General features: G+C 42.4%; 2 protein-coding genes across 6 annotated transcripts; both read right to left on the reverse strand.

The window, feature by feature from the left end:
- Positions 1-14,680: 14,680 nt before the first annotated feature.
- upf3a (UPF3A regulator of nonsense mediated mRNA decay) lies at positions 14,681-46,299 on the reverse strand. 3 transcript variants are annotated; one of them, XM_029703642.1, is made up of 11 exons: positions 45,450-46,299; positions 36,931-37,037; positions 36,085-36,191; positions 34,632-34,730; positions 25,322-25,432; positions 25,169-25,224; positions 24,905-25,063; positions 23,032-23,165; positions 20,219-20,510; positions 19,561-19,638; positions 14,681-15,614 (listed from the first exon to the last, which is right to left on the reverse strand). In XM_029703642.1, the coding sequence occupies exons 1-11, from the start codon at positions 45,588-45,590 to the stop codon at positions 15,441-15,443; spliced, it is 1,458 nt and encodes a 485-aa protein (XP_029559502.1). In that variant the 5' UTR covers positions 45,591-46,299; the 3' UTR covers positions 14,681-15,440. The 3 variants fall into 3 exon arrangements, with proteins under 3 accessions (XP_029559502.1, XP_029559500.1, XP_029559503.1); XM_029703640.1 differs by having other exon boundaries at positions 20,207-20,510; positions 45,450-46,298; XM_029703643.1 differs by having other exon boundaries at positions 15,447-15,614; positions 20,194-20,510.
- A 2,835-nt stretch (positions 46,300-49,134) lies between these two features.
- LOC115156222 (cell division cycle protein 16 homolog) lies at positions 49,135-95,487 on the reverse strand. 3 transcript variants are annotated; one of them, XM_029703644.1, is made up of 18 exons: positions 95,271-95,487; positions 93,240-93,294; positions 93,048-93,160; positions 87,771-87,809; positions 79,537-79,677; positions 78,921-79,080; positions 70,066-70,160; positions 68,815-68,948; positions 67,592-67,671; positions 67,414-67,463; positions 66,993-67,066; positions 64,151-64,276; positions 63,471-63,623; positions 60,795-60,858; positions 58,392-58,453; positions 57,215-57,350; positions 56,958-57,066; positions 49,135-49,975 (listed from the first exon to the last, which is right to left on the reverse strand). In XM_029703644.1, exons 1-18 carry the CDS (start codon positions 95,346-95,348, stop codon positions 49,716-49,718), a joined length of 1,929 nt encoding a protein of 642 aa, XP_029559504.1. In that variant the 5' UTR covers positions 95,349-95,487; the 3' UTR covers positions 49,135-49,715. The 3 variants fall into 3 exon arrangements, with proteins under 3 accessions (XP_029559504.1, XP_029559506.1, XP_029559505.1); XM_029703646.1 differs by having other exon boundaries at positions 93,048-93,142; positions 95,271-95,486; XM_029703645.1 differs by having other exon boundaries at positions 93,048-93,145; positions 95,271-95,485.
- Positions 95,488-144,179: the final 48,692 nt, after the last annotated feature.

A 144,179-nucleotide genomic window follows, 5' to 3' on the forward strand; every position in this document is an offset into this window, starting at 1 on the left:
TGGTTTAGCAGAGCTGGGGGTTTCCTTGCCCCCCAGCAGCCAAATCAAACACTCTGCACCATATTGTGACGTTTTATTGATAACGACCTATATAGAAATAATTACGCTCAAATGTAAAAATAATTAGAATTTCTATCATCCTAATCGAGGTGTCCCACTGGGCACAAGCTGCTTGAATCAAGTCAATCTCTCCATCTCAACCAACAATTTAATATGACTAAATCAAATCAAACTTTTCTGTTGGGGATAGGGGGCAGTATTTTCACGGCCGGATGAAAAACGTACACAATTTAAACAGGATACTACTCTGGCCCAGAAAATAGAATATGCATAGTATTAGTAGATTTGGATAGAAAACACTCTGAAGTTTCTAAAACTGTTTGAATGGTATCTGTGAGTATAACAGAACTCATATGGCAGGCAAAAAAAATTGAATCAGGAAGTGGGAGAAATTACAAATGTAGTTTTTCTTTTGAATCCCTTGAAAAACTATGCCACATGGCATAGTAAAGTGTTCTGGATGGGTCAACAAAACGGAGGTATTTGGACATAAATGATGGACTTTACAGAACAAATGAACATTTGTTGTGGAAGTGGGTGCCCATCCGAGTGCATTCCACCAAAGATCAGCAAAGCTAAGTAAATATTTCAAACATATTTTTAGAGATTTGTCAACGTCGTGGTTGTAGGCTAACTGTATAGCTTAGCATTGAAGGCTAAGTTCTGTACTCAGAATATTGAACAATGTGCTTTTTCCGTAAAGTTATTCTGAAGTCTGACAAAGTGGTTGCATAAAGGAGTAGATTATCTCTAATTCTTTAAATAATTGTTATACATTTTGTCATCGTTTATGAGTTCTTCTGTAAATTAAATGTGCCTATTCACCGGGAGTTATGGGGAGAAAACATTTTCTGAACATCACTCGCCAATGTAAAAATTGGGTTTTTGGATATAAATATAAACTTGATCGAACAAATCTAACATGATGTCCTAGGAGTGTCATCTGATGAAGATTGTCAAAGGTTAGTGCTTAATTTTAGCTGTATATCTGGTTTTGTGATGGCTATCCGTGCTTGAAAAATAGCTTTTTTTTTTTGAGGTGCTATGCTAAAATAATCTAATGTTTTGCTTTCACCGTAAAGCCTTTTTGAAATCGGACAATGTGGTTGGATTAACGAGTAGAGTATCTTTAAAATGCCGTATAATACTTGAATTTTCATTTTGAGATTATTATTTTTTTAATTTCGCGCCGTGCTATCTCACTGGTTGTTGTCCAACCAATCCCGTTAACGGGATTGTAGAAGGGGCCCTCAAGAGGTTTTAAAGTTTAATTAGATTAAGTCCTATTCTTCAACTTAGATTTTGGGTTGAGATGGAGACGTGAATCCAACATATCAATTATTAATTTATAGCCAAACTGGATATTGAATTGAGTTCCTTTGAAGGAGATGTATATTCTACTTGGATAGCTCCATCTGTGTGATTTGGTCTGGCTTTAATTCCATTCTCAACCAAAAATTCAAGTTAAATAATGAAATCAAACTTGAAATGCAATTTAAATACATTTTGATTTGTTTTAGTCCTATTCTTTAACTTTGATTCTTGGTTGAGATGGAGATGTGAATCCAACATTTAAATTATTAATTTGGAGACAAACTAGAATTAAAGCTAAAATCAGTGGCACAAAAGATACATCTCCTTCAAATATTGACATTTGAGTTTGAGTTTATTTTTACATTGAGTTGACAACCAAACACAATTCAATATAACTTTTGCAATACAGTAAATAGCCTGAAGTTAAGGCAATCTTACAAACTAATTTACAAATGAATGTAACAGTATTTATTCAACCTTAAAATGAGTAAAACATTCATGGCCACATTTTCAGGTTATCCCACTGTAACTTTAAATGTATTCTCATGTAATCATAGAAAGCATGCATGTTCAAGATAGCATGCAAATGTCGCAGGTCTGTGGAGATTTTCACAATTGCTATAATGATCTGTGCAGAATCTTGAACGGCATTGAGTACTTGCACTATGTACTTTTAATGTAATCTCAACAATCCAGGTAATATGGTTGCTATTAGATGAAGCATAGTGATAACACATTATAAATAAAACAGATGACATTGTATTACCATTTGAACTTTGTTGCGCTTTTAAATGGTTGAAAGTGCAATGATAACAAATTTAGATGGCAACTAAAACAAATTTAGATGGCAACTAAACCAAACAAATCAGACATTGTTTTTCCATTGGAATTTGGTTGTGCCTTTAGATGGTTGAAATCACAGTGATAACACATTGGGAATTCAACATACCTCTGGCTGTCTTTTTGAGTGGGTGAATAAATGTTGAAATCTAATTGATTAACGTTGCAACCAAATATTACCAAAATGTCCATGTTGAAATTATGTGGTGTGCCCAGTGGGGTATTTTACATCTCAAATTTCAGTGTGGCTGCATGGGATTTCTATTAATGTGACGCTGTGCAGCCAATGGCAATGTTCGCTTTAGGTATAATGCCGGGAGCCACTTGTGGATTTGACAGCTCTAATGCAGTTCCACATCCGACACCGCCAAAACAACTGCCATGCAGATGTTGGCTAAAGCGGATCTGATTGAATAGAGCCCAAATTGTTCCAGACTGGAAGGATGACTCAAAGTATCATGTCATATATGCATACACACACAGATACACACACACACACACACACACACAGACATGTGAGCACTATACTGTAATTTACTCTGGTTTATCAAAAACATGCTCACATTTACACCCTACATGCACACAAGGCAAAGTTATTTCAGGTGGGGCTTGTTGATTATGATCATATGAGTTTCTCGTCTATGCTGATATGTCTAACTATTAATCAGTGATCAGAAGTTTTACCCGTCACTGTTAGTCTATGCCACGTGTGTTTCATTGTTGTTTTGTATTCCACTCCACCCTTATTAACAGCCGTGTCACCATAGGTTCCAAGTGGGGCGTTCAGCATTCGCCTCCGGGGTCATACATTTGAAATTGAGTGCTAACTCTGTCCCCGGCTTGCTGAAAGAATGTGCCGATGCATGGGCGGAGCAATTTTATTGACCGATTATGTGACAGCTTTCAAATTAATTGTGGGCAGGGGACGAGTTAGCATTCAATTTCAAATGTAAGATTGAGGCCGTCTATACATATTAACATTTGTTTTGTGTTTATTGTTTGAGGTAGAGCGAGCTGAAGATATAGAAAAAATAATAATACTTTGTGAGATTTCTAGAGTGTTCTTGATTTCAGCAAGCACATAAATTAAGTATCTTTCACAAGGATTTGATGAGGTACCAAGTTTTATTGAATTTATAAAGGCGATCACATTGTTTAGCCAGTGCGGGACAATGACAATGCAAATATATGGCTTCTCAATGCATTCAGAATGTGTGACTATATATACCTTATATGTGCTACACAACTGTAAAACCCTTCCTCAGTCTCCTCTTATTACCAAGATTTAAGTCTAGATAATCAAAGTCAGCTTGATACCACCAATGGCCTCGTCTCAGACTGACAGGAAAATAGCCACGAAAATGATTTCCCTTATTACCCAACTAGAAAAATACTTAGGTGATCCAAAACAAATAATAATGCAGATACCCTTTCCATGTCAAAAATAATAGTAGGAGAGAGCGATTTATTGTCTACACTTTGGCTGTGCTGCTGTTTGCCTCAATGCTGACAGACAAAAAACATGTCTGCGAAGAATTAAAGACTTTCATGTTGCTGAGAGCCTATATGACATAAGAATCTGCATCCAACACTTTACCAATCCCAAACTTGACAACATAACTCTTTATTCCCTTTATTGTCATAAAATTGCTTTAGTATGCATTCCCACTTCTTGGAGATTTTTAAATAGTGTAACAAAATATCGAAGTCTGTGTATCACTTCAAAGAAAATTAGAGAGGCATGAGGGAAGTGTGGTTTAGTGACGCAATCATTGGGAGCATTTCGGACATAGCAAGACATGACACAAATGAATCCAAACTGCAAAGCAAATATTTATGGGATCATTCCAGCGATATCACATCTCACTCAGAATGTGGGCTTCACAGCTAAACAATAAGAAGTATAAAACAATACTATTTTCCTCACAATTTTACTTTGGGAGGGCTCAAGTTTAGAGGAAATAAAAGTAACATGCAGTGCATTCGGAAAATATTCAGAACCCTTCGCTTTTTCCAAACATTTTTTACATTACAGCCTTATTCTAAAAATGATTAAATAAAAACAATTCCTCATCAATCTACACACAATACCCATAATGACAAAGCGAAAACAGAATTTTAGAAATGTTTGCACATGTATTAAAAATAAAGGCAGAAAAACCTTATTTACATAAGTTTTCAGACCTTTTGTTATGAGACTCGAAATTGAGCTCAGGTGCATCCTGTTTCCATGTATCATCCTTGAGATGTTTCTACAACTTGTTTGGAGTCCAACTGTGGTAAATTCAATTGATTGGACATGATTTGGAAAGACACACACCTGTCTATATAAGGTCCCACAGTTGACAGTGCATATCAGGGCAAAAACCAAGCCATGAGGTTGAAGGAACTGGCCATAGAGCTCCGAGACAGGATTGTGTTGAGGCATAGATCTGGGGAAGGGTACCAAAACATTTCTGCAGCATTGAAGGTCCCCAAGAACACAGTGGCCTCCATCATTCTTAAAATGTAAGAAGTTTGGAACCACCAAGATTCTTCCAAGAGCTGGCCGCCCGGCCAAACTGAGCGATCAGGGGAGTAGACCTTGGTCAGCGAGATGACCAAGAACCCGATGGTCACTCTGATTGGAGCTCCAGAGTTCCTCTCTGGAGATGGGAGTATCTTCCAGAAGAACACCCATCTCTGCAGCACTCCACCATTTAGGCCTTTATGGTAGAGTGGCCAGACAGAAGCCACTCCTCAGTATGAGGACATGACAGCCCGGTTTGGAGTTTTCCAAAAGGCACCTAAAGGACTCTCAGACCATGAGAAACAAGATTGTCTGGTCTGCTGAAACCAAGATTGAACTCTTTGGCCTGAATACCAAGCATCAAGTCTGGAGGAAACCTAGCACCATCCCTACAGTGAAGCATGGTGGTGGCAGCATCATGTTGTGGGGATGTTTTTCAGTGAAAGGGACTGGGAGACTAGTCAGGATCGTGGGAAAGATGAACAGAGCAAAGTACAGAGAGATCCTTGATGAAAACCTGCTCCAGAGCGTTCAGGACCTCAGACTTGGGTGAAGGTTCACCTTCCAACAGGACTGCGACTCTAAGCACACAGCCAAGACAACATAGGAATGGCTTCGGGACAAGTCTCTGAATGTCCTTGAGTGGCCCAGCCAGAGCCCGTACTTGAACCTGATCGAACATCTCTGGAGAGACCTGAAAATAGCTGTTCAGTGACGCTCCCCATCCAACCTGACAGAACTTGAGAGGATCTGCAGAGAAGAATGGGAGAAACTCCCCAAATACAGATGTGCCAAGCTTGTAGCGTCATACCAAAGAAGACTTGAGGCTGTAATCGCTGTCAAAGGTGCTTCAGCAAAGTACTGAGTAAAGAGTCTGAATATTTTGAATCAATTTGAAAGAAATATATAAAAACCTGTTTTGTCATTATGAGGTATTGTGTGTAGATTGATGAAGGGGAAAAACGATTTAGTCAACATCAGAATAAGGCTGCAATGTAACAAAATGTTGAAAAAGTCAAGGGGTCTGAATACTTTCCCGAATGCACTGTATAGTGTAGCTAGCTAGCTAGTCAGCTAACAATATTTAGGCCCAACTTGCTAAGAAATAACACACTAGCTGTTTGCAGATGTAAGAAACACAAACGAATAATTTTGTGTTATTATAGAACGCTAGAGGATTTATATTAGAAGCAAAGTGAAAACAACATAGATGTCGGCATTGATCATGCAGACTGAACGCAAGTGACAGGGGGTGGGGCTAGGTCTGTGTGGAAAGCGGCATGGAGAGAGAGATCAGAGAGAGATGACTCAGGTAGCGAAGTAAACTATAAAAATGGAAGTTAAACATGGCCTACCACATATAACAAACCAAACATTCAAATACCATTATAGAAGGTAAAGTAAAAACCCAAACTGGTCTGTGCATCAATACCGGTTTATCGTAAACTATGGTATATCACCCAGCCCTAACTATAGATACTCCCAAAAACAACTTAAGTAAAAATACTTTAAACTACTACTTAAGTACTTTACACCACTGTTGATTGGACACCCTAATGTAAGTAATCCATACCCAATCCTCCAGTAAGTCATGATGAACTCACTTACAAAATGTTGTTTTGGATGAGACCAACTTTATGACCAAAATTATCCTATTTACAATTGTAGTCAATTTCGACATTGTTTAAAATAAGGTATAAGATATGCAAGGAAAAAAAATCTGAGTTTACATTTTGTTGTGTTACAGCCTGAATTTAAAATGTATTAAATAGATTTTTCTCACCCATCTACACACAATGCCCTATAATGACAAAGTGAAAACATGTTTTTACAATTCTTAGCATATCTATTTAAAATGTATTACAGAAATCTCATTTACATACAGTGCAGAGAAAAAGTATTTTCCCCCTTTCTGATTTTCGCAAATTTTTGATACTGAATGTTGATAGATCTTCAACCAATACCTAATATTAAATAAAGGGAACCTGAGTTTATGAATAACAAAAAAGTAGTAATTACCCCTTTACACTCAATAACTGGTTGTGCCACCTTTAGCTGCAATGACTGCAACCAAATGCATCCCGTAGTTGTTGATCAGTCTAACATCGCTGTGGAGTAATTTAGACCCACTTTTGCATACAGAACTGCTTTAACTCAGCAACATTTGTGGGTTTTCAAGCATGAACTGCTCGTTTCAAGTCCTTCCACATCGCAATTGGGATTAGGTCTGGACTTTGACTAGGCCATTTCAAAACTTCATTTTTTTTGCTTTTTAACCATTTAACCATCTTGCTGCATGACCTAGCTGCGCTTCAGCTTCAGCTCACAGATGGATGGCCTGACATTCTCCTGTAGAATTCTCTGATAAGAATCAGAATTCATGGTTCCTTCTGTTAAGGCAAGTCGTCCAGGTCCTGAGGCAGCAAATCATCTCCAAACCATCACACTACTATCACCATGCTTGACCGTTGGTATGAGGTTCTTACCGTGGAATGCAGTGTTTGGTTTTCACCAAACATAATAGGACTCATCTGGTCCAAAAACTTGACTCAAGTTTGACAAAAAGCACCTGGAAGATCATCAAAACTCTTGTAAGAATCGTCTATGAACAGATGAGTCAAAAGTATAACTTTTTTGACAACTGTGTCTGATGGAAAGCAGACTGAACCAGGTTTTCCCCTAGGATTTTGTCTGTGCTTAGCTCCATTCTGTTTATTTTTTTATCCTAAAAAACTCCCCAGTCCTTAATGATTACAAGCATACCTATAACATGATGCAGCTTCCACTATGATTGAAAATATGGAGAGTGGTACTCAGTAATGTGATGTATTGGATTTGCCCCAAACATAACACTTTGTATTCAGGACAAAAAAAGTGAATTGCTTTGCCGCATTTTTTTGCAGTATTACTTTAGTGCCTTGTTGCAAACAGGATGCATGTTTTGGAATATTTGTATTCCATACAGGCTTTCTTCTTTTCACTCTGTCAATTGGATTAGTATTGTGGAGTAACTACAATGTTGTTGATCTCTCCTCAGTTTTCTCTTATCACAACCATTAAACTTGCAAAGGTTTTAAAGTCACCATTGGCCTAATGGTGAAATCCCTTAGCGGTTTCCGTCCTCTCTGTCAACTGAGTTAGGAATGACGCATGGGCGCATTGTCATGCTGAAACAAGAAAGGACTTCCCCAAACTGTTGCCACAAAGTTGGAAGCACAGAATCGTCTAGAATGTCATTGTATGCTGTTGCATTAAGATTTACCTTTACTGGAACTAAGGGGCTTAGCCCAAACCATTAAAAACAGCCCCAGACCATTAATCCTCCTCTACCAACTTTACAGTTGGCACTATGCATTGGGTAGGTAGCATTCTCCTGGCATCCGCCAAACCCAGATTAGTCCGTCGGACTACCAGATGGTGAAGCGTGATTCATCACTCCAGAGAATGCGTTTCCACTACTCCATAGTCTAATGGCAGCAAGTTATACACCACTCCAGCTGATGCTTGGCATTGCGTATGGTGATCCTCGGCCTTGGAAACCTATTTCAAGAAGCCTTGCTTCTAGAGGCAGTTTGGAACTCTGTAGTGAGTGTTGCAACCTAGGACAGGCTATTTTTACACGCTTCAGCACTCAGCGGTCCTGTTCTGTGAGCTTGTGTGTCCTACCACTTCACGGTTGAGCCTTTGTTGCTCCTAGATGTTTCCACTTCACAATAGCAGCACTTACAGTTGACTGTGGCAGCTTTAGCAGCGCAGAAATTTGATTAACTGACTTGTTGGAAAGGTGGCATCCTATGACGATGCCACTTTGAAAGTCACTGAGCTCTTCAGTATGGGCCATTCTACTGCCAATGTTTCTCTATGGAGATTGCATGGCTGTGTGCTCAATTTTATACACCTGTCAGCAATGGGTGTGGCTGAAATAGCCGAATCCACAAATTTGAAGGGTTGTCCACATACTTTTGGCTGACAGTCTACACTTTAACCTCAGTCATTGTATCATTTCAAATCCCCAAAATGTGTCACTGTCCCAATACTTTTGGAGCTCACTGTATGGCAATGATGCCTCATTTCGAGTAATAAAATGTGAATACGACTTTGTAACAATGTTTCATTTCAGAATATGGATTATAACACGTTGCTTCCTAAGCCTGCTGCCTGCTCAAAATGCTTTGTTAACAGAGCAGCTTTGCACCTAAATTGTGCATTATAATGCCAGTAGTATGCATAGCCCATGAGGCTTTAAAATGTACCTATTATGAAGAGGATATTCATAGAAAGTGTAATGGAAATTTCAAGATAAATGGACGTAATAGGTGTACTGCTAGCCATAAAGTGTTGGTCATCCTTTTTTTCAAACAGACATCTTTATTGGATAGTTTTATTTAACTCTTTTTCAAATATTTTAATGAAAACAAACAAAAAACAGAAGGAAGGTGTCTTTTACAGCTAACAAGAATCTGATTTCACTTCCTTCCAATCTCAGTTCAGGCTTTAGCTGAATCCAACAGTTCACAATTTGGTAGAAAACCGTGCAAACAGTGTAGAAAACGTTGAGAGTTTCAACAGCATCAAACTCAGCAGCTGCAACGTTATTTTACTTCTTTTCATCGTGGTAAATTATGATGAATATCAAAGTTATGTTCTTCTTGGCTCAAGTGTGAAATACTGCTAAATAATAGATGGCCCACGTCACCTTATGTTTCCTACCAGAAATAGCTGCAGTCTTATGACATCTAGAAACAGGATTATGTAAGAATTGTCATAAGTCACATTATACAAGAGAATTGACAAAGCATATTGTTGACAACCTAAACATTCTCCTCTCCGTCTCCTATCACACTTAAATGCTGAAACAAACACGCACGCACACACAAATGATTTGCTTTACAGGTTCTACATCCAACACAGAAAATACATTTATAATTTCTTAAATACAATTGTCACTACTTTGTATATTTTCTTTGAGATAAAATCTATAGACTTTCTTTTAAAAATACCAGTCAAATGGAATCACAAAAAAGGCATATCAAATATGATCTCGTGGATGAGGAGGTATTCCTTCACAGGCAGGTAGTAGACAGACACATGGGGAGGTTTCCCAGACACAGTTTCATCTTAACCCTGGACTATAAAGCTTCTCCATTGACCAAGTGTTTTAGTCCAGGACAAAGCTTAATCTGTGTCCGGGAAACCGGCATTTAATGTGCTGCCTCAGGAACACTTCTCATAAAAACAATGACGTCTTAACTCTTGCAAGGCTGCCGGCCCAGACAGCATCCCTAGCCCAATCCGTAGATCATGTGCAAACCAGCTGGCTGGAGTGTTTACGGACATACTCAATCTCTCCCTATCCCAGTCTGCTGTCCCCACTTGCTTCAAGATGTACACCATTGTTCCTGTAGCCAAGAAAGCAAAGGTAATTGAACTAAATGACTATTGCCCCATAGCACTCACTTCTGTCATCATGAAGTGCCTTGAGAGGCTAGTTAAGGATCATATCACCTCTACCTTACCGGACACCCTAGAACCATTTCAATTTGCTTACCACCCCAATAGATCCACAGACGATGCAATCGCCATCGCACTGCTCTGTCCTGTCCTATCAGGACAATAGGATGTAAGAATGCTGTTCATTGACTATAGCTCAGCATTCAACACCATAGTACCCTCCAAGCTCATCATTAAGCTCGGGGCCCTGGGCCTGAACCCCGCCCTGTGCAACTGGGTCCTGGACTTCCTGACGTGCCGCCCCCAGGTGGTGAAGGTAGGAAACAACACCTCAACACAGGGGCCCCACAAGGGTGCGTGCTTAGCCCACTCCTGTACTCCCTGTTCACCCAGGACTGCGTGGCCACGCAAGCCTCCAACTCAATCATCAAGTTTGCATCAGACATAACAGTAGTAGGCCTGATTACCAACAATGACGAGACAGCCTGCAGGGAGGAGGTGAGGGCCCTGGGAGAGTGGTGCCAGGAAAATAACCTCTCACTCAACGTCAACAAAACAATGGAGCTGATCGTGGACTTCAGGAAACAGCAGACGGAGCACGACCCTATCCACATCGACGGGACAGCAGTGGAGAAGGTGGAAACATTCAAGTCCTCGGCGTATACATCACAGACAAACTGAAATGGTCCACCCACACAGACACTGTGGTGAAGACGGCACAACAGTGCCTCTACAACCTCAGGAGGCTGAAGAAATTTGTCTTGGCCCCTAAAACCCTCACAAACATTTACAGATGCACAATTGAGAGCATCCTGTTGGGCTGTATCCCCGCCTGGTATGGCAACTGCCCCGCCAGCAACCGCAGGGCTCTCCAGAGGGTGGTGCGGTCTGCCCAAAGCATCACCGGGGGCAAACTACCTGCCCTCCAGGACACCTACAGCACCTCGATGTCACAGGAAGGCCAAAAAGATCATCAAGGACATCAACCACCTGAGCCACGGCCTGTTCACCCCACTATCATCCAGAAGGCGAGGTCAGTACAGTTGCATCAAAGCAGCTGGGTCAGGGAGACTGAAAAACAGCTTCTATTTCAAGGCCATCAGACTGTTAAATAGCCATCAATAGCCAGCTTCCACCTGGTTACTCAACCCTGCACCTTAGAGGCTGCTACCCTATATACAGTGGGGAGAACAAGTATTTGATAACCTGCAAAATCGGCAGTGTTTCCTACTTACAAAGCATGTAGAGGTCTGTCATTTTTATCATAGGTACACTTCAACTGTGAGAGACGGAATCCAAAAATCCAGAAAATCACATTGTATGATTTGTAAGTAGTTAATTTGCATTTTATTGCATGACATAAGTATTTGATCACCTACCAACCAGTAAGAATTCCAGCTCTCACAGACAAGTTTTTTTCTTTAAGAAGCCCTCCTGTTCTCAACTCATTACCTGTATTAACTGCACCTGTTTGAACTCATTACCTGTATAAAAGACACCTGTCCACACACTCAATCAAACAGACTCCAACCTCTCCACAATGGCCAAGACCAGAGAACTGTGTAAGGACATCAGGGATAAAATTGTAGACCTGCACAAGGCTGGGATGGGCTACAGGACAATAGGCAAGCAGCTTGGTGAGAAGGCAACAACTGTTGGCGCAATTATTAGAAAATGGAAGAAGTTCAAGATGATGGTCAATCACCCTCGGTCTGGGGCTCCATGCAAGATCTCACCTCGTGGGGCATCAATGATCATGAGGAAGGTGAGGGATCAGCCCAGAACTACACGGCAGGACCTGGTCAATGACCTGAAGAGAGCTGGGACCACAGTCTCAAAGAAAACCATTAGTAACACACTACGCCGTCATGGATTAAAATCCTGCAGCGCACGCAAGGTCCCCCTGCTCAAGCCAGCGCATGTCCAGGCCCGTCTGAAGTTTGCCAATGACCATCTGGATGATCCAGAGGAGGAATGGGAGAAGGTCATGTGGTCTGATGAGACAAAAATAGAGCTTTTTGGTCTAAACTCCACTCGCCGTGTTTGGAGGAAGAAGAAGGATGAGTACAACCCCAAGAACACCATCCCAACCGTGAAGCATGGAGGTGGAAACATCATTCTTTGGGGATGCTTTTCTGCAAAGGGGACAGGACGACTGCACCGTATTGAGGGGAGGATGGGTGGGGCCATGTATCGTGAGATCTTGGCCAACAGCCTCCCTCCCTCAGTAAGAGCACTGAAGATGCGTCGTGGCTGGGTCTTCCAGCATGACAACGACCCTAAAAACACAGCCAGGGCAACTAAGGAGTGGCTCCGTAAGAAGCATCTCAAGGTCCTGGAGTGGCCCAGCCAGTCTCCAGACCTGAACCCAATAGAAAATCTTTGGAGGGAGCTGAAAGTCCGTATTGCCCAGCGACAGCTCCGAAACTTGAAGGATCTGGAGAAGGTCTGTATGGAGGAGTGGGCCAAAGTCCCTGCTGCAGTGTGTGCAAACCTGATCAAGAACTACAAGAAACGTATGATCTCTGTAATTGCAAACAAAGGTTTCTGTACCAAATATTATGTTCTGCTTTTCTGATGTATCAAATACTTATGTCATGCAATAAAATGCAAATTAATTACTTAAAAATCATACAATGTGATTTTCTGGATTTTTCCTTTAGATTCCGTCTCTCACAGTTGAAGTGTACCTATGATAAAAATAGACCTCTACATGCTTTGTAAGTAGGAAAACCTGCAAAATCGGCAGTGTATCAAATACTTGTTCTCCCCACCTGTACATAGATTTGGAATCACTGGCCACTTCAATATTGGAACACTAGTCACTTGAATAATGTTTACATACTGCTTCACTCATCTCATATGTATTAACTGTATTCTATTCTACTGTATTTTAGTCAATGCCATGCCGACATTGCTCAAGCTAATATTTATATATTTCTTATTACATTATTTTACTTTTAGATTTCTGTGTATTGTTGTCATGAGACATTAAGGGTCGAATAAACATCATGAATGGAGGTAATTCTTTCAATCTCTTTACTTAGACATGGCTTTGAGTAAAGCCAGTGTGTCTATGTATGCGGATGACTCAACACTATACACGTCAGCTACTACAATGACTGAAATGACTGCAACACTTAAAGAGCTGCAGTTGGTTTGAGAATGGGTGGCAAGGGATAAGTTAGTCCTAAATATTTCAAAAACTAAAAGCATTGTATTTGGGACAAATCATTCACCAAGCCCTAAACCTCAACTAAATCATGTAATAAATAATGTGGAAATTGAGCAAGTTAAGGTGACTAAACTGCTTGGAGTAACCCTGGATTGTAAACTGTCATGGTCAAAACATACTGACACAACAGTTGCTAAGATGGTGAGAAGTCTGTCCATAATAAAGCGCTGCTCTACCTTCTTGACAGCACTATCAACAAGGCAGGTCCTACAGGCTCTAGTTTTGTCGCACCTGGACTACTGTTCAGTTGTGTGGTAAGGTGCCACAAAGAGGGACTTGTGGCACCAAATTGCAATTGGCTCAGAACAGGGCAGCATGGCTGGTCCTTGGATGTACACAGAGAGCAAACATTAATAATATGCATGTCAATCTCTCTAGGCTCAGAGTGGAGAAGGGGATGACTTCATCACTACTTGTATTTGTAAGTGGTATTGCCACCAGAGGTCTCTTCACAGTCCCCAAGTCCAGAACAGACTATGGGAGGCGCACAGTACTACATAGTTTCACACCCTGATCTGGTTCACCTGTCCTTGTGATTGTCTCTACCCCCTCCAGGTGTCGCTTATTATCCCCGGTGTATATATCCCTGTGTTTCCTTTCTCTCTATGCCAGTTCGTCTTGTTTACCAAGTCAACCAGCCTTTTTCCTTGCTCTTATTTTTCCCAGTCTCTGTTTGTTTCTAGTCCTCCTGGTTTCGACCCTTGCCTGTCCTGACTCCGAACCCGCCTGCCTGACCACTCTGCCTGTTCTGACTACCAGCCTGCCTATCCCCTTGTACTGTTTTGGACTCAGACCTGGTTTCTGACCCCTGCCTGGCCTGACCTCGAGCCTGCCTATCCCCTGGTACTGTTTGGACTCTGACCTGGTTTATGAACTCTCGCTTGTCCCCGACCTGCCTTTGCCAACTCCCTTTGTTATAATAAATATCAGAGCTCTACCATCTGCCTCCTGTGTCTGCATTTGGGTCTTGCCTTGTGCCCTTATACATAGAGCCATGACTACATGGAACTTTATTCCACATCAGGTAACTGATGCAAGCAGTAGAATCAGATTTAAAAAGAGATAAAAATACACCTTATGGAACAGCGGGGACTGTGAAGCAACACAAACATATGCACAGACACATGCATACACACACATGATAACATACTCACTATACACACACGTACAAATGGATTTTGTGTTGTAGATATGTGGTAGTGGAGTAGGCGCCTGAGGGCACACACTTAGTGTGTTGTGAAATCTGTTATGAATGTATTGTAATTTTTTATTGTATAGCTGCCTTAATTTTGCCGGACCCCAGGAAGAGTAGCTGCTTAATAGGGATCCATAATAAATGCAAATACAAATGATTGCGCTATTGTACCCAGGGGTGACACAACATGGGAATAACACACGAGCAAGAAACAAACAACTTCCTTTAGCTTTGGTCCCGTCCTGCTTGACAAAACACATTCTAATCGTGTCCAGAGAAACTTCTCTGTGATATACAGAATACAACAAAGGAGAACAAGATGAAAAGGTTTCCATAATGTATTGGGAATGTTTGATCTTTGTTACTCTCCTACCCCAATCATGGGTGACCCAATCTTCAAATCCTTTTGAAATTATTTGCGCAAAGGTTTGACACAGAAGCGTCGGAAAGTTTAAATGATTTCAACTGCGAGTGCAGCTCCATCAACCCCAAAGCCTTGCGCATGCATGCCGTTTAATAACACGCAAGCCTACAATCTGGCAGCCCAAGAGAGAGCAATAGTAATGCCGTCTTTTTGTAGGCACTAACTCCGCCATGGCTTGTTGGTCAAAGCCTATGGGGAAGTTAATGTTTTTTTTTTGATAAACGGAAAAAATAAGTTTGGTGGTAAAAACAGGCTTAGGAGATCTTATACGTTTTGTTCTATGAGATCATCATCAGCTAACGTCACTTTTTGTGAATTTTGAAGCATTTATATAATCAAAAGCAGCACATAAAAGCTTCATAATTCATAGGCATAAATAATGTGAAAGGCTTATCAGAGCAGACAGACTGGACTACTCGTCTCCGCTCTTTTCCGAGCCCGTTTCCATGGCGACGGCCTTGTAGCAGCGGTCCGCCGCCGCGTGTTCTGGCGAGTGGCTCATGGGAAGCTCATAACCTTTCATCGCAGAGCTCACGCGCTTGCGATTGTGAGCACCTGGCTGGTAGAGCTGCATGGCAGGCCGGTCCTGTATGGAGAGAAAGAGGCAGAAACACAGGAGAGAGATCTAGGTCACAATAACAGCACAAACTCACTGTAACACAAAATGGCTGCTAAACTATACTATATTTTACTGGACACAGATTGACAAGTCCTGGACTAAAAAGCAATCAATGGAGATTCTACATTGCGCTTGCTTTTAATTCCAGAGGCCATATCCACAAAGCGTCTCAGAGTAGAAAATTGGTCGTAAGTGCTGAGAATAGAGACAAAGTGTCTTGATAACAGAAAAATACAGCGAGTCAGTGGTTCCTGTAAGATTATTTTGATATTTCTATTTAGCACATTTATTGAAAATGAAATACAGAAATACCTAAGTTATATAAGTATTCACACCTCTGATGCAATACTTTGTAAAAGCACCTTTGGCAGTGTTTAAAGCTGTGAGTCTGTCTGGGTAAGTCTCTAAGAGCTTTCTACACCTGGATTGTGCAACATTTGCCTATTACTTTTTTCAAAATTCTTCAAGCTCTGTCAAATTGGTTGTTGATCATTGCTAGACAACAATTTCCAGGTCTTGCCATAGATTTTCAAGTAGATTTAAGTAAAAACTGTAACTCGGCCACTCAGGAATATTCACTGTCCTCTTGATAAGCAACTCCAGTGTAGATTTTGCCTTGCCTACCTGGTTAAATAAAGGTGAAATAAAATAAAAAGATTTGGACTTGTGTTGTAGGTTTTTGTCCTGCTGAAAGGTGAGTTCATCTCCCAGTGTCTCATGGAAAGTAGACTGAACCATGTTTTCCTATAGGATTTTGCCTGTGCTTAGCTCCATTCCGTTTCTCTTTTTTATCCTGAAAAACTCCCCAGTCCTTAACGATTACAAGCATACCCATAACATGATGCAGCCAAACACTATGCTTGAAAATATGGAGAGTGGTACTCAGTAATGTATTGTATTGTATTTGCCCCAAACATAACACTTTGTATTCAGGACAGAAAGTAAATAGCTTTGCCATATTTCTTGCAGTACTTCAGTGCCTTATTGCAAACAGGATGTTTTGGAATATTTTTGTTCTGTACAGTCTTTTCATTCTGTCAATTAGGTTAGTATTGTGGAGTAACTACAATGTTGTTGATCCATCCAAATTTTTCTCCTATCACAGCCATTAAACTTGGCAACTGTTTTAATGTCACCATTGGCCTCATGGTGAAATCCCTGAGTGGTTAGGAAGGATGGTTGTATCTTTGTAATGACTGGGTGTATTCATACATCATCCAAAGTGTAATTAATAACTTTACCATGTTCAAAGGGATATTCAGTGTCTTTATTTTTTTAAATTTACCCATCGACCAATAGGTGCCCTACTTTGCAAGGCATTGGAAAACCTCCCTGGTCTTTGTGGTTGAATCTATGTTTGAATTTCACTTCTCAATTGACTGATCTTTGCAGATTATTGCATGTGTGGCGTACAGAGATGAGGTAGTCGTAAAAAAATTATGTTAAACACTATTATTGCACACAGAGTACAACGTATTATGTGACTCGTTAAGCACATTTTTAAATGTGAACTTATTTAGGCTTGCCATAACAAAGGGGTTGAATACTTATTGACTGAAGACATTTCATCTTTCCATTTTTAATTGATTTGAGAGAAAAAAAATATTGAAAAACAAAATTCTACTTTGACATTATGGGGTATTGTGTGTAATCCATTTCAAATTCAGGCTGTAATACAACAAAATGTGTAAAAATACATGGGGTGTGAATACTATCTGAAGGCACTGCATAACCACATAGGCAGATAAATAGTCACAGATTTTTCTTTTGATTATTCAATTACCCCACATCATGTTATTTCAAGTTATCCCTTTGGAGCGCAATAACACTTAGTAAAAAATATGCCTAAATTGGGCATGACTATAAGTTGAGCAATTTAAAGGCATCTAGGGCCTATGTTAATTAACTTTGATTGTGTTTAATGAAAATTATAGACCTTTCAAACGTTTTATGTAACATTATCAGCAAGTGATTTGATGCCAACTGTCCTGAAAGGGGGCAAAAAGAAAATGCAACTTGTCTCGGAGTTTACTGTAAGAGGCTGATGTTTTTTTGTTCCTGTTCTGTATAGTACAATATATTTATTTTAATCTTTGAGAATGTAACTGTCTACACTGAGTGTACAAAACATTAAGAACACCGGCTCTTTCCATGACAAAACTAACAAGGTGAAATCAGGTGAAAGATATGATCCCTTATTGATGTCACTTGTTAAATCCACTTCAATCAGTGTAGATGAAGGGGAGGAAACAGGTTAAAGAAGGATTTTTAAGCCTTGAGACAATTGAGAAATGGATTGTGTATGGGGGGTACCATTCAGAGGATGAATGGGCAAGACAAAAGATTTACAGGGTATGGTAGTAGGTGCCAGGGGCACTGGTTTGTGTCAAGAACTGCAACGCTGCTGGGTTTTTCACACTCAACAGTTTCCCGTGTGTATCAAGAATGGTCCACCACCCAAAGGACATCTGTGGGAGGCATTGGAGTCAACATGGGCCAGCATCCCTGTGGACTGCTTTCGACACCTTGTATAGTCCATGACCTGATAAATTGAGGCTGTTCTGAGAGCAAAATGAGGGTGGGGCGGTTCAACACAATATTAGGAAGGTGTTTTTAATGTTTTGTACACTAAGTGTATATTAATTTATCTTTATGTCGTTGAAAATGGAGCCTCCAAAAGATGCGGTGGGATGCCTTCACTTATTTCAGTAGTAAAGCAACTGGGTCATTCCACCAATTTAGTACCTTTGGGGTAGTGTAAAAGAAAAAAACATTTCAACATTTCCATAAAGAGCACACGTTCAACTTAATAAAAACATGTTTTACCGTCTCAAGAAAAATACTATAGCAAGTGCTTATTAAGGGCCAAATAAAGTAACAGGGTTGATTATTTAATCTTAAATCAGCCATAAGTCCCCTTATGACGGGGTAATGGAAGCTTGTTGTGTGCAACAGGGAGGGGCAATTGACTCAATGCAAGCTTCACAAAACAATTGAAATTTGTTAAAACATTTCTAGCCTGTCTTCCTATGCATGTGTAACAGGGGTGATGTGTTTTGTTCGACCCACTCAGATTTCCACCACAAAACACTAGAAAATGGCCAAAAAGAGTAGAACCAGCTCACCTGCTTTTACACTATGATTCGACAATTATATGTTCAATGTTTCTATGGAATTGAAAAAAAATGTTTAAAGGAATAGTTTGGCCATATTAAAACAACAGTTCAGTTCACATAAAAGGGTTGACCTTAAAATGAGGGACATTTTGGGGTTAAGCGGGTTATAATTTTCCTAGAAGTAACAGGATGCACAGAGGGAAATGTCAAAATTCAGAATTTTGGCACTTTAGCAAGTCTTTATTCATATTAAAAATCTGATTTACTGAATTTTCCATATGTTTTTTATTAAAAGGAACTTCATTTAATATAACTGGCTTTTTAAAGTTAAAATTGGTGCACAATTTCTACTTAAAATGTCAAAGGGACGCAAAACACACTTTTTTTTGTGGTACGATCTAACTATAGAAAGGCTACTAGTAAGACTAGCAGTCCATTGGCTAGTAACCTCACTCACTATAGAAAAACTATAGATTTTCAAATAGTATTTTTTTCTTCTTTATCTGCTCTTAATTGAGCTTGCCTGGTGCAATAGATTACTCCCAAAAGTGCAAACCCTGCTCATCTGGCACTCCAGGCAGGCTCAACCAAACACCAAAGGTATTTGAAAGACAGCAAATACTATTTGAAACCAGATATACCATCTATGTAGAAAGGACCAAAGGGTAGAAGAGTAGCTGTACATCTGTACTTTGGTGCACCCTCCCACTACCTTGTGTGCCCCTCCTCATCCCCCATGTAGAAAGGCTAGCTGTAGCTGTACCTTGGCTGGTGGTGGAAAGACTAGCTGACTATACCTTGTTTGGCAGAGCCCCTCCTATCTGGTGTGGCCCCTCTGTCTGGGACGTCCTTCTGTCCTGATAGGCTAACACAGACTGAGAAACACAGGCCTGGATCAATGGGGTTACATACAAATATGTCATATGTCAAGGTATTTATACATGTGAGTTTGTATGTATGTGTGTTTTAATATGTGTAGTGCACATGTACTGCAATTCTCACTGTTTTTAACACAATGTATGATGACTGTACCTTTGATCATCTTAAGCTTGTAAATCTATCATCTCGTGGACAATAAAGTTATATTGAAATATAAATGTCTCCACTGCACTGTAACAGTGCAGCACTGTCCGTTTGCACAGCTGATGAAACACAGACTAGTGTGACAAGCAGCTGGAAATGTGTGTGGTGGGGTTGTATCGTAAAAAAAAAACGGAATATATCACAACGTAAAACAACCTTTGTTTACTTAAAATACTTCAATCAGTATAACGACAGGTTGAAATCCTCAAAGAATTCCAAAGGACTCAAACCTTGCAACAATACTTGTTACATTGTACTTACAGGAATAATTACGCAATAATAAGGTGTAACCTACTTATATTATCGTTGTTCTTTAAATAAAAATCAACCACAAAATAACAACCTACCTCTCTTGCTCACCTTGTCGCTCACCTTGTTCCGGACGCGGTCCTTCCTGCTACCGCCAATGTCTTCTCTGACCTCCTTGCCCACCTTGTCGCACGTGTCGGGGCAGTAGGAGTAGGAGCTGTGGTATTGGCCATCTTTCTTTGCCCGGTCCTGGCAGTAGCCTTTACCCCACTTGGTATCCTCCTTGCACCGCATGGACTTGTCGAACTCGTAGTGGTGGCGCTGTCGTTTCCTCTCCTCGTCTCTTCCTCTGTGGTCTTTGTCTCTCTGCCTGCGGCCGTGCTCTCTCTGCTCCTTATCGCTCTCCATCTGACCCCTAGTGGCAGGAAAGGGAAGCACAGTTAGACTGGTTATGACTAGGGCTGTGGCGGTCATTACATTTTGTCAGCTGGTTATTGTCATGCAAAAGACTGAACTTAGCTGAATGAAATAGAAAGGATATTTTTCCCATTCCGGAGAAAGTGTGCATATGAAGTGGCTATGTTCAGCGTAAAAGTGGTCATTTGAAACAGGTCCTATACATTACATTTAGAGTTAGTTGGCAACTTTAGTTGTGAATGATACTTACCTTAAAATGTCTTAGAAATCAAAACATATATTTTAAAAAATTATAATTTCACCTTTATTTAACCAGGTAGGCTAGTTGAGAACAAGTTCTCATTTGCAACTGCGACCTAGCCAAGATAAAGCATAGCAATTCGACACATACAACAACACAGAGTTACACATGGAATAAACAAAACATACAGTCAATAATACAGTAGAACAAAAGAAAACAAAAAGTCTATATACAGTGAGTGCAAATGAGGTAAGTTAAGGCAATAAATAGGCCGTGGTGGCGAAGTAATTACAATATAGCAATTAAACACTGGAATGGTAGATGTGCAGAAGATGAATGTGCAAGTAGAGATACTGGGGTGCAGAGGAGCAAGATAAATAAATAAATACAGTATGGGGATGAGGTAGATTGGATGGGCTATTTACAGATGGGCTATGTACAGGTGCAGTGATCTGTGAGCTGCTCTGACAGCTGGTGCTTAAAGCTAGTGAGGGAGATATGAGGTATGAGAGATATGGGGTGCATGATGCGACTATAGGCTATTGATGATTTGAGAAAGTCGGGAAAACAAGCTTGCCCTCTGTTCCTTGCATCAGGTTGCACAGCTGTTCTCTCATCAAGTGATCATATTTTCACCCATCAGACTATTCTCAATTTAATCTTGTCTTTACTAATATGTCAAATTAGTCTCAATTTAGAATGGCCCATTGGGAGGGACAGGGGGGGAAAACACGCCATCCGCACTCGAATAGCGATTGGAGGCTGCGCGTTTTCACGTGGTCCGTTTTTCAGTTATGCCGGATAGGCTACTTGGTTACTTCGGTTTTGTAGGGGAGCTATGCTTAATATGAGCAGCTGAGAAATAAATAGAACACTTTTTTCACTCCACATATCAACCACTGTTTGAGGATCATTCTCTCGCTACACAACAGGCGATTTTCTGTATGCCATGGGCTCCAACTCTATTCCTGCAGCTACCCAATGCTTAATTTGGGAAACCAAATGAAATCTGTCGGTAACAATGATAGTAAGATGTTTTCACAACGAAACATATTTCACTAAACTGTTGTCATCCCCTCTGCACGCTTGAGAAAGGAAAAAAGGAGAGAGGAGCAGATGGAAACGATTGGTTGTGAGATATTTTGTAGCTAAAGGTAACGTTAATATGTCAGCCTATTAATTATGAAAATATAAAAAATTCCCTATTACTAGGCTATTCAAAATCATATACAAATTTACCACAACTGTAAGCCACCCTGCACAATCAATGAACCAACAACATCACCTAGGGGTATACATTCTCTCCTAGACTCGTGGATATACATCTTGGAGTGTAGCATAAGGTAACCCAGTCCATCCAGTTTGCATAATAATACAGTCCACACAAAGGCAATTACTCAAATGTGTTTCATTTTGGAGTAGGCCTATAGGTTAGACCAATTATGTACCAAAGACATTTTAAATCAGTTGTGTTTTATGTTTTATGTTTTTCTGCCATGCATAATATGCAGTAGGCTATGTATTGTATAACAGCACAATCATTATTTTTATTCAGGGTTTTTTTTCGAGCTTGTCCTCGTAAGTCTATGCATATGCATAAGCTCTAATATGCATGTGGTTGTTTTTAATTAATCATCACCTTAGATGGCGTTGTCCATTTTGTTGTGTTAGGCTTTGAAACAACATCCACAATGACCGACCATGTCTTCCACTCAGTTTCAACCTGCTTTTGAACTTCTTTCTTCAAATGTATCATCACAGTGAGGTGAGTTTTGAAAGCATGATATTGTTTTGATGATAAGTGTTATGTGATTTTCAATTGCATTTATGTCAGAGTGGTTAGAGGGACAATAGACCCCTGAGTACCAGGCCATTAGCGACCTAATGTTCGTTAGGGTACTACCAACACATGACTTGAGCGCATAAGAGGAGATTACCGTGACTCAACGGTCATGACTCATGACTGCCAGTGTGGCGGTAAAAGGTCAGCGCAACAGCCCTAGTTATGACACTGGAGGAGGGTGGTATCAGCTCATGACCAGGCCTTGGCTAGAAACATTGGTTTTGTCACATAAAGCTGTAAAGGCTCCAGGTTGGTCAAGGCCAAATGTGGCATCCACTGTGATAAGGATAGAAAACGCACAGTAAGGCATAGAAGAAATCTCGTCCTTTACCACTAGCTAACTCCAATTTGGGTTTCTCATAACTGAGAAAAACAAAGCATCAGAGACTGATATAAACCAAAAATACCATGAATAGTGCATTAAAAGCTCCTTACTGGTCCTTGGTTTCCTTTGACTTCATGTGTCCACTGGGCTTGTCCCACTTGACCCTCTCTGTGTCCCCACTGTCTCCTTTGTCCTTGAGCCTGTCAGAGTCCACATCATCGTCCCGGTCACTCTTCTTCAGGAGCTGAGGCAAGCCCAAAACACACTTACTACCCAACAACTACCAACAGTTATTAACAAAACAGTCACTAACTATAAAATCTCGTCAGAGCCTTAACTCTGGGTACCGAGATTACAGTCTATCTGACTAATAGTTACGACTAACAAAATGTAGCTCACGAAGGGCTTCCTAAAAGCTTTAATTTGGTGAATGTGCATATACCACTCAAAATGGGACAAGTTTCAGAAAACGAGGTGTATGTCGCACGCCACTAGAGACCCATTTGAACATAATTTTTTTATTTTGATCTAAATATGTTTTGGGGCAGAAATGCCTTCTGGAACATGTGGACTTTCACGTGCCTTAATGACAAACGTGTATGCCATCTGTAAATACAAATACAATTGTTAAATTACGAGCTTAGTTGGTTTAGCCACATAACAAGGCAGCAACATTCCCGCTAGCCAAGGCAATGAGAAGGCTGGACATGCCGAGAGATGAGTAGGGATTGGTCTGCCATGTAGCCAGCTTCTGTCTATAACATGAGCTGGTCAGTATGTGTAGATAATCCTTTCTGACATGGCTTTTTGAAAGATAACACATAATAGAACTACATACGTGTTGCTGTCCACATCTGGAGGACTGAGTTTTGAAATCAGTGGAATTAGAGTATGATAGCTAAGGAGATGGAGAAAATTCTGCCATTTGATTGCAAATATGCAGACGGAGTCAAAAAGAGAACACCTCTTTTACATCTTCAAACAATTTTAAAAATATATTTTAACCCGGAAGCCAGCCGCACCAATGTGTCGGAGGAAACGCGGTACACCTGGTGACCGTGTCAACGTGCACTGCACCTGGCCCGCCACAGGAGTCGCTAGTGCGCGATGGAACTAGGACATCCCTGCTGGCCAAACCCTCCCCTAACCCAGACGATGCTGGGTTGCGACAGAGCCTGGACTCGAACCCAGAATCTCTAGTGGCACAGCCCGCACTGCCTTAGACCACTGCGCCACTCGATAGACGTAGCTGGTAAATTCCCTCTGGCTATCCACTCCGATTTCAGAACACTCTCGTCTGAGTGTGCCAGAGCACAGAATAACTGACGATTTGAGAACACTCAACACCCGTTGAATATGGCCGGTGTCAGCAAACCTTGGCAAAAAAGCGTATTTAAATTGTTGCCAACAGCACAGTTGCAGTCACTAACGCTCTGGATAACATAAAAAAGCATAACCAGCTCTGCAAGAATGAGAGTGAAATACTCTGAATTTACGAACGGACAATCTGGCAACGCTCTGAGTTTACGAACACCCAGAGCGCACTCTGAGCACACTCTGGCAACCCAGATTAAATTTACGACACACCCGTACTATAAACCAGCCTTCAGTCTTGAAATCTTTGGTTGTTTAGTATATGGCCTCACATGTGAATCCTTAAAGAGATGGGTGGGGCTAAAGGTTTAGAGGGTGTGAACGACGCTGAATGGGTGTAGACAAAGAAGAGCTCTCCACTAGGTGTACAAAACATTCAAGGGCCATTTTCTCAAAAGGGAGGTTACAAGTTTATCAACTTTCATAGCAGAATTACGTTAACCATTGTTCCTCAACTGTAGTGTATGATATACCGTTTTCTAGCTGTGTCTCTGCTTTTATCCAATGTAAAAAACACAATATCAAATTTTGCTACATAAGACAGAATCGAACCGGTCGGTCACAAATGTTCTTTGATTTTAACTTTGTGTCAACAGAACCAGTGACCACCTTGATCTTGATCTCCTTCTCCGATAGTTTCTTCTGTTTATCCGCCTCCTTGCGTTTGCGTCTCTCCTCCTCCCTCCGTTTCCTCTTCTCCTCCTCCCTCTGCCGTTTCTTCTCCAGCTCCCTGCGTCGACGCTCCTCTCTCTTCTCCTCTCTTATCCTCTACAGAAAAATTGCATCTTATTGTGAGAGTTGATCTATATCTGGATAGGAGTCCACAAAGGGCAACGATAAATGCATTATTTTTAACTATTACATTACTCTTACGTGCTTCTCAAGTTTCTTATTCTTGATGTACTCCAGAAGAGGTGTTGTTCTTTTGGCTGAAATTCAATCAGATATAATGTAAAGTCAGATTGATTGATTGCCTGACTTATTGGTTGATAGACAGACTAACTGACTGACTGATTGATCCAGTACCTATGAGTTTCTTTGTCTTGGCCTCTATCTCTCCCAGCAGGGTTTCAGGGTTGGCCATGGACTTCTCCTCATCACAGGAGTAGTTATCCAGAAACCGCCGGTACTCCGGGTCTGCAAGGGGGAGAAGGGTAAGGAAGAGTCAAGAAGAGGGAGGACGTCAATCAGTCACTTTGTTGAAAAAGGAATGTAGTTGTAAAGAAAAAGGTGGGTAAAGATCGAGTGTTAAAGCTCAAGATGACAGGCGGTAACGTTATTGGGTGGGGACACGCTAATGGTAAATACGGTAATTTGACGTAATAGGTGCGCATCTCTATTCACAAAATAGAAAAGTATATTATTGGAATTTATCTACATTTATCCTTCACTGTATCCCAATTTGCCCAAGATAAAAATACAGATATTTCTGCGCATTTTTACATTGCTGAGTGCCAACTCCGCTGCTGCCTACGTAGCTGCTGTGCTCAGTGCTCCGCTGCCGCTCCCCCGTCCTTGATCATATTGTACACAAAACTGTTTTAACTATTGCATTCCCTCAGTAGGCTATTAACAGGGTGGGGGGGGGGGGGGGGGGGTAACGGATTACAGGTAATCTGTTACATGTAAGGGATTACAAAAAACTGTAACCGTAATCTGTTACGTTACCAGCAAAAAGACAGTAATCAGATTACATATATGTTTGAAAACTAGATTTAAAAAAAATAAAAATAAATGTAACCTTTATTTAACTAGGAATGTCAGTTAAGAACAAATTCTTATTTGATTACTTTGAGGATTACTTTTAAATTCAGAAAGGATGTTTGCGAGAAAAAACATCTTCGACACTTCTCTGTTTTCTCAATAACATTCAAATCAGCATTGAAAAAAGACGCAAGTTCAAGTTTGTTCCACCTGAGTGAGTATGACCAGAAGTCAGAGACCACTTTGATGACACACCAAATGGGTTTGATGGAATGCGGGAAAAGAGCAGGAATAGGCTTTTGTTGGCTACAGTCCGAGCTATGCCTTCCAATGGTGCAACTGCTGTCGGCATCCAAAGATTATCCAACTTGAATAAACGCTTGGAGGTGAGGATGACAGCAGTGGTGTAGTCTACAGCGATATGGATATCACTTATTATTGATATCTACATAGAGCATTGATGTGAATCACACTGCTGCTCTCTCATTTAGCTATTTGTGCCTTATAGATTGTGGTTGTTGTGGATGGCTGTTCACAAATCTAAATGTGAATTTGAACCCAATAATGGTAGAATTCAAGAACTTCAAGCTGCCTATCAATCATTGTTTTTTAAACTAGAGGATAGCCAGTGACAAATGCACTCTTGCAACAGCTGCTTTGTGCAGATCCCAGCCTATGGAATACAAGTTTGGCTTTAATTGCTCAATCTAATTCATGCTGATAAAAGAACAAATCTATAGGCCTAATGGACACATGCTCAAACTTGCACACTTTTAATACACTTAAAGGGGCAATCTGTAGTTGCTACATCCATTTTTGGACTTTATATATATATATATATATTATACACACATCCATTGATTCTTGAAGAATATAACTTATAAATGCCTCATGAGCTTAGTTCAACTGCCACACTCCCTGATATAAGCTTGTTTTTCTCCAATGTTTGTAAACATGTTAAATGTAAACAAACACTGTATAGCCTCATAACAAGGTTAAAACAATCATTTTGATATCATGAGATATGGTTACATTTCTCCACGCCCATCCCTCAGCTTTTTACCAAAAGAGAGGTGGGGCACCCCGTTTTGTTATTGTTTCATCTATGGATTTGGCCTTTAAACAGCTGCATATTATCAAAATATCAAAGTGTCACCACCAACAAAAAGGTAAACAATAGGCCTATAGCAAATGCAGCATATGGCATTCATTTTTCACATGTAAATAGCACTTTTCAGTAGTGCTCAAATCATGCCATTCCATGAGCGCAGCATTTATTTTTCAACTCGAATCAATGAGCCCAATCAGTCCTCCATGACGACACAATCATAAACAACAGAGTAGGCTGGTTAATAAGTCCTGAGTTGAAATGACTGGAATTCTGATAGACTTTGGTTTTTAATGTAAAGATATAATTTAATCGTATTATTATATGTAGTAGAAAGCGATGGGTTAGAAGAAGCCTACATAACCAACCCATAAAGTTTAACATCCATATATGGCCAGCTATGTAAACTTTAACATTGATTTATCCTGCAATGATGTTGTTCAATTGGTAACATACATTTTTGTCTTCTTCTAATGCCTCTTAAAGGGAAAGTAATCTAAAAGTAATCAGATTACGTTACTGAGTTTGGGTAATCCAAAAGTTAGGTTACTGATTACAATTTTGGACAGGTAACTAGTAACAGATTACATTTAGAAAGTAACATACCCAACCCTGGCTATTAAGCATAAGCGCAATTTCCAACAAACTACAAAAATAAAATAAAAATCGAACTTTGCATTACATGCCCCAGTAAGCATAAGCTTGATGTCATGTTTTTTTGCAGGGTTAAGTAGGCTACATGCAGCTATTTACATGTTTTACACAGAATAGGCCTACATTCTTGACATATTCATACAAACTTTCTATCAAGCTTATGTTTGTAATACTGACAACAAACAGGAAGTCTAGCAACTTCATGTTCTTCTGAGCTGCTGAGTTACATGCAGCTATTTACTCTTGCCACTATATGGCAGCATACACTGAGTGTACAAAACATTAAGAATACCTTACCCATCCAACCTACTACCATACCCTGTTCAAAGGCACTTAACACTTTTGTCTTGCACATTTACCCTCTGAATGGCACACATACACAATCCATGTCTTAATTGTCTCAAGGCTTAAAAATCCTTCTTTAATGTGTCTCCTCACCTTTCTCTACACCAGTGGTTGACAAACTTTTTATAGTCCCGTACCCCTTCAAACATTCAACCTCCAGCTGCGTACTTCCAACATTGCACACAACTCTGCAATGTTGGGTTGTATCGGAGAGAGTCTCAGTCTTAAATCATTTTCCACACACAGTCTGTGCCTGTATTTAGTACTCATGCTAGTGATGGCCGAGAATCCACTCTCACATAGATACATGGTTGCAAAGGGCATCAGTGTCTTAACAGCGTGATTTAACAGCAAGGAACTCTGAGTGCTGCCCTATCCAGAAATCTGCCAGTGGCTTCTGATTAAATGAAATTTTCACAGAACTGCTTGTTGCAATTTCGATGAGGCTCTCTTGTTCAGATATCGGTAAATGGATTGGAGGCAGGGCATAAAATTGATAACGAATCCAGTTGTTTGTGTCGTCCGTTAAAGGAAAGTACCAGCATAATAATCGCACCCAGCTCACTCAGGTGCTTCGCTATATCACATTTGACATTGTCCGTAAGCTTGAGTTCATTTGCACACAAAAAATCATACAATGATGGAAAGACCTGTGTGTTAACGCAGATAGAAAAAGAGCTCCAACTTCTTAATCATAGCCTCAATTTTGTCCCGCACATTGAATATAGTTTGCCGGAGAGTCTCTGTAATCCTAGATTAAGATCATTCAGGCGAGAAAAAACATCACCCAGATAGGCCAGTCGTGTGAGAAACTCGTCATCATGCATGTGGTCAGACAAGTGAGTTGCCCAGTGACACGAGCCTACCAGACGAGCTAAATTACTTCTATGCTCGCTTCGAGGCAAGTAACACTGAAACATGCATGAGAACATCAGCTGTTCCGGGGGACTGTGTGTTCACGCTATCTGCAGCCGATGTGAGTAAGACCTTTAAACAGGTCAACATTCACAAGGCCGCAGGGCCAGACAAATTACTAGGACGTGTAAACTCGCCCACTGTCAGACTCTTTTACCAGTCCGGATACACGCTCGGTTGCCTAGAACGTTTGGATGCCCTAAGTGGAACGCAGCAAGACACAGACACATAGTCTAATTAGCAATTGAATGTTATTTATTCATCATCATTGCAAACGTTGGCTAAGCTGCACAGGAGGCATACAGGCAGACAAGTAGTGTATTTTAGTCACGAACTACGATATGGCAGCAACTACAAAGATTAGCCTACATCACACAAAACTGATTGTTTTTGCACCAAAGTGTAGGGACTGCGTCCTGCGTGTGCAATTGCAATATCTGTTAAAACAGAAAGATAGAGAAGGGTTGTAGCCTTCATAATATACAGTATATGTTTTGGAATGTTTGTTCAAATCGCCACAGGATTTTTATTTCAGCTGTTCAGAAATATAAGGCAGCGACATAGGCTACATCATCATGGTTCTGTCATGGTCCCACCTGTCACCAGAGGGCAGCACAGACTGTCCAAGAGACATTAAATGACACTCAGCTGTGTCCTATTTACTCGTTATGATTTCCCTGTTACAAGAGGTGTGTTTTCTGTTGTTCTTTGTTGAAGCTTGAATTGTGTGCCGTCTGCATTCTCTCCTGAGTGAGTTTTCCCAGTGTTACTGTGATCCTTCCGTTACAGTTTCTCAGTAAAGTATTATCTTTATCCTTAACCCCTGATTCCTCGTCTGGTCTCTTCTCTACACCTGGGTCCAACCTCACCATGTCACAGCAAGCTTCAGCCAATAACATGGATCCAGCAGAGATCACCCAGATCAAGAATGTTGTAACCCACTGAGGAGCACTGCTGGGGCGGCAGCAAGAACAACTCTTCCAGATATCATAAACCCTCCGGGCACTTACCGACTCCCTCCAACCACAGTCCAACCCCCACCCAGGAGGAGCCAATGCCCAAGTCTCATCACCCAGTGCTACAGGCGTCGCAGTAGTTCATTCAGGGAAACTGCACCGGGAACCCAAGATCCCAGCCCCCTGAGCGGTATGACGGCCACCTGGGAGGATGCAAGGGGTTCCTCACCTCCTCACTCTCTACTCTCAGGCAAGGCCCTGACGTGGGCAACGGCGGTGTGGGAACAGCAGCCACAATTCTGCAGCTCCATATTAGCCTTCACTGCGACGAGTCTTCGACCACCCAGTCGGTGGACAAGAAGCGGCCAGCCGACTGTTCAACATCCATCAAGGGGCCAGACCAGTGGCTGACTTCGCCATTGAGTTCCGCATCCTCGCCGCCGAGAGTGGGTGGAATACGGAGGCACTGGTACCGCTTTCCACCAGGGGGGTTGTCTAACGCCATCAAGGATCAACTGGTCTCTCGGGAACTGGGAGGGGACCTCGAGTCCCTGATAACGCTGGCAATCAGGATCGACAATCGCCTCTGAGGATGTGTGAGACAGCACTTTTTTGACACCACCCCAGTATCCCAGTTTCCTGAGCACCCCAAGCCCCCCGAACCCAGCATTGAGGAGCCCATGCAGCTGGGACACACACGTCTGAGCCCACAGGAGGCCGACAGGCGCATGCACGAAAGCTGCTGCCTCTACTGCGGAGGTCTCGGCCATCTCTGTGCTACATACCCAGAGCAGTTTGGAAACGCCAGGGCTCGCCAGGACAAGGGGAGACCCTGACGAGCTGTGCAGTTACCTTCCGGCTACCCAGTCACCGTCTGTCACTACCTGCAACCCTCCACTGGGACAACCGTCAGCACCAGATTCAAGCCTTCGTGGACTCCGGGCCGCAGATAATTGCATTGATCAAGACTTCACCAGAGAATTACAAATCCCCTGCGTGAAATGTCCCATCCCTCTGCAGATTCAAGCCCTCGACGGACGCCACATTGGCTCCGCCAGGTGGAATATCAGAACAAGCCCATTCTACTGCAGGTTGGGGTGAATCACTCAGAGACTCTTAGTTTTCTTTTGATCACGGCTCCCGAGAACCCCCTTATCCTCGGGTACCCCTGGCTACCGCTACATAATCCACTACTCTCCTGTTCCATGGGACACATACTAGACTGAGGTAAGTACTGCCCCACCTAGAGCCTCACTGCGTCCCCCTGCATCCAGTGAAGACCAAGATTTCTCTGCTCTCCCTCCCAAATACTTCGACCTCCAGCAGGCCTTCAGTAAGAGGCAAGTCGCCACCCTCCCTCCTCATCGTCCATACAACTGCACCGTAGAACTCCAACCTAGCTCCACCCCTCCCTGGGGCCGCCTTCACTCCCTCTCAATCCCTGAAGCTGCAGTCATGGACAATTACATCCGGGAGTTGCTGGAGGCAGGTTTCATTGGCTCCTCAACACCGAATTCTTTACCAAACTGGACCTCGCAACGCTTACAATCTGGTGAGAATCAGGGAGGGCGATGAATGGAAAACTGTCTTTAATACCCCTAGTGGTCACTGAGTATTTAGTCATGCCATTCGGATTATCAAACTCACCGGCAGTCTTCCAAGCATTGGTCAATGACACTCTTAGGGATATGTTGAATCGGTTCTTCTTTGTTTACCTCGATGACATCCTGATCTTCTCCAAGACCCTTCCGGAACACATCCTGCAGTTCCTCCAAGTCCTGAGATGCTCCTGCACAGTTAACAATACGTCAAGCTTGAGAAGTGTTCTATCTATCGCTTTCCTGGGCCACAGTATTTCTACCGCCGGTATCCAAATGGACCCTGTTAAGGTGAGGGCGGTCACTGACTGTCCCCATCCCGCCTCACTCAAACAACTCCAATGGTTCCTCGGGTTTGCCAATTTTTACAGGCGTTTTATATGGAACTTTGGAGCGGTGGCAGCGCCTCTCACGGTCCTAACCCACAAGTCCCAGACCTGTTTTGTCTGGACCCCCAGAGCATTCATGGAGCTCAAGGGACGTTTCACCTCCGGACCCATCCTCGTTCATCCTGATCCTACTCATACCTTCATGGTAGAGGTGGACGCCTCAGACACCAGAGCAGTGGCATGCATTCACAGCGGAACGAGGGGGACAAGAGAATACACCCATGTGCCTTTCTTTCCAAGCGGTTCTCACCAGCGGAACGCAACTACGATGTAGGCAACCGGGAGCTCTTGGCAATCAAGTGGGTCCTTGAAGGTTGGAGACACTGCTTGGAGGGGGTACCTCATCCTTTTGTGACCTGGACAGTCCATAAGAACTTGGTCTGCATTCAAGAAGCCAAGAGGTTGAACGCTCACCAGGCTAGGAGGTTCAACTTCACTCTAGCCTATCGCCCGGGATACAAGAATCAGAAAACAGATGCCCTGTCCCGCCAACATGATGTCTCTAATTAGGGACTCTGAGCCCATCATCCCCGGCTCCCGCATTGTGGATCCCGTGTTATGGAGTATAGAGACCACGGCACAACAAGCCCAGACCTGAGAACCTGACCCCGGCGGGGGTTCCACTAACAGACTTTATGTTCTGCAATTAGCCCGTTCTCAAGTGCTACAATGGGGACACACCTCTAAATTAACTGGGCATCTAGGGGTTAATCGGACACTGGAGTTCCTGAGGCGGAAATTCTGGTGGCGCAACATGATTAAGGATGTGAGATCCTTTGTTGTGGCCTGTTTCACCTGTGCCCAAAGCAAGTCCTCACGACAGCGACCAGCTGGGTTGCTCCAACCTCTGCCCATCCCCAGCCGCCCTGGTCCCACCTGTCCGTAGACTATCACAGGGTTACCTCCATCCCAAGGGCTCACCACTATCCTGGTGGTCATTGATCGGTTCCCCAAAGCAGCCCATTTCATTGCCTTACCCAAGTTGCCCTCGGCGAAGGAGACCGCTAATCTCATGATTACCCATGTCTTTTTCGACTACAAGGATTTCCCAGGTCATTGTCTCGGATCGAGGGCCCCAGTTCGTTGCACGGTATTGGAAAGCCTTCTGCTCCCTGTTGGGGGTGTTGGTGAGTCTCTCCTCAGTGTTCCACCCACAGTCGAATGGGCAAACGGAGCGGGCCAACCAGGAGCTGGAGAAGTTCCTCCGCTGTTTTGTCTTCACCCAGGCCAACAACTGGAGCAAGTTCCTCGTCTGGGCGGAGTATGCTCACAACACAGTACCGAACTGGACTGTCGTCGCTCGTGTCGGTTTAGGTTCGCCCCCCCCCCCCCCCCATTTCCTGAACAAGAGCCTGAAGCAGGGGTGCCCGAAGCGGGGGTGCCATCAGGCGAGGCGTTCATTCGACGATGTCGCCGCACCTGGATCAGAGAGCGATCCTCCTAGCTCATCTGCCCAACACCAGGAAAACCGGCACCGAAGGCCTCTTCGGCTCCTCCGACCGGATCAACAAGTGTGGCTGTCCACTCATGATCTTCCCTTTAGGGTGCACTCGTAGAAGCTCGCTCTACACTAAAAAGGACCATTCAAGATCCTGAGTCGCATCAACCGGTCACCTATCGTCTCCAGCTTCCCAGGTCTATGAGGGTCTGTCCATCCTTCCATGTCTCCTGTCTCAAGCTGGTAAGGAACAGTCCCTTCTCTCCCCCCACACCTGCCCCTCCGCCCCCTCGACTTATTGATGGTGGCCCGGCCTACACTGTCCGGTGTCTGTTTGAGGCTCATTGGGTCCAAGGCACCCTGCAGTACCTGGTGGATTGGGAGGGCTACGGCCCGAGAAGCGGCTTGGGTGCCTGCCCGGGACATCCTGGATCTGGGACTCGTTCCGGACTTTAACCAACTCCCTAGTGGTCGCCCTGGCTCCGCGGCTGGAGCTGCTTCTAGAAGGGGGGTACTGTCATGGTTCCACTTGTCACCAGAGGGTGGCAGAAACTGTCCTAGAGACATTAACGACACTCAGGTGTGTCCCATTTACTCATTGAGATTTCCCTGTTAAAAGAGGTGTTTTCTGTTGTTCTTTGCTGAAGCTTGAATTGTGTTCCATGTGTGTTTGTCTCCTGAGTGAGTTTGAGACTTAGTGTTTGTTGTTTTCCTAGTGTTACTGTGATCCTTCCGTTACTGTTTCTCAGTAAAGTATTACGTTTATCCTTAACCACTGATTCCTTGTCTGGTCCCTTCTTTGCACCTGAGTCCAACCTCACCATGTCACAGGTTCAGAAGGTGAGTAAAGAGCAAAACGTAAAGGAAGGAGGAGTGTGAGAGCAGCAGCTATGTTAGAAAAACGAATTTGTGAGTAAAATATCACATGCGCAGAACATGATCTGAATCCTTAGCTTTGAGAAAGAGATTTCCGGATGGGCGGGGCGTGGGCGAAAACTCTGTATCCATATCCACGGCCTAAATTTTATATTTGTGTTATTCAGCAGATGCTGAATCAATGCATGAAGTACAATGAGGGGTCTGAAAACACATATACTATACACTTAAAAGGAAGCTTGGGTGCAAGTCTCTGTCTGTCCCAATGTGTTTTGACAATGAATGCAGAAACAATCAGGTATCCAAGCTGTATGTCTGGATAGTTTCTGATTAGAGACAAGTCCAGCACCTACCTTCTTCAATGCTTCCAGCTTTGGAATCTTTCTTTTTGAGCTTCTTCTTGGAGACTTTCTGAAAGGGGGCAAACTCTACCACAGCCGGGTACTCCTGGCCTGAGCAAATATTGACATAGAGACAGATAATCATTAGACACAGACACCTGACACAGATCAAACCATTACCATGGCACCTGTGGCTGTAGAAGGATAATCCTCTTGTCTCATGAAGATTAGAGCACACACACCTACAGAGAGCGAGAGAGAGAGAGACATCATTGTTTGTCACTTAGCACCATAAACAAAATCCCATGGAGCATCACAACAGAACACTGAAAACTGACCGTTGGGGATGTTAAAACATATAGCCTAACATATTTATTGAATTATACACTGAACAAAAATACCAACGCAACATGCAAAGTGTCCCATGTTTTATGAGCTGAAATAAAAGATTCCATAAATGTTCATACACAAAAAGCTTATTTCTCTCAAATGTTTTGCAAAAATGTGTTTACATCCCTGTTTGTGAGCATTTCTCCTTTGCCAAGATAATCCATCCACCTGACAGATGTGGCATATCAAGAAGCTGATTAAACAGCATGATCATTACACAGGTGCACCTTGTGCTTGAGACAATGTGCAGTTTTGTCACACGTCTCAAGTTTTGATGGAGCGTGCAATTGGCATGCTGACTGAAGAAATGTCCACCAGAGCTGTTGTCAGAGAATTGAATGGTAATTTCTCTACCATAAACGTCACCAGCCACCCAGACAGCTGATGAAACTGTGGGTTTGCACAACCGAAGAATTTCTGCACAAACTGCCAGAAACCGTCTAAGGGAAGCTCATCTGAATGCTCGTCGTCGTCACCAGGGTCTTGACCTGACTGCAGTTCGGCGTCATAACCGACTTCAGTGGGCAAATGCTCACCTTCGATGGCCACTGGCACACTGGAGTAGTGTGCTCTTCACAGATATATCATGGTTTCAACTGTACCGGGCAGATGGCGTCGTGTGGACGAGTGGTTTGCTGATGTCAATGTTGTGAACAGAGTGCACCATGGTAGCGGTGGGGTTATGGTATGGGCAGGCATAAGCTATGGACAATGAACACAATTTTATCAATGGCAATTTGAATGCGCAATTTGAATACACTGGAAGCTGTTGAAATTGTTGCATGCAGGGTTTATATTTTTGTTCAGTGTATATATAGCACTATACCACTACCTACTTTCATGTGCTGAAAAACATTATAACATTGTGTAAACACTAACTACTAAGCACTAACACATTGGTAATAAGAAATATTTAGGAGAGGTTTCCAGGACACAGGTTAAGCCTAGTCCTGTACTAAAAAGCAAGCCCAATAGAGAATCTCCTTCAAAAATGCATTTTAGTCCAGGACTAGACTGGTGTGTCTGGGAAACTGCCCCATGACGTTTGTATTATAGGTCTACGTGAAAAAGGTACCTTTGTTATCAATGAAAACATAGCCATCAAAGCGGTCTCTGAAGAGTAGGATGTCTTCGGGGTTTCTGAAGTTAATGTAAACTCTGGAGAACAGGTGTGGATAGAGGCTGCGGGAAATGAGCAGGTTATCTTAGAAACCCATTCCACGAGAGCAGCCTATCTAGAGTGTGGGCTTAATAGGGTGACTCCATAGGCATGATGATGACATTCTCTTCTCCAGTCCCTGCTTTTAGATGGTAGCCTAATAATTAGATGGCTGTGCTAGTGTCCTTTCTTTGTTTTGAACAGATCATTTTGAATGTATCCACTCAAGCTGAATAGGTTTCAATAGCAGAGGTTAGGTGAAGTCAATTGTTTGATAGGTGGGGAATGTCAATATCATGATGTTGGCATCACACGATGCAGCATGAATCTGAGAAAAACACTGATCTGTGCTGTCAATCTGGCATTTCGGGCAAATGCCAGATGGGCTGGTCCATTTTAGCCCAGTGGGCACGTCTAACTTGGGTTTTTTGATAATTAGCCAGTTAATGACAGGGGCCTCAAGGGGAAAAAAATGGGCCGGTGTATTTTATATTTATTATGGATCCCCATTGCCAAGGCAGCAGCTACTCAAAGCCAGTGACATATCGTTAGTAAAGATTGAAAAAAGTAAGGGGCCTAGACAGCTGCCCTTGGGATTTCCTGATTCTACCTGGATTTTGTTGGAGAGGCTTCCATTAAAGAACACCCTCTATGCGGGGGCCTCGAGGAAAGAAATGGGCCGGTGTGGGGTCCCAATCTGCCCCTGGTAGGCACTCTGTCCCAACACATGGTATCATTGCATTAAATGTTCTAAATATTCACCTTTGATCAGCAGGGAAAAACTCGAAGTAGTCATAGGATGGAAGAGGACTGAGCTGTTCTTCCAGCTGGTCCTTGGACAGGTTGGGTGGAAGTCGCCTTATTACTACCTGGAACCGAGAAGGACATAAATGCACAAACACAGAATAGTGGGTTGAAATTACACAAAAATTGCCAAGACATCAAAGACATTCAAGGTCATGAGCAAAGTTGGAATGTCTTCTTTATCATAGCCCAAAGGCCGGCAGACAGCGATATTGAGTTGTGTCATCTTACCATCCAAATGCATTGTATGCAGGTCGGCAATACATTCGTATCCCTGTTGGATCGTTCGTACTTAAAAATATATATACATTTAGGCTGCATAGGCTTTGATTTCCTCAACTTAATGGTGATAAACCATTAATAAAAATGGGAAAATATGTGCACTTTCCTTATGACACACCATTTTCCACCACCATGATAGTGGCTAAATACTAATCCTGGATGTTGTGTATCACAATCAGCCAATCAGGTTAAAACTATCAGAACAGGGGTTCCGTTTCTTTTACGTCTGCTGCGTTAGCAGCGTCGCATACATGTAAATCAAGACTGTACCGCCGTGGCCAAAAGTTTTGAGAATTACATAAATATTAATTTCCACAAAGTTTGCTGCTTCAGTGTCTTTAGATATGTTTGTCAGATGTTACTATGGAATACTGAAGTATAATTACAAGCATTTCATAAGTGTCAAAGGCTATTGACTTGAAGTTGATGCAAACATTCAATATTTGCAGTGTTGACCCTTCTTTTTCAAGACCTCTGCAATCCGCCCTGGCATGCAGTCAATTAACCTGTTGAGGACAGACGTTCCGCTAGCGGGACCCCGTTCTGCCAGCGGAACCCCTAGCCAACAGCCAATGGCATCGCACGGCGAGAAATACAAAACCAACTAAAATACCACAATTCAATTTTCTCAAACAATCAACTATTTTACACCATTTTAAAGATAAGACTCTCGTTAATCTAACCACATTGTCCGATTTCAAAAATGCTTTACAGCGAAAGCAAAACATTAGATTATGTTAGGAGAGTACATAGACACAAATAATCACACAGCCATTTTCCAAGCAAGCATATATGTCACATAAACCCAAACCACAGCTAAATGCAGCACTAACCTTTGATGATCTTCATCAGATGACACTCCTAGGACATTATGTTATACAATACATGCATGTTTTGTTCAATCAAGTAGATATTTATATCAAAAAACAGCTTTTTACATTAGCATGTGATGTTCAGAACTAGCATACCCACCGAAAACTTCCGGTGAATTTACTAAATTACTCATGATAAACGTTGACAAAATACATAACAATTATTTTAAGAATTATAGATACAGAACTCCTTTATGCAATTGCTATGTCCGATTTTAAAAGAGCTTTACTGCAAAAGCACATTTTTCAATACTCTGAGTACATAGCTCGGCCATCAAGGCTAGCTATTCAGACCCGCCAATATCGGGGCAGCCTAAACTCAGAATTACTCTTAGAAAAATTGGATTACCTTTGCTGTTCTTCGTCAGAATGCACTCCCAGGACGTCTACTTCAACAACAAATGTTGTTTTCGTTCCAAATAATCCATAGTTATATCCAAATACCTCCGTTTTGTTCGTGCGTTCAGGTCACTATCCGAAGGGTAACGCGCGAGCGCATTTCGTGACCAAAAAAAAGCAAAATATTCCATTACCGTACTTAGAAGCATGTCAAACGCTGTTTAAAATCAATTTTTATGCTATTTTTCTCGTAAAATAGCGATAATATTCCAACCGGGCAACGTTGTATTCATTCAAAGAGAGAAAGAAAAAATGGCGAGATCTCGTGACTGCGCATCTCCAGTCTCACTGTCCCCAGGCTGACCACTTACAAACTCTGCTCCTATACTTTGCGCAGAGACAGCAGACACCCCATTCTACTTTCTGGCGGCTTTAGAGAGCCAATGGAAGCCTTAGAAAGTGTCACGTAACAGCTCAGATGCTGTAATTTCGATAGAGATGCAACAGAAGGACAACAAATTGTCAGACAGGGCACTTCCTGCATGGAATCTTCTCAGGTTTTTGCCTGCCATATGAGTTCTGTTATACTCACAGACACCATTCAAACAGTTTTAGAAACTTTAGAGTGTTTTCTATCCAAATCTACTAATTATATGCATATTCTAGTTTCTGGGCAGGAGTAGTAACCAGATTAAATTGGGTATGTTTTTTTATCCGGCCGTGAAAATACTGCCCCCTATCCCAAAGAAGTTAACTTCTGGGCCACGTCCTGACTGATGGCAGCCCATTCTTGCATAATCAATGCATGGAGTTTGTCAGAATTTGTGGGTTTTTGTTTGTCCACCCGCCTCTTGAGGATTGACCACAAGTTCTCAATGGGATTAAGGTCTGGGGAGTTTCCTGGCCATGGACCCAAAATATCGATGTTTTGTTCCCCGAGCCACTTAGTTATCACTTTTGCCTTATGTCAAGGTGCTCCATCATGCTGGAAAAGGCATTGTTCATCACCAAACTGTTCCTGGATGGTTGGGAGAAGTTGCTCTCGGAGGATGCGTTGGTACCATTCTTTATTCATGGCTGTGTTCTTAGGCAAAATTGTGAGTAAGCCCACTCCCTTGGCTGAGAAGCAACCCCACACATGAATGGTCTCAGGATGCTTTACTGTTGGCATGGCACAGGACTGATGGTAGCACTCACCTTGTCTTCTCTGGACAAGCTTTTTTCCGGATGCCCCAAACAATCGGGAAAGGGGATTCATCAGAGAAAATGACTTTACCCCAGTCCTCAGCAGTCCAAACTCTGTACCTTTTGCAGAATATCAGTCTCTCTGATGTTTTTCCTGGAGAGAAGTGGCTTCTTTGCAGCCCTTCTTGACACCAGGCCATCCTCCAAAAGTAGTCGCCTCACTGTGCATGCAGATGCACTCACACCTGCCTGCTGCCATTCCTGAGCAAGCTCTGTACTGGTGGTGCCCCAATCTCGCAGCTGAATCAACTAGGAGACGGTCCTGGTGCTTGCTGGACTTTCTTGGGCGCCCTGAAGCCTTCTTCACAACAATTCAACCGCTCTCCTTGAAGGTCTTGATGATACGATAAATGGTTGATTTAGGTGCAATCTTACTGGCAGCAATATCCTTGCCTGTGAAGCCCTTTTTGTGCAAAGCAATGATGACGGCACGCGTTTCCTTGCAGGTAACCATGATTGACAGAGGAAGAACAATGATTCCAAGCACCACCCTCCTTTTGAAGCTTCCAGTCTGTTATTCAAACTCAATCAGCATGACAGAGTGATCTCCAGCCTTGTCCTCATCAACACTCACACCTGTGTTAACGAGAGAGTCACTGACATGTCAGCTGGTCCTTTTGTGGCAGGGCTGAAATGCAGTGGAAATGTTTTTGGGGGATTCAGTTCATTTGCATGGCAAAGAGGGACATTGCAATTAATTGCAATTCATCTGATCACTCTTCATAACATTCTGGGGTATATGCAAATTGCCATCATACAAACTGAGGCAGCAGAGTTGGTGAAAATTTATATTTGTGTAATTCTCAAAACTTTTGGCCACGATTGTACTCGGGGCAGACCTGGTTGTAGCTAGATATGTTTATATTCGATTAGATGTATTTGCAGAGTACAGTGCTATTCGTAAACTATGAGCTCCAACAGTACAGGCCAAAAAGAGAAGTGAATGAAACAATGATTTAAAATATAAATATTGGTATATGCATACAGTACCAGTCAAAGGTTTGGACAAACCTACTCATTCAAGGGTTTTTCTTGATTTTCATTATTTACTACATTGTAGAATAATAATGAAGACATCACAACTATGAAATAACACATATGGAATCATGTAGTAAACAAAAGTGTTAAACAAATATTTGAAATTCCTCAAAGTAGCCATCCTTTGCCTTGATGACAGCTTTGCACATTCTTGGCATTCTCTCAACCAGCTTCATGAGGAACGATTCAAGTCTTGAAGGAGTTCCCACATATTCTGAGCACTTGTTGGCTGCTTTCCCTTCACTCAGCATCCAACTCATCCCAAACCATCTCAATTGGGTTGAGGTCGGGTGATTGTGGAGGCCAGGTCATCTGATGCAGCACTCCATCACTCTCCTTCTTGGTGAAATAGCCCTTACACCGCCTGGAGGTTTGTTGGGTCATTGTCCTGTTGAAAAACAAATGATAGTCCCATTAAGCGCAAACCAGATGGGATGGTGTATTGCTGCAGAAGGCTGTGGTAGCCATGCTGGTTAAGTCTGCCTTGAATTCAAAATAAATCATTGTCACCAGCAAAGCACCCCCACACCTCCTCCTTCACGGTGGGAACCACACATGCAGAGATCATCCGTTCACCTACTCTGCGTCTCACAAAGACACAGTGATTGGAACCAAAAATCTCAAATTTGAACTCTGATTTCCACTGGTCTAAATGTCCATTGCTCGTGTTTCTTGGCCCAAGCAAGTCTCATCTTCTTATTGGTGTCCTTTAGTAATGGTTTCTTTGCATCAATTTGACCATAAAGACCTGATTCACACAGTCTCCTCTGAACAGTTGATGTTGAGATGTGTCTGCTACTTGAACTCTGCGAAGCATTTATTTGGGCTGCAACCTGAGGCTGGTAACTCTATTGAACTTATCCTCTGCAGCAGAGGTAACTCCTGGTCTCCCTTTCCTGTGGTGGTCCTCATGAGAGCCAGTTTCATCATAGTGCTTGATGGTTTTTGCGACTGCACTTGAAGAAACTTTCAGTTCTTGAAATGTTCCGTATTGACTGACCATGTCGTAAAGTAATGGACTGTCATTTATCTTTGCTTATTTGAGCTGCTCTTGCCATCAAATGGACTTGGTCTTTTACCATAAAGTGCTATCTTCTTTATACCACCCCTACCTTGTCACAACACAACTGATTGGCTCAAATGCATTAAGGAAAGAAATTCCACAAATTAACTTTTAACAAGGCACACCTGTTAATTGAAATGCATTCCAGGTGACTACCTCATGAAGCTAGTTGAGAGAAAGCCAAGAGTGTGCAAAGCTGTCATCAAGGCAAAGGGTGACTATTTTGATTTGTTTACCACTTTTTTGTTTACTACATGATTCTATATGTGTTATTTCATAGTTTTGATGTCTTCACTATTATTCTACAATGTAGAAAATAGTAAAAAATAAAGAAAAACCCTTGAATGAGTAGGTGTGTCCAAACTTTTGTTTGTCCATTGCAGGGGTGGGGGCAGGGTAAATGCCAATGGAGGGGGCAGTAGGTAGCTGTCTAGTGGTGGCTTTTCAGCAGCCTGATGGTCTTGGGCAGAAACTATTGACCAGTGTTACAGTTTTTGTAATGCTCCTATAATCAAAATAAAATAAAATTGTATTGGTCACATACACATACTTAGCAGATGTTATTGCAGGTGTATCGAAATGCTTGTGTTCCTAGCTCCAACAGTGCAGTAGTATCTAACAATTCATAACAATACACACATCTAAAAGTAAAAGAATGGAATTAAGAAATATATAAATATAAGGAGAAATTTCGGAGTGGCATTGACTAAAATACAGTACAATAGAATATAGTATATACATATGAGATGAGTAAAGCAGTACGTAAACATTAAAGTGACCAGTGTTCCACGTCTGAGTGATGGAAGCAGGGAGAGGTGGTAATGTTGCCTACCTTCACCACCTGTTTGAGTCGTGTCATAGAAAAGCTTAGCATTTTAGCTAATTCGAACCCTTTTCCTAATCTTAACCTAATTCTACTAACTTGCCATGTTAATTCTCCTAACCTGCTCTGTAAATTCTCCTCACCTGCTATGAAAAGTAATTTATGTTAGTCAAAACTGGCAGACCTGCCCTCAGAATAGTCTTGGTTTCTACTAAAACGATACAGCGCTGTGTCAGAGAGGAATATGCGAAGCGAGAGGGATACCTGGACCCAAAATTTGTCTTCTCCAGCAGGTGCCGTTCTTTCTTTTTTTCCCACTCACCAAGCAAGGAATATTTGTATGAAGGTCAATGAGAAAGTGTTGAATTTCGTTAACAAAAAAATGTCAAGGCTTATTTGCTACGGGTAGCTTATTTGATCTAACAGAAGTTCAGGAATTATTAGGTTGCTAGAATTATACTGAAATCAGGACACGTGACATACCAGCAACTTTGTGGAAAAACGATTTATATCGGAGTTGTGCCTGGTTGTCACTAATTATCATAGCCACAGTCATCAACCCTGACCTATTTCTACAATTTCTGTTCTTAAAATGTGATTTTAAACCTAGCCCTAACCAAAATGCTAACCTTATGCCTAACCTTAAATTAAAATCAAAAAGCAATTTTTTCTGGAATTTTTACGATATAGCCAATTTCGACTTTGTGTCTGTGGTAGAGGTCTTGACGGGTCCACCAGATCTGACATTCCGAGATCCAACCCAGGGACCCAAGCCCGTCCGGATCCAAAATGCTGAGTTTTGTCTCGGATCTGGATCGGGTCTGACATAATTGTCAGGGGTCTCCGTCTGTGCAATTAAAAATGTATTTACCGACGACCCAATTTGACCCATCCTCTGTTAATTAAATGTGTGACTGAGGTGATGAGAACTGTGTGAGCTTGTTATGACTAGCTATTTCAGGGCAGGCGTAGTAACTGCTGGACAGAAAAGTCACATTTTGGAGAAATGTGTAAAAGCCTTGGTGGAGAAATGTGTAAAAGCCTTGGTGGAGAAATGTGTAAAAGCCTTGGTCAGGGAGGTGTAAAGTCACCTCCCTGACCAAGGTCCTTCTCCCCCGATTGCTCAGTTTGGCCGGGCGGCCAGCTCTAATGAGAGTCTTGGTGGTTCCAAACTTCTTCCATTTAAGAATAATGGAGGCCACTGTGTTCTTGGGGACCTTCAATGATGCAGAAATGTTTTGGAACCCTTCCCCACATCTGTGCCTCAACACAATCCTGTCTCGGAGCTCTATGGACAATTCCTTCGACCTCATGGCTTGGTTTTTGCTCTGACATGCACTGTCAACTGTGGGACCTTATAAAGACGGGTGTGTGCCTTTCCAAATCATGTCCAATCAATTGAATTTACCACAGGTGGACTCCAATCAAATTGTAGAAACATCTCAAGGATGATCAATGGAAACAGGATGCACCTGATCTCAATTGAGTCTTATAGCAAAGGAATACTTATGCAAATAAGGTATCTGTTTTTTATTTTTAAGACTTTAACATTAAATGTGTAAAGTCAAGGGGTCAGAATGCACTTTACCTTTAGGCAGTATTTTCTATGGCCCTATTTTAGAGGGAAAGTTCACCCAAATGAATTCATTATTTACATGCTGGTTTCTTATGGAAAGGAGAGACTGCAATACATCCTATGGTTAGCCACTGCCACCAACCATTAATATTAGCATGTTCTAACCAAAAAACTGTAATTCAATGTCCCCCAGTTAGCAAACTCTAAATTCCATGCCCAAATAATCTCAAAGTAACTCAAATTTAAAAGAATCCCGAACACACCTGACCTGTGACTTGTATTTATTTATTCCAACCTGGTCATGGGCCTAAACCATGTGACAATATGTAGAACTGCAGGAAATAAGCATTAAAACAAATATTTTTGTTCACTCCAAGCCATTTTCTAAAGTTGGCTGCACCCGGGAAAGTACACATTTTCCCGTCTTCTCGACATGAAATAAAGTTAAGGACGAAATCGAAGCCTATGCAGCCTGAATGGAGAATGTTGTTAGGTACAAACAGGTCGACGTGGTATACTAACGTATTGCCGGTTACATACAATGCATTTGGACGACAAGGTACGACTCAATATCGCCATCTGCCGGCATTTGGGCCATTTAAATTACTGAATTCTACACCGCGTTTCGGAGGTTGTTTTACGACATAATGACGACATGTTCATATCTAGTAATAATTAACTTCCGTTGCCTTTGACAGGTAGGCCCATATACAGTCAACAAAACACAAGTGTGCGCTTGTTTACAGGCACTGGTCATTGAATTTAATGTTTGGGCACCGGTGCACAGCCTACTTTTGCCTTTTTATCAACATAGCATAAGCTACAGTAAATAGCATTACATTTAACATTTAAGTCATTTAGCAGACGCTCTTATCCAGAGCGACTTACAGTAGTGAATGCATACATTTCATACATATCATACATTTTTTCTGTGCTGGCCCCCCGTGGGAATCGAACCCACAACGCTGGTGTTACAAACACCATGCTCTACCAACTGAGCTACAGGGAAGGTACATTACATGCATACACCTACGATATTATTATAGCAAATTACAGCTATATTGCTGTGCACAAACAAGCATACGACATCAGATCCGTTGTTGACATACAGTATATTGAATGCGCCTTTCAATGCAGATCGTTGCATGGCTACGCATCATTCTCGCGTTCGCTGTCTGTGGTGCTGATTATCTTGCTCCTCATATCTGCTATCAAACCCGCCATCAGTGCTCTGCCTACCTTAGTAAAGACCTCCTTCTTCTCATCTTTCTGCTTTGAGTTGACGGAGACGGCGTCCTGTCCCCTCGGAATATCTCTGCATTGTATTTCGACGACACTTTTCTCCCTGCCTCCGGTCATTTGGTCCTTTTCAGAACTCATCGCTCTCCCTCTCCTGTGGAAGTCAATGTCCCCTCGCGAGAGTTCCAAGCTGAAGAGTTCAGCAGAGGCGGGCGTCCTGTCCCCTCGGAATATCTCTGCATTGTATTTCGACGACACTTTCCTCCCTGCCTCCGGTCATTTGGTCCTTTTCAGACCTCACCTTTCTCCCTATCCTGTGGAAGTCATTTTCTCCCCGCGAGAGTTCCAAGCTGAAGAGTTTAGGAAGAGCTGGTGCCGCTGTGGTTATGCCGTGCGCTATCTTCTCGTAATCACAAACCATTCACGCAAATTATTTACGTATGTATTGCGTTAAAAAAAGTCCTATTGGAAAACACCTTGTTCATATAATAAGGACGACCTGTCCCAAAAGAAACACAATTATTGGGTGCAATTAATTCGGCTACAATAGTTTATCATTAAACAGTCTACAGGTCTGAGCTGCGAATAGGCGTATATTATGTTGATAGGCTGGTCGGTGGTGTGCGGATTAGTGAGAGAGTAGTGTATCTAGCCTTATAAAACCGTCACAACAGAAGTTAAAGGCCCAGTGCAGTCAAAAACGTGATGAGCTGTGTTTTATGTATATTTCCAAACTATGAGGTTGAAATTTATGATATGGCCATTTCAGTGTACGACCTATTTGAAAAGACCACCTGAAATTTCAGCCTGTTTTGGTGGGTTGGCAGCCTGGTTTCATAAACTAGACCTAACATAGTAAATGTAAATCTGGGACACACAAATTAGTATGATATGTAACCATACCAAATGTAACATAAGACCGGTTGCTTAAGGCAAACACGAAAGTAGGGTCGTTGGTCTGGGTGAGTGTATAACACAAACGTCTAGCAACCCAAATGTTGCATGGTCAAATCTCATCACGGAACACTTTTAGCCCATTAGCAACTACTTTTGAGCTACTTTCCAACTACTTAGCATGTTAGCTGACCCTACCCCAACCTTAAACCCTAACCTAGCTAACATTAGCCACCTAGCTAACGTTAGCATTAGCCACCTAGTTAACGTTAGACACAACAAATTGTAATTCGTAACATACCATACGAATTGTAAGGTATCATACAAAATGGATGGATATAAACAAATTAATAATTACAATACGAAACATATACTAAGTTTACCCGAGTCCAGGTTGGGGATTGAGTTTTGGCCTCCCAGTAGTTTACGGTCTGTCCTCACCAGGCAGTAAATTAGTTAATATACCAATAAGAGAGTTCCAAACCTATTTGCCAATAACAGATAGTTTTCAGGTCTTTCTACAAGACAGTCCTTGCAAAATTATTGTTTGAAACATTGCTCTTGCTAAGAAGCTATTTGTTTCTTTTAGACCATTTTGATATTTTCAATCACAGTTACCCATAAATTATTTGATATTGAAGTAAAAACGGCTACATTGGGCCTTTTAATAAAGTGTTTTACGAAATGCTGTGTCCTTTACCGGGACATTCTTGGCAATGAAGGATAACATGACATTCATAAGGGAAATCAACATTCTCAAAGTTCTTCAGAAACTACTTTTCTTAAGAACTGGACCTCAGTGCGCCAGCCATGCACTTAATTTTGCTTGCAGAGTCCTATAGTATAGACAGTATAGACAGTATAGACGCAAATCTGTCCCCGCAGATTGTCCGTCACCTCTAGCCGCATGTGGGTGTCTCATCCCCGTCAGAGTCGCTGTCTCTCTCGCTGCAGCTGGGCTTGAGGATGGAGTGTGGCAGGCAGAGCGGGCTGGCGGTGGTTGCAGTGGTGAAAGTGCTCCACGCGTCCGGGCTAGAAGGCTGGCTTATAGATCGCCCATAGCTGTCACGGTACGGAACTGCATATAGAGGAGATTAAAAGTAATGGCCATAGCAGTGACCACTCACAGGTGTCTGCACTGGCAATTCATTTACATTCATGTGTCCTAGCCTTTTAACTGGATTTTATTTGAGCTACTAATACCTTAACACATCAGCCTAAGCCTAAACACTATATATTTTAAGCCACCAATAAATTACAATTAACAATGCTGCAATACAAAATGGGGTGCATTATCCCCTTACAATGCTCTTTAAGTACTTTGAGATACCATGAGAAGCATCAACATGTGACTGGTGTCTACTTATAGTATAGTGCCCCCTGATATATATACTTTATTTCCCCAAACCTTCAGATAAAGTCATTGAGTGACAATCCTCTCTCACCACTGAGGAAGGTCTGTTTGCCGCTGCTGGTCTCCACACAGAGCTGAGGCGAGGGTCTCTCTGGGGTAGACACGGAACTCTTGAGACTGGGGACGAAGGTGGAGCAGGTGTCCAAGTCCCGACACACCCTCTCCTGGGTGTAGGTGATGGAGGACTTAGACGGAGTGCAGCCCATCACTACCCCTTCTGCTTGCTGCTGCTATACTCCATGATGAAAGAAGCACTCACTACATGTGTTCTGCTGAGAGACTGAGTGGGGGAGGAGAGAGGGTGAAAGAGAGAGAGGGAGGCTAGTAGAGTGGAGTGGGTGAGTGTTATAATAGGTCTGTGTGTGAGAGGGAATAGAGAGAGGGATAAGTGGAGTAGTTGAGAGTGAGAACTCTGGTGGTTGTCAGGGGCGCAGCTAGAATCCTTGCTTAAGTTGTCAGGAAGACGATCGAGAGTAGTAGCCAGCCCTCATTTGAAGCAGCACAAGGAGAAATATCAGAAATTAAACATTATCCCTCCCTTCCATCTGACCTTTAAAGTGTGTGTGTGTTTGACATTTTGCCTTGGTTCTCCAAAAATACAGTGTCACAAAGACACCCAAAACGTGCTTTTCTCTATTACATGGCTGTGCGAGTAGGCTTGAGCACTATATCCTGACAGATCTTGAGATGTAAAACAAACACTGAGCATTACTTTCGTCGATGGTGAGGAAACACAAGAGGTGGAGGAAGTGGTTAAGTAGGGACCAAATAAGGGCACGGTACGCTTATCAGTGACAATCATTGGGCTTGGCTGCTTGAAATGAATGGAAAAAAATACTGCCCACTTGTTTATCGACCAAGATCATTACTTGGAACAGGAACCATTGATTTAGTTTCTATTCGATTCCATTATGCATTTGTCGCGGTCCTAGCTTATTTGTGCGTCTCTGCGGAACTCACATCTACCATTATTATTTATGAAACTGAAGTTCAAGGGGGCTGTGCATAATGTGTACTGCGTTGACTTACAATGAGATTGAGTTTCTACCATCAAATTGATGTAGCCATGTAGGTGTTGCATAATTACACAATATTGATAACGCAAATAGGGTGACAATGTACTGTCTAATTACCATATCAATAACACTAGGGGAAGATTAAAATACTGGGGTCTGTTGACCAACGTCACCTCTCAATGCTTTGCATTTTCATGACTGACATACCTGAGTGTTATTACACAAGCATTTTTGTTTCTGAATTTAACAGTTAAACTCAAGGGACAATTGATAACATGAGATCATCTCCCTGTCAATGCTTTCAATTATTACTATCAAGAGACAAAGCTTGCCAGGATTACAATGAACACAGAAATAAATATAAAAAGATAAATGTATGGTTTATTGTAGGAATTACCAATAATATTTTAAATCAAAAAGTTCTGGCATTCAGACAGTTTTGTTTATTCAAAGTAAAAATCCACAGGTAAGCATCCCACATGTTCCTGCTAGGAGGCAGGGATATGGGGCACAGTTCAGTCAAGCATCCGAGGACAATGTCTCTGCTTTCCTCACTTCTTCAGACTACCCACCTGAGCCCCTATTCCAAACCAAATCACTTACCCCACATCCCTGGGCCCTTGTCAACTTCCCCTTGGGAATCTGAAAGGACTGGATTACTGGGAGCAATATTAATTTAGCCACAATTTTATTTTACTATACGAGTGTGACATCTTTTTCAACAAAACCAGTTGGACTAGAACTCAAATTTATGCTAAAAGCTCTGCCTTACATTCTATTAAGCTATACCCAGGTTGTTCCCCACCGCTTAAGCTACACCAATCCAATAATTTCAAATCCCAAAGAGGGGAAGTCGACAAGAAACCTAAAGATAAGTGCCAAAGGTCTGGTTTGGAATTGGTCCCACAACAGGTCACTACGACGATCATGTCATCAGTGACATTACGTGCTGGTGTCCGACATCGAGGTCTCAAGCATCATGTCGCTCTCGTACATGTCACATTCCAGGGGCAGCGAGCGCCGAAGAGGCGTGTCCAATGAGACTTTGTCCTGATTGGACGGCAACGTCTCTAGGACCATGATGCCGCTCTCCTCCAGAAGTGGCGTGGCTCGAGCGTCACTGGGTTCCGTTGACATGTTCAGCATCTTCATCAACACTGGCGTGCTCAGCGTCCCACGGACTTTGTCCTTTATGTCCGTCCCTGAAAGACACATTACCATTAAAATGCTGAATGTACCATCAGTGTTCAAGACTTAACTACCTTATTCTTATAGTCGGTCTGTGAAGAACTCCCTGCTCCCTCAGTCATGAGCTGTGGCATCACATCGGTGAAAGTCTGCGCACGCACGCACAGCTCTCAATTCTTCAGTTTCCAGCGCAGCTACACTACAGCACCTTTTTGAGCATTATCCAAGTGTTATTTCCCTATATTTTGAAGTTGTGTGCGTTTATGAAAACATGAGCATTTCTTCTATATGTCATAATATCTGACCGTATTATGGTGGTTGTATTTATCGGCAGTTATCACAAGTTATAACTCCTTGCAACCTTCCATCATGTGCTAGCTTGCCTTGATAATTTATCATTGTTAGCCATATTCTAGTTACACTATATGATCAAAAGTATGTAGACAACTGCTTGTCGAACATCTCAATCCAAAATCATGTGTATTAATGGAGTTGGTCCCCCCTTTGCTGCTATAACAGCCTCCACTTTTCTGGGAAGGCTTTCCACTAGATGTTGGAATATTGCTGCGGAACCTGCTTGCATTCAGCCACAAGATTATTAGTGAGGTCTTGGGTGATTAGGCCTGGCTTGCAGTCGGCGTTCCAATTCATCCCAAATGTGTTAAACGGGGTTGAGGTCAGGGCTCTGTGCAGTCCAGTCAAGTATTTCCACAGCGATCTCGACAACCCATTTCTGTATGGACCTCGCCTTGTGCACGGGGGCATTGTCATGCTGAAACAGGAAAGGGCCTTCCCCAAACTGTTGGCACATAGTTGGAAGCACAGAATGTCATTGTATGCTGTAGCGTTAAGATTTCCCTTCACTGGAACTAAGGGGCCTAGCCCAAACCATGAAAAACTGCCCCAAATCATTATTCCTCCCCCACAAAACTATACAGTTGACACTATGCAATGGGGCATCCATCAAACCCAGATTCACCCATTGGACTGCAAGATGGTGAAGCATGATTTATCACTCCAGACAACGCGTTTCCACTGCTCCAGAGTCCAATGGCGGCGAGCTTTACGCCACTCCAGCCGATGCTTGGAATTGCGCATAGTTATGTTATACTCGTGTGCTGCTGCTCAGCCATGCAAACCCATTTCATAAAGCTCCCAACGAACAGTTATTGTGCTGACATTGCTTCCAGAGGCAGTTTGGAATTCAGTAGCGAGTATTGCAACCGAGGACAGACAACTTTTTTATTTTACACGTGAGCTGTGTGGCCTACCACTTCGCGGCTGAGCCGTTGTTGCTCCTAGATGATTCCACATCACAATAACAGCACTTACAGTTGACCGGGGCAGCTCTAGCAAGGCAGAAATTTGACAAACTGAGTTGGCATCCTATGACGGTAACGCATTGAAAGTCAATGAGCTCCATCCTACCGACAATGTTTGTCTATAGAGATATCATGGCTGTGTGCTTGATTTTATACACCTGTCAGCAACGGGTGTGGCTGAAATAGCCAAATCCAAAATTTGAAGGGGTGTCCATACTCTCATATATATATAAAATGTAAATGTTAAAGTTGTATTCTTCTAGCTCCACCTTTTCCAGCACCTTCATGGATGTCAGCCATACAGAGCTGTTACCAATGACTGTATCCAAACTCAGCAAAAAAATGAAACGTCCCTTTTTCAGGACCCGGTCTTTCAAAGATAATTTGTAAAAATCCAAATAACTTCACAGATCTTTATTGTAAAGGGTTTAAACTAAAGGTCGACCGATTATTCGGAATGGCCAATTAATTAGGTCCGATTTCAAGTTTTCATAACAAATTGGTGATCGGCATTTTTGGACACCGATCATGGCCGATTACATTGCACTCCACGAGGAGATTGCGTGGCAGGCTGACTACCTGTTATGCGAATGCAGCAAGGAGCCAAGGTAAGGTGCTAGCTAGCACTAAACTTATCTTATAAAAAAAACAATCGTAACATAATCACTAGTTAAACTACTAATATCATCAACCATGTGTAGTTATCTAGCTTGTCCTGCATTGCATATAAATCGATGCGGTGCCTGTTAATTTATCATTGAATCATAGCCGACTTCGCCAAACAGGTGATTAAACAAGCACTTTCGCGAAAAAAAGCGCCTTTCTTAAAATCAATACACAAGCATATATTTTTAAACCTGCATATTTAGTTAATATTGCCTGCTAACATTAATTTATTTTAACTAGGGAAATTGTGTCACTTCTCTTGCGTTCATTGTACGCAGTCAGGGTATATGCAACAGTTTGGGCCGCCTGGCTCGCTGCGAACTAATTTGCCAGAGTTTTACGTAATTTTGATATAACATTTAAGGTTGCGCAATGTAACAGGAATATTTAGACTTATGGATGCCACCCGTTAGATAAAATACGGAACGGTTCCGTATTTCACTGAAGGAACAAACGTTATATTTTCGAAATGGTAGTTCATTAATATGGAGAAATCCGGAAACTCAGGCTCGTATTTCTGTGTTATTATGTTATAATTAAGTCTGATTTGATAGAGCAGTCTGACTAAGCGGTGGTAGGCAGCAGCAGGCTCGTAAGCATTCATTCAAAGAGCACTTTCCTGCGTTTGCCAGCAGCTCTTCGCAATGCTTGAAGCACAGCGCTTTTTGACTTCAAGCCTATCAACAACCGAGACTAGGCTGATGTAACCGATGTGAAATGGCTAGCTAGTTAGCGGGGTGCGCGCTAATAGCGTTTCAAACGTCACTCGCTCTGAGACTTGGAGTAGTTGTTCCCCTTGCTCTGCATGGGTAACGATGCTTCGAGGGTGGCTGTTTTCGATGTGTTCCTGGTTCGAGCCCAGGTAGGGGCGAGGAGAGGGAAGGAAGCTATACTGTTACACTGGCTATAATATAGTGCCTATAAGAACATCCAATAGTCAAAGGTATATGAAATACAAATGGTATAGAGAGAAATAGTCCCATAAATTCCTATAATAACCTCAACCTAAAACTTCTTACCTGGGAATATTGAAGATTCATGTTAAAAGGAACCACCAGCTTTCATATGTTCAGAGCAAGGAACTTAAACGTTAGCTTTTTTACATGGCACATATTGCACTTTTACCTTCTTCTCCAACACGTTGTTTTTGCATTATTTAAACCAATTGAACATGTTTCATTATTTATTTGAGGCCAAATTGATTTGATTGATGTATTATATTAAGTTAAAATAAAAGTGTTCATTCAGTATTGTTGTAATTGTCATTATTACAAATAAATAAAAATAAAAAAGAATATATATTTTTTATTTTATAAATCGGCATCGGCATTTTTTGGTCCTCCAATAAATCCGTAACGGCATTGAAAAATCATAAATCGGTCGACCTCTAGTTTAAACACTGTTTCCCATGCTTGTTCAAATGAACCATAAACAATTAACGAACATGCACCTGTGGAACGGTCGTTAAGACACTAACAGCTTACAGAGGTCACAGTTATGAAAACTTAGGACACTAGAGACCTTTCTACTGACTCGGAAAAACACCAAAAGAAAGATGCCCAGGGTCCCTGCTCATCTTCGTGAACATGCCTTAGGCATGCTGCAAGGAGGCATGAGGACTGCAGATGTGGCCAGGGCAATAAATTGCAATGTCCGTACTGTGAGATGCCTAAGACAGCGCTACAGGGAGACAGGACAGACAGCCGATCGTCCTCGCAGTGGCAGACCATGTGTAACAACACCTGCACAGAATCGGTGCAGGACAGGTACAGGATGGCAACAACAACTCCCTGAGTTACATCAGGAACGCACAATCCCTCCATCAGTGCTCAGGCTGTCCGCAATAGGCTGAGAGAGGCTGGACTGCAGGCTTGTAGGCCTGTTGTAAGGCAGGTCCTCACCAGTCATCACCGGCAACAACGTCACCTATAGGCACAAACCCACCATCACTGGACCAGACAAGACTGGCAAAAAGTGCTCTTCACTGGTGAGTAGAGGGGTGATGGTCGGATATGCGTTTATCGTCGAAGGAATGAGCGTTACGCCGAGGCCTGTACTCTGGAGCGGGGTCGATTTGGAGGTGGAGGGTCCGTCATGGTCTGGGGCGGTGTGTCACAGCATCATCGGACTGAGCTCGTCATTGCAGGCAATCTCAATGCTGTGCGTTACAGGGAAGACATCCTCCTCCCTCATGTGGTACCCTTCCTGCAGGCTCATCCTGACATGACCCTCCAGCATGACAATGCCACCAGCCATATTGCTCATTCTGTGTGTGACTTCCTGCAAGACAGGAATGTCTGTTCTGCCATGGCCAGCGAAGAGCCCGGATCTCAATCCCATTGAGCACGTCTGGGACCTGTTGGATCGGAGGGTGAGGGCTAGGGCCATTCCCCCCAGAAATGTCTGGGAACTTGCAGGTGCCTTGGTGGAAGAGTGGGATAACATCTCACAGCAAGAACTGGCAAATCTGGTGCAGTCTGAGGAGGAGATGCACTGCAGTACTTAATGCAGCTGGTGGCCACACCAGATACTGACTTACTTTTGATTTTGACCCCCCCTTTGTTCAGGGACACATTATTCCATTTGTTAGTCACATGTCTGTGGAACTTGTTCAGTTTATGTCTCAGTTGTTGAATCTTATGTTCATACAAATAATTACACGTTAAGTTTGCTGAAAATAAACGCAGTTGACAGTGAGAGGACGTTTCTTTTTCTGAGTTTATAATAACCATGATATCAAAGTAAACTTGGAGTCACGTGATGATATGATGCATTCCTCCCACTACGACTCAGGAAAGCATGCAGTTTATTTGGCTACAGATTAAATTAGTTATGAACTTACATTTACATTTTAGTCATTTAGCAGACGTTCTTATCCAGAGCGACTTACAGTAGTGAATAAATACATTATATACTTTTTTTCCCTCTTTTTTTTTTTTCGCACCGGTCCCCCGTGGGAATCGAACCCACAACCCTGGCATTGCAAACACCATGCTCTACCAACTGAGCCACACGGGACCACAACTTCAGGGTGGCGAAAGTGCATGGTGAGGACGTTGATGCTCCTTTTCAATAAATATCGAGGTTCTTCTTCTGGTGACATTATGATCGATGCTCGGCTGCCGTTTGGCAAAAATAATCTCTTTTGTTCATAGTAATCTCATCATGTAGGCTATACCCGCGCTGTTGTCTAGATCCCACGTGCCAATACCATTGGGCACATTCGCTATATAACCTCTACGGGCTAGGGGGCAGCATTGAGAATTTTGGAAAAAATATGTGCCCATTTTTAACTGCCTCCTACACCTACCCAGTAACTAGAATATGCATATACTTATTATATATGGATAGAAAACACCCTAAAGTTTCTAAAACTGTTTGAATGGTGTCTGAGTATAACAGAACTCATTTGGCAGGCAAAACCCTGAGACAGATTCTGACAGGAAGTGGATACCTGATGTGTTGAATTGACTTTGAGCCTATGCCATTGAAAAACAAAGGGGCTGAGGAATATTTTGGCACTTCCTATTGCTTCCACAAGATGTCACCAGCCTTTACAAAGTGTTTTGAGTCTTCTACAGTGAGATCTGACCGAATAAGAGCCATGGAACGTGATGGCCCATTAGACACCTGGCGTGCGAGTTGATGGTGGGTACTCTCATTCCGAAACGTTTTAAAAGAGAACCCAATGGTCCGCCTTGAATTTTATTCATGTTCTGGTTAAAAAAGGCCCTAATGATTTATGCGATACAACGTTTGACATGTTTGAACGAACGTAAATATATTTTTTCCGTTCGTGAAGTGAAGTCCGGCTGGCTTAGATCATGTGCTAACAACACAGAGGTTTTGGGACATAAATGATGAGCTTTTTTTGAACAAAACTACATTCGTTATGGACCTGGGATTCTTTGGAAGTGACATCTGATGAAGAGAATCAAAGGTAATGGATTATTTACATAGTATTTTCGATTTTAGATCTCTCCAACATGGCGGTTAGTCTGTATCGCAATGCGTATTTTTCTGGGCGCAGTGCTCAGATTATTGCAAAGTGTGATTTCCCAGTAAGGTTAATTTTAAATCTGGCAAGTCCATTGCGTTCAAGAGATGTAAATCTATAATTCTTTGAATGACAATATAATATTTTACCAATGTTTTCTAATATTAATTAATTATTTTGTTGTGATGACTTGACTGGAGGGAAACGATTTCCTGAACATCAACGCCATAGTAAAACACTGTTTTTAGATATAAATATGAACTTGATAGAACTAAAAATGCATGCATTGTCTAACATAATGTCCTAGGAGTGTCATCTGATGGAGATTGTAAAAGGTTAGTGCATAATTTTAGCTGATTTTATGGTTTTGGTGACGCCTGTCTTTGAATCGACAATACATTACACACAGCTGTTGTCAATGTACTCTCCTAACATAACCTAACTTTATGCTTTCGCCGTAAAACCTTTTTGAAATCGGAAAACGTGGTTAGATTAAGGAGATGTTTATCTTTCAAAGGGTGCCAGATAGTTGTATGTTTGAAAAACTTGAATTTTGACATTTATTTGGTTTCAAATTTGCCGCTCTTGAAATGCACCTGCTGTTGATAGGGTGCGCCACAGGTGGCACGCTAACGTCCCACACAGCCCAAAGAAGATAACGCAACATCTAATTTTATGTGCACTACATCACGCACAGCCTTTTATGAAAACATCTATGGTTTGAAAAAGGCATGTAGATTTTACAATATTCACATGAAAATCTGTTCGCCAACTGGATATTAAACCAGCTATAGTGTGGAAATATCACATTTTTAGCTGCACTGCCCCTTTAACACATGTAATTCACTAGCAAGGCACACGCTAGCAACTAGACTAGGAAAAAGCAAAACAGAAAACTTAAATCAACAGTTGCCTTGTATCAAGTCTGATGTTCATTGTTAAAAATATAACAAACACTTTTTAAAAATTTTTTGTATATGTGTTCTAACATGGGTTGCAAAGTAGTTTTACCCATGTAGGAAGTTTGACCTATGTAGGCATCCGTGTCTCCAATGTACATCTCAATGCAGTGGCCGAGCATAGTCACAGAAAACGTGTCATCTCTTTTAAGACCGAGTGCCTGTCAGAAAGAAGCAAAACTCAATTGTAATAACATACATTTTTTTTGTATAGCAATATTTATTTAACATATCACATGACCATGTCAATAGATCCATGTCAATGGATTTAATATTTACATAAAGGGACAAAAACTGAATAACCAGTACCGTGTGAAAGTAGTCGATGGCGCTCTCGAAGTCTCCCATGAGGCTGTGCACATATCCAATGACCGAGTAGGTTGAGGCGTGCTGAGGGATGAGAACCAGGGCCTGGCGGTGGTACTCCAACGCCTGGTCATACTTCCTATTGGAGGACAGAACAAAACAACCAATCAGACAGTTCTCCCAGAGCCAAACGAGAGCTCTGCCTGGTCTGGGTGTGTTCCACAGGATGTAGGTGGCACCTTAATTCAGGAGGATGGGCTCCTGGTAATGGCTGGAGGAGAATAGGTGGAACCATGCGTTTGATAGCGTTCCAGACATTATTATGAGCCATTCCTCCCCTCAGCAGCCCCCTGTGGTGTGTTCAGAGATCCAAAATAAGATGTAACCACATCGTCCTCTCAGACCTGTGTCCAAATTCACCACATATGAAAACACCCCATCATGTTTTGTACAAATCAAATACTGAACCATGTGTATATGTCATTCGCAGGGGTTTGACTTAAACTGATTCAATCAATTGGTCAGTACACACTGCAGTTCGGTTAAGAAGCCTTTATTAAAATAAAAACAAAACATTAACTGCAAGGTGCAGATTACCAAAGATAGCCCTTTAGATAAAAAGCACCCAAACCTTTTTAAAACCTCCACTTGTACCGCAAAGCCTCTCTAGATCTGCTGAGTGGCTCCGACGCATTATTCATGAACAGATCTGTGCATGAATACTCAATTAGAGACCTACTTATATAGAAGGACTGAGGAGAACAAGTATGTCTCTCTGAAAATAGTCAGAGGAGAGAGAGAGGTCCTATCATCACTTCAGGCTCTCCACCTGAAATACCACTTAGGTTAATTTTGGATCCCTGTCCTTTAACGTGGTACCTGGAAGACAATAGATAAATGCCTGCCTACCCTTCCCATATGTGTGATGAGAACAAGGAAATTACAATAATGGCATCATAGGAGAGATACAGAAACAGAGATATGCCAGTCAGAACTTCCATTCTGTTCAGTTCCATCCCCTCAAAAGGTGTATGGCACAAAGCCAGCTATAAATATTCTGGATTAGATAAAGCTAGAGCCACATTTCAGCTCAGGCTTCATCCATATCACAAAGGTGGATATCTAACCAACACCTTCCACATGTTGCACATGGATAACCCAGGAGGATCTTCATACTCACTTCAGTTTTCGACAAACGTGACCCAGGTTGTTCAGGAGAGGCTCCCACTTGTCCACGGTCACCTGATAAATAAAAAAGCTTAAATCATGGCAAAAAAAATGAATCTTACAACTCAACAATACTGGCTGCCAATTCTTAACCCTCATACTATCGACTGGTAACCCAAAGGTGGTTTATCGAATTCTTAAAATTGACCAAGTTATTAACAAATCTAAATAAATATGTTTCTGTATCAATATGGACTTTTTAAATATTCAAGACCTTTGGGGTCATTTTGACCCGAGTCCAACCCCCAAAATAAATAAATAGGACTGTAGTAATTTCACCGATATTATTTGAATCTAGGTTTCTCTGGAGACATAAGATATCACACCATGTGTGTATCATCTAAGAAGGCAGGTCATTCTAGGGCAAATCTAAAAACACATCTTTATTTGAATCCAGGATTCTCTGGAGGCCTAATAAGTTATCCATACCACCAGAGGGTGAAGGGGGACCTGTATAAGTGATTTTGACTAGATAGACAGAACACCTGCAGAGATGATGCACCTTATGTAGCCTAGTGGTTAGTGTTGGAATAGTAACCAAAAGGTTGCAAGAGCGAATCCCCGAGCTGACAAGGTAAAAATCTGTCGTTCTGCCCCTAAAGGTAGTTAACCCACTGTTCCTTGGCCGTCATTGAAAATAAGAATTTGTTCTTAACTGATGTGCCTAGTTAAATATATATATTTTTTAAATTAATAAAATGTACGCCTATGGTTATAAGTATAACCGTGAACAAAATAAAATTTTACCTTGACATATTAAAGATCATAAGTGTCAGTACTAAGAATACTTGGTAGAACTAATACAGAAACCAGCTACCCTCTATATGAACACAGTGCTCTAGACATGTGTATTCTCAACAAAAAAAAAGGTATTTTACAGGAAATTTTATAAATACCAGAATTCCTATAATATCCTCCGTGTGAGACTTGTTATGGTATTTGGGTTACTGTACATTAGGTTTGAAGTGACTGAAGAGTTTGGCATGCTTTTTGAAGCATCCTACAGTAGGCCCTACCACTTCCAATGTTTAACTAGCAGAGATGCCAACACTGCTCGTAGGGTAAGTACATTTTTTTAAAACATGTTTTACTTTAACCTTTATTTAACTAGGCAAGTCAGTTAAGAATAAATTCTTATTTACAATGACGGCCTACCAATGCCAAACCCTCCCCTAACCCAGACGACGCTGGGCCAATTGTGCGCCGCCCTATGGGATTCCCGATCATGGCCGGTTGTGATACAGCCCGGGATCAAACCAGGGTCTGTAGTGATGCCTCTAGCACTGAGATGCAGTGCCTTGGAGCGCTGCGCCACTCGAGAGCCACTTGTACTTGCCAACCTTCCTTGCCCATTATAATTGACCCCTAACCTTTGCTCTCATCTCTCCTGTCCAGGTGCCATCTCCCTCTGTTGTACGGCCTTACTAACAACTCTAAACTGGCCGAGCACTTCTTCAGCCAGGCCTTGAGCATCGCACCAGAAGACCCCTGTGTCATGCATGAGGTGGCCGTGGTGGCCTTCCAGAACGGCGAGTGAGTAACACGCATAATATTATTTTTGCATGGTCTCTATTCACACTGACACGCCAACACAAACACTCACTCCATCATTTGCTCACACACGCATACCCACTCACATTCAATCAGCATATACACTGCTGCTACTCTGTTTATCATATATCCTGATGCCTAGTCACCTTATGCTTATACATATCTGCCTCTCACTGCAATATCCCTGCACATTCTAAATATGGTACTGGAACTGACTGACCGTGTGTGTCATTTAGCAGACACTCTTATCCAGAGCAACTTACAGTAGTGAATGCATACATTTCATACATTTTTTTCCTCCGCACTGGTCCCCCATGGGAATCGAACCCACAACCCTGGTGTTGCAAACACCATGCTCTACCAACTGAGCCACACGGCTCAGTTGTGTGTGGGTGGTAAGCTTGCTTTCTCGTGTTAATTTTATTTCTAGTGTGTTTTTGTTGTTTTTAGTATTACATTGTTATTGGGCATTTCACCATACTTGTACACGGGACATTAAAACTTAATGGGGAAAATGTATATTTTTGTTTTACAGAATATGCAAATTAACTGTAATTGTGCTAAAAGTCTTTTGGTAATTCTGATTCTCCAGATAACATTACTACATGTCTTATACTGTTTTAATAAGAATTAAGTTAACATTTTTCTATGATTGTTGCTTTTTCCCCAATAGTTTCTTCTTGGGGTCAAAGTGAACCCAGTTGGTAATCCATGCATGGAAAATATGTTGGTCGTATGATTAAGAAGTCCCAAAACTTAAAGATTCGAGCATGATACGTGGCACTCGATTGAAATGACCAGCTACCTCGTTCCCAATGGCTTTGATCTTGTCCATGGCATCCAGGAACAACTTCTCGGCTGTTTTCCAGCTGAAAAGGGAAGAATCGAAGACATTTCAGCAAAATCCACACATGAATACATTTTTTTTTTTAAAAGGCAATAGTACCTTTCACACATCATCGTGTCAGCCTGAACAGTACTGTGCAAGCTCAGATTGTCTTTTCAAATGGTCCTTTCCGGCACAGTTCCAGCAACTATGGTTGACGCATTGCCAGGTACAGCTGTTGGATAATCTTTTCCCGACTAAATAGACAGAACCCACATTTCTAGTCACAACCTAATCTTTGTTAACCCAGAAGTAAAATCTTACGTAATTTGGTCAGCTGCATCTGTAAGAGTTAGAAGTTCAGATTTCCGGCAAAGATGTCACAACCCTCACAAAAGGAAAAGTACTCTGCCAAATGTGTGCACGTGGAGGTATTCTAGTGCTATACATCATATTCGGGTGCGCGTGTGTGCGTACGTTTTCTCAGTGTGCGAGTAGAAATACACATTATCCCAGTATGTGTTAGGGCCAGGAAGATATCAGTATAGCGATACTCGTTAGTATCGTGGCAAGGAAAAACAAGAAGCAAATTCTACTTCAGGAAAACAGCACAATGTTAAATACAGCAGGTTTTTAAAGGACTAAAGACATTGGTCTGCTTTGTGTTTTAATATTGCAATACTGGTATCATCTTAAGTTATAATGTCCCATGTACAAGTATGGTGAAATGCCCAATAACAATGTAATTCTAAAAACAACAAAAACACACAAGAAAGCAAGCATCACACAGTCAGTCAGTTCCAGTACCATATTTACAATGTAAAGGGATATTGGAGTGATAGTGGTAGATATGTATAAGCATAAGGTGACTAGGCATCAGGATATACAGTTGAAGTTGGAAGTTCATACACCTTAGACAAATACATTTAAACTCAGTTTCACAATTCCTGACATTTAATCCTAGTAAAAATTCTGTCTTAGGTCAGTTAGGATCACCACTATTTTAATAATGTGAAATGTCAGAAAAATAGTAGAGAGAATGATTTATTTCAGCTTTTATTTCTTTCACCACATTCCCAGTGGGTCAGAAGTTTACATACACTCAATTAGTATTAGGTAGCATTGCCTTTAAATGGTTTAACTTGGGTCAAACGTTTCAGGTAGCCTTCCACAAGCTTCCCACAATAAGTTGGGTGAATTTTGTCCCATTCCTCCTGACAGAGCTGGTGTAACTGAGTCAGGTTTGTAGGCCTCCTTGCTCGCACACGCCTTTTCAGTTCTGGCCACAATTTTGTTAGGTCAGGGCTTTGTGATGGCCACTCCAATACCTTGACTTTGTTGTCCTTAAGCCATTTTGCCACAACTTTGGAAGTATGCTTGGGGTTATTGTCCATTTGGAAGACCCATTTGCGACCAAGCTTTAACTTCCTGACTGATGTCTTGAGATGTTGCTTCAATAACTCCTCATGATGCCATCTATTTTGTGAAGTGCACCAGTCCCTCCTGCAGCAAAGCACCCCCACAACATGATGCTGCCACTTCCGTGCTTCACGGTTGGGATCGTGTTCTTTGGCTTGCAAGCCTCCCCCTTTTTCCTCCAAACATTGTGGCCAAACAGTTCCATTTTTGTTTCATCAGACCAGAGGATATTTCTCCAAAAAGTACAATCTTTGTCCCCATATGCAGTTGCAAACCGTAGTCTGGCTTTTTTCTGACGGTTTTGGAGCAGTGGCTTCTTCCATGCTGAGCAGCCTTTCAGGTTATGTCGATATAGGGCTTGTTTTACTGTGGATATAGATACTTTTGTACTTGTTTCCTCCAGCATCTTCACAGGGTCCTTTGCTGTTGTTCTGGGATTGATTTGAACTTTTCGCACAAAAGTACGTTCATCTCCAGGAGACAGAACGCATTTCCTTCCTGAGCGGTATGACGGCTGCGTGGTGCCATGTTTATACATGCGTACTATTGTTTGTACAGATGAAAGTGGTACCTTCAGGCGTTTGGAAATTGCGCCCAAGGACGAACCAGACTTGTGGAGCGCTACCACTTTTTTTATGAGGTCTTGGCTGATTTCTTTTGATTTTCCCATGCTGTCAAGCAATGAGGCACTGAGTTTGAAGGTAGGCCTTGAAATACATCCACAGGTACACCTCCAATTGACTCAAATTATGTCAATTAGCCTATCAGAAGCTTCTAAAGCCATGACATCATTTTCTGGAATTTTCCAAGCTGTTTTAAGGCACAGTCAACTTAGTGTATGTAAACTTCTGACCCACTGGAATTGTGATACAGTGAATTATAAGTGAAATAATCTGTCTGTAAACAATTGTTGGAAAATTTACTTGTCATGCACAAAGTAGATGTCCTAACCAACTTGCCAAAACTAGTTTGTTAACAAGAAATTTGTGGAGCGGTTGAAAAACAAGTTTTAATGACTCCAACCTAAGTGTACGTAAACTTCCGACTTCAACTGTATGATAAACAGAGTAGCAGCAGCGTATATGCTGATTGGATGTGAGTGGGTATGCGTGTGTGTAGAGTCAGTATAATGTATATGCATATTATGAGTGTGAGCAAATGATGGAGTGAGTGTTAGTGTTGGCGTGTCGTTGTGCATACAGACCATGCAAAAATAATATTATGCGTGTTACTCACTCTCCGTTCTGGAAGGCCACCACGGCCACCTCATGCATGACAAAGGGGTCTTCTGGTGCGATGCTCAAGGCCTGGCTGAAGAAGCGCTCGGCCAGTTTAGAGTTGTTAGTAAGGCCGTACTCCAGCCCTATGTACAACAGAGGGAGATGGCACCTGGGCAGGAGAGATGAGAGCAAAGGTTAGGGGTCAATTGTACTTGCCAACCTTCCTTGCCCATTCTAAGTTTTATGCTAATAAAGGTATTTTATTTTGTGGCTCCCGAGTGGCGCAGCGCTCCAAGACACTGCATCTGTGCTAGACACTGCATCTCAGTGCATCACTGGTTCGATCCCGGGCTGTATCACAACCAGCCATGATTGGGAGTCCCATAGGGTGGCGCACAATTTGCCCAGTGTCGTCTGGGTTAGGGGAGGGTTTGGCCGTGGTAGGCTGTCATTGTAAATATGAATTTGTTCTTAACGGACTTGCCTAGTTAAAAAAAATATATCTTATTTGCATCAGTTTATGACACTGCACATTTCTCACTGTTTTCAATGATCAAGGCAGCCCTGTGTTTAGCCATTTTAGCAATATGCCTTTGAACTCTTTGAACTTTTTCGCATACATCCTGTTCTGTGGATGTATCTGGGTGTCCATGTGCGTGTGTGGAAGGGGAGTCTGGGTTCAATAACAGTGCATACCCCTTCATCAGTTGAGCAGCGGTGAAGTAGGCAGCCATGGCCTGGTCGTGTTCACTCTCCACCGCAAACGAGTGACCGTAGGCGATCCATGCCGGACCGTACGTCCGCTCCAGAGTGGTCGCCTTGCTGCGGGAGACAGAATTAGGATGTTAGTGTAAATAAGAGATTCTACTCAGTCACGCAAAGAAAGCAGAGTAAATATTATTATTAATATGTAAGTAATACAGTACCAGTCAAAAGTTTACACCTACTCATGCCAGGGTTTTTCTTAATTTATGTTTTCTACATTGTAGAATAATAGTGATGACATTACAACTTTGGAATCATGTAGTAACCAAAAAAGTAACCACCCTTCGCCTTTATGACAGATTTGCACACTTGGCATTCTCTCAACCAGCTTAATAAGGTAGTCACCTGGAATGCATTCAAATAACAGGTGTGCCTTGTTAAAAGTTAATTTGTGGAATTTCGTTCCTTCTTAATAAGTTTGAGCCAATCAGTTGTGTTGTGACAAGGTAGAGGTGGTAGACAGAAGATGGTCTTTTACCAAATAGGACTAAGTCCATATGATGGCAAGAACAGCTCAAATAAGCAAAGAGAAACGACAGTCCATCATTACTTAACATTTTATTTTTTTATTTCACCTTTATTTAACCAGGTAGGCAAGTTGAGAACAAGTTCTCATTTACAATTGCGACCTGGCCAAGATAAAGCAAAGCAGTTCGACAACATACAAAAACAGAGTTACACATGGAGTAAAACAACATACAATCAATGATACAGTAGAAAAAAGACTACATACAATGTGAGCAAATGATGTGAGATAAGGGAGGTAAAGGCAAAAAAGGCCATGGTGGCAAAGTAAATAAAGTATAGCAAGTAAAACACTGGAATGGAATATTTGTAATTTGAAGAATGTTCAAAGTTAAAATATAAATAATATGGTGCAAAGGAGCAAAATAAATAAATACAGTAGGGGAAGAGGTAGTAGTTTGGGCTAAATTATAGATGGGATATGTACAGGTGCAGTGATCTGGGAGCTGCTCTGATAGCTGGTGCTTAAAGCTAGTGAGGGAGATAAGTGTTTCCAGTTTCAGAGATTTTTGTAGTTCGTTCCAGTCATTGGCAGCAGAGAACTGGAAGGAGAGACAACCAAAGGAGGAGTTGGCTTTAGGGGTGACCAGAGAGATATACCTGATAGAGCGCGTGCTACAGGTGGGTGCTGCTATGGTGACCAGTGAGCGGAGATAAGGGGGGACTTTACCTAGCAGGGTCTTGTAGATGACCTGGAGCCAATGTGTTTGGCGACGATTATGAAGCGAAGGCCAGCCAACGAGAGCGTACAGGTCGCAGTGGTGGGTAGTATATGGGGCTTTGGTGACAAAACGGATGGCACTGTGATAACAAGCTGGATGCAGTCTGAGTAGGGTACTGGAGGCTATTTTGTAAATTACATCGCCGAAGTCGAGGATTGGTAGGATGGTCAGTTTTACGAGGGTATGTTTGGCAGCATGAGTGAAGGATGCTTTGTTGCGAAATAGGAAGCCAATTCTAGATTTAACTTTGGATTGGAGATGATTGATGTGAGTCTGGAAGGAGAGTTTACAGTCTAACCAGACATCTAGGTATTTGTAGTTGTCCACAAATTCTAAGTCAGAACCGTCCAGAGAAGTGATGCTGGACAGGCGGGCAGGTGCAGGCAGCGATCGGTTGAAGAGCATGCATTTAGTTTTACTTGTATTTAGGAGCAGTTGGAGGCCACGGAAGGAGAGTTGTATGGCATTGAAGCTCGTCTGGAGGGTTGTTAACACAGTGTCCAAAGAAGGGCCAGAAGTATACAGAATGGTGTCATGAAGGTCAGTCAATACGGAACGTTTCAAGAACTCAAAGTTTCTTCAAGTGAAGTCACAAAAACCAAGCTCTATGATGGAACTGGCTCTCATGAGGACCGACACCGGAAATAAGACCCAGAGTTACCTCTGCTGCAGAGGGTAAGTTCATTAGAGTTTCCAGCCTCAGAAATTGCAGACCAAATAAATGCTTCACAGAGTTCAAGTAACAGACAACATCAACTGTTCAGAGACTGCATGAAATCAGGCCTTCATGGTCAAATTGCTGCAAAGAATCCCCTACTAAAGGACACCAATGAGAGGAAGAGACTTGCTTGGGCCAAGAAACACGAGCAATGGACATTAGACCAGTGGAAATCTGTCCTTTGAGTCCAAATTTGAGATTTTTGGTTCCAACAGCCGTGTCTTTGTGGGACGCAGAGTAGGTGAACAGATGATCCCTGCATGCGTGGTTCCCACCGTGAAGCATGGAGGAGGAGGTGTGATGGGGCTTTGCTGGTGACACTGTCTGATTTATTTAGAATTCAAAGCACACTTAAATCAGCATACGCCATCCCATCTGGGTTTGTGCTTAGTGGGACTATCATTTATTTTTCAACAGGACAATGACCCAACACACCTCCAGGCTGTGTAAGGGCTATTTGAGAATGCCACGAGTGTGCAAGGCTGTCATCAAGGCAAAGGGTGGCTACTTTGAAGAATCTCAAATATAAAATATGATTTGTTTAACACTTTTTTGGTTACTACATGATTCCATGTGTTATTTCATATTTTAATGTCTTCACTATTATTCTATAATGTAGAAAATAGTAAAAAAAGAAAAACCCTTGAATGAGTAGGTGTGTCCAAACTTTAGTCTGCAAAGTACTATATACAGTACCAATGTGTAGATTTGATTCAGCAGCAAGTGAATCAATCAAAATATTTGGAATATCAACAGCTGACTACAGAATATTGAATAGGCCTGGCAATAAGAACATGGTATCTGGTACCTGAGATATCTACGAGCGTGTTCATTTTTGTGACCGACCATTAGATAGTAGCATCCCACAGCAAACCAAGAGACCTGGATGAAAACAATGCTTACCATTTGGTTAGTGGTCAAATATTAAATGCATAAAGAAAAAAAAAACGTACTGTACCAATCAGAGCTTGGACATGTGCAATGTCAAGATGCAAGTATAGATGGGTATCACAGGAGGTTGGTGGCACCTTAATTGGGGAGGAGGGACTCGGGTAATGGCTGGTAGCAGGATGAGTGGAACGCTATCAAACACGTGGTTTCTAGGTGTTTGATGCCATTCCATTTGCTCCAGCCATTATTATGAGCAGTCTTCCCCTCAGCAGCCTCCTGTGGTGGGTATACTCACAGCAGAGGAAAGTAGTGGTATACAAAGCAGAGGTTATACTTACTGGGTTGTTGGGATACAAGTCCACAAGCTTGTGTGAAAGGTAAAACAGTTCTGTAGGGGAATAAAGAGCAGAGAATCATGGTACATTTATTTTTTTCACCAAACAATTTAGATGTACATTTATCTTTCATGAGTATGTATGAATAAACACACTTAAAGTAGAGCATCAAGCGTATTACCATTTGCTTTGCTGAGCTCCACCAGTGTTCCTATATGAACAGGTAAACAATTGGCATGGAATGGGTCTTTCACCATCACCCTTGAAGAAACAAAACATTCAGGTTATATGTTGACGGGGCCAAATTATAAGTATGCAACTTATACCCTTTTCACAGAACTGAGCTGAGAGAATAATATTCTAACAGACATGCACTGAGTGTACAAAACATTAAGAACTCCTGTTCTTTCCATGACAGATTGACCATGTGAAAGCTATGAGCCCTTATTTAGGTCACTTGTTCAATCCACTTCAATCAGTGTAGATGACGGGGAGGAGACAAGTTAAAGAAGGCTTTTTAAGCCTTGAGGAAATTGAGACATGGATTGTGAATGTGTGCATTTCAGAGGGTGAATGGGCAAGACAAAAGATTTAAGTGCCTTTGAACAGGGTATGGTATTAGTTGCCGGGGCACCGTTTGTGTCAAGAACTGCAACGCTGCTGGGTTTCACACACTAAACAGTTTCCCGTGTGTAACACCCAAAGGACATCCAGCCAATTTGACAACTGTGTTAAGCAATGGAGTCAACATAGGCCAGCATCACTGTGGAATGCTTTCGACACCCTGTAGAGTCCATGCCCGACGAATTGAGGCCGTTCTAAGGCAAAAGGGGGTGCAGCTTAATATTAGCAAGGTGTTCCTAATGTTTTGCACACTCAAGTGTATATCATAAGATATTATGTACAAAAAAGGTTTGACCGATTTAACACCTGCAGATTCGTCTGAAAATAACCCATACCAACAAACTGAAGTAGTTTTGTGCCAACAAAAATTAGTTAAATGTGTGTCCCCAAAAAATGTCATATCTCCTAAATATAGGACAGACATTTCAAAACCTTAAGATTTTTGGGGGGGTCATTTATGAATGTGTTATTCAATGCTTCCATGGGCTATAGTAGTTAGGCCAAATTCAATATTTTATCAAATAATATATATATTTTTTTTATACCTGAAGGGGTCTTAAAATTCTAAATCAAATAGCTAAATGATCCTTGGTATGACCATCTTAATACCATTCCATATGTTCACTTAGCTGTTGCGGGGGGGGGGGGTACTTAGACTGAGGTTATAATCAAAAAAAGGTTAGTTTTGCAAATTAACACCAGCAGACTGCCAATAAATCTCAAAGGAGCCAGTCTATTTATTTCTAATTAAGGTGGGCCAGCGATTAGTTATCAACTTACATAGACGTGAGTTTGTAGCACATTTTGAAGTCACAGTTGTAATAATGCCTCTCTGCGATGGAGACCACCACATCCAAGTTGTCCTGGAGACCGTTGACCATCTCTGGGACCACCATATCACTAGGTTTGTTATACTGAGGGAAGGAAAGAGGAATGGATGGAGGGACAAAAAGGGTGGGGGTGTGGAGAACATTTTTAGGGTTTTTCTGTCATGGTTACTGGTTGACTGACAGGGCAGCTGGACTACAGGGCAAAATCCAAAGTGATATGCGATGACCTACTGCGGCGGTTGTGAGATTTTTTCCACCGGTTATTGTCATGCAAAAGACTGTTCTTCTCACGGTAAATGACCGTTAACATAAGTAAGTTTTGCCTCTAGGCCTCCACGCATACCAAGTGGCTGATGCGTGCCTTTGGAATATCTACAAAAGTTTGCCTACTGTATGTTATCTGGCTATGCTCCATGCCATAGGCTTGTTAATTTGGCAGACAAGATATGCTTAGAAGTCCCATGCCATTATTTAATATTATATGATTTTATAGTAAGAACAATTATATTCAACTTACCTGAATGAAATAAAAAGGGTATTTTTCCCCCATTCTGGAGAGAGTACACATAAGTGGCTATGTTGAGCATAAAAGTGATCATTTGAAACAGGTCCTATATTTAGTTATTTGGCAACTTCAGTTGTGAATGATAAGAATGTCTTAGAAAATCAAAACATGGGCTGCATGATGCGACTATAGGCTATTGATGATTTAACAAATTGCAAAAAAAAGCTTGCTCCAGGCTGCACAGCTGTTCTATCATCAAGTGATCATATTTTCACTCAGACTATTCTTAATTAAATCTTGTCTTCACTAATATGTAAAATTAGAATGTCCCATTATCAAATGGGCAGGATAAAAAATAAAAAGTCATCTGTATGCAACTGAATAGTGAACGGAGGCGTGTGCTTTCCCGCCAGTCAAATCGGGGCCTGGGACAATCGGGGCCTGATGCTATAGTTAGTAAGTTGGGTACTGCCAAAACATGTCCGAGTGCATAAGAGGAGATTACTGTTACTCAATGGTCACGTGGAATTTTACTGCGGTCATGACTCATGACTGCTGGTGATGAGTCATGCAACAGCCCTATGATGACGTGGGTATTCAAGTACAGAAACAACCTTGACTGTGTAAAAACAGAAAAGTAACATAGGAATCTGAACAGAACTGATGTCCTGACATGGAGGATAACAGTGGACGTACCTTCTTCAATTTATTCTCAAACAGGAAGTGAAGTAATTCGTCTTCCTCCTCAGTGCACTGTTGGCTCAGAGGAAGTGAGTCCAGGAAGTCCTTTTCTATCACACACAAAAACGACCAGTCTTCAAATGAGGGGCTTGACAAAAAAAAAAATACAGTGCATTTGGAAAGTATTCAGACCCCTTGACATTTTGTTATGTTACAGCCTTATTCTAAAATTGACAAATCAGTTTTTTCCCCCCCTCAATCTACACACAACACCCAATAATGACAAAGCAAAAAGAGGTTTTTAGAAAAAAACTGAAATATCACATTTACATAATTATTCAGACCCTTTATTCAGCACCTTAAACAGCGATTACAGCCTCGAGTTTTCTTGTGTATGATGCTTGAAGCTTGGCACACCTGTATTTGGGGAGTTTCTCCCATTCTTCTCTGCAGATTTTGGGGCGGCAGGTGGTGTAAAACATTATTGGTTAGAGCGTTGGGGCAGTAACCGAAAGGTTGCTAGACCGAATCCAAGAGCTGACAAGGTAAAAATCTAGCATTCTGCCCCTGAACAATGCAGTTAATCCACTGGTCCTAGGTCATCATTGTAAATAAGAATTTGCTCTTAACTGACTTGCCTAGTTAAATAAAAAAAGATGCTCAAGCTCTTTCAGGTTGGATGGGGAGTGTTGATGAACAGCTATTTTCAGGTCTCTCCAGAGATGTTAGATCAGGTTCAAGTACAGGCTCTGACTGAGCCATTCAAGGACATTTAGAGACTTGTCCCAAAGCCACTCCTAGGTTGTATTGGCTTTGTGCTTAGGGTCGCTGTCCTGTTGAAAGGTGAACCATCGCCCCATTCTGAGGTCCTGAGTAGGTTATCATCAAAGATCTGTACTTTACTCCGTTCATCTTTCCCTCGATCCTGACTAGTCTCCCAGTCCGCCGCTGAAAAACATCCCCACAGCATGATGCTGCCACCACCATGCTTCACAGTAGGGATGGTCCCAGGTTTCCTCCAGACGTGACACTTGGCATTCAGGGTAAAGAGTTCAATCTTGGTTTCATCAGACCAGAGAATGTTCTTTCTCATGGTCTGAGAGCCCTTTAGGTGCCTTTTGGCAAACTCCAAGTTGGCTGTCATGTACTCTACCATAAAGGCCTGATTGGTGGAGTGCTGCAGAGATGTTGTCCTTCTAGAAGGTTCTCCCATCTCCACAGAGGAACTCTGGAGCTCTGTGTCCCCCGATTGCTCAGTTTGGACGAGCGGCCAGCTCTAGGAAGTCTTGGTGGTCCCAAACTTCATCCATTTAAGAATGGAGGCCACAGTGTTCTTGGGAACCTTCAATGCTTCAGAAATGTTTCGGTACCCTTCCTCAGATCTGTGCAGACACAAATGTGATATTTCATTCGGGATGCACAATTATAATATATATAAAATTAAAAAAAAGGAGGTGAACATATCGGAATAGGCCGATATTAGCTAAAAATTCCAACATCGGTATTGGCCAATGTCTAGTTTAACGCCGATGGTAAAAACCGATGTCAAATCTACCATGCATACCTATATAACGTAGGTACATGCCGTAGTGACGCCACATAAAATGTTGCGTTCCTAAACTAGCCTACTGTCTGCCGTGTGGATCGAGCAGTCAACAAGTCGAGCAGTGATTTGAAAGAGTAAAACAACTTCAGCGAGACAATTCAAAAGCGAAATCCATTAAAGCCAAGATAACGGAATTCATTCATTGCCCTTGACAATCAACCGTTCTCTGTCATGGGTGATGCTGGCTTTCGCCTATTGGTTGAGCACCGGTACGCACCACCAAGTAGTACCAAGCTATTTTTCAGATGTTGCCCTATTACACAGTAATAGCATCACTGCTATTAGTTTCACAACATACATACTATGGAACGCCGTTTGGGTCATTGCGTGTCAAAAAGATACAGTAGTACTGTCAACAACTGTACCAAAAAAAAAAAAGTCTGCCAACAAGCAAACACCAGCCATGAACTATGGGTTTACAATACCGCGTTGGTAATAAAGCATCATTTGTTCGACTGCAACTTCTAGGGTAGCTAGCTTTAGCTTGGTACTTAGCTAGCAGCAATACATTCAGCCTGAAAACAATGACCAGTAGAAACTGCAGTGATTTTCATTATTCTAAGCAATGATTTAGCAATCCTTGTGTGTAAGTATTAACTTGGTTGCCACTTGTTGTTCACCTATTAAAATTGAACTTCAGTTCATGAAAATAAATAGCGAGCCAGCTACTTAACCCTGTTGCCCAAAGCTAACGTTATAAGCAGCCAGCTAACTTCATCTTGCTAGTGAGGCTCCAACTGACCGGGTTGTGTGTTGTGAAGCTTTCCACAACAAGGATTAGGCACAAGAGGAATTTGAGGTTTGCCTTCAAAATAAAAGTGCCATTGACAGTGATGCAAATAGAATAATTATTTCATCCTTTTATTTTGAAGGCTACCCGCAAAATCCACTATTGTGGCTAATCCTTATTGTGGATAGCTTCACATAGGTGGGTCCGACCATCAATCAAATAAGAACGGTCTTATAAATTAGGGTTATTTTAGATGACACCTATATAGTTAGTTAGCTAACTATAGCTACTGAAACAGACGTCGTTTTGCTATATTTTTGGGGAAGAACACTGTTTGCATCCATTCTCATAGCTTTTAGCCATACCCTTACCCTACTCTGTTCCTATGGCGATGTATAGGTGAATCCAGGCCCTGCAGTGCCTAGCTCCACTCCTATTCCCCAGGCGCTCTCTTTTGATGACTTCTGTAACCGCAATAGCCTTGGTTTCATGAATGTTAACGTTAGAAGCCTCCTCCCTAAGTTTGTTTTATTCACTGCTTTAGCACTCTGCCAACCCGGATGTCTTAGCCGTGTCTGAATCCTGGCTTAGGAAGACCACTAAAAACTCTGAAATCTTCATCCCTAACTACAACATTTTCAGACAAGATAGAACGGCCAAAGGGGGCAGTGTTGATATCTACTGCAGAGATAGCCTGCAGAGTTCTGTCCTACTATCCAGGTCTGTACCCAAACAATTTGAACTTCTACCTTTAAAAATCCATCTCTAAAAACAAGTCTCTCACCGTTGCCGCCTGCTATAGACCACCCTCTGCCCCCAGCTGTGCTCTGGACACCATATGTGAACTGATTGCCCCCCATCGATCTTCAGAGCTCGTGCTGCTAGGTGACCTAAACTGGGACATGCTTAACACCCCAGCCATCCTACAATCTAAAATTGATGCCCTCAATCTCACACAAATTATCAATGAACCTACCAGGTACCACCCCAAAGCCTTAAACACAGGCACCGTCATAGATATCATCCTAACCAACTTGCCCTCTAAATACACCTCTGCTGTTTTCAACCAAGATCTCAGCGATCACTGCCTCATTGCCTGCATTCGTAATGGGTCAGCGGTCAAACGACCTCCACTCATCACTGTCAAACGCTCCCTGAAACACTTCAGCAAGCAGGCCTTTCTAAATCGACCTGGCCCGTGTATCCTGGAAGGATATTGACCTCATCCCGTCAGTAGAGGATGCCTGGTTATTTTTTAAAATGCCTTCCTCACCATCTTAAATAAGCATGCCCCATTCAAGAAATGTACAACCAGGAACAGATATAGCCCTTGGTTCTCTCCAGACCTGACTGCCCTTAACCAACACAAAAACATCCTGTGGCGTTCTGCATTAGTATCGAACAGCCCCCGTGATATGCAACTTTTCAGGGAAGTTAGGAACCAATATACACAGGCAGTTAGAAAAGCCAAGGCTAGCTTTTTCAAGCAGAAATTTGCTTCCTGCAACACAAACTCAAAAGTTCTGGGACACTGTAAAGTCCTTGGAGAATAAGAGCTGCCCACTCCTCCCAGCTGCCCACTGCACTGAGGATAGGAAAAACTGTCACCACCGATAAATCCACTATAATTGAGAACTTCAATAAGCATTTTTCTACGGCTGGCCATGCTTTCCACCTGGCTACCCCTGTCAACAGCACTGCACCCCCCACAGCAACTCGCCCAAGCCTTCCCCATTTCTCCTTCTCCCAAATCCAGTCAGCTGATGTTCTGAAAGAGCTGCAAAATCTGGACCCCTACAAATCAGCCGGGCTAGACAATCTGGACCCTTTCTTAATAAAATTATCTGCCAAAATTGTTGCAACCCCTATTACTAGCCTGTTCAACCTCTCGTGTCGTCTGAGATTCCAAAAGATTGGAAAGCAGCTGCGGTCATCCCCCACTTCAAAGGGGGGGACACTCTTGACCCAAACTGCTACAGACCTATGTCTATCCTACCTCTCTAAAGTCTTCGAAAGCCAAGACAACAAACAGATTACTGACCATTTCGAATCCCACCGCACCTTCTCCGCTATGCAATCTGGTTTCAGAGCTGGTCATGGGTGCACCTCAGCCACGCTCAATGTCCTAAACGATATCTTAACCGCCATCGATAAGAAACAATACTGTGCAGCCGTATTCATTAGAGGTCGACCGATTAATCGGAATGGCCAATTATTTAGGCCGATTTCAAGTTTTCATAATTGGTAACCGGTATTTTTGGCCACCGATTTGCCGTTTATTTATTTTTTTACACCTTTATTTAACTAGGCAAGTCAGATTTTCAATGACGGCCTAGGAACGGGGATAACTGCCTTGTTCAGGGGGGATTCAGGGATTCATTTTTGCTACCTTCTAGTTACTATTCCAACGCTCTACCCACCTGCCTTACATTGCACTCCACGAGGAGCCTGCATGGCAGGCTGACTACCTGTTATGCGAGGGCAGCAAGAAGCCGGTAAGTTGCTAGCTAGCATTAAACTTATCTTATAAAAAACTATCAATCTTAACATAATCACTAGTTAACTACACATGGTTGATGATATTACTAGTTTATCTGACGTGTCCTGCGTTGCATATAATCGATGCGGTGCCTGTTAATTTCTCATCAAATCACAGCCTACTTCGACAAACAGGTGACGATTTAACAAGCGCATTTGCGAAAAATGCACTGTCGTTGCACCAATGTACCTAACCATAAACATCAATGCCTTTCTTTAAAATCAATACACAAATATATATTTTTAAACCTGCATATTTAGTTAATATTGCCTGCTAAAATTAATTTCTGTCACTTCTCTTGCGTTCCGTGCAAGCAGTCTGGGTATATACACAGCAGTTTGGGTCGCCTGCATTTATTCCTAACAAAAGCCGTAATGAAATTGCAAAGATTTTATATAATTATGACATAACATTGAAGGTTGTGCAATGTAACAGGAATGTTTAGACTTAGGGATGCCACCCGTTAGATAAAATACGGAACGGTTCCGTATTTCACTTAAATAATAAACGTTTCGTTTTCGAAATGATAGTTTCCGGATTCGACCACATTAATGACCAAAGTCTTGTATTTCTTTGTGTTATTGTTATAATTAAGTCTATGATTTGATAGAGCAGTCTGAGCGATGGTAGGCAGCAGCAGGCTCGTAAGCATTCATTCAAACAGCACCTTCGTGCGTTTTGCAAGCAGCAATTCACAATTCTTCAAGCATTGCGCTGTTTATGACTTCAAGCCTATCAACCCCCAAGATTAGGCTGGTGTAACTCATATGAAATGGCTAGCTAGTTAGCGGGTGCGCGCTAATAGCGTTTCAAACGTCACTCGCTCTGAGATTTGGGAGTGGTTGTTCCCCTTGCTCTACATGGGTAACGCTGCATCGAGGGTGGCTGTTGTCGATGTGTTCCTGGTTCGAGCCCAGGTAGGAGCGAGGAGAGGGACGGAAGCTATACTGTTACACTGGCAATACTAAAGTGCCCATAAGAACATCCAATAGTCAAAGGTAGATGAAATACAAATTGTATAGAGAGAAATAGTCCTATAATTCCTATAATAACTACTACCTAAAACTTCTTACCTGGGAAAATTGAAGACTTATGTCAAAAGGAACCACCAGCTTTCATATGTTCTCATGTTCTGAGCAAGGAACTTAAACGTTAGCTTTCTTACATGGCACATAATGCACTTTTACTTTCTTCTCCAACACTTTGTTTTTGCATTATTTAAACCAAATTGAACATGTTTCATTATTTATTTGAGGCTAAAATGATTTTATTGTTGTATTATATTAAGTCAAAATAAGTGTTCATTCATTATTGTTGTAATTGTCATTATTAAAAAATCAAATAATAATAAAAAAAAATATAGAAAATAAAAATTTGGCCAATTAAATCGGTATTGTCTTTTTTTGGTCCTCCAATAATCGGTATCGGCGTTGAAAAATCATAAAATCGGTCGACCTCTAGTACTCATTGACCTGGCCAAGGCTTTCGACTCTGTCAATCACCACATTCTTATTGGCAGACTCAACAGCCTTGGTTTCTCAAATGATTGCCTCGCCTGGTTCACCAACTACTTCTCTGATAGAGTTCAATGTGTCAAATCGGAGGGCCTGTTGTCCGGGCCTCTGTCAGTCTCTATGGGGGTGCCACAGGGTTCAATTCTTGGGCCTACTCTCTTCTCTGTATACATCAATGATGTCGCTCTTGCTGCTGGTGAGTCTCTGATCCACCTCTATGCAGACGACACCATTCTGTATACCTCTGGCCCTTCTTTGGACACTGTGCTAACTACCCGCCAGACGAGCTTCAATGCCATACAACTCTCCTTCCGTGGCCTCCAACTGCTCTTAAATACAAGTAAAACTAAATGCATGCTCTTCAACCGATCGCTGCCTGCACCTGCCCGCCTGTCCAGCATCACTACTCTGGACGGTTCTGACTTAGAATATGTGGACAACTACAAATACCTAGGTGTATGGTTAGACTGTAAACTCTCCTTCCAGACTCACATCAAACATCTCCAATCCAAAGTTAAATCTAGAATTGGCTTCTTATTTCGCAACAAAGCATCTTTCACTCATGCTGCCAAACTTACCCTCGTAAAACTGACCAACCTCGACTTCGGTGATGTCATTTACAAAATAGCCTCAAATACCCTACACAATAAACTGGATGCAGTCTAGCACAGTGCCATCCGTTTTGTCACCAAAGCCCCATATACTACCCACCACTGCAACCTGTACCCTCGCGTCATACTCGTCGCCAAACCCACTGGCTCCAGGTCATCTACAAGACCCTGCTAGGTAAAGTCCCCCGTATCTCAGCTCGCTGGTCACCATAGCAGCAACCACCTGTAGCATGCGGTCCAGCAGGTATATCTCTCTGGTCACCCCCAAAGCCAATTCCTCCTTCGGCCGCCTCTCCTTCCAGTTCTCTGCTGCCGATGACTGGAACAAACTACAAAAATCTCTAACACTTAATCTCCCTCACTAGCTTTAAGCACCTGCTGTCAGAGCAGCTCACTGCACATAGCCATCTATAACTTAGCCCAAACAACTACCACTTCCCCTACTGTATTTATTTATTTAGCTCCTTTGCACCCCATTATTTCTATTTTGCACTTTTTCCACTGGAAATCTACCATTCCAGTGTTTTACTTGCTATATTGTATTTACTTCGCCACCATGGCCTTTTTTGCCTTTACCTCCCTTATCTCACCTCATTTGCTCACTTTGTGTAAAGACTTATTTTTCTACTATATTATTGACTGTATGTTTGTTTTACTCCATGTGTAACTCTGTTGTTGTATATGTGTCAAACTGCTTGCTTTATCTTGGCCAGGTCACAATTGTAAATGAGAACTTGTTCTCAACTTGCCTACCTGGTTAAATAAAGGTGAAATAAATAAATATGAGCTAACTATCTTTTCTTTTTTTTGGACTAGCACTGTAGGTGCGTGAGACAACTTTACCAGCGTCATAGCATACGTGTTGATGAATCGTTGTGACATATGGGGAATAGGGAACGTGAGCTGGGTTTAGACCGTCGTGAGACAGGTTAGTTTTACAGTACGTAAAAAATGTATGAACACATTTAATTATTATGTAACGTGCAGTCATATTCAGGTCCTGATTGTTCAACAAGTTTATTTGACACGTGAAATAGTATATTTTTAGACACGCAAAGACCCAAACAGTGTTCCATAGCAAAGACCCAAACTGCGTTCCATAGGAATCCTGGTTGAGAATGAAATGACTCAATGAAAACAGCACAGCAAGTAAGTAAAAGAAATAGGTTTTGACTATGTTTTACTGGTAATACATAAATGCCATCAAAATAACTTTTTGATCAGTGTGCTGTGTGTGTGTAACCTTTATTTAACCAGGCAAGAACAAATTCTTATTTATAATGACGGCCTACCCCGGGACAATTGTGCGTCATCCTATGGGACTCCCAATCACGGCCAGGTGTGATACAGCCTGGATTCAAACCAGGGAATGTAGTGACGCCTCTTGCACTGAGATGCAGTGCCTTAGACCGCTGCATCCATGTGTGTTAACTATTGAACTTTACTAGAATGCTTAAAAGTTTGCAAAAATTTAAATATTGGTTATCGGAATTTCTTTTTTGGCAAGGAAAATATCAGATATTGGCCAAAAATGTAATATGAGTGCATCCCTATACTTCATTTATTTTATACATTTGCTAAAATTTCTAAAAACAGATTTGGGTGGATTGTGTGTAGATTGATGAGGGGGAAAAAACGATTTAATCAATTTTAGAATAAGGCTGTAAAGTAACAAAATGTGGAAAAAGTTGAGGGGTCTGAATACTTTCCGAATGCACTGTATACACTCATCTGCCTACATAGCATACATGGTACAACTACATTTACCTTACAGAAACATCAGTAAGTACAGTATATCATTATTGAAAACAATGGCACAAAATAATCTATATTACTCCTGCTACACACGTGCAAAACCCATAAGTTTCACCTTCCTGAGCGGTCAGCATGTGATGGGACGTTAGAAGGTCGAAGGCTTCAAAGCAGTACACGTCCAGTTTCAAGGCCTCTTTGTAGCTGGACGTGGCCAGAGGCCGGTTGTCCATAGCATCATAGATCTTCCCCCGCAACAGACAAATAGAACTGTCGATCTGAGAGGGGGTGAGTGGGAAATGAGGGAGAGAGAGGGAGCTAAAGAAAGATGTGAGACCACAGGGGTCAGGACCATTGAAGCAGCATCAGTCGGGGAAGCCTCCAGGGGCCACTGACATAAAGACCCACACATAAATGTTGTATGAATGTGGCTACTGGGTGAACAACAGACCCCTTTAATAATATGATGGTGATAAAAATGAAAATGTATAGCTTTCAAAAGGAACAATTCATGAAAATGCAGCCAAGGGGTCTTTGAATACTGTGTTGCCATATCAGTCACCCACAATACAGTATGCAAATACTGTAGGTAACCTGTAACCACAACACCATAAATGTGAAGGAACTGGGGATTTAAAAATTTTTTTTATCACACTAAGAGGCTTGAACACAAACCTGGCATTACAGGGCCACAAAAACAAATTGGACCCGATTGTGTCAGAGCTGAGACTCACAGAGGCAGGGCTCATCTCCCAGTCCTCGGGCGACTGTTGTATCCCGTGGTCCTCTTTGACACTCTGGTCCAGCAGCTCCTTGCTGGCTGGCTCCTCCATGTCCAGGATGTCTAAGGCCTGCTGGAACTCTTTGGCAGCATACTGCACAAAACAAACAATAGGTTAGTGCTTCCAATGGGTCAGGTCAGTTAGGAGCATGGTGCTGGTAAAATCAGGGCATTGGCTGACGGCATTGGCTGACGTTTTACAGGCTCCTAACTAATTATATAGGTCTACAGCTGCACCATCGAGAGCATCCTGACTTTTTGCATCACCGCTTGGTATGGCAACTGCTCGGAATCTGACCGCAAGGCACTACAGAGGGTAGTGTGTATGGCCCAGCACATCACTAGGGCCAAGCTTCCTGCCATCCAGGAACTTTATACCAGGCAGTGTCAGAGGTAGGCCCTAAAAATTGTCGAAGACTCCAGCCACCCTAGTCAGACTGTTCTCTCTGCTACCGCACGGCAAGTGGTACCAGAGCACAAAGTCTAGGTCCAAAAGGCTTTTAACAGCTTCTACCCCCAAGCCATGACTCCTAAACAGTTAATCAAATGGCTTGCATTTTATTATTATTTTATTACGCTGCTGCTACCTGCTTTTTATTGTCTATGCAAAGTCACTTGACCCCTACCTACATGTACAGATTACCTTGACTAACCTGTACCCTTGCACATTGACTCGAGGTACCCTGGATCAGGGGTACTCAACTACTATTTGAAAAGGTCCGTTCACATGTTTCCTAGATGGCAAAGGTCCGGATGGATATTGTAAATTATCATCTTTGTAACCCCACCTCGCGACCCATGCAACCCCAAACCATTCACACTACTTGTTGGCGGCGAGAACATTTAGCCTTTTTAAAGCTCGTACCCCTCAATTATACATAATTTGACATGGGGTGAAAAGAAAGTCGTAATTTTAAAGTGAATTTCCTGCCATTCTACAAATTTTGCCATGTCGTGTTATGATACCCGACTGACTAATAAAAATCAGTCGAGGCCCCAGAGCACGTAATCTGGCCATAACTACAAGATTTAGATTGTATAAGTCCTTCTCGCTATACACCAAGTAACTTGGCTCTGTCATATCCTCACATGGTCTCTCCAATCATTGCTACGCAGACGACACACAATTAATCTTCTCCTTTCCCCTTTCTGATAACCAGGTGGCAAATCGCATCTCTGGCAGACATATCAGTGTGGATGACGGATCACCACCTCAAGCTGAACCTCGGCAAGACGGAGCTGCTTTTCCTCCCGGGGAAGGACTGCCCGTTCCATGATCTCGCCATCACGGTTGACAACTCCATTGTGTCCTCCTCCCAGAGTGCTAAGAGCCTTGGCGTGACCCTGGACAACACCCTGTCGTTCTCCGCTAACATCAAGGCGGTGACCCGATCCTGTAGGTTCATGCTCCACAACAGTCGCAGAGTACGACCCTGCCTCACACAGGAAGCGGCGCAGGTCCTAATCCAGGCACTTGTCATCTCTCGTCTGGATTACTGCAACTCGCTGTTGGCGGGGCTCCCTGCCTGTGCCATTAAACCCCTACAACTCATCCAGAACGCCGCAGCCCGTCTGGTGTTCAACCTTCCCAAGTTCTCTCACGTCACCCCGCTCCTCCGCACACTCCACTGGCTTCCAGTTGAAGCTCGCATCCGCTACAAGACCATGGTGCTTGCCTACGGAGCTGTGAGGGGAACAGCACCTCCGTACCTTCAGGCTCTGATCAGTCCCTACACCCAAACAAGGGCACTGCGTTCATCAACCTCTGGCCTGCTCGCCTCCCTACCTCTGCGGAAGCACAGTTCCCGCAGAGCACAGTCAAAACTGTTCGCTGCTCTGGCACCCCAATGGTGGAACAAGCTCCCTCACGACGCCAAGACAGCGGAGTCAATCACCACCTTCTGGAGACACCTGAAACCCCACCTCTCTAAGGAATACCTGGGATAGGATTAAGTAATCCTTCTACCCCCCCCCCCCCCCCAAAAAAAAAGATAGATGTACTATTGTAAAGTGGTTGTTCCACTGGATATCATAAGGTGAATGCACCAATTTGTAAGTCGCTCTGGATAAGAGCGTCTGCTAAATGACGTAAATGTATAATTTACCAATCTTGCTAACCAGCTAACATGGCCAGTAGTTGATCAACGGAACATTTCTGACAGGTTAAAAATAGATCTACAAGGTCTGTCAGTGAATGGCATGAGGAAAACTGCCCATGCAATACCAAATTTCAAAATGTAACCTTGTGTATTCTATTATAACAATTCTCAAAAGCAGTAAGTTAAAAGCCTGACAGTTCCTATAAAACATTTTTTTTAAATATTTAACACAGTCCGTCTGACCCCATTCTCAGTCCGGATCTGGACTGCAGTCTGCCCAAGATGATAACTATACCAAATACATACAGGACAAGGAGATCCATTGGGGAAGTTTTTTTTAGCAACAGTTCAAGTCAGAGGTTTACATACACTTAGGTTGGAGTCATTAAAACTTGTTTCTCAACCACTCCACAAATGTCTTGTTAACAAACTATAGTTTTGCAAGTCGGTTAGGTCATATACTTCGTGCATGACACAAGTAATTTTTCCAACAATTGTTTAGACAGATTATTTCACTTAAATCACAATTCCAATGGGTCAGAAGTTTACATACACTAAGTTGACTGTGCCTTTAAACAGCTTGGAAAATTACAGAAATTATGTCATGGCAGTAGAAGCTTCTGACATCATTTGAGTCAATTGGAGGTGTACCTGTGGATGCATTTCAAGGCCTATCTTCAAACTCAGTGCCTCATTGCTTGACATCATGGGAAAATCAAAAGAAAATCAGCCAAGACCTCAGAATAAACATTGTAGACCTCCACAAGTCTGGAAATTTCTCCCAAGAATGAACCAAACGCCTGAAGGTACCACGTTCATCTGTACAAACAATTGTACACAAATAAACACCATGGGACCACGCAGCCATCATACCACTCAGGAAGGAGACGCGTTCTGTCAGAACGCGTCTCCTTCCTGAGCGGTACGTCTCCTAGAGATGAAGGTACTTTGGTGGTGCGAAAGGTGCAAATCAATCCCAGAACAGCAGCAAAGGACCCTGTTGAAGATGCTGTAGGAAACAGGTACAAAAGTATCTATATCCACAGTAAAACGAGTCCTACTTCGACAAAACCTGAAAGGTCGCTCAGCAAGGAAGAAGCCACTGCTCCAAAAATCGGCATAAAAAAAGCCAGACTACGGTTTGCAACTGCACATGGGGACAAAGATCCTACTTTTTGGAGAAATGTCCTCTGGTCTGATGAAACAAAAAATGGGAACTGTTTGGCCATAATGACCATCTTTATGTTTGGAGGAAAAGGGGAGAGGCTTGCAGGCTAAAGAACACCATCCCAACCACGAAGCAAGGGGGTGGCAGCATCATGTTGTGGGGATGCTTTGCTGCAGGAGGGACTGGTGCACTTCACAAAATAGATGGCATCATGAGGTAGGAAAATTAGGTGGATATATTGAAGCAACATCTCAAGACATCAGTCAGGAAGTTAAAGCTTGGTCGCAAATGGATCTTCCAAATGGACAATGACCAAGCATACTTCCAAAGATGTGGCAAAATGGCTTAAGGACAACAAAGCCAAGGTATTGGAGTGGCAAAGCCCTGACCTCAATCCTATAGAAAATGTGTGGGCAGAACTGAAAAAGTGTGCGCGAGCAAGGAGGCATGCAAACCTGACTCAGTTACACCAGCTCTGTCAGGAGGAATGGGACAAAATTCACCCAACTTATTGTAGTAAGCTTATGGAAGGCTACCCGAAACATTTGACCCAAGTTAAACAATTTAAAGGCAATGCTACCAAATACTAATTGAGTGTATGTAAACTTCTGACCCACTGGGAATGTGATGAAAGAAATAAAAGCTGAAATAAATCATTCACTACTATTATTGTGACATTTCACATTCTTAAAATAAAGTGGTGATCCTAACTGACCTAAGACAGGGACTTTTTACTAGTATTAAATGTCAGGAATTGTGAAAAACTGAGTTTAAAATGCATTTGGCTAAGGTGTATGTAAACTTCCGACTTCAACTGTATATATATATATATATATATATATATATATATATATATATATATAGTCATCATAGATTTTGTCAATCAGTCCTAGCAGCCAATTTCGAAGATGGCCGCCATTCCTTTCAATGGGAAGAAACTGCATTGATTTTGCATGGCCATAACTGAATAAATAATTGGTGTAATAAGACCAATAATTGCATAAAATGTGTTACAATGAGGACAACCCAAAATGATGGCCCATGCAAGTTATGTATTTCGCTAAATAATTACCAGAATAGTGGTAAAAAAAAAAAAAAAAAAAAAAAAAAAACACATCTTAAAAGAAATGAATAAAAAAAACAAAAATTGCTGAGTTTTGTAGCCATTTCAATAACATTAAGATGATTATTATTTTTTTTTAAATCTAATTTGGCAAGTTAGTTAAGAGCAAATTGTTATTTACAATGACGGCCTACCGGGGAACAGTGAGTTAACTGCCTTGTTCAGGGGCAGAATGACAGATTTATACCTTGTCAGCTTGGGGATTCGATCAAGCAACATTTCGGTTACTGGCCCAATGCTCTAGGCTACCTGAAACATTTTTATGTTTTAGTCATTTAGCAGACGCTCTTATCCAGAGCGACTTACAGTAGTGAATGCATACATTAAATATACTTCTCAAAAAAATAAAAGGAACACTTAAACACAATGTAACTCCAAGTCAATCACACTTCTGTGAAATCAAACTGTCCACTTAGGAAGCAACAATGATTGACAATAAATTTCACATGCTGTTGTGCAAATGGAATAGACAACATGTGGAAATTATAGGCAATAAACAAGACACCCCTAATAAAGGAGTGGTTCTGCAGGTGGAGACCACAGACCACTTCTCAGTTCCTATGCTTCCTGGCTGATGTTTTGGTCACTTTTGAATGCTGGCGGTGCTTTCACTCTAGTGGTAGCATGAGACGAGTCTACAACCCACACAAGTGGCTCAGGTAGTGCAGCTCATCCAGGATGGCACATCAATGCGAGCTGTGGCAAGAAGGTTTGCTGTGTCTGTCAGCGTAGTGTCCAGAGCATGGAGGCGCTACCAGGAGACAGGCCAGTACATCAGGAGACGTGGAGGAGGCCGTAGGAGGGCAACAACCCAGCAGCAGGACCACTACCTCCGCCTTTGTGCAAGGAGGAGCACTGCCAGAGCCCTGCAAAATGGCCTCCAGCAGGCCAGAAATGTGCATGTGTCTGCTCAAACGGTCAGAAACAGACTCCATGAGGGTGGTATGAGGGCCCGACGTCCACAGGTGGGGGTTGTGCTTACAGCCCAACACCGTGCAGGACGTTTGGCATTTGCCAGAGAACACCAAGATTGGCAAATTCGCCACTGGTGCCCTGTGCTCTTCACAGATGAAAGCAGGTTCACACTGAGCACATGTGACAGACGTGACAGAGTCTGGAGACGCGGTGGAGAACGTTCTGCTGCCTGCAATATCCTCCAGCATGACCGGTTTGGCGGTGGGTCAGTCATGGTGTGGGGTGGCATTTCTTTGGGGGGCCGCACAGCCCTCCGTGTGCTCGCCAGAGGTAGCCTGACTGCCATTAGGTACCGAGATGAGATCCTCAGACCCCTTGTGAGACCATATGCTGGTGCGGTTGGCCCTGGGTTCCTCCTAATGCAAGACCTCATGTGGCTGGAGTGTGTCAGCAGTTCCTGCAAGAGGAAGGCATTGATGCTATGGACTGGCCCGCCCGTTCCCCAGACCTGAATCCAATTGAGCATATCTGGGACATCATGTCTCGCTCCATCCACCAACGCCACGTTGCACCACAGACTGTCCAGGAGTTGGCGGATGCTTTAGTCCAGGTCTGGGAGGAGATCCCTCAGGAGACCATCCGCCACCTCATCAGGAGCATGCCCAGGCGTTGTAGGGAGGTCATACAGGCACGTGGCACACTACTGAGCCTCATTTTGACTTGTTTTAAGGACATTACATCAAAGTTGGATCAGCCTGTAGTGTGGTTTTCCACTTTAATTTTGAGTGTGACTCCAAATCCAGACCTCCATGGGTTGATAAATTGGATTTCCATTGATTCTTTTTGTGTGATTTTGTTGTCAGCACATTCAACTATGTAAAGAAAAAAGTATTTAATAAGATTATTTTATTCATTCAGATCTAGGATGTGTTGTTTTAGTGTTCCCTTTATTTTTTTGAGCAGTGTACATTTCATTTCATGCATTTTTTTGTACTGGCCCCCCCTGGCGTTGCACACACCATGCTGGCGCTGCAAACACCATGCTCTACCAACTGAGCCACAGGGAAAGCTGTTCTAGAAGCATTCACTGATGTCTAATAATTAAAATGATATGCAATATGATACTATAAATTGTGTTAACAATAAAATGTTTTTGTGAAACCTGCCCCATACATTGCACTATGAGATCCCATAGGAATGCATTACGTCCAGCAAAGAGGTACAGGGAACCCATTCTTGCAAAATGCCTTCATAATGAGTGCACACAAGTTGACAAAGCTAGGAGAAGTGTAAACAATGATCCCTAGTTTTGCAGATTTAACTATAGGTTAAACATTTCCCAACATGGCCACAAACCAGCTCCACTGGTTTTAATAATTGGTAGAATATGCCTAATGATAATTAAATATTTTAGTTATGCAGATAACCAATTCAGCCAGGTTTGCTAAATATCTAATCTTTGTAAAATAGATTAGCAAAATGCTTCAAACAACTGTTTTTGGTCTGTATTAATAGCTAATTTTTATATGTAAAAAAATATATTATACATATCTTTCACTGTTTTGTAGTGATTATAATGATATGCCATATTGTGAAAAGTAAAAGCTGTCTTAAATGCTGTCAAACTACATTCCAACATTAACTTTCTAACAAACCACCTGATAATTAGGGGACATCAACTTACATAGCTGGTGTATTGAAGCCTTATGTTTACAGCCTTTATAGATAGGGTGGCTAGACACCATCTATGGGAAAATACATTGTAGTGTACATCCTACTGAAACATGTACTGGTTAAAGCAGGGTTCTACAACCCTGTTCCTGGTGCACTACCATCTGTTGCTTCACTCCTACCCTATTCTAGCACACCTGATTCTAATAATTAGCTGGTCGATAAGCTTAAAAATCAGCTTAGTTACAACTGGAGTTGGAGTGAAAACCGACAGGAGGGTAGCTCTCCATGAACAGGGATGGAGAGCCCTGAGTTAGAGACTGCCGAGGGTTGTCGAGGGCATCAGCAATGGTCCAAATGCACAAAGGCTGGTTATTTTTGTATTTTAGTCATTTTCCCCCTCCCCCAATATCCAAATTGGTAGTTACAGTCTTGTCCCATCGCTGCAACTCCTGTACGGACTCAGGAGAGGCAAAGGTCGAGAGCCATGCGTCCTCAGAAACACAACCCTGCCAAGCCACACTGTTTCTTGACACTGCTCGCTTAACCAGGAAGCCAGCCGCACCAATATGTCGGAGGAAAGACTGTATAACTGGCGACCGAAGTCAACGTGCATGCGCCCGCCCCAAGGAGTCGCTAGAGCGCTGCGCCACTCGGGAGGCCCATAGGCTAAGGTTTTTCTAATCACCAATGGCATAATTTCTATAACATTTGTCAACCAGCTGCTGAACTAATGGCTGCCAAATTAGGTAACACATCACTAAATAACTTAAGGTTAAAAGGTTAGAGAGCATAAGTTTGAAATCATGATGGTCAAGGACAGAAGTTAAAGGTTAAATAAAAAATTATCACAAGTATTCCTTTTTAGAGAATGTGTTTACCTAAATCTGTGTGAACTCAACAAATGACATAGCACACATTTCATCTTAGCATTGCAGGTGACAACTATAAAACCAATATGATACCAGATTTGGATCTGTTAAATTGTTGTTTGATAGTCATTTTCACTGAGCATGTGAACATTCCACCTTGTCTCAAATGTCCTTTAACAGCCTTCAAAAGATTATTTTGCATAATTTCCCATACAATCAATATATAAAAATGACTATAAAAGTGAACCCATTTTCCAGAAGGTCCATGGACTAATAGGAGGATGGAGAGTTTGAACAGGTAGATTTCATCACAAGAAGTAGCTTAATGTTAATACTCACGTGGCATCTAGCAGCGAGATATTGGCACGCACCATACAACTGTGAAATGAAAGATACATATTGGGAAAATGAAAACCAAAGCACAAGCTGACAGACAACATTTCACCTCAACAATGGCACCAGCATTTGCCCATTCATAGACAGTAACACTAGCATGTTAGCGTCTATTTACAAATATCTGGCATATGAGGGAAATGCCGACAGTCTAAATGTTAAAGGGACAGTTCAAAAATGTTAAAACTTCATAATCATAATCTCCAGCACCGCCCCAACATCAACATGCACTACATGACCAAAGGTATGTGGACACCTGCTCATCAAACATCTCATTTCAAAATCATGAGCATTAATATGGAGTTGGTCCCCCTTTGCTGCTATAACAGCCTCCACTCGTCTGGGAAGGCTTTCCACTAGATATTGGAACATTCCTGCAGGGATTTACTTCCATTGAGCCACGAGCATTAGTGAGGTCGGGCACTACGTTTTCCTGGCATCCGCCAAGCCCAGATTCATCCATCGGACTGCCAGATGGTGAAGCGTGATCAGCACTCAAGAGAACGCGTTTCCACTGCTCCAGTGTCTAATGGCAGCGAGCGACACCACTCCAGCCGCATGGTGATCTTAGGCTTGTTGTGCGGCAGCTCAGCCATGGAAATCCATTTCATGAAGTTCCTGACGAACAGTTATTGTGCTGACGTTGCTTCCAGAGGCAGTTTTGAACTCGGTAGTGAGGACAGATGATTTTTACGTGCTTCAGCACTGGGCGGTCTCTTTGTGAGATTAATGTGGCCTACCACATGGCCGGCTGAGCAGTTGTTGCTCATTGACGTTTCCACTTCACAAAAACGCCGTATTTCTGTTTTGTAGTCCAAACAATGGTTTCCAATGACGTCAACCAATTATTCGAGAATTAGTAGGCAATCCCTACTCACAATTGGTCATAAATCACACGATGCACATATTTGACTACAAAACAGAAACACACCATTTTTCACATACAGTGGTTACACCACTAAAAGTTCTGCGATTATGCTGCGGTACTTAGAGGTCATTTGTGGTTTAATACGGTACCCTGCGTCACCACTTCATTGCTCCAGAACAGCGCAAGGGAGAGTTAGAGCACTGATTATGCTTTTGGGTCCTACTGCCTCTCTAACTGACAATGAATGGGCGACATAAACCTAAATAGAAAGTGATAATTGTACACGACTTCAGTATTACTTACTAAAACTGTTCTTAGACTAAAGGTTATTATTTTATTTTGCTCTTACTGTAGTGACACTCCCGACCGAACAGTCTAAGACACTGCGTAGCAATGCAAGCCGTGATGCTACAGATGCTGGTTCAATACCTGTGCCGGGCTCGACTGGGAGACCCATGAGATGACTGTAGGTTTTAGGTTTCTCTCCCTCTAAAAACATAAATAAATAATTCAAAATAACTGGCTTTATTTACAAATTAGTAACAATGTCTCACCCCATGTTCAAGAATTTACAGCAATATTTTTCGTCAAATTGGAAGTCGCTTTGCGTTCTTCCACATGTGCCGTGTGGAAGGAAATTTGCAACACAAAAAAACCATGGAGTGTGAATGCGACACAGAGCACGGAGACCGTACCTAAAATAGGGGTTACTTCGGTCGCATGGACGTGGTTTGGTATGAAAAGTCTGACACGGACTAGAAAACCGACCTCTGCAAAATATGTCGCAGGCCAGTCCCGTCAACAGGCTCAAATACCACTAACCTCTTAACACCTACGCAAGAATCATGTGAAACAGTACGGAGAGTCTCTACGGATGAGACCCAAAAAAGTACAGTCGAGTGCTCAAAACAAACCCAACTCAGACGTTGCAAGAGGCTTTTGCCCGCGGCACACCATATGGCAAAGAATCACGAAGATAACAGCTGCCGTTACAACTTACATCTGCAAAAGACATGTCCCCAATTTACACGGTTGAGAAACAGGAGTTAAGTGAGTTGGTGATAACACTCGACCCAAGGTACCAAATACCTTTTATTTGTTGAGTATAATTCAAAATGTAATAAGAAATAAGCCTTTACATGGTCATTTTATATAAACTATTTATTCATTGAATTTACAGAAAAAGTGTATATCTTGATATGTATCGTTATCGGGATATGAGACTTTGACCATGTCGCCCAGCCCTATCCTTGAGATTTACAACTTGGAGTTCACCTGTGGTAAATTCAATAGATTGGACATGATTTGGTAAGGCACACACACACGCACACACACACACCTGTCTATATAAGGTCCCACAGTTGACAGTGCATCTCAGAGCAAAAAGCAAGCCATGAGGTCGAAGAAATTCTGAGCAACAATTGTGTCGAGGCACAGATCTGGGGAAAAGCACCAAAACATTTCTACAGCATTGAAGGTCCCCAGGAACACAGTCGCCTCCATCATTCTTAAATGTAAGAAGTTTGGAACCACCAAGACTCTTCCTAGAGCTGGCTACCCGGCCAAACTGAGCAATCGGTGAAGAAGGGCCTTGGTCAGGGAGGTGACCAAGGACCAGATGGTCACTGACAGAGCTCTGGAGTTCCTCTGTGGAGATGGGAGAACCTTCCTGAAGGACAACCATCTCTGCAGCACTCCACCAATCAGGCCTTTATAGTAGAGTGGCCAGACGGAAGCCACAACAGCCCGCTTGGAGTTTGCCAAAAGGCACCTAAAGGGCTCTCAGACTATGAGAAACAGGATTCTCTGGTCTGATGAAACCAAGATTGAACTCTTTGTCCTGAATGCCAAGCGTCACGTCTGGAGGAAACCTGGCACCATCCCTACGGTGAAGGATGGTGGCAGCATCATGCTGGGCGGATGTTTTTCAGCGGATGTTTTTCAGCAGCAGAGACTGGGAGACTAGTCAGGATCAAAGAAAAATGTTTGCGCCGTTAAAGTACAGAGAGATCCTTGATGAAAACCTGCTCCAGAGCGCTCAGGACCTCAGACTTGGGCAATGGTTTACCTTCCAACAGGACAATGACCCAAAGCACACAGCGAAGACAATGCAGGAGTGGCTTCGGAAAAAGTCTCTGAATGTCCTTCAGTGGCCCAGCCAGAGCCCGGACTTGAACCCGATCGAACATCTCTGGAAAGACCTGAAAATAGCTGTGCAGTGACGCTCCCCATCCAACCTGTGAGCTTGAGAGGATCTGCAGAGAAGAATGGGAAAAACTCCCCAAATACAGGTGTGCCAAGCTTGTAGCGTCATACACAAGAAGACTGAAGGCTGTAATCACTGCCAAAGGTGCTTCAACAAAGTACTGAGTAAAAGGTCTGAATACTAATGTAAATGTTCTGTTTTTTTATTTTTAAATACATTTGGAAAAAATTCTAAACCCTTTTTTTGCTTTGTTATTTATGGGGTATTGTGTGTAGATTGAGGGGGGGACAATTTAATACATTTTAGAATAAGGCTGTAACTAGGGATGCACGATATCAGTAAGTATATCGGAATGGGACTAGATTTGCTAAAAATAGCAACATGGTTCGATGTCTATTTTAACAGCGATGTGCAAAACCGATGTCAAAGCTGACGTGCATACCTATATAATGTAGGTGCATGATGTAATGACACCACGTAAAGTTTTGCGCTACACGTGCAACACAGCATTCCTAACCTAGCCCACAATGTCTGCTGTGTGGATCGAGCAGTCAACAAGTCAAGCAGTCATTTGAAAGACAGTTGTGTCGCTGAAATTTTCTTAAAGGCGAAATCCAATAACACCAAGATAATGAAATTCATTGCCCTTGACAATCAACCACTCTCTGTCATGGGTGATGTTGGCTTCGCCGACTGGTCGAGCACCGGTACACACTACCAAGTGCGCTATTTTTCAGATGTTGCCCTACTGGAGTTATACAGTATTAGCATCACAGCTAAAAAAGCTTCACGACTGACATTTGGACCAGCGATGTCAGCCCCATGAGCATGCCGAGTCTGACAGCACAGTGGGTCTGTCATATGCTGGCTGTCATACCGCTGCTACCATTTCAATGGCATTTGAGAACACAATTCAAACAGGAACACGCTACCAAGCTCCATTCGAACAACTGACACGAGAAATAAGCTCATCAACTGCACCTGCAGCAAAAGTGATACCCTCTGTCATGGCATTGAAACTCATGCTCAACAAAACTGCCGACACTTGCTGTGAACAAGCGATTCGGTGGCATTCTCTTTACTGTGTCACCACCATGCTCGATGCTATGTACAAGGCCCACTACTTCGATGCAGACAAGAAACAGGGTTTACATGAAATGTAACAGACACAGCTGGACAAGATGGAAACAGACACAGTGACAGTGCGCACCGAGGAAGAGAGGCCACGGACAGAGAGCTGAAACTTCACTGCTTGACTTGTATGATGAAATCCTCGTTGAGAATGAAACGACTGAACAACGAAACAGCACAGCAAGTAAGGAAAAGAAATAGGTTTTGATTATGTTTTACGAGTAATGGGGACATGTAAATATAAACAATGTTTTTTTTTGGTCAGTGTGGTGTGTAACCTTTAACTAGGCAAGTCAGTTAAGAACAAATACTATTTTCAATGACAGCCTAGGAACAGTGGGTTAACTGCCTTGTTCAGGGGCAGAACGACAGATTTTTACCTTGTCAGCTCAAGGAATCGATCTTGCAACCTTTCAGTTACTGGCCCAACACTCTAACCACTAGGCTACCTGCCGCCTCAAAGCATTTCATGGGTAAAGATAGAAGTGCTATGGGTGGTCATTTAAACAGGTTACATTGGCGTTTAATATTTTCGCTGAACACCTGCAGTACCTCCGGATCACCGGTTGAATACCCCTGGTCTAAACCTTAATACTCGTCGCTTGCGATGCGGTTTTGGAAACATTTAAAACTTTACTTTTCATATAAGCGAGAAATATTTTCAAATACAAAAGACACGCTTACTGTACAGTTTTAGTTGCACGCGGCTCAATTTTGAATAACACAATTCATGCTTCCAGCCGAAGTACGACATTTGAGTGCAGTAGAAGAAAATTCCATACACTGGCTGAATGCATGTGTTATTCAAAACACAGTGCTAAAACTGCAAACAGTAAGTACATTTTTTTGTACTAATCCAAGTTCCAGAAGGTTTTCAAAATCGTATCGCAAGTGATAATTATTAAAGTAATGACATGTCATTAGTCAGGTTGCATGCAAGCCTGAGTGCCCCACAGTGAGCGCAGAGTTGACATACAGAAATATGCTGGTACCCAGGGAGCCAACCAGGTGGTCTTACCTGATCTAGTTTGCGTGAGCGGAGGGCATGGGAGGCTCTGTGGTACTGGGAGGTGAGGTAAAGGCACTGTGCTAGCCAGTAGATATCCTGGGGGTCTTCTGTGAAAGGTACAACTTCAGTTAAATAGAGGACTAACTTACCTTCTATAGTAACCTAGTCAGATGATCTCATCAAATCAAGAAGATTACTCACCATGAGACAGGGATGCAATCTTATCTGCCCAAAATAAAGCGCTTTGATACTGTTGCTGCAAACAAAACAGACAGGAAAGGCAGCATGAAAGCAAACATTCTGAATGTATTAACTAGAAGAATGAAACTGATACTGTCAGGAGCTGTCAATACTCACTGATACAAGTTAGCAGTTATCTAGCCACCCTCCAAGTAGCCCAAGAATTTAACCAGAATCTGGGTTTACAGGAGACGTTGAATATGGCGATTCTCCTTTAAGCCCAGGAAGCAGCCATTCAACTTGCCATTCAACAGCTTTTCAAGCAACTATCGTCATTACTGCCGTCACACCGATATGTACTTCCAAAAAATGTCTAAATAAAAAGTTACATGCAACCAAAAAAAATGCCTTGTCTGGAAATAATCTAAGTATTGTTTTTGACTGAGTGCGCATGCACCAAATCCACCTATTCAGCACCTCCTGCAATATTAGGAACGAAATTAAAATATACAAAATAGAATTATAAACTAGGTGGTTCAAGCACTGAATGCTGATTGGCTGACAGTACATATGGTATATCAGACCATATACCACGGGTATGACAAAACATTTATTTTACTGCTCTAATTACATTGGTAACCAGTTTACAATAGCAATAAGGCTATTATGCGTTGTGCCTAAGAACAGCCCTTAGCCGTGGTATTTTGGTCATATACCACAACCCCTCGTGACTTATTGCTTAAATATACAATCACTGTAAACATACCGTATATTGTCTACGTAATCCCCTTGTATGAAATGTTATTGCATTCTGTGTAGTACAGGTGAAATAGATTGATATGACATTCATCCACTGTGATAAAACAGGTCTGTATCTAACGACGAGATGCTCATATCTCTGCCCTGACAATGGGAGTCATTGTCCCAGACGCGAAGGCAGGCGACAAGCTTAGGTCCAAAATAAGCCCATACTTCCCTGCTGCTGGATCAGCTGATCTGTGCATGGCATTAATAACAGATGTTTTAGGTGGTGCAGAAGAGGTGGATTTGATGCATGCACACTTGGTGAAAAACAATACCAATGCCTTTTTTCGGTTGCATATAACATTTTATTTAGACATTTTTTGGAAGTACATACCAGCCATGACTACAGTCGATCAGCAAAACTCCATTCTTTGGTAAGTACCAATCGCACTTAGACATTAAGCTTGAAAAGCTGATGAATGGCAAGTTGAACGGTTTCGTAAGCATAAAGATATCATCTTTCATATCAGCGAGAAATAATTAAAAAGGTCAAATTGATACAATAAATCAAATGTATTTAAAGCCCTTTTTACATCAAGATGTCACAAAGTCCTACACACCTTAATAGGGTTAGTTTTCCCAAATGGTCTTATCTCCAAGTTACAGTCCTTGTTTACGGAAAACAAGAGGCGAACACCTGCGCTAATTATCCATCTTGTATGTTCCCAACACCTGTGTAAGCGCAATTTAGGAAGTGTAGTTTCGTCGGATGGAGGCACCCATAGCTGTATGGATCTGTGCAAAACGGCTACAACTTAATTGAATGATTCTCTCACTAATGAAGCAAGGGCCATATGTTTTGAAATCCAGATCGCAAGCGACGGTTGACGTGTCTAAACGTTAACACAAAGCGTCGGGATTGTAGTTCAGATAAGGCAGTCGTGGGCGAAGTTAACGACTGAGAACTGTAGGGACAAGGCAGAATGCCGCCTAGAGTTTGAGAGCTATGAATGGGGTAACCAGCTACCTTAGTCCAAGTACACTACGTTACAGTAGTAGCCAACAACGTTAACTAGCTCAGGTCACTGATTTAGGTAGCAGGGAAGCTAACTAGGTACTAAGGTTAGCATAATGTTGATATCTAAGGAGCTAGCTAACGCAAGTGTGAGACATCTGGAAACTGTAGACTTGTCATTATGAACAGTAGTCCATTCATGTAGGTAGCTAGCCGGTACAACAAATTACGGTAATCTGACAGCGACAAGCTAGCCAACTACCAATTTAGCACATCTAGTCTACGTTTCTTACCTGATCAATGTAGTGTCGTACACGTTTTCGAAGTCTGTCGAGATTCATTGTGATTGTCCTAATGCTCCCTTTATACATCAAAGCGTAACATTTTCATTCAGCGAGAAATAAAACTATCGTGTGAAAATAAGATCGTAAACTAGCTACGCAAGGAAACCCGCCCCCCAAAAAAAGTCCGCGCTCTTCTTGCATCGGGAGTGTCACTTAAAAAACTCCGCAAGGAACTCGACCTTTTGATCAGGGTTCCGGTCATTTCAGAGAAGAAAAAAAATCCCACAATATTTTATTTTATTACAGCAGAGAACATTTGAGCGTTTTGCTTCGCGTGTACCGCAATTCAAACGGTGTGTTTAAACGTTTAGAAAAGTCAATAATCATTGCTTGTTTTTGAAACATATGCTGATATGCCCCTTATCTTTCATATCAGCGAGAATTAATCTTTGAAATAAAACGACACACTAGCCGTTCACAGGTTCATAGGCTGTATGTGCCTCCAGCAGTGTTGCCAACTAATTTTCAGGGTAAATTGCTAGAGGCAGGTTGATTTGTTGCTAAAAGTTGCTAAATTACGTTGTGATGTCATTGCGTGATAACGTAAAACTGCATCATGACATAGAATACACAATAACGTTACTCAAATTGACTGGCCATCTCGGCGAAAAATATGATTTGACATTTGTTCAGGTACAGATTCTCACTCTTTTCTGTACAATTTTGATTGAGATATGTTGATTGATGTTGTAAGTTCTGTTCAAGATCAAACATTCGTGACCATCTATATTCATTGAGTTTGGCTCGTCGAAACCCTACTACTGCCACTGCTGTCAGCCAACAATAATTTGCAATGTACTGAAATTGCTGCTGGCCTTTTGCTGACGTCATTCACAATGCACTTTTGAAGCCAGGCACGTGTGTTGTGACTGAGTGTGTGACAGAGAAAATCGTTTTTGTGTCATTTAGAGGGAAAATACGTGCATTTTAGCGTTAGAGTCACTTTTCAAAAGTTGCTAAAAGTTTAAAATACATTTTTTAAAGTAGCTAAATTTGTTGCTAGGTGCTGTTTGAAAAAAAAGTTGCCAGGGTAGTCTGAAAAGTTGCTAAATATAGCAACAAAATTGCTAAGTTGGCATCACTGGCCTCCAGTTGACAAACTACACTTCCACCAAAGTTATGCTTACACACAGGTGTTAGACGCATGTCTTCCATAAAACATTTTTTTTTTAATGAATGTATCATGGAGATATGGCCATGTGGGAACAACCCTATAAAATGTAAAATTATTACACACCTTTTATTATTATTATTATTATTTTTAAATATCGCTGATCAAATTATATTGGTGACATACTTTGTAAACAACAGCTGAAAACTTTCCAAAAATGCAGAGTTTAAGATAAAATAAAACATTGAAATAGTGACACATGGAATAAATACAGTAAAAAAAAAATACAAACTAACAGCAATCTACACACAATACCCCATAATGACAAAGCGAAAACAGGTTGAGAAATGTTTGCAAATGTATAAAAAAAAAAAAAATGGATACCTTATTTACATAAGTCTTCAGACCCTTTGCTATAAGACTCAAAATTGAGCTCAGGTGCATCCTGTTTCCATTGATCATCCTTGAGATCTTTCTACAACTTGATTCGAGTCCACCTGTGGTAAATTCAATTGATTGGACATGATTTGGAAAAGCACACACCTGTCTATGTAAGGTCCCACAGTTAACAGAGAAAAAAACAAGCCATGAGGTCAAAGGAATTGGCTGCATTGAAGGTCCCCAAGAACACAGTGACCGCCATCATTCTAAAATTGAAGAAGTTTGGAACCACCAAGACTCTTCCTAGAGCTAGCCGCCCAGCCAAACTGAGCAATCAGGGGAGAAGGGCCTTGGTCAGGGAGGTGATCAAAAACCCGATGGTCACTCAGACAGAGCTCTAGAGTTCCTTTGTGGCGATGAGAACCTTCCAGAAGGACAACCATCTCTGCAGCACTCCACCAATCAGGCCTTTATAGTAGAGTGGCCAGACAGAAGACACTCCTCAGTAAAAGGCACATGACAGCCCACTTGGAGTTTGCCAAAAGGCACCTAAAGACTCTCAGACCATGATAAACAAGATTCTATGGCCTGATGAAACCAAGAATGAACTCTTTGGGCTGAATGCCAAGTGTCACGTATGGTGGAAATCTGGCCACATCCCTACGATGAAGCATGGTGGTGGCAGCATCATGCTGTGGGGATGTTTTTCAGCAGCAGGGACTGGGAGACTAGTCCGGATCAAGGCAAAGATGAATGGAGAAAAGTACAGAGAGATCCTTGATGAAAACCTGCTCCAGGGCACTCAGGACCTCAGACTGGGGCGAAGGTTAATCTTCCAACAGGACAACAACCCTAAGCACACAGCCAAGAAAACACACGAGTGGCTTCGGGTCAAGTCTCTGAGTGTCCTTGAATGGCCCAACCAGAGACCGGATTTAAGCCCGATCGAACATCACTGGAGAGACCTGAAAATAGCTGTGCATGAACACTCCCCATCCAACCTGACAGAGCTTGAGAGGATCTACAGAGAAGAATGGGAGAAACTCCCCAAATACAGGTGTGCCAAGCTTGTAGAGTCATCCCCAAGACCACTCAATGCTGTTATCGTTGCCAAAGGTGCTTCAACAAACTACAGAGTAAAGGGTCTGAATACTTATGTAAATGTGCTATCATTTTTTTTTATTATATAAATTTAACAAACATTTGTAAAAACGTGTTTTTGTTTTGTCATTACGGCGTATTGTGTGTAGACTGATGAGGAAAAACATCTATATAATCAATTCCAGAATAAGGCTGTAATGTGGAAAAGTCAAGGGGTCTGAATACTTTCCGAAGGCACTGTATACGCACGGTATAGTGTGTTTTTTGGTTGGACGCAACATGTAACATTTTGTTATGGAAATCTGTTGGAGCTCAAGTCCACTACAAAACCATAAAGGCTGGCTGGCTAGCTAGGTATATAGCTAGAATACGTAGCTGCCTACACACAATAATGCCAAAGTCAATATCAGCATGTGAAGTAGTTAGCTAGTTGTAAAATCCCTGAAACAAACTACACTATACATTTAGGAGTTGTTGAAGTTGGAAAAGCAGGGACTGAAGAAGTTGGAAAAGCAGAGACTGCGTCAGAACTAATAAGTTGGACGGGCATTTGATTTCCATAGGCGGGTACGTTTTTTCACGGGACCACATCTTTTTTTTAATGGGTGTTCTAGGAAAGACCATAGGCGGCTTGTGAGTTTCAAGTTTGGGGACGCTTACAATTTCTTATTTCTACCAATCTACATACGTGCCAATTATAATTATTTTTAGATGAGCATTTTCATGGAACAGTTTCATTTGAACAATAACATTTTTGTTTCTCAATCATTGGTACGTCGTTAATCATAAAAATCTGAATTCAAATTATAAAAATAAAAACAATTGATAAAATTCAACTTATGCAAGAGCATCAGCACTGTGATCCATTGGCGGTTAAAGAAATGAGCGCCTGGAACTCAGCATATAGGCCAATGCAGCAGTTGGCCTATAACTTCCATCATGACCTAAGTAAAATAGATAGGCCCAGTGGTGATTTTAGCATGTAATTCTTGGTGGGGCAAACTCAAAAAAAGCCACTGAACACCACAACATTAAACAATACATTAATTGCCCTATAACGTCGACAAGCGGTGCCCACAAACGTTTAGAGTAGAGGTCGACCGATTAATCGGAATGGCCGATTAATTAGGACCGATTTCAAGTTTTCAAAACAATCGGTATTTTTGGCCACCGATTTGCCGTTTTTTAAAATTTGTATTATTATTTTTTTTTATAAAGATATTTTTTTAAATCTAACAAAAAAAATATATAACTATTTGCCTATTTAACTAGGCAAGTCAGATTAAGAACACATTCTTATTTTCAATGACGGCCTAGGAACGGGGGTTTAACTGCCTTGTTCAGGGGGGATTCGGGGATTCATTTTTGCAACCTTCTGGTTACTAGTCCAACGCTCTACCCACCTGCCTTACATTGCACTCCACGAGGAGCCTGCATGGCAGGCTGACTACCTGTTATACGAGGGCAGCAAGAAGCCGAGGTAAGTTGCTAGCTAGCATTAAACTTATCTTATAAAAAACTATCAATCTTAACATAATCACTAGTTAACTACACATGGTTGATGATATTACTAGTTTATCTGACGTGTCCTGCGTTGCATATAATCGATGCGGTGCCTGTTAATTTCTCATCGAATCACAGCCTTCTTCGACAAACGGGTGATGATTTAACAAGCGCATTTGCGAAAAAAGCACTGTCGTTGCACCAATGTACCTAACCATAAACATCAATGCCTTTCTTTAAAATCAACACACAAGTATATATTTTTAAACCTGCATATTTAGTTAATATTGCCTGCTAACATGAAATTGTGTCACTGCTCTTGCGTTCATTGCCTGGCTCGTTGCGAACTAATTTGCCAGAATCTTACGTAATTATGACATACCATTGAAGGTTGTGCAATGTAACAGGAATATTTAGACTTAGGGATGCCACCCGTTAGATAAAATACGGACCGGTTCCGTATTTCACTGAGAGAAAAAAACGTTTTGTTTTAGAGATGATAGTTTCCGGATTCGACCATATTAATGAGCTAAGGCTCGTATTTCTGTGTGTTTATTATATTATAATTAAGTCTATGATTTGATAGAGCAGTCTGACTGAGCAGTGGTAGGCACCAGCAGGCTCATAAGCATTCATTCAAACAGCACCTTCGTGCGTTTTGCCAGCAGCTCTTCGCAATGCATTGCGCTGTTTATGACTTCAAGCTTGTCAACTCCCAAGATTAGGCTGGTGTAACCGATGTGAAATGGCTAGCTAGTTAGCAGGGTGCGCGCTAATAGCGTTTCAAACGTCACTCGTTCTGAGACTTGGAGTTGTTGTACCCCTTGCTCTACATGGGTAACGCTGCTTCGAGGGTGGCTGTTGTCGATGTGTTCCTGGTTCGAGCCCAGGTAGGAGCGAGGAGAGGGACGGAAGCTATACTGTTACACTGGCAATACTAAAGTGCCTATAAGAACATCCAATAGTCAAAGGTATATGAAATACAAATCGTATAGAGAGAAATAGTCCTTTAATAACTACAACCTAAAACTTCTTACCTGGGAATATTGAAGACTCGTGTTAAAAGGAACCACCAGCTTTCATATGTTCCCATGTTCTGAGCAAGGCACTTAAACGTTAGCTTTCTTACATGGCTGTAACGCCCTGGCCATAGAGAGGGGTTTTTGTTCTTTATTTTGGTTAGGCCAGGGTGTTACATTGGGTGGGCGTTCTATGTTCCTTTTTCTATGTTTTTGTATTTCTTTGTTTTGGGCCGTGTGTGGCTCCCAATCAGGCACAGCTGAAGTTCGTTGTTGCTGATTGGGAGTCACACATAAGGAGCATGTTTTTTCTTTGGGTTTTGTGGGTAATTGTTTCTGTTCAGTGTGTTACCTGTCAGTACTGTTTGGCTGTCGGTTTTCTTGTTTTTTGTATTGTGTTCTTACGTAAATAAATATTCATGATGAACACTAACTCCGCTGCACCTTGGTCTACTCTCTCTTACAGAATTACCCACCACAAGAAGACCAAGCAGCGGAGGAAGGAGAGGCACCAGGAGAAGAATAGTATGGACTCATGGACTTTGGAGAAAATGGAAAGGATCGTTCAGGATTCCTGGAGATGGGAGGAATTACTGGACGAAGGTGGACCATGGGCTCAAGCTGGGGAGTATTGCCGCCTGCAGTGGGAGATCGAGGCGGCGATAGCTGAGAGGCGCTGGTGTGAGGAAAGGGAGCACAGCAGACACGAGAGGCAGCCTTTTGGGGGGCACATGGGGAGATTGGCGGAGTCAGGCGGTAGACCTGAGCAAACTCCCCGTGCTTACAGGAGGCAGCGCAGTACTGGTCAGACACCGTGTTATGCGGTAAAGTGCACGGTGTCCCCAGTACGCGTGCATAGCCCGGTGCGCTATAGGCCAGCCCCCCGCAAGTGCCATGCGAGGGCAGGCATCGAGCCAGGACGGGTTGTGCCAGCTCAGCGCGTCTGGTCTCCAGTGCGCCTTTTCGGGCCAGGGTATCCTGCACCGGCTCTGCGCACTGTGTCTCCAGGGCGCTGGGAGGGTCCAGTTCGCCCAATGCCTGCTCTCCGCCTGTGCCGGGCCAAAGTGGGCATTCAGCCTGGAGTATGGGTAAAGAGCGTCAAGTCTAGAAATCCAGTGCTCCCCCACACCCGGTTTATCCTCCTCGGACCAGGCCTCCAGTGGATCTCTCCAGCCTGGTCCGTCCTGTGCCACCTCCCAGGACTAGGCCTCCAGTGGGTCTCCCCATCCTGGTTAAGCCTGTGCCTCCTCCTCGGACCAGGCCTCCAGTGAGTCTCCCCATCCTGGTCCGTCCTGTGCCGCCTCCTAGGGCTAGGCCTCCAGTGGGTCTCGCCAGTCCAGAGCCGCCAGAGCTGCCCGCCAGTCCGGAGCCGCCAGAGCCGCCCACCAGTCCGGAGCCGCCAGAGCCGCCCACCAGTCCGGAGCCGCCAGAGCCGCCCGCCTGTCCGGAGCCACCAGAGCCGCCCGCCTGTCCGGAGCAGTCAGAGCCGCCCGCCAGCCCGGTGAGTCCTGTGCCTGCGCCTAGGGCCAGGCCTCTTACATGTCTCCTCAGCCTGGTGAATCCTGGGTCAGTGCCACCGCAGCCGCCAGGGACGCCCGCCAGCCGGGCGCAGCCAGGGACGCCCGCCAGCCGGGCGCAGCCAGGGACGCCCGCCAGCCGGGCGCAGCCATCGCCGCCCGCCAGCCGAGCGCAGTCATCGCCGCCCGCCAGCCAGGCGCAGCCATCCCTGCCCGCCAGCCGGGCGCAACCAGGGTCGCCTGCCAGCCGGGCGCAGCCATCGCCGCCCGCCAGCCGGGCGCAACCAGGGTCGCCCACCAGACCTTCGGCCGGCCAGGTGCGCCACCTAAGAGGGCGACGCCGAGGGTGGAGCAGAGGCCACGTCCGGCACCTCAGCCGCCGCCGTAAGAAGGCCCACCCGGACCCTTCCCTTCAGTGTCAGGTTTTGCGGCCGGAGTCCGCACCTTGGGGGGGGGGGGGGGGGTACTGTAACGCCCTGGCCATAGAGAGGGGTTTTTTGTTCTTTATTTTGGTTAGGCCAGGGTGTTACATTGGGTGGGCGTTCTATGTTCGTTTTCTAGTTTTTTTGTATTTCTTTGTTTTGGGCCGTGTGTGGCTCCCAATCAGGCACAGCTGAAGTTCGTTGTTGCTGATTGGGAGTCACACATAAGGAGCATGTTTTTCCTTTGGGTTTTGTGGGTAATTGTTTCTGTTGAGTGTTTTGCACCTGACAGGACTGTTTGGCTGTCAGTTTTCTCGTTTTGTTTTGTGTAGTGTTCTTTATTAAATTAATATCATGATGAACACTAACTCCGCTGCGCCTTGGTCTACTCTCTCTCCCGACAGCCGTTACAATGGCACATATTGCACTTTTACTTTCTTCTCCAACACTTAGTTTTTGCATTATTTAAATCAAATTGAACATGTTTCATTATTTTTTTGAGGCTAAATTGATTTTATTTATGTATTATATTAAGTTAAAATAAGTGTTCATTCAGTATTGTTGTAATTGTCATTATTACCAAAAAATATATATTAAAAATCGGCCGATTAATCGGTATCGGCTTTTTTGGTCCGCCAATAATCGGCCGACCTCTAGTTTAGAGCCTACATAAAGCTGTCCCAACAGCAGAGCTTTCTTTCCAGCACAATGGAGTGAATCCTTACCACTGCTACACCTGGCTATGTCATGGAAATATTCAGTCAATCATATTTCACAAATACCAGAGCATTATATTTTCTCTTCATATGACAAGGATTAAAAAGGATTTGGCAGTGGACTTGATTCACAATGATAGCTAAGATTGTGAAAGTAAGATGTAGGCTTTTATTTCATTGAACCAGGCAAGTCAGTTAAGAACAAATTCTTATCTACAATGACAGCTTACACCGGCCAAACCCAGACGACGCTGGGCCAATTGTGCGTGCCCTATGGGACTCCCAAACCGGCCAGGTATGATACAGCCTGGATTTGAACCAGGGTGTCCATAGTGACACCTCAAGCACTGAGATGCAGTGCCTTAGACTACTGCGCCACTCAGGAGCCCCATGATCAGCCTTCTTGGAAGGGCACTTGTAATATAACTCCATGATAGGACCCAAAGAGCTGAAATTTGGGATGTCTACCCTTACTGAAGCTAGGCGATTGCGCAATGTCCCCATAAGTAACAGAATACTGAGCCAGTCATGGCGCAACGCTTCCTACTTTCTGCTGGCCTGCTCCACCACCACAGAAGCACTGAGCTAGGCTGAAACACTGCACTTTGGAGCTTCCTTACTCAAGAAAACAAAAGAGACCATGGTTGTATGCGGCTTTATTTACTCAATTATATATATATATATATATATATATATATATATATATATATATATATTATTTTTTTTTTACATTGTTTGCAAACTGATATGTGACACGTATTAATGCCAAAATAACATGCAAGCCACCCCAGCAAAATATATTTATATACACTACCGTTCAAAAGTTTGGGGTCACTTAAAAATGTCCTTGTTTTTGAAAGAAAAACACTTTTTTTTGTCCATTAAAATAACATCAAATTGATCAGAAATACAGTGTAGACATTGTTAATGTTGTGAATGACTACTGTAGCTGGAAACGGCAGATTTTTTTATGGAATATCTACATGGCATACAGAGGCCCATTATCAGCAACCATCACTCCTGTGTTCCAATGCCACGCTGTGTTAGCTAATCCAAGTTATTCATTTTAAAAGGCTAATTGATCATTAGAAAACCCTTTTGCAATTATGTTAGCACAGCTGAAAATTGTTGGTCTGATTAAAAAAGCAATGAAACTGCCCTTCTTTAGACTAGTTGAGTATCTGGAGCATCAGCACTTGTGGGTTCAATTACATGCTCAAAATGGCCAGAAACAAAGGACTTTCTTCTGAAACTCGTCAGTCTATTTTTGTTCTGAGAAATGAAGGCTATTCCATGCGAGGAATTGCCAAGAAACTGAAGATCTGGTACAACGCTGAATACTTCTTCCTTCACAGAACAACGCAAACTGGCTCTAACCAGAATAGAAAGAGTGGGAGGCCCCAGTGCACAACGGAGCAAGACGACAAGTACATTAGAGTGTCTAGTTTGAGAAACAGACTCCTCAGAAGTCCTCAAGTCCTCAAGTCCAAAACAGTTAATTCAGCCTTATTTACTGCCTTTTAAAAAAACATAGCTGATATGGCTGACTTGATTAAGCAAATGTGGTTTCTACTGAAAATTGAGGGGACAAACTATGGCAAAAGGGGACGACAAGCGGATAAGAGGTCATTCGTAATTTCGATTAAGACGTTAATGAGCGAGCTAGGACGGATGTAGTCAATATAAATATTTGTTCAGCACAGAGACATAATTCAGAACATGGGCTGTTCTTACAGTGTTCTCGCTGTAAACCAAGTCAGAACCGTAGGAAAAATAAAGGGGGCATATAAGCAGACAATGAAAGCTCTTACAATAGTCAATGATTACATTTCTCAAAACAGTTTAAAGGCTACATGTGCACCACAATATCAGAACAGTAGGTTAAATTAAGAGGTGAAAGTAGACTCAATTATTAGGGTAAGGCACATGGGCTACTTACAGCTTACTACACAACATACAGTCGTGGCCAAAAGTTTTGAGAATGACACAAATATTAATTTTCACAAAGTCTGCTGCCTCAGTTTGTATGATGGCAATTTGCATATACTCCAGAATGTTATGAAGAGTGATCAGATGAATTGCAATTAATTGCAAAGTCCCTCTTTGCCATGCAAATGAACTGAATCCCCAAAAAACATTTCCACTGCATTTCAGCCCTGCCACAAAAGGACCAGCTGACATCATGTCAGTGATTCTCTCGTTAACACAGGTGTGAGTGTTGACGAGGACAAGATTGGAGATCACTCTGTCATGCTGATTGAGTTTGAATAACAGACTGGAAGCTTCAAAAGGAGGGTGGTGCTTGGAATGATTGTTCTTCCTCTGTCAACCATGGTTACCTGCAAGGAAACACGTGCCGTCATCATTGCCTTGCACAAAAAGGGCTTCACAGGCAAGGATATTGCTGCCAGTAAGATTGCACCTAAATCAACCATTTATCGGATCATCAAGACCTTCAAGGAGAACAGTTCAATTGTTGTGAAGAAGGCTTCAGGGCGCCCAAGAAAGTCCAGCCAGCGCCAGGACCGTCTCCTAAAGTTGATTCAGCTGCGGGATCGGGGCACCACCAGTACAGAGCTTGATACTCCTTGTCTCCACGTTGTCTCCCTTTTTTTGCGAACTCTGAGCCGGTTCGTAACAGGAAGAAGGTACAGTACTCAGGTCAGATGAGACTAAAATGTAGCTTTTTGACCATCAAGGAATACGCTATGTCTGGCGCAAACGCAACACATCTCATCACCCTGAGAACCCAATCCCCACAGTGAAGCATGGTGGTGGCAGCATCATGCTGTGGGGATTTTTTTCATTGGCAAGGACTTGGAAACTGGTCAGAATTGAAGGAGTGATGGATGGCGCTAAATTTGGAGACTGTGACGGATGTTCACCTTCCAGCAGGACAATGACCCTAAGCATACTGCTAAAGCAAATCAAATCAAATTAAATTTATTTATATAGCCCTTCTTACATCAGCTGATATCTCAAAGTGCTGTACAGAAACCCAGCCTAAAACCCCAAACAGCAAGCAATGCAGGTGTAGAAGCACGGTGGCTAGGAAAAACTCCCTAGAAAGGCCAAAACCTAGGAAGAAACCTAGAGAGGAACCAGGCTATGAGGGGTGGCCAGTCCTCTTCTGGCTGTGCCGGGTGGAGATTATAACAGCACATGGCCTAGATGTTCAAATGTTCATAAATGACCAGCATTGTCAAATAATAATAATCATAGTAGTTGTCGAGGGTGCAACAAGTCAGTAACACAAGAGTAAGTGTCAGTTGGCTTTTTCATAGCCGATCTTTGAGAGTATCTCTACCGCTCCTGCTGTCTCTAGAGAGTTGAAAACAGCAGGTCTGGGACAGGTAGCACGTCCGGTGAATAGGTCAGGGTTCCAGCAGGTCTGGGACAACAGGTCTGGGACAGGTAGCACGTCCGGTGAACAGGTCAGGGTTCCATAGCTGCAGGCAGAACAGTTGCAGCACTTGAGTGGTTTAAGGGGAAACATTTAAATGTCTTGGAATGGCCTAGTCAATGCCCAGACCTCAATCCAATTGAGAATCTGTGGTATGACTTAAAGATTGTTGTACACCAGCGGAAGCCATCCAACTTGATGGGTAAAAATCCCAGTGGTTATATGTGCCAAGCTTATAGAGACATACCTCAAGAGACTTGCAGCTGTAATTGCTGCAAAAGGTGGCTCTACAAAGTATTGACTTTGGGGGTGTGAATAGTTATGCACGCTCAAGTTGTTTTTTTGTCTTATTTCTTGTTTGCTTCACAATAAAAAATATTTTGCATCTTCAAAGTGGTAGGCATGTTGTGTAAATCAAATGATACAACCCCCCCAAAAAAATCTAGTATAATTCCAGGTTGTAAGGCAACAAAATAGGAAAAATGCCAAGGGGGGTGAATACTTCCGCAAGCCACTGTCTATATATATATATATATATATATATATATATATATATATATATATATATATATTTTTTTTTTTTATATATGTTTTACATTGTTTGCAAACTGATATGACGGGTTGCCACTGGAAATCAGACATCCTCAAATAGGCACTTTCCTAAAGCCAGGTAGCCCTACTTTCATGTGTGCTCAGGCGTGTATGCGCGCTCCCTCAACATTATCAGGACAAAGAAACACATGCTGATTGCTCACATGGAGAACTCCAAACAAATGACAATGAAAAAAATTGTCAAAACTCATAATGGTCATGAAATAAACCAAAACTTGTTTCTCACAAGTGTAACAGTTTGAACTCTGCAAAAAAACTTTTCAGTCCGAGAATAAGAATGCTAAATGACTGTAATAAATACAGAAATTAACCTAACCAAATGACAGGGATTAACGGTGCCTTCAGAAAGTATTCATACCCCTCGACTTATTCCAAATATTGTGTAACATTCTAAATACAAAATAGATTAAATATATTTACTACATACAATACCCCATAATGAAAAAGTGAAAACATGTTTTTAGAAATTTTTGCTAATTTATTGAAAATTAAATACAGAAATCTCATATACATAAGTATTCACACCCCTGAATCAATACATGTTAGAATCCCTTTTGGCAGCGATTACAGCTGAGTCTCTTAGCGTTTTGCACACCTGGATTTTTTTTATTCTTCAAGCTCTGTCAAGTTGGCTGTTGATCATTGCTAGATAGCCATTTAAGTCTTGCCATAGATTTAAGCCAATTTAAGTCAAACCGTAACTGGGCCTCTCAGGAACATTCATTGTCGTCTTGTTCAGCAACTCCAGTGTAGATTTGGCCTTGTGTTTTAGCTTATTGTCCTGTTGAAAGGTGAATTTGTCTCCCAGTGTCTGTTGGAAAGCAGACTGAGCCAGGTTTTCCTCTAGGATTTTGCCTGTGCTTTTCTCTATTCCATTTATTTTTTTACCCTAAAAAAATTCCCTAGTCCTTGCCGATAAGAAGCATACACATAACATGATGCAGCCACCACCATGCTTGAAAATATGAAGTGGTACTCAGTGATTTCCCACAAACATAATACTTTATATTCAGGACATAATGTTCATTTTTGCTCTTGCTGATCAAAAACGTGTTTGTGTGCTGCCTAGCCAATGGCTGTGCTGTGTAGGCCTATGGTTGTACTTCAGGAGAGTGAAAAGCTTCTTCTGAAAATAATTTTAGATTAGGCCTAGTTCAAAAAATGCACTGTTGAGTTCAGTTTGAGAAGGAGAGCGCGAAGATGACTTTTTTTTGCTTGCTACTACTATAATGGATTTTATTTAAAAACAATATGTTTCTTGCCCATTATGTATTTATCAGAATTATTGACCTCACAATAAGCCAGATTCAAGTAATTTACATTGTGGTGCTGAAACTTGAGTCAGCAGCTGCAGCACAATCAATTGGAAATGGACAGCTAATGGTGCTGAAAGTAGGCAAATTCGTGTAGGCATAATTCCTTTTAACAGTCTTCATTTTAATTACACTTCACTATCAACAAGAGGGCTTTGTGTTGGAGCCTATTTCTTCCCATTTAATAAAGAAAGAGGTAGGCCTACTTGTTTGACAGACGAAATTAGGCTATAGGCTGCTATATCCGTAGCTTTGTCGGTCAATTCCTCCACCCAGTCTTTCAATAGCCTACCTCTGTGTTAAAAGGGTGGTATGGGAGGGTATGCCATAGGCCCACCTTTTTATTAAAGGGAAATTTCACCCTGGCCCTGCCATAGCATATAGTTATCACTATATTAACATTACTTTTTTGTCATAAACATAAAAATTATCCTAACCACAAGCTAGAACAAGTGCATTTTCATTTCACTGGTAGAAATCAGGCAGTTTCGACTTGCTGTGTATTCGGCTGCTCATAGTGACCCACACAGTCCGGCGTTCATAGCGAATGCTGATACTGCCCAGCTAGGTAGTTTACTTTGAACGACCAACACACAGTTCTCAGAATTTAGGCAAATAAAATAAATTAAGTTTGTTTTTCACAAAAGTTTGTCATCATGCCCGTGCAGTATTCTGTGTCTGGCTGTGATAATTATAAACAAGCGTGAAAATTAGATTTTCTTTCACCGTTCTTCCTACCAGAGATTTACTCTGATGCTGTCAGTGGCTTGCAGCTATCAAGAATGATGCTTAAGCTGACAAAAGATAATCAGAGGGATTTTCAGGCTGAACTGATGGGGCATCCATTTCGACAACAGCTGAGAAGTGATGCGACACAATAAGATTTTTCATTGGAGGTAACGTAACATTAGCTAGCCTAGTTGGACTAGGCAAGTTAGCTAGCTAGCTAATGGTACAGTCCTGTAATGAGCTCTGAAAGCCATCATCTAAATCATATAGCTAGCTGGATATCTTCTGGATACACAATGTCAATTAATTACTTATGCCATGGTACTCTTCAAAAGTTTTCCAACTTTATGAATTCACAGAATATATTAAATATAAGCTGTACAGGGCTCCGTAGCATCAGACATACATATGACCAAAAGTATGTGGACACCTGCTCCACATACTTTTCATTCCAAAATCATGGGCATTAGTATGGAGTTGGTCCACCCCCTTTGCTGCTATAACAGCCTCCACTCTTCTGGGAAGGCTTTCCACTTGATGTTGGAACATTGCTGTTGGGACTTGCTTCCATTCAGCCACAAGAGCATTAGTGAGGTTGGGAACTGATGTTGGGAGATTAGGCCTGGCTTGCAGTCAGCGTTCCAATTCATCCCAAGGTGTTTGATGGGGTTGAGGTCAGGGCTCTGTGCAGGCAAGTCAAGTTCTTTCCCACTGATCTCGACAAAACCATTTCTGTATGGACCGTGCTTTTTGCATGCTTAAACAGGAAAGGGCCTTCCCCAAACTGTTGCCACAAAGTTGGAAGCACAGAATCGTTTAGAATGTATGCTGTAGTGTTAAAATTTAGCTTTACTGGAACTATGGGGCCTAGCCCGAACCATAAAAAGCAGCTCCAGACCATTATTCCTCCTCCACCAAACTTTACAGTTGGCACTATGATTGGGGCAGGTAGTGTTCTCCTGGCATCCACCAAACCCAGATTTGTCCGTCGGACTGCCAGATGATGAAGCATGATTCATCACTCCAGAGAACGCGTTTCCACTGCTCCAGAGTCCAATGGCGGTAGGCTTTACACCACTCCAGCCGACGCTTGGCATTGCGCATGGTGATCTTAGGATTGTGTGCGGCTGCTCAGCCATGGAAACCTATTTCATCAAGCTCCAGATGAACGGTTCTTGTGCTGACATTGCTTCCAGAGCCAGTTTGGACCTCGGTAATGAGTGTTGCAACCCAGGACAGACAGTGGTCCCGTTACGTGAGCTTGTGTGGCCTACAACTTTGCGGCTGAGCTATAATGACACACTGGCAAAGGAATTCTGTTTCCCTCCATCTATATTGAACAAAAATATAAACGCAACATGTAAAGTATTGGTCTCATGTTTCATGAACTGAAATAAAAGAGCTCAGGAATTTTCCATACACACAAAAAGCTTATTTCTCTCCAATTTTGTGCACAAATTAGTGAGCATTTCTCATTTGCCAAGATAATCCATCCACCTGACAGGTATGGCATATCAAGAAGCTGATTAAACAGTATGATCATTACACAGGTACACTCTAAAATGTGCAGTTTTGTCACACAACACAATGCCACAGATGTCTCAAGTTTTAAGGGAGCATGCAATTGGCATGCTGACTGCAGGAATGTCCACCAGAGCTGTTGCCAGAGGATTGAATGTTAATTTCTCTACCATACGTCACCTCCTAGGTCATTTTAGCGACTTTGGCAGTATGTCCAACTGGCCACACAACCGCAAACCACATGTAACTACGCCATCGCAGGACCTCCAAATCCGGCTTCTTTACCTGCGGGATCGTCTGAGACCAGCCACCCGGACAGCTGATGAAACTGAGTATTTCTGTCGGTAATAAAGCAATTTTGTGGGGAAAAACAAATTCTGATTGGTTGGGCCTGGCGCCCAAGTGGCTGTGCCCTTGCCCAGTCATGTGACACCCCTAGATTAGGGCCTAATGAATTAATTTAAATTGACTGATTTACTTATATAAACTGTAACTCAGTAAAATCATTCAAATTGTTGCATGTTGCGTTTATATTTTTGTTCAGCATAGAATCCATTCCAGAAAGAAGCCCAGGCACCACACAGTATTGTCTATAAGACAAAAAAATAAATGATACTCTATTGTACAGTTTGAACTACAGTTGAACTGTACTATTGTAACATCAACATTAGGGTAGAATAGTTGAACATGCATACATGTGTAAAGGCACAGAGATTACATTTAGAACAATATCTAGCCCAGGGGTACTGAACTACTATTTGCGAAGGTCCAGCGACACAAATTTCCTAGGTGGCAAAGGTCCGGATAGATATCGTCCTTTATCGGCGCTGTGGTACAGCGTAATAACTAACATAGTCATCTATGACTTAGGAAACATTATATAAAAATGTCCCAAAAATTTGAAATAATTACAACATCTTTCAAATTGCATCAACATTGTTGAAGAACAACCCTGGAGATCAATCTTGAAAAGCTCAAATTTCTTCTTGAAAGCCCGGACTGCTGTTATCATATCACACACTGTGTTGTCCCGTCCCTGCAGCTTATCATTCAGTTACATTTACATTTGAGTCATTTAGCAGACGCTCTTATCCAGAGCAACTTACAGTAGTGAATGTATATGTTTCATAAATTTTTTCCCGTACTGGTCCCCCGTTGGAATCGAACCCACAACCCTGGCATTGCAAACACCATGCTCTACCAACTGAGCCACACGGGACCAGTTGATTAAGGTGTGATGTAATGTCTGTCAAAAATGCACCTGTTTCCATCTTCTCATCTTCCAAAAACTCAGAAAACTGAGTTGCCTTGTCACTCTCTTGCTTTGATAAGAAAGCTTTGATTTCCTCCTGAATGGCCCAAAAGCGTTCCAAAACCCTGCGCCTTTGCTGAGCCATCTCACATTATTGTGCAAAAGTTAGTAGGGATGTGCGATATATCGGTAAGCATATCGGAATCGGACAATATTATCTAAAATGCCAACATCAGCATCGGCCTGATGTCTATTTTAATGCCAATGTGCAAAACCGATGTCAAAGCTTACCTATGCATATCTATATAACGTAGGTAGATGACGTAATGATGCCATGAAAAATGCTGTGCTATGCGTGCAACACAGCATTCCTAATCTAGCCCACAATGTCTGCTGTGTGGATCAATTTTGAAGTTTCAAAAGATAACAAAGGCCATATGCAACGTTTGTGCTGCTATTATTTTCCAAGGAGGGGAGAAAGTGAAATCTTTCAATACCACAAACCTAATTAGTCATTTGAAAGTGCATCATCCCCCAGACGTTCACGACTACTTAGAACAAAAGCAGAAAAAAATTCTAAGCGCTGACTTCCAACAACTAAACAATTTCAAGTCAAGCAGTCAGTTGAAAGAGTAAGAACATTTCAGCGAGACAACTCAAAGGTGAACTCCATTAACGCCAAGATAATGGAATTCATTGCCCTTGACAATCAACCGTTCTCTGTCGTGGATGATGTTGGCTTTCGCCGACTGGTTTAGCACCACGAGCCCCGGTACACACCACCAAGTAGGCAATATTTTTCAGATGTTGCCCTACCGTTGTTGAAATGCACATTCATGAGCTACTTGCCAAGAAACATGGCGTCACTGCTATTAGCTTCGCGACTGACATTTGGATCAGCGATGTCAGCCCTATGAGCATGCTTAGTCTGACAGCACAGTGGGTCGACGAGGATTTCGTACTGAGGAAAGCCGTATTGCATGCTCAAGAATGTGCTGGTTCTCATACCACTGCTGCCATTTCAATAGCATTTGAGAACGTTTGAAACTTGTAAACATGAACACACTCCAAGCTCTATTCGAACAACTGACTGGAGAAATAAGCTCATCAACTGTGTCTGCAGCAGACGTGATACCCTCTGTCATGGCATTGAAACGCCTGCTCAACAAAACTGTCGACACATACCGTGGGGTAAACACTTGCAAAAGTACTCTACTAGAGGCTGTGAACAAGCGACTCGGTGGCATTCTCTCTGAGCCTCTTTACTGCGTCGCCACCATGCTCGATGCTAGGTACAAGGACCGCTACTTCGACGCAGACAAGAAACAGGGTTTACATAAGATGGAAACGGACACATTGACAGTGCGCACCGACAAAGAAGACCTATGACAGAAGAGGCCACGAACAGACAGAGCTGAAACTTCACTGCTTGACATGTATGATGAAATCCTGATTGAGAATGAACAAATGAATAACGTAACAAGTAAGTGAAAGAAATTGGTTTTGATTATGTTTTACTGGTAATGGGGACATACGTAAATGCCAACAAAATACATTTTTGGTCAGTGTGTGTGTGTGTGTGTGTGTGTGTGTGTGTGTGTGTGTGTGTGTGTGTGTGTGTGTGTGTGTGTGTGTGTGTGTGTTTTTGGCATGGAAAATATCGGTATCGGCCAAAAAGTCTATATCGGTACATCCCTAATAGTAAGTCATCAAAACTGGTTTTGGCCTCTGTCAGAATGCCTCGTAGCAGGTGGTGTTGTAGGGATGATGTTGCTCTCAAAAAGTGAATCAGTGTCATTAGAATAGTATTTTCCCAGACTGGCACACAGGACAGATTGATGGATAATGCAATGATATGATGTCAGGTCAGGGTGGTCGTCTTTCAAACGCGCAACCAGTCCCATCCCTCTTCCTATCATGGCTGAAGCTCCATATGTGGTGATGGAGATCTCTAACTTCAGATCTATTCCCTTTTTTGTCAGCATCCCTATCCCTCATGGATATCCCCTCCCCATGCCTATAGATTTGTTATGCCCAACAGCTTCTCATAGAATTCTTTCTTGGTTTCGCTATAACATCTGACAAACTTCAGAACACTGGTAATGGCCAGCTTATCTATTGATTCATCCACAGCAAATGAAATGCATGGTGCATTCTGAATGGCCTCATCAAGTTGTGAAGCTAATATTGCTGTGGGATCTGTTTTGATCTTTCCCTGAAGTCATATTTTTGTTTACCTTCAAGCAAGGTGTCAGCAACTTCACACATGCATTATTTTACCATCTCAGCGTCTGAAAATAGTTTTTTGTGTTTTCCCAAAACCCCCAAGTTATCCTCAGTGAACACTCCATTGAACGTTGTTGGGCTGTCAGGGAATTGACAAAGACTTTGGTGGACATCTCATATTGGGATTTGAGTTGGTTAATCTTTGTTCTCACCTCCTTGTTCAGGGGATATGTCTGATCGAATTTACTATGCCTGTCACACCCTGATCCGTTTCACCTGTCTTTGTGCTTGTCTCCACCCCACTCCAGGTGTCACCCATCTTCCCCATTATCCCCAGTGTATTTATACCTGTGTTCTCATTTTGTCTGTTGCCAATTTGTTTTGTTTTGTCAAGCCTACCAGCGGGTTTTCCCATGCGCCTGTCTTGCTCTAGTTCCTGTTTTGACCATTCTGTCTGCCCTGACCCTAAGCCTGCCTGCCGTTCTGTACCTTGTCACACCACCCTGGATTACTGCCTACCCTGACCCTGAACCTGCCTGTACCTTTCGGACTCTGCTCTGGATTACTGACCTCTACCTGCCCTTGACCTGTCGCTTGCCCCCCCCCCCCCTGTTTTTGTAAGAAACTTTTGTTACTTCGAAACTGCCTGCATCTGGGTATTTTCCTGAGCCTTGATAATGCCTGGTGTCATAATGAACATTGGCACTTTTCACGAGAGCTACGGACTCACTGTATATCAGGCACATTGGTTTTGTGCTAGTTGCAGGGAGAAGGAATAAACACTGTTCTGTCCACTTGTCTTTGAATAAATGGTTTTCAGAGTCCATTTTTTTTTAACAAGCCATATTAACAAAGATACTGGTAGGGGGCGCTAGTGTGCACCACTTCCCTGCTCGGCTGATTCTTACCCATGGTACGGTAGAGAAGGTGTTCGAAAAAGCACAGGATGCCGAGTCTTTCATTGACAGGATTACTACTATAGCCACCAACGCCTAGGACTGATAGGGCCGCCCCGAGTAGCTGTTCACCATGATAGGTAGTATGGATGACATTTTTAGATATGACAGCGCTGTCATAGTCCAACAGGTGGGTAAGACTGCACCTGACCGGTTTCCCTGTTCCAGTAGGGACATATTGACTACGTTGTTTAGCTCAATTCAGTTATTTTCTAAGAGCAATTGTTATAGACATAAGGGTGAGGGGGCCCAGTCAGACCACCTGAAGGTACGCTAATTTAGTTTCATTATAAATTGGTTAGCAAGCCGATGTCTCCCTGTAGTGTCCAGCAGCTCCACATTGTTTATGGGGGAATGTATATTCCACTTCGTTTGGGGAAGTGGACGGGGGATGGAGGTGGAGAATGTTTTTTTGTGTTTTTCATTTGTCCTTTGCTCTTTACTTGTTGTGCCAACCCTACTGCTACAATTTTAATGTATTTGAGGACCAAATAATTATTTATTATGGTTACTGGTAACTCTACTACTTCGCCACCTTGTGGCGACATTACCCATCTTTCGTGGAATGTAAGAGGTTTGAGAACGAATATGAAAAGAAGAAAAAAATAATCCCATTTGAAATCTTTATCTGGAGATGTTATGCTTCTACAAGAAACTCACAAAGTATAATGAGCAATGGAGATTAAAATGTAGGTGAGCATCACAGATCTATCAATCAACTTTTTCATCCAAGGCTAGAGGTGTAGCTACATTATTTCGAAAAACTGTCCCATAGTAATAGGCCATATTCTATCACGACATGTAACATTTTTGAATCTTTATGCACCAAGTTTCGATTACCTTTCTTTCGGAATGTCTTCAGTCTCGTACAACATTTATCAACCACACATTTAATTACAGGCAGACATTTTAGCATCCTTATATGGATAGGCTTCCTTCCTCGCCCTACCACTTCCACTACTGTCTTGAATAATTTAATTGGAACAATGAACCTTGTCGATATTTGGAGATTACAACACCCTACGGATAAGGATTATTCTTTCTTCTCACGTGCATAAATCATACACAAGAATTGACTACTTTTTAATTTGAACAGATTGTAAATTGACATCTAACGTCACCTCAAGTACCATAATATAATAATTTCCGATCCCAGTCCCGTTTTACTACAAATGGATTTCGGCATAACAAAGCCTCAATTCAGCTGGCGATTTAATCCAACATTACTCAATGATGAACAATTTCACCAACAAACAGTCCATTTAATTACGGACTATATATCCCAGAATGATACTGGTGATGTATCCGACACCACTTTGTGGGAGGCATTTAAGGCTGTTATGCGTGGGCATATAATATCATATGAGGCTACCATGAAAAAATGTAGGCAGAGAAGATTATTAGAAATTGAGGCCAGCTCCCGGTGCTTGAGAGAGACCATATGGAAGTGCCCTTATCTTCCAAGTTGAATGACATAAAACTCAAATATGAATACAATACTATTCTCTCAAACCAAGTAAACACAATGCTATTAAAGATTAAACAAAAACACTTCGAGTTGTGTGACAAACCGGATAAACTCCTGGCGCGCCAGCTGAGAGGTATAGAGACCAATAGAGCTATTCATATAATGAAATCTAGTACAGGAGCTGTTACTACGGACCCAAAAGAAATTAATGCATGTTTCACAAAGTTTTATCAAGACCTCTACACTTCAAGACCACTGCAGATACCGCGTAAATTTCTGATTTTCTCCATTCCCCTTCCCTACCTAAATTATGCGGAGCTGCTCAAAGGGGGCTGGCTAAATGCAGAGGTAACTTTAGAAGAGGATGTCTCTGCAGTAAACCGGCTGGCCCTGACGGCTTTGGTATCGTGTTTTACAAAGCTTATTCAGAAAAGGTTACTCCTCTTATGTTGAGGATGTTTCAACACTCTATTGAAACTTGCAGACTCCCAGGGCCTTTATACTCAGCTAATATGCGATCTCAAGGTGTTTACTAAAATACTCATGAAGAGACTAAATACAAGCATTTTGACTATAATTCATCATGGCCAAACTGGTTTTATCGCAGGCAGATTCTCATTTTCCAACGTTAGGTGACTGATGAATATCATGTATTCCAAAAATGACAAAGATTCTAAAGTTGCAATTCTTGCACTTGACGCTCAAAAAGCATTAGACCAAGTGGAATGGAACTACACTCTGACAGGAATAAATGAGTTTGGTCTGGGCAAGAGTTTTGTCTCTTGGGTTGAAATACTATATGGGTGCCCGACGGCTTCAGTTCCTGCCATTGCTCGGCTAAACATGGGCAAGGTTGATCACCCCATCTCGCTCTATGCGGATGACATCATGTTCGTCTCACGCCCGGAAGAGTCACTTCCACCGCTGTTGGAGCTCATCGAATCATTTGGAGAACTCTCTGGGTACACAATAAAATGGGATAAAAGTTAATTCATGCCTCTTAAAGGTGACTTAAACCCAGAGTTCATTAAACATATACCTCTTAAAATCACTGGAGACAAAATTAAATATTTAGGTGTTGTCATCCCCAAGGACCCTACATTGATTTATAAATTGAACTACCTCAACATAATAGAGAAGTTGAAGCGCAACATTGAGATCTGGAGAGTGTTGCCTCTATCTATGATAGGCCGTGTTAATGCTATTAAAATGCTTACACTCCCCAGATTACTTTATCTCTTTCCGAATCTATATTTTTAAGTAAAGCATTTTTCAAATCCTTGGATTCTATTATCTTGCCTTTTGTGTGGGGAAACAAAGTACACATATCTAAAAAACAAAAAAACATATAATCAAGCCCAAAGACTAGGGGGCCTGAGCCTGCCAAATGTTGAGCGTTATTATTGGGCAGCAAATGCTAGAGTACTGGTTTGTCGTCAGCAAACTTGATGGTGGTGTTGGAATCATGTGGGGCCAAGCAGTTGTGAGTTAACAGCAGTGGCGGTCAGTGCCGTTTAGGGTTAGGGAGAACAATTAATTTTTTCATGAGCATGGTCTTATTTCTATTACTACATATTTGATGACTGTCAATGATATTCCATTCACCCAGCTCAATAAAACATCAATACGTTCAATACTACTCAATACTACTACATGATACTCGAATTTGCCCTATACCCATCATGAGGTTGCTACAACCTATCCTACAATTAAAGGTTATAACGTTGGTGCACAGGTCAAGAGACAAATTGGACTAATCAAAGTGACAGACAGTGACACATTCAACACCGCCTTGCATCTAGCTGATCTAGGGTGTAATCATTAGTCCAAACAGTTGGAAAACGTTAAGTTTTGCAAATAAAAAGAGTAGTGTTCCGTTTAAGAAACTTTTTGCAACAGAATTGGCGGAATGAATACACCCCTGATCACCCGCGCACAAACAGTTCACTTTCATAGCAGCCATACCATCAACATATCTCTTCCTCTCACATGTTCCCTTTGCTTGTGGACTTCAGTGCAAAACAGCTGTCCTGTGACCAGGCGAAAAAACCTCTCCAAGCCAAACCTTCATACCATAACCTCTACACACAGCCTACATCTGTAATGGCTGTTGAAGGGAGTAGACCAAGGCGCAGCCCCAAAACACACAGAAAAACACCCCCTGCCACACCCTGACCAAACTACAATAACAAATAACCCCTTTTACTGGTCAGGACGTGACAACATCGTTGTCACCATATTAATTGACGTCATAGTCAACATAGCTACTAGAACTAACTCGTTAGTAAATCCACAATCCAATCCATGTGTACAATCACGCACTAGTGTACAGCAAGCAGTTTAGCAGTTACACCAGCGGGCCCCGGGGGCAATGAATTAATAAAACTGAAAGCTTACCTTGACTTGGAAAAGTTGGAGTGCTGGAAAGCCTTAGCCAGCTAGTAACAAATACATTCCTCTCCGTTTGAGTCAGGTTGTTGAGAAGGCTAAATTCCAGAAATGTATTTGTTCTAAACTGTTAAACTATAGTCTTTCTCTCTCTGAGTCCTCTGGAAGTTGTCATAATTACTGTGTAAGTTTATGGAAGGGGGTGAGAACCATGAGCCTCCTAGGTTTTGTATTGAAGTCAATGTACCCAGAGGAGAACAAAAATTAGCTGTCCTCCGTCTACACCATGGTGCTACCCTACAGAGACTACTGACAGTCATTGCAAAACAGTGTTTTAAATCAGTTATTTGGTGACGTGAATATATTTAGTACAGCTTTATCTAAAAAGGATAACTTTAATGTTTCACCATTTTAATTTTTATGAAATTCATTGAGGATGGTCCTCCCCTTCCTCCTCTGAGGAGCCTCCACTGGTTAACAGGGAGTCCAGGAGTGGACTAAGGACACACCCATGGGGCACCCGTGTTAACCTTTTGATGTGTAAGTTCTAAATGTTAATAACGGCCCTTACAGCGAGAGTTATTTTTGCACGCGGTACCAGAATTCTATACTGGTGTTCTAGAATTTGACTGTTGCATATGTCGCTGCTATTCTCTGCACTCTTGACTGCATCAAGACCGCATTGTCTGCTTCATATGAGGCTTTATGAAACATATCCTTCCTTCTTATAGTAGTACCAGTGCATATCTATAGTATTATTCATATTTGTTTAATTATTATATTATATGTTACATGTATTACCTGAAAGAGGCTTTGGTATTGGCCTGTCTGAGGGGCTGCAAGTGTGAGACAAGGTGGGAAACCTGAGGTGCTAAGTCCGGAGTACATGATACAATAGTGGCGAACAAACAAAGTGAGAGAGGGATATGAGCATATATTACATATGCCGATCGTGGCTAAGGCTGGGAAACACTGGCATATTAAATACTTCTTGTTAATTTTCTAAAATCAACTCCTCCGGAAAACTAGGCTAAAGCGGTGGCTACATTTCATCATGTCAGCATATTATCACCACTGGACATGTAGCCTACAGATGCCTGCCTCGTCATCAAGCAAGGAAGATATCTCGCAATCAAATGCGGCGAGTATTATGGCCTGGATAGGTTTTAGCCTGGTCGAGGTGGAGGAGAGTGTGAACAAGGTGGTGGATCAAGTCATGTAAGCAACAAAGTGAGGTAGTTTGTGCTGGTAATCAGATTGAATGGTCTGTGTGTTTGCGTAATCAGCTATGCAGAGACCCAGTGACGACCCGTTATTCAGTGCAGGCGGGACAGAGCCCCACCTGTTTTGAGCCCCACATTTTTTCAATAAAAGTTATTTTTTTCTTTTTCTGGGGTGCTTGCCTGTTTTGCATGTTATTTTGTCATTAATACGAGTCACATATCAGTTTGCAAACAATGTAAAAAAATATATACAGCTCTGGAAAAAAATAAGAGACGACGGCAAAATGATCAGTTTCTCTGGTTTTACTATTTATCGTTATGTCTTTGGGTAAAATGAACATTTTTGTTTTATTCTATAAACTACTGACAACATTTCACCCAAATTCCCCCCCAAAATATTGTCATTTAGAGCATTTATTTGCAGAAAATGACAACTGGTCAAAATATCAAAAACGATGCAGTGTTGTTAGACCTCGAATAATGAAAAGAAAATAAGTTAATATTCATTTTTAAACAACACAATACTGTTTTAACTTCGGAAGAGTTCAGAAATCAATATTTGGTGGAATAACCCTGATTTTCAATCACAGCTTTCATGCGTCTTGGCATGCTCTCCACCAGTCACATTGATGTTGGGTGACTTTATACGACTCCTGGCGCAAAAATTTGAGCACCTTGGCATTGTTTGATGGCTTGTGACCATCCATCTTCTTCTTGATCACATTCCAGAGGTTTTCAATGGGGTTCAGGTCTGGAAATTGGGCTGGCCATGACAGGGTCTTGATCTGGTGGTCCTCCATACACACCTTGATTGACCTGGCTGTGTGGCATGGAGCATTGTCCTGCTGGAAAAACCAATTCTCAGAGTTGGGGAACATTGTCAGAGCAGAAGGAAGCAAGTTTTCTTCCACCAAATTGCACAGTGGGTGCAAGACACTGTGGCTTGTAAGCCTCTCCAGGTCTTGCACCCATTGTGAAATTTGGTGGAGGATCGGTGATGATCTTGGGGGTGCTTCGGCAAGGCTGGAATTGGGCAGATGTGTCTTTGTGAAGGGCACATGAATCAAGCCACGTGTTTTTTTTTATCATAGAGAAACAATGGAATTGGATGTTGCGAGTCCATGTCAATGCTTACATTTTTAGGTCTGGTAGAAAACTCTGAGTTTAATTCCCCTTTATTTGTGCATCTAGCCCTTTAATTGTGCATCTAGTGAGTGAGGAATGTGCCATCTAATAATGAGGCGGTCTAGCCATGGTTCTGTACTGCTGCTGCTCATTTCCTGACAAAGTTGGCAAACAACAAATAATAGATACAAATGATATACTGTACTTACTCATAATATACTTCTGCCAGGTAAGCCTACTTTGCTGTTAACATTTAATTGAAAAGGTTTTGGGGAAAGTATTTCTGTCAACCCACATGATGGTTATCACATCAACTGGCTACACACAGGAGTAATAGACGGTCCGTGTGCTGATGTGTAAATCCTATTTCCTTTCATCTCGGCAAAGCCAAACATGAGGAAATTAATGGTTTTATAATTTTTCTACTTGATATATACGATTTTCGTTTTTTTATTTATGGTATCCAAATTGAGCATCAAGTAACAGAAAACTAATAATGACAATATATCAAATGTTTTGTTTTTCATTTTGTTCATACCTGGAAGTACACACCCCCTAAAATAATATTCACAGAGCATAGCAGATATTTGTTTACAGTCTGGGTTGAGCTGCAGTGTTGGCAGTACAGAGAAAGTATTATACATTTGTTATAGCCAGAAAAATTCTAAAATAGTGATGTTAGCTAAGGTGTGATGTTAGCTAACAACTGAGCAAAGTTGGCTTGCACCACCTGGCTAGCTAACACTAGCCAGCTAACGTTACTGCTGACTAGCTAGCAAGCTGGCTAACTGACTAGCTAGAAGGCAGGCTAGATAGCCATACCTGGCTACTGGCTATAGTCAGTGGTGGAAAAGTACTCAATTGTCATACTTGAGTAAAAGTAAAGATACCTTGATAGAAAATGACTCAAGTAAAAGTGAAAGTCACCCAGTAAAATATGACTTGAGTAAAAGTCTGTAAGTATTTGGTTTTAAATATACTTAAGAATCAAAAGTAAAAGTATAAATAATTTCAAATTCCTTATATTAAGCAAACCAGACGGCACAATTTTGTTGACAGATAGCAGTGGCACACTCCAACACTCAGACATAATTTACAAATGAAGCATTTGTGAGTCCGCCAGATGAGAGGCAGTAGGGATGACCAGGGATGTTCTCTTGATAAGTGTGTGTCAAAATGTAACGAGTACTTTTGGGTGTCTGGGAAAATGTATGGAGTAAAAAATACATTATTTTCTTTAGGAATGTAGTGAAGTAAAAGTAGAAGTCGGCAAAAATATAAATAGGAAAGTACAGATACCCACAAAAACGACTTAAGTTGTATTTTACACCACTGGCTATAGTCATGCTAGTTATTCCCTCATGCTAGCTAGTAATAGCTAGAGGAAGTAAGTTAGTCCCTCAACCTGCCACAAGATGAAGCTGCCCGGCCAAAGGTACCTGCTGCGGTGAGATTTCTAGCTACATTACTTTCTGTAACTAATTTAGCTAGCTAGATCTTCTGTTTGGCTGATGCTCATTAACTTTGTAGGCTAATAATAAACTGCAGTTGCTGTAAGTGGTTACCTATCTGGCCCTTTGCATAGCTATTTCTTACACATTCAATACAACAATATTCAGTTAAGCCACAACCAATGTTGTTATTGTCTGTGGGGTTCAGAATGTGCCTGCAGAAGGGCACAGTATGGCATCTGAGCAGATCATCATGAACTTCATCCAAATACATTAGCCAATGCAATAAGCTGAAAACTCTCTAGGGTAGGGGGCAGTATTTTCACGGCCGGATGAAAAACATACCCAAATTAACCGGCCTACTACTCGGGCCCAGGAACTAGAATATGCATATTATTAGTATATTTGGATAGAAAACACTCTGATGTTTCTAAAACTGTTTGAATGATGTCTGTGAGTATAACAGAACTCATATAGCAGGCAAAAACCTGAGAAAAATCTAACCAGGAAGTGAGAATTCTGGTGCTTGTAGTCCTTTCAAGTCATTGCCTATCAAACACACAGTGACTTAGGGTTCATTTTGCACTTCATAAGGCTTCCACTAGATGTCATCAGTCTTTAGAAAGTTGTTTGAGGCGTCTATGATGAACAGAGAGCGAACAGAGGGAGTTGGAAGTTGTTGACTCAGGAAGGCACTGGCGTTCATTGGCGCGCATTCACGTGAGAGTTAGCTGTGTTCCAAAACATTTTTCAAGACATTGCAATCGTCCGGTTGGAATATTATTGAAGTTCTAAGTGATAAAGGCCCTAAAGATTGATGCTTTACAACATTTGACATGTTTGAACGAACGTAAATATAACTTTTTTTACTTTTTGTCGTGACATTTTCGAGAGAGAACAACATTTATTGTGGACCTGGGATTCCTGGAAGTGCCTTCTGATGAAGATCATCAAAGGTAAGTGAATATTTCTAATGCTATTTATGATTTTAGATGACTCCAAAATGGCGGGTATCTGTATTGTCTAGTGTATTTTTCTGAGCGCAGTACTCAGATTATTGCAAAGTGTGCTTTCCTTGTAAAGCTTTTTTGAATTCTGTCACAGCGTTTGCATAAAGGAGATGTTCATCTATAATTCTTTGAATAACAGTTTAATATTTTATCAACGTTTATGGTGAGTATTTTTGTAAATTGTTGTGCTGATTCACCGGCAGTATAGGAGGCAAAATACACTGCTCAAAAAAATAAAGGGAACACTAAAATAACACATCCTAGATCTGAATGAATGAAATAATCTTATTAAATACTTTTTTCTTTACATAGTTGAATGTGCTGACAACAAAATCACACAAAAATAATCAATGGAAATCCAATTTATCAACCCATGGAGGTCTGGATTTGGAGTCACACTCAAAATTAAAGTGGAAAACCACACTACAGGCTGATCCAACTTTGATGTAATGTCCTTAAAACAAGTCAAAATGAGGCTCAGTAGTGTGTGTGGCCTCCACGTGCCTGTATGACCTCCCTACAACGCCTGGGCATGCTCCTGATGAGGTGGCGGATGGTCTCCTGAGGGATCTCCTCCCAGACCTGGACTAAAGCATCCGCCAACTCCTGGACAGTCTGTGGTGCAACGTGGCGTTGGTGGATGGAGCGAGACATAATGTCCCAGATGTGCTCAATTGGATTCAGGTCTGGGGAACGGGCGGGCCAGTCCATAGCATCAATGCCTTCCTCTTGCAGGAACTGCTGACACACTCCAGCCACATGAGGTCTAGCATTGTCTTGCATTAGGAGGAACCCAGGGCCAACCACACCAGCTTATGGTCTCACAAGGGGTCTGAGGATCTCATCTCGGTACTTAATGGCAGTCAGGCTACCTCTGGCGAGCACATGGAGGGCTGTGCGGCCCCCCAAAGAAATGCCACCCCACACCATGACTGACCCACCGCCAAACCGGTCATGCTGGAGGATGTTGCAGGCAGCAGAACGTTCTCCACGGCGTCTCCAGACTCTGTCACGTCTGTCACGTGCTCAGTGTGAACCTGCTTTCATCTGTGAAGAGCACAGGGCGCCAGTGGCGAATTTGCCAATCTTGGTGTTCTCTGGCAAATGCCAAACGTCCTGCACGGTGTTGGGCTGTAAGCACAACCCCCACCTGTGGACGTCGGGCCCTCATACCACCCTCATTGGAGTCTGTTTCTGACCGTTTGAGCAGACACATGCACATTTGTGGCCTGCTGGAGGTCATTTTGCAGGGCTCTGGCAGTGCTTCTCCTGCTCCTCCTTGCACAAAGACGGAGGTAGCGGTCCTGCTGCTGGGTTGTTGCCCTCCTACGGCCTCCTCCACGTCTCCTGATGTACTGGCCTGTCTCCTGGTAGCGCCTCCATGCTCTGGACACTACGCTGACAGACACAGCAAACCTTCTTGCCACAGCTCGCATTGATGTGCCATCCTGGATGAGCTGCACTACCTGAGCCACTTGTGGGGGTTGTAGACTCCGTCTCATGCTACCACTAGTGTGAAAGCACCGCCAGCATTCAAAAGTGACCAAAACATCAGCCAGGAAGCATAGGAACTGAGAAGTGGTCTGTGGTCCCCACCTGCAGAACCACTCCTTTATTGGGGGTGTCTTGCTAATTGCCTATAATTTCCACCTGTTGTCTATTCCATTTGCACAACAGCATGTGAAATTTATTGTCAATCAGTGTTGCTTCCTAAGTGGACAGTTTGATTTCACAGAAGTGTGATTGACTTGGAGTTACATTGTGTTGTTTAAGTGTTCCCTTTATTTTTTTGAGCAGTATATTTTCTGAACATCACGCGCCAATGTAAAATGGGGTTTATGGATATAAATATGAACTTGATCGAACAAAAAATGCATATATTGTGTAACATGATGTCCTAGGAGTGTCATCTGATGAAGATCGTCAAAGGTTAGTGCATCATTTTTGCTGTTTATCTGGTTTTTGTGATGCCTGTCCTTGCTAAGAAAATGGCTGTGTGCTTTTTCTTGTGTTGGAACTGTCCTAACACAATCTAACTTTATGCTTTCGCCATAAAGCCTTTTTGAAATTGGACAATGTGGTTACATTAAGGAGACGTGCACCTTTAAAATGGTGTAAAATGGTCCTTTGTTTGAGAACTTTGAATTATGACACTTTGTGGTTTTGAATGTGGCGCTCTGATTTTTCACTGGCTCTGATTTTTCACATAGCCTTTTTATTGGTATGGGTATAATTCACAAACCTTCTTTCCTGCTTGCTGAAAGGCAGATGTAGAAAGGCATATGTGTGAGGATACCACATTAATTGTTATGACAATTCGCCTACTTTTCTGAATGTATACCTACCACCTTTCAGGGATACAGAGCCAGTTTAATATTACTTGACTACTGATCCCCCCACACTCTCTCTTATTCACAGGACCATTCACACAGTCAGTCATTCAGCCTTCTCCAAAAGCTCTCAAGGTCCTACATTACTTCCTCCTACAACACCCTGATTAGAAGTAAAAAGCATGGCCCCATGCATATCTCACTATCTCTGCTGTATCCTACCGTGCTGAGACAATCAGACTCTAAAACAGTATAACACTATTTTTAAATGGAATGCTCAACAGTGATTATTGATCTCTCTCTCTCTCTCTCTCTCTGTGTCTCTCTCTCTGTGTCTCTCTCTCTCTCTCTGTGTCTCTCTCTCTCTGTCTCTCTCTCTCTCTCTCTGTGTCTCTCTTTCTCTGTGTATGTCTCTCTCTCTATGTCTCTCTCTCTGTGTCTCTCTCTGTCTCTCTCATAGTTTACTCACTCAGATGGTATGTAGGCTGGTTGATGGAACCTACAGGCCTGTTTGAGGGACAACTGGACAGGACATATGAGAATGCTTGAACCTGAGCTGAGACCCTCGTCTCCTTCCCCTCTTTACCGTTCCTGTTCCTCCGCAGTAACACCCCACTACATTTTGTGATTTTAGTACCTATGCTATCTGTTATCTCTGCATAAAAGCTTTGAAACAATGCCAGCAAAACATAACATAGACTAATTTACTGGCTAACATCTCCAGTAGTCGTTCACTCTCTCTCAGCTTTGTTTGTATTGTCACAGCACTCGTGGATATGTGTAGAACAGTGCATTGCCATTATCTGTTATGACTAATACAATGCAGGTTTAGAGATAGACCTCTCTCACATACAAGTCACTTTTTCTCCAGATCTAGTGTTTTTGTTGTTGTGTTGATTTATATCTAAGGTCATCCAGTTCCGTGGTTATATTTTACTTTTTAAACTTTTTTTTAGATTTTATTCATGATTTATATATATTTTTTATGATACAAAACATACACACAACAAAATACAGACGCATACAAACCTCCACAACATTACACCTGCCCAGACCCCTCCGGTTGACACCCCCATCGCCCACATCACTCTGCTCCACATGGTCTTAAACTGCACCATTTTCTTTCTCTCAGTCGCCCACGCGCTTTCAACATTTAGATAGTAAAGCATTTCACCTTGACCTGGTGTTATATTTTACATGTAGCTCGTAAACTGCTCTATTTTCATATTTCTTTTCACTTTAGGTTGAGGGTATAGTGAGTAGAGCACAGCAGCTAAAATGTTTCAGAAAGGTGGGTGTGGGTTTAAGGACTTCAACACTGAGTTACTGGCACTCAATCTGCTTGATTTGGATTATAGGTACATTTTCTGCAAATTCAATACCTTTGGATCTCACGCCTAAACCTCCTGGCCTTACTTAGTTGGGTAGCTCAGTTATTGAAGTTGGATTACTGCCATCTGCTGGATCATAAACATACTGCTGCTGTAATTCATGACATTAAATCAAATCAAATTTTATTTGTCACATGCGCCAAATAAGAGATAACAAGCCCTTAACCAACAATGCAGTTAAGAAAAATGCCACAAAAAAAGAAATAAAAGGGGGGGGGGCACCGATCCAATAGAGGTTAAAGTGACTATGCATAGATAATAACAGAGAGTAGCAGCAGCGTAAAAGAGGGGGGTGGGGGGCAATACAAATAGTCTGAGTAGCCTTTTGATTAGATGTTCAGGAGACTTATGGCTTGGTGGTAGAAGCTGTTTAGAAGCCTCTTGGACCTAGACGTGGCGCTCTGGTACCGCTTGCAGAGAGAACAGTCTATGCCTAGGGTTGCTGGAGTCTGATCATTTTTAGGGCCTTCCTCTGACACCGCCTGGTATAGAGGTCCTGGATGGCAGGAAGCTTGGCCCAAGTGATGTACTGGACTGTACGCACTACCCTCTGTAGTGCCTTGCGGTCGGAGGACGAGCACTTGCCATACCAGGCAGTGATGCAACCCGTCAGGATGTTCTCGATGGTGCAGCTGAAGAACCTTTTGAGAATATAAGGCCCAATGCCAAATATTTTCAGTGTCCTGAGGGGGAATAGGTTTTGTCGTGCCCTCTTCACGGCTGTCTTGGTGTGCTTGGACCATGTTAGTTTGTTGGTGATGTGGACGCCAAGGTACTTGAAGCTCTCAACCTGCTCCACTGCAGCCCTGTCGATGAGAAAGGAGGGGGGGGGCTCAGTCCTCCTTTTCCTGTAGTCCACATTCATCTCCTTTGTCTTGATCACGTTCAGGGAAAGGTTGTTTTCCTTGCACCACACGGTTAGGTCTCTTACCGCTTCCCTATAGGCTGTCTCGTTGTTGTCGGTGATCAGGCCTACCACTGTTGTGTCATCGGCAAACTTAATGATGGTGTTGGAGTCGTGCCTGGCCGTGCAGTTATGAGTAAACAGGGAGTACTGGAGGGGAATGAGCATGCACCTGAGGGGCCCCCGTGTTGAGGATAGGCCTGGCAGATGTGTTACCTACCCTTACCACCTGGTGGAGCCCAGAAGTTCAGGATCCAGTTGCAGAGGGAGGTGTTTAGTCCCAGGGTCCTTAGCTTAGTGATGAGCTTTGAGGGCACTATGGTGTTGAACGCTGAGTTGTAGTCAATGAATAACATTCTCATATAGGTATTCCTTTTGTCCAGGTGGGAAAGGGCAGTGTGGTGTGCAATAGAGATTGCATCATCTGTGGATCTGTTGGGGCAGTATGCAAATTGGTGTGGGTCTAGGGTTTCTGGGGTGATGGTGTTGATGTAAGCCATGACAAGCCTTTCAAATCACTTCATGGCTACATATGTGAGTGCTTAGCTTTCTTGGGCACAGGGACTATGGTGGTCTGCTTGAAACATGACTCAGACAGGGAGAGGTTGAAAATGTCAGTGAAGAAACTTGCCAGTTGGTCAGTGCATGCTCGGAGTACACGTCCTGGTAATCCATCTGGCCCTGCAGCCTTGTGAATGTTGACCTGTTAAAAGGTCTTGCTCACATAGGCTGCAGAGAGTGTGATCACACAGTCGTCCGGAACAGTAATTTAGCTTGTCTGGTAGGCTTGTGTTACTGGGCAGCTCTCGGTTGTGCTTCCCTTTGTAGTCTGTAATAGTTTTCAAGCCCTGCCACATCCGACGAGCGTCAGAGCCGGTGTAGTACGATTCGATCTTAGTCCTGTATTGATGCTTTGCCTGTTTGATGGTTCATCAGAGGGCATAACGGGATTTCTTATAGGCTTCTGGGTTAGAGTCCCGCTCCTTGAAGGCGGCAGCTCTAGCCTTTAGCTCAGTGCGGATGTTGCCTGTAATCCATGGCTTCTGGTTGGGTTATGTACGTACGGTCACTGTGGTGACGACGTCATTGATGCACTTATTGATGAAGCCAGTGACTGATGTGGTGTACTCCTCAATGCCATCAGAAGAATCCCGGAACATATTCCAATCTGTGCAAGCAAAAGAGTCCTGTAATTCAGCATCTGCTTCATCTGACCACTTTCTTATTGAGCGAGTTACTGAGGCTTCCTGCTTTAATTTTTGCTTGTTAGCAGGAATCAGAAGGATAGAATTATGGTCTGCTATTTGCCAAATGGAGGATGAGGGAGAGCTTTGTATGCGTCTCTGTGTGAGGAGTAAAGGTGGTCTAGAGTTTTTTCCCCTCTGGTTGCACATTTAACATGCTGGTAGAAATGAGGTTAAATGGATTTAAGTTTCCCTGCATTAAAGTCCCCAGCCACTAGGAGCGCCGCCTCTGGATGAGGGTTTTCCTGTTTGCTTATGGCCATATACAGCTCATTGAGTGTGGTTTTAGTGCCAGCATCGGTATGTGGTGGTAAATAGACAGCGACGAAGAATATAGTTGAAAACTATCTAGGTAGATAGTGTGGTCTACAGCTTATCATGAGATACTCTACCTCAGGAGAGTAAAACCTTGAGACTTCCTTAGTTAACGTGCACCAGCTGTTGTTTACAAACATACATAGACTGCCACCCCTTGTCTTACCAGAGGCTGCTGTTCCATCCTGCCGATACAGTGTATAACCAGCCAGCTGTGTGTTACTTCATGTCGTCGTACCGCCACAACTCGGTGAAACGTAAGGTATTACAGTTTTTAATGTCCCGTTGGTAGGATATACGTGCTTGTAGTTCGTCCAATTTATTATCCAGCTGTTGTACGTTGGCCAATAGTACCGATGGCAGATTAGCCACTCGTCGCCGGATCCTCACAAGGCACCCCGAACTCCTTCCGCGAAACCTCCTTCTCTTTCTCCTGCGAATGACGGGAATGAGGGCCTGTTCAGGTGTCTGGAGTTAATCCCTCTCGTCTGACAACTTAAAGAAAAAGTATTTGTCCAGTACTCGCTGTTCTGATGTCCAGAAGCTCTTTTCGGACATAAGAGACGGTAGCAGCAACATTATGTACAAAATAAGTTACAAACAATGCGAAAACAACTAACAAAATAGCACGGTTGGTTAAGAGCCCATAAAACGGAAGCCATCCCCCCCCAGCGCAATCTTTACTCTTGCATTCGTACTGCTGATCATAACCGGTCATATTTAGTATCCATCAAAGCAACATTTGCAATGCAAATTAAGGGCATTTCATTCATTTGGACTTTGCTCATTACTTGAAGGGTGCCATTTCCAATGCTACCGAGTTGCCAACACAGATTTGGGTGAGTGTTGAGCCAATATCTTCTCTGTATCTACAGTGGCAAGAAAAAGTATGTGAACCCTTTGGAATTATCTGAATTTCTGCATAGATTGGTCATCAAATTTGATCTGATCTTCATCTAAATCTCAACAATAGACAAACAGTGTGCTTAAACTAATAACACACAAATTATTGTATTTTTATTGTCTATATTGAATACATAATTTAAACATTCACAGTGTAGGGTTGGAAAAAGTATGTGAATCCCTAGGCTAATGACTTCTCCAAAAGCTAATTGGAGTCAGGAGTCAACTAATCTGGAGTCCAATCAATGAGACGAGATTGGAGATGTTGGTTAGAGCTGCCTTGCCCTTGAGTTTTCTATTCACAAGAAGCATTGCCTGATGTGAAAAATGCCTCGAACAAAATAGATCTCAGAAGACCTAAGATTAAGAATTGTTGACTTGCATAAAGCTGGAAAGGGTTACAAAAGTATCTCTAAAAGCCCTGATGTTCATCAGTCCACGGTAAGACAAGTTGTCTATAAATGGAGAAAGTTCAGCACTGTTGCTACTCTACCTAGGAGTGGCCGTCCTGCAAAGATGACTGCAAGAGCACTGCGCAGAATGCTCAATGAGGTTGAGAAGAATCCTAGAGTGTCAGCTAAAGACTTACAGAAATCTCTGGAACATGCTAACATCTCTGTTGATGAGTCTACGATACGTAAAACACTAAACAAGAATGGTGTTCATGGGTGGACACCACGGAGAAGCCACTGCTGTCAAAAAAAAACATTGCTGCATGTCTGAAATTTACAAAAGTGCAGCTAGATGTTCTACAGCGCTACTGGCAAAATATTCGGTGGACAGATGAAACTACAGTTGTGTGTTCCTGACACTCACAGCACACCAACATCAAAACCTCATCCCAACTGTAAAGTATGGAGGAGGGAGCATCATGGTTTGGGGCTGCTTTGCTGCCTCAGGGCCTGGACAGCTTGCTATTATCGACGGAAAAATGAATTCCTAAGTTTATCAAGACATTTTGTTGGAGAATGTTAGGCTATCTGTCCGCCAATTGAAGGTCAACAGAAGTTGGGTGATGCAACAGGACAACGACCCAAAACACATAAGTAAATCAACAACAGAATGGCTTCAACAGAAGAAAATATGCCTTCTGGAGTGGCCCAGTCCTAACCCCAACCCAATTGAGATGCTGTGGCATGACCTCAAGAGAGCATTTCACACCAGACATCCCAAGAATATTACTGAACTGAAACAGTTTTCTAAAGAGGAATGGACCAGAATTCCTCCTGACCGTTGAGCAGGTCTGATCCGCATCTACAGAAAACGTTTGGTTGATGTTATTGCTGTCAAAGGAGGGTCAACCAGTTTATTAAATCCAAGGGTTCACATACTTTTCCCACCCTGCACTGTGAATGTTTACATGGTGTGTTCAATAAAGACATGAAAACATATAATTATTTGTGTGTTTATAGTTTAAGCAGACTGTGTTTGTCTATTGTTGTGACCTAGATGAAGATCAGATCAAATGTTATGACCAATTTATGCAAAAATCCAGGTATTTCCAAAGGGCTCACATACTTTTTCTTGCCACTGTATCTGCAGAGGCATCAGGTTCTCCTCGTCAAACAATATTTTGTAGCAAATGTCCATGACATTCTGATTCATAATCTAGCTTTATTGTGACCATGGAACCTTTGGGCCAGCATAGTGCCCACCAAAATTCTAATGACAAACACCATACGAGAGCTTTTAAACCTAACCCCTACTTTCAGCGCTGTACACTTTTGTAATTACTATATATACATTTACATTTTAGTCATTTAGCAGACGCTATTATCCAGAGCGACTTACAGTAGTGAGTGCATACATCATGCATTTTTTTTTTTGTACTATATCTTATAAGAGCAGCTAGAACATTTTGGTACTGAAGTTGAAAATCAGTCTAAAAATATGACTGAGTTTCTGGACCAGGGGCACAAATGAGCGCGATTTAATATATTTTTTTAATCAGATATACCACATTGGTACACAATTTTGAAATTAGGACAGAGATTGGTGTTTTTTACTTTGTTTTACTCTGAGCCAAAACCAACTGGAACATGTGCTGTATGCTTCTAGTTACCCTTTGAAACATCATCTGCCAACTTTCTGTGAAAAAACACGAAGCAGATGTAAACATTAACTTAAAACGATTTAATCAAAGACCAGTTGAAGAAGAGTTAGCAAAGTTTAGGATGAGGGTGATTAAGTCATTGATGTTGCCTGGCAGCGTAGAATTGGTGCCAACAGCAAAGCAACTTCCCCTAATGTATCCTGGAGAGAAAGAGAGCGGGTGGCATTGGAGGGATCATTCAAATTACATGAAAGGGACGCACTATTCAAACACACAGGTATCAAGTAAATAGCCTGATGTGGACACCAATTCAGAGGCAAACTATGTGAAAGTGTCTAGGAGTCATCTATAGGTAATACTACACAACATGAGAAAGAGACACACCTTGAGAGCATCATGCCAAACAGGAAATGTAAATAAGGGTCTTTCCTTGAAAGATGGGGAAGGCGAGGAGGGTCTCAGCTGAGGTCCAAGCATTCTGTCCATGTTCTGTCCAGTTGTCCCTCAAACAGGCCTGTAGATGCCATCAACCAGCCTACATACCATCTGAGTGAGTAAACTGTGAGGATGGCAGAGAGAGAGAGAGCAAGAGAGAGATCTATAATCACTGTAGAGCATTCCATTTAGAACAGTATTACACTATTTATAGAGTCATATTGTTTCAGCACGGCAGGGTTAGAGAGAGATCCAAACTTACTGTCATGGGGCCAGGATTTCTGCTTCTCATCAGGGTGTTGTAAGAGGAAGTACTGTAAGACCTTGAGAGCTTCTGAATAGGGCTGAGATACTGGACTGTGAATGAGAGAGAGAGAGGGAGAGTGTCTGGGGGAATCAGTAATAAAGTAATATCATTGATCATCAGCCCCTTTGAAAGGTAGTAGGTATACATTCATAAAAAAATAGGCCAATGCTTATTGCAATTAATGTAGTATCCTCACACATATGCCTTTTCTACATTTGCCTTTCAGTAAGCAGGAAAGGAGGTTTGTGAATTATACCCATACCAATAAAAAGGCTGATTTTAACGTACTGCATTGGCTAATGTATTTGGATGAAGTTCATGATGATCTGCTCAGATGCCATACTGTGCCCTTCTGCAGGCACATTCTGAACCCCACACACAATAACAACATTGGTTGTAGCTTAACTGAATATTGTTGTATTGAATATGTAAGAAATAGCTATGCAAAGGGCCAGATAGGTAACCACTTACAGCAACTGCAGTTTATTATTAGCCTACAAAGTTAATGAGCATCAGCCAGACAGAAGATCTAGCTAGCTAAATTAGTTACAGAAAGTAATGTAGCTAGAAATCTCACCGCAGCAGGTACCTTTGGCCGGGCAGCTTCATCTTGTAGCAGGTTGAGGGACTAACTTACTTCCTCTAGCTATTACTAGCTAGCATGACTATAGCAGGTAGCCAGGTAGGGCTATCTAGTCAGCCTGCTAAGTTAGCTACTGTAGTCAGTTAGTCGGCTTGCAGCTAGCTGGTCAGCAGTAACGTTAGCCGGCTAATGGTAGCTAGACAGGTGGTGCAATCCAACTTTGTGATTGGCATGCTAACTTCATGATAAATTAACCATCTTCGCTGACATTATTTTTTCTTCCTAACTGTCACACAAATGTATAACACTTTCTCTGTGCTGCCGACACTGCAGCTCAGCTCAGACTGTAAACAACCACCAGCTCTCCGCCGAAGTGTATATCTTGGCCAATGTTTCCCTGCATTAAAGTCCCCAGACACTAGGAGCGCCGCCTCTGGATGAGTGTTTTCCTGTTTGCTTAATGGCCTTATACAGCTCATTGAGTGAGGTCTTGGTGCCAGCATCGGATTGTTGTGGTAAATAGACAGCTAAGGAGAAATATAGTTGTAAACATTCTTGGTAGATAGCGTTGTCTACAGCTTATTATGAAATACTCTACCTCAGGCGAGCAAAACCTCGAGACTTCCTTAATATTACATTTCGTGCTCCAGCTGTTGTTTACAAACATACACAGACCGCTACTCCTTATCTTACCGGAGGCAGCTGTTCTATCTTGCCGATGCAGTGTAAACCCCGCCATATGATATCCATATCGTCATTCAGCCACGACTCGGTGAAACATAATATATTACAGTTTTTAATATCCCGTTGGTAGGATCTTCGTGACCGTAGTGCGGCTATTTTGTCTTCCAATGATTGTACGTTGGTTAAAAAGGACTGATGGTAGAGGCAGATGAATCACTCGCCGTCGGATCGTTACAAGGCACCCCGACCTACTTCCCCGATATCTCCTCTTTCTCATTTGAATCACTGGGATTTGGGCCTTGTCGGGTGTCTGAAGTAAATTCTTTGTGTCCGACTCATTAAAGAAAAATCTTCATCCAGTACGAGGTGAGTAATCACCTTCCTGATATCTAGAAGCTCTTTTTGGTCATAAGAGGCGGTGGCAGAAACAGTGTACAAAATACGTTACAAATAATGTAAAAAAACACACAATAGCACAATTGGTTAGGAGACCGTAAAACGGCAGCCATCTGCTCCGCCGCCATTCTGGGACAGAGAGCCGGCTGGTGATGGCTATTTAACAGTCTGATGGCCTTAAGATGATGGCCTTTTAGTCTCTCGTTCCCAGCTTTGATGCATCTGTACTGACCTCGCCTTCTGGATGATAGTGGGGTGAACAGGCCATGGCTCGGGTGGTTGATGTCCTTGATGATTTTTTTGGCCTTCCTGTGACATCGGGGGCTGTAGGTGTCATGGAGGACATGTAGTTTTCCCTCGGTGATGCGTTGGGCAGACCGCACCACCCTCTGGAGAACACTGTGGTTGCAGGCGGTGCAGTTGCCATACAAGGCGGTAATACAGCCCGACAGGATGCTCTCGATTGTGCATCTGTAAAAGTTTGTGAGGGTTTTAAGGGCCAAGACAAATTTCTTCACCCTCCTGAGGTTGATGAGGCGCTGTTGCACCTTCTTCACCACACGGTCTGTGTGGGAGGACTGTTTCAGATTGTCAGCGGTGTGTATGCCGAGGAACTTTAAACTTTCCACCTTCTCCACTGTGGTCGCGTCAATGTGGATAGGGGCGTGCTCCATCTGCTGTTCCTGAAGTCCACAATCAGCTCCTTTGTTTTGTTGACGTTAAGTGAGAGGTTATTTCCTGGCACCACTCTTGGGATGTTTTACCTGGTTACATTTACGTTGACCAACACAACAGCTTTTCGGCATGTTTTGTTATTTCTTCATAACTAATCGACAATGAAGTTGGCTGTTTTGGGGGTCAATGGGAAATAAGATTTGATTTCCCCAATTTGGGGGCGTGGTCTAGGGGAATTCCATTTTTTGTGAACAATTGTTTTTTGGGGGGGTCACAAGGGCAATAAAATCATAAAAATAAAATGACACTTTTTATATTATTTTTTTACTTACACATCCTCCCACCCATTCCAAACATACCCCTGCTGGCTCCACCCTGTCCCCTCCCCCAAAAAAGTTTATAAAATTAAAACAACACGCACTACACTAGTGCCTTAGCAAAAGTATTCATCCCCCTTGGCATTTTTCCTATTTTGCTACTTTGCATTTCATGTAATGGACATACACAAAATAGTCCAAATTGGTGAAGTGAAACAAAAAAAATAACTTGTTTCAAAACATTCTAAACAATGGTGAAGTGGAAAAGTGGTGCGTGCATATGTATTCACCCCCTTTGCTATGAAGCCCCTAAATAAGATCTGGTGCAACTAATTACATTCAGAAGTCACATAATTAGTTAGATTGCACACAGGTGGACTTTATTTAAGTGTCACATGATCTCAGTATATGTACACACACCTGTTCTGAAAGGCCCCAGAGTCTGCAACTCCACCAAGCAAGCGGCACCATGAAGACCAAGGAGCTCTCCAAACAGGTCAGGGACAAAGTTGTGGAGATGTACAGATAAGGGTTGGGTTATAAAAAATATCCAAAACTTTGAACATCCCACAGAGCACCATTAAATCCATTATAAAAAAATTGAAAGAATATGGCACCACAACAAACCTGCCAAGAGAGGGCCGCCCACCAAAACTCACAGACCAGGCAAGGAGGGCATTAATCAGAGAGGCAACAATGAGACCAAAGATAACCTTGAAGCAGCTGCAAAGCTCCATGGTGGAGATTGGAGTATCTGTCCATAGGACCACTTTAAGCCGTACACTCCACGGAGCTGGGCTTTAAGCAAACACATTTGGTGTTCACCAAAAGACATGTGGGAGACTCTCCAAACATATGGAAGAATGTACTCGGGTCAGATGAGACTAAAATCGAGCTTTTTGGCCATCAAGAAAAACGTTATGTCTGGCGCAAACCGAACACCTCTCATCACCCAGAGAACACCATCCCCACAGTGGAACATGGTGGTGGCAGCATCATGCTGTGGGGATGTTTTTCATCAGCAGGAACTGGGAAACTGGTCAGAATTTTAGGAATGATGGATGGTGCTAAATACAGGGACATTCATGAGGGAAACCTGTTTCAGTCTTCCAGAGATTTGAGACTGTGACGGAGGTTCACCTTCCAGCAGGACAACGACCCTAAGCGTACTGCTAAAGCAACACTCGAGTGGTTTAAGGGGAAACATTTAAATGTCTTGAAATGGCCTAGTCAATGCCCAGACCTCAATCCAATTGAGAATCTGTGGTATGACTTAAAGATTGCTGTCCACCAGCGGAAGCCAACCAACTTGAAGTGGCTGGAGCAGTTTTGCCTTGAAGAATGGGCAAAAATCCCAGTGGCTAGATGTGCCAAGCTAATAGAGACACACCCCAAGAGACTTGCAGTTGTAATTGCTGCAAAAGGTGTCTCTATAAAGTATTGACTTTGGGAGGGTAAATACTTATACACGCTCAAGTTCAGTTTTTTTGTCTTATTTCTTGTATGTTTCACAATAACAAAAATATTTTGCATCTTCAAAGTGGTAGGCATGTTGTGTAAATCAAATAATACAACACCCCCAAAATGTTTTCTTTTAATTCCAGGTTGTAAGGCAACAAAACAGGAAAAATGCCAAGGGGGTGAATACTTTCTCAAGCCACTGTGCAAAGCAGAGCCATTTGCTAATACAACGCCATCAAGTAAGAAGTTTACATCACATCCAACAGTTTAGAGATTTCCAAGGTGGCTACTTTCCATGTTTCCAGAGTGCTAGCACTGGCTTTATTCATACAGACAACGGATAACTCCAACATAATCACGTCCTGAATGTATGCTAGCCATTTCCTTATATGAAGGTCATGTGGTGGCACCAGCACTGAACAAGTTTTTTGGCAGCAGTCAACCTAGCCAGCCAAACTTTGCTGTTTTTCATTCAGTGTACCTGTATCATTGTTAAGCATCAGCGTAATTGGTTCAAGGGGTAGGGGAATTCCTTCTTATGACGTGAATATTGACTTAGAGTATACCCAGGTTGCCATGGCAGCAACGGGATTGCAGGGTTGGTTGTTTAGCAATAAAACCGATGTTTGCCGCAACTATGGGGCAAAACAGATGGGATTGGCTTAGATTGTTGACAATATGTAAACTATATTTTGTCTCCAAATGTTTATTGAAAATATAAATACATTTGCACAATGAGCACTTGTTGTTTCTCAAATGCATTGTTACAGTTGTTGGTTAGCTAGTTTGCATATATTTGCACTGACATGAAATCAGTCAAACACCTCAAAACAAGACATGGTGTCAAGAACAAGATAAAAGTTGCTGAAACTAGCAACCTACGATTCTCCACATGGGAGATTCGTGTCATTGTTTCTAGCTATCTGACCATTCAGAATCATAACAAAGCATGGCGTCCGGCCCGATTGATGCACACGCATAATTTTTGTGACATTGTCAGCCAACCATCTTCAAACGTTCTGCTTTCTTAACAAGTTACACAAAGAGCAATTATGGGGTGGATATCATTTATTTAACCTTCAAGAACAAATTCTTATTTACAATGATGGCCTACCCTGGCCAAACCCATCCCTAACCCAGACGACATTGGGCCATTTGTGCACCGCCCTATGGGACTCCCAATCACGGCCAGTTGTGATACAGCCCGGGATCAAACCCAGGTCTATAGTGACGCCTCTAGCACTGCGATGAAGTGCCTTAGACCGCTGCGCCACTCGGGAGGCCCATATCCATCGTGTGGCAGGGACCTGTTGGAAATTTGAGAATGTGATTTGTGTGTCTGTTTATCATGTTTGTCATGTCATTATGAGCCATATGAAGTGATTAGCCACAAAAATGTATACAAATGTTTTTTTTTCTACATTAGAAGTCATTAATTAAATGGTTATTATATAATACTGATAGTATAAAAATCCTCCTCTCTGTGGCCCGAAATGCAACGTATTCTATATTTCTACCAAACATAGAGACCTTCCTTTTGAGTGTTCTGACCTTGGATTCAGACTGAATATAAAATACTCAGTAAAAGGCGCACGACAGCCCTTTTGTAGTTTGCCAAAAGGCACCTAAAGACTGACCATGAGAAACAAGTTGCTTTGGTCTGATGAAACTAAGATTGAAGTCTTTGGCCTGAATGCCAGTCGTCACATCTGGAGGAAACCTGGCACCATCCCTACGGTGAAGCATGGTGGTGGCAGCATAATGCTGTGGGGATGTTTTTCAGCTGCATAGACTGGGAGACTTGTCAGGATAGAGGGAAAGATGAACAGAGAAAAGTACAGCGAGATCCTTAATGAAAACCTGCTTAAGAGCTCTCAGGACCTCAGACTGGGGAGACGGTTCACCTTCCAACAGGACAACGACCCTAAGCACACAGCCAAGACAACACAGGTGTGGCTGAATTTCCTTGAGTGGTCTAGCCAGAGGCTGGACTTGAACCCGGTCAAACATCTCTGGAGAGACCTGAAAATAGCTGTGCAGCGACACTCCCCATCCAACCTGACAGAGCTTGTGAGGTTCTGCAGACAAGAATGGGAGAAACTCCCCAAATACAGGTGTGCCAAGCTTATAGCGTCATACGCAAGAAGACTTGAGGCTATAAATCGGTGCCAAAGGTTCTTCAACAAAGAGTCTGAATGCTTATGTAAATGTGATTTTTCATTTTGTATGTTTTTACAAATTAGCACAAATTTCTAAAAAACTGTTTTTGCTTTGTCATTATGGGGTATTGTGTGTAGATTGGATTTTTTTTAAACTCCATTTTAGTATAAGACTAACGTAACAAAATGTGGAAAAGGTCAAGGGGTCTGAATACTTTCCGAATACACTCATTTTCCCCTCTCATCTAAAACTGCCTGAAATCTAGCCAGTTGATAGTGAAGCCAAATATTTGTATAACTGTGGTAAAGCTAGGATGAATGTCAGAGGACAGTTAGGTAGCACATTTTAGATGCTGTCAATGTAGCCTCTTTTAGAATCAAAGAGTGAAATACTTGCACACGCATCTCTAACATGTAGGCACAGCATTCCCTAACAGTCCCATAAGTCAGAATGTTGAACAAACTTAATTTCAATTTACTGTACCTGTTGTCTGCCAATTTATATCCCTATGTCGGAGGTAATCTGATACAAAATATCCCGACCTTCAATACAGTTGTCTGTATATCGGTTTGTATTTCCGGTTTAGAATTTTCAATACTGATTAAATTCGCATGTGACAAACACTTGCACAATATGGACGAGCCTAACCAACAGCAAACACTTCCAGCTGATTGCAAGGAAACGTGCGTCAGTTGATTACGTTCTTCTCTACTTCTTCACATTTGTATTGGCAGATCACAACCAGCTGAAAGGTGCATACACTGTCACCTACTGTACTGTAGTGTGAGGTCCCATCTTCACTGCTTCAGCATATGACACCTTCTGTACTACTCTGATCCTGGAAACCTAAACCTGTCTTTCTCTCCCCGGACACTTCTGATCTCCAGCACCATGGGTACCGCTGTAGTTTTTTTCCACCGATACTATACAGTCCTTTGTCTCATGCCCTTCTGCACACTTCTCACATCTAGTAATCTCCCCCCTACACACTGCTGCAACATGACCATAAGCTTGGCACCTAAAACACCATAATGGGGTCGGGACAAAAGCTCTCACGGGATAACTGACACATCCTAACTTGACTTTTGTCAGGTAAAGACTATGCATTAAAACTCAGGACAGACAGGGTCTTCTGTTTCACTACGCTCTCTAACGGATGTGCGTTGCACAAAATGCCGGGTGTCAGCCTCTGGGAATCTTCCATATCTGTTGATCCTCCTTAACACTTAATGCCATCCCAGTTATCACTCCATTCAACGGCGCCCTGCACCGGAGATAAAAGCAAGTCACAGTTCTTGTCCTCAGGTGCGTGGTGTGGAGTACCCACTCCCTCTGGATGGAAGAAACGCAAAAAACATCTTCACAAGTACACTTCAAGTTACTTTCACTGACTCAGTCCCCAACCTCCTCTCCACCAAACCTGACATCACATATGGATCAGCCATTCTCTTCAAAAATCTAACTCCCACTGGACCAGAATCATCTTTGTCATGATCCGGACAAGGCTCGAACTCGGCGGTCGTCACCGCACCTGCCACGGGGGGGTAGCTACTTCCTGAGATTTGATTGATTGGCAGAGGGAACTGATTGGTCAGGAGTAAAAGGACCTGCCCCCAGGACCATGCAAATCTTTCTATCAGCGTACGAATCTCTTGGTAACGTGACAACAATAACAGAACTCCGAGCATGCACAGATTCAAAATCTGCAAGTGTATTCACAGGAGAATATTCATCGTCGTAAAATTGACTTTTAATAATTCAGAAGATAAATCATCCTTGCAATTCTTATTTAATGTAATTAAATGCCAAGTGACACATTTGTGACCGATGTAAAGATTTTCACACATGATACAAGCTTGCGAAATTAAATAACACATTTACGAATCGTACTAGCAACCACAAATCTCAATGTGCGATCACGAAATTGAAAATACAAACGCAAGTAGTTCTGTCATTATTATCCCATAAAAACAGGGAGAGAGAATTCACTTTGTTTCATCTGCTGCTGCTTGCTAATGTTTACTCAAATACATTTTTCCACATGTAATTGATGAACTTAGATTTTTATTCAATAGAGAGTGTCAATATGTTGTGAATGTTGTAGAAGATTATATGAATATAGCTGCCAATAAGGCAACCTATTCAGAGGTGCCTGAGCAATGAAGCAGCTGCACCCCCACTTTCAAAATAGGGGTGAAAACGTATGTTTCTGCATCCCCCATGATCCATTGGGTAGTTCGTCATTTTCAATGATTAGTAATGTTTTGGGCTAGTCTGGATTAAAAAGAATATGTACATTTTATACACTGAAAAAATATATAAACAACATGTGGTGTTGGTCCCATGTTTCATGAGCTGAAATATCAAATCAAATTTATTTATATAGCCCTTCGTACATCAGCTGAAATCTCAAAGTGCTGTACAGAAACCCAGCCTAAAACCCCAAACAGCAAGCAATGCATGTGAAAGAAGCACAGTGGCTGGGAAAAACTCCCTAGGAAAAACTCCTGAGAAAGGCCAAAAACCTTGGAAGAAACCTAGAGAGGAACCAGGCTATGAGGGGTGGCCAGTCCTCTTCTGGCTGTGCCGGGTGGATATTATAACAGAACATGGTCAAGATGTTAAAATGTTCGTAAATGACCAGCATGGTCAAATAATAATCATCATAGTAATTGTCGAGGGTGCAACAAGCACGTCCGGTGAACAGGTCAGGGTTCCGTAGCCGCAGGCAGAACAGTTGAAACTGGAGCAGCAGCATGGCCAGGTGGACTGGGGACAGCAAGGAGTCATCATGCCAGGTAGTCCTGAGGCATGGTCCTAGGGCTCAGGTCCTCTGAGAGAAAGAAAGAAAGAAAGAAAGAAAGAAAGAAAGAAAGAAAGAAAGAGAGAAAGAGAGAATTAGAGAGAGCATATTTACATTCACACAGGACACCGGATAAGACAAGAGAATACTCCAGATGTAACAGACTGACCCTAGCCCCCCGACACATAAACTACTGCAGCATAAATACTGGAGGCTGAGACAGGAGGGATCAGAAGACACTGTGGCCCCATCCGATGATACCCCCGGACAGGGCCAAACAGGCAGGATATAACCCCACCCACTTTGCCAAAGCACAGCCCCCACACCACTAGAGGGATATCTACAACCACCAACTTACCGTCCGAAGACAAGGCCGAGTATAGCCCACAAAGATCTCCGCCACGGCACAACCCAAGGGGGGGGGCGCCAACCCAGACAGGAAGACCACGTTAGTGGCTCAACCTACTCAAGTGACGCACCCCTCCCATGGACGGCATGGAAGAACACCAGTAAGTCAGTGACTCAGCCCCTGTAAAAGGGTTAGAGGCAGAGAATCCCAGTGGGAAGAGGGGAACCGACAAGGCAGAGACAGCAAGGGCGGTTCGTTGCTCCAGCCTTTCCGTTCACCTTCACACTCCTGGGCCAGACTATACTTAATCATAGGACCTACTGAAGAGATAAGTCTTCAGTAAAGACTTAAAGGTTGAGACTGAGTCTGCGTCTCTCACATGGGTAGGCAGACCATTCCATAAAAATGGAGCTCTATAGGAGAAAGCCCTACCTCCAGCCGTTTGCTTAGAAATTCTAGGGACAATTAGGAGGCCTGCGTTTTGTGACCGTAGCTTACGTGTAGGTATGTACGGCAGGACCAAATCGGAAAGATAGGTAGGAGCAAGCCCATGTAATGCTTTGTAGGTTAGCAGTAAAACCTTGAAATCAGCCCTTGCCTTAACAGGAAGCCAGTGTAGGGAGGCTAGCACTGGAGTAATATGATCACATTTTTTGGTTCTAGTCAGGATTCTAGCAGCCGTATTTAGCACTAACTGAAGTTTGTTTAGTGCTTTATCCGGGTAGCCGGAAAGTAGAGCATTGCAGTAGTCGAGCCTGGAAGTAACAAAAGCATGGATTAATTTTTCTGCGTCATTTTTGGACAGAAAGTTTCAGATTTTTGCAATGTTACGTAGATGGAAAAAAGCTGTCCTTGAAGCAGTCTTGATATGTTCTTCAAAAGAGAGATCAGGGTCCAGAGTAACGCCGAGGTCCTTCACAGTTTTATTTGAGACGACTGTACAACCATCCAGATTAATTGTCAGATTCAGCAGAAGATCTCTTTGTTTCTTGGGACCTAGGACAAGCATCTCTGTTTTGTCTGAGTTTAAAAGTAGAAAATTTGCAGCCATCCACTTCCTTATGTCTGAAACACAGGCTTCTAGCGAGGGCAATTTTGGGG

This window comes from Salmo trutta, chromosome 20, assembly GCF_901001165.1.
Source record: "Salmo trutta chromosome 20, fSalTru1.1, whole genome shotgun sequence".
Classification (NCBI taxonomy): domain Eukaryota; kingdom Metazoa; phylum Chordata; class Actinopteri; order Salmoniformes; family Salmonidae; genus Salmo; species Salmo trutta.

What these genes read in the sequence shown, in the direction of transcription:
- upf3a (XM_029703640.1), bottom strand. Translation starts at nt 45,590, where the DNA reads ATGAGTTCTGAAAAGGACCAAATGACCGGAGGCAGGGAGAAAAGTGTC. An exon ending in TGTTTTCATTGATAACAAAG is followed by an intron (nt 34,731 to 36,084) that starts GTACCTTTTTCA and finishes ATATTTGCTCAG; the next exon opens with GCCAGGAGTACCCGGCTGTG. An exon ending in CAAGACAAAGAAACTCATAG is followed by an intron (nt 25,225 to 25,321) that starts GTACTGGATCAA and finishes ATTGAATTTCAG; the next exon opens with CCAAAAGAACAACACCTCTT.
- LOC115156222 (XM_029703644.1), bottom strand. Translation starts at nt 95,348, where the DNA reads ATGTATAAAGGGAGCATTAGGACAATCACAATGAATCTCGACAGACTT. An exon ending in CACGCTCGTAGATATCTCAG is followed by an intron (nt 64,277 to 66,992) that starts GTACCAGATACC and finishes TGTCTCCCGCAG; the next exon opens with CAAGGCGACCACTCTGGAGC. An exon ending in TCAAAGCCATTGGGAACGAG is followed by an intron (nt 58,454 to 60,794) that starts GTAGCTGGTCAT and finishes TTTATTTATCAG; the next exon opens with GTGACCGTGGACAAGTGGGA.